The 113,889-nt window shown below is 42.0% G+C and overlaps 1 protein-coding gene and 1 long non-coding RNA gene across 3 annotated transcripts; one reads left to right on the top strand and one right to left on the bottom strand.

The window, feature by feature from the left end:
- The first annotated feature begins 238 nt into the window (after positions 1-238).
- Positions 239-113,000, top strand: COLGALT2 (collagen beta(1-O)galactosyltransferase 2). 2 transcript variants are annotated; one of them, XM_023247551.2, is made up of 12 exons: positions 239-855; positions 67,082-67,192; positions 69,953-70,070; positions 72,766-72,900; positions 77,299-77,503; positions 83,093-83,212; positions 93,413-93,489; positions 97,582-97,688; positions 103,649-103,781; positions 105,147-105,274; positions 108,306-108,512; positions 109,931-110,113. In XM_023247551.2, the coding sequence occupies exons 1-12, from the start codon at positions 593-595 to the stop codon at positions 109,947-109,949; spliced, it is 1,623 nt and encodes a 540-aa protein (XP_023103319.1). In that variant the 5' UTR covers positions 239-592; the 3' UTR covers positions 109,950-110,113. The 2 variants fall into 2 exon arrangements, with proteins under 2 accessions (XP_023103319.1, XP_023103318.1); XM_023247550.2 differs by lacking the exon at positions 109,931-110,113 and adding an exon at positions 110,122-113,000 and having other exon boundaries at positions 241-855.
- LOC123382841 lies at positions 61,618-70,437 on the bottom strand. The gene is made up of 2 exons (XR_006591899.1): positions 69,960-70,437; positions 61,618-61,826 (listed from the first exon to the last, which is right to left on the bottom strand). It is a non-coding gene; the product is annotated as an uncharacterized LOC123382841 (long non-coding RNA).
- Positions 113,001-113,889: the final 889 nt, after the last annotated feature.

Raw genomic sequence — 113,889 nt, forward strand, 5'->3', positions numbered from 1 at the left:
CCTCGGTGGAAGTTAAAAAGTTGTTTACCGTAGTAATGGATAGCTGGGTGACTTTCCATTTTAGAACTCTACCCGTCTAGTCAATAGGTGCATTATGCAAAACTGGATACATTGCATCACTGTGAAGGACTTTAGACTGCGGTTTGCAAAAGCAGAATAAATTTTCTCGGAGTCTCACCGTTATGTACACACACACACACACACACACACACACACACACGCCCATTGGCAGTGACGGCCACACCTCACAGCTCTGGGAGAGCCACAGACCTCAGCCGGACAAGCTGAGCCCGGACGAGAAGAACTTTCCTCGGGACTGGGGACGCACAACCCCCCCTCCGCCCCCCGCACGCGGCTGTCTGCGAGCCTGAGCCCCCGGAGGGCGCGACGCCTGCAGGTCCGCGGTGCGCCCTCGCGTCAGGGCCTGGGCGGCGGCGGCGGCGGCGGCGGCGGGAGGCTCCCGGGCTGCAGGGCCCGCTGCCAGTGCGCGCGCGCCAGCCGGCCGGGGCAGCCGCGTCCCCCGCCCGGCCCTCGCAGCCGGCCTCGGCGCCCTCGGGCCGCCAGTCTCCCGCCGCCCGCCGCGGCCCCGAACATGGCTGCGCGCCGCGCCGCCACCCTCGCCTGTTCGCTGCTGCTCCTGTCCGCCGCTCTGCTCCGCCGCGGCTGCCGCGCGCGCTTTGCCGCCGAGCCCGACGCGGAGCACGATGAAGAAGAGGCGGAGGTGTTCCCGGAGTCGCCGGTGCAGAGACCCACGGTGCTTGTGGCCGTCCTCGCCCGCAACGCTGCGCACGCGCTGCCTCACTTCCTCGGCTGCCTGGAGCGGCTGGACTACCCCAAGAGCAGGATGGCCATCTGGTGAGCGCGCGACGCCGCGGCCGCCGGGGCCCGGGACCGTGGGGCACGCGGGACGCGCCGGGCGCACACCTCCCGCCGCCCGCGCGGCTCCCGGCGGGATCCGATCCGGAGGTCGCTTTGGGGAAGGACGCACGCGGCCGTGTGCGCCTGGGGTGTCGGTGGCGACCGCTAGCCGGCCCCGAGCTCCGGGGCGTGCGCGGGGGTGTGGATCGCGGTGGCCTCGTCCCTTTCCCGGACAGGGGCCTGGGGGAACTCCGCAAGGGGGTTAGCTGCGCCCCCTTCCACCACGCGAGGTTACCTCGTTCCCTGCCTCATACCTCTGGCCCTGGAGAGAGGGAATAGGGATGCTCGTCGCCGCCTAGTCCTCCAGACGCGACGTGAAGCGTAACTGTGGCCGGCAAGGGGGCTCCGGAATGTCTGGGAGGCGAACGGTGCGCCGCCCTGGCTTCCCGGTGCCCGGCTCCTGCCCCCGCCTCCGAGCCAAGAATAGTGGCTCCTGGTTCTCCAGGGGATGGCAGGGTGAGTGGTGGGGGGAGAAGGGATATGGACTCAGAGTTTGAGGTTAGGTGGGGCACACCGTGTCTTCCCAGCCGCGCCACCACCGCGGCTGTCCGCGCCAGTGCATCCTCCTGGGGCTCATTCCTCGCCGTTGATGCAGACCGCGCGGGACACCCTGGGGTACGGTGTCCTGGGGACGGAGCTGCCTTGGAGAAGGCAGACGGCCAAGTTTTGTTGTCCCAGGATAGAGCCCCGCGCCTGGTGCTGTGTTTGTTGCGGGGAGGGCCGGGGCATCAGTGCAGGTGGCTGCGCGCACCAACTTTTAGAACTCGGTCTAGTCCCGCACCTTTTAGAAACGCAGGTACCGGAGGGCGAGGAGTTGGTGGTCAGGGGAGCCGCTGAAAGGCCTGTGGAGGAGGAACTGGACACCCGCCAGGAGAGATAGGCAGCCAGGTACGTGGACAAGGGGGCTTCTGAGGAAGACAGAGCCCAGGTCACTCCCGAGCAGTTTCTCTCCTGCGTTGATGAAGGGAGCTGTCCTAGGACGGGACGCATCGTTAAAGCCGTGGTTGGGCAGAAAGAGAGGAGGAAGGATAAAGCAGGAGCTGGAATTGGCAGCCTAGCGGTACCTGGTGGGAGAGGTGCAGAGGTGAGAAAGCAAACAAGTCACAGAGTGCAGCACTGCCCTATACACTGCTTTACTATATACCCCGTTATACGTGACTGCGGCCACGGACAAGGGCACGTTATGTGGAAACGGCGGGGCAGCCAGGTTTTCAACCAGAAAGAAGGCTTTTTTTTTTAACCACTTCAATACCAAAGAAAACTTCACAGCTGTCAGTCCTTAGATGCTTTCTTCAAAGAAGATGTTTTATAAGATAGTCTTGGTCTTTATGCATTTGTTTGGTTTAAAGAACATTACAATAGTTAGTATAGGAAGTTAGTGAAGGGTGAAGCAGGTACTAGGCACAGGCTTTGCTTGATGTACAGACATTACCTCTTCTATCATAGGGTGAACTTCTGAAAGAGACCCTAGGATCCCTGTTTTACAAACAGAGCAGCTGTGACTACGACCAGTTCAATAACTCAGAGTCACCGAAGTAATAAATGGTAAAACTGGAATTGGAACCCAGGATTGTCCCTGAAGTCCACCCTAAAAAGATAGTGGTGGGAACTTGGGACAAACTAAATCTTTATGCACCTATAGGCTATGAATGAGGAGGCAAGTTGTTTGTCACTAACTTGTTTTGTGGCTTTGGGCCAGTGGCCGGGGGTCCATAGACATCCGTTTCCTCATCAGTAGAATGAAGGAATTTAGAATGAATGATGTCAAAAGTTCGTTCCGGCTCTTGAATTCCATGGATTTTTGATATGATCAGAATCAAGCAGCAATGATTGTGCCTCCGAAGTCCTCTGGATGTTACACATTCTGCGGACGTTGATGTTCTTTTCAGATGGCTAGTATTCCATTTCTGCACTGGCTTCTGGGACCTATTTTCCCTTACCCTTGTTAATAGTCCATGTAACTGTACCTTGTCCCTTATGGCCAGTGTTGGAAAGTTAGGGGAAAAAATCCAAGGCTTGAATAGGTTTTGGGCAACCACTGCGTTAACCACTAGAGACTCTTTTTTTTTTTTTCCTTTTTAACATTTATTCATTTTTGAGAGACAGAGTGTGAGTGGGCGGGCAGAGAGAGAGGGAGACAGAGAATCTGAAGCGTGCTACAGGCTCCGATCTCTCAACACAGAGTCCAACACAGGGCTCGAACTCACTGACTGAGAGATCATGACCTGAGCTGAAGTCAGATGCTTGCCTGACTGAGCCACTCAAGCGCTTACAGCTCTCAAAATACTTTCATTAACTATGTCATCTTATTTGATCCTTGCTACCGTTCTGTAAAGAAATACAAGTATCTCCATTTCATAAAAGAAGACAGTATATCTAAAGTAACTGACTTAAGATTACATTTATTTATTAATTTCACAAATGCTTAATGAGAGCTCACAATGATTCTAAACACTTTACATTCACTACCAGGCATGCACTATGATTATACCCTTTTATGGATGAGAAAACTGAGGCACAGAGAGGTTGTACAAACACACACTCAAAATGACCATCTTTTGTGAGATCAAGGCACTCTGCCAGGCTCTAGCTGAAAATAGTTGAGTAATGTGGCTTCTCACAGACAAATATGGCTCTTTTTACTGGGCAGCATAAGATGATCTAAATGACATTTATAGGGTTTAGGGGAGTGACAAAGGACTTCTAAGTCAGATTGGGGCAGTTGTGTGGTCATGGAAACCTTCTTGAGGAGAATTGACACTTAGTTGGAACGCAGTTTTGAAAGACAAATAAGAATCCACTAAAACCTGGAAGGTAGGGAGGGTTCCAGAAAGAGGGAACCGCATGGGGGAAAAAAGACACTGGAACATTAACCAGAATTTCTTGTCAGGGGCGATAAAGCAGGTGGCAGGCTTACTGATTGCAAATCTCCAAACTCATTGCATTGTACCACTGGAGCTGCTAACTTTGAGACTGGCGCTAGAGGAGTATTTGGCTGTGAAGGTTATGGGACATTAGCCTCCAGGAGGAAACAGTAACTCAGGTTAGGATGCTACAGCGTCGAGGACCTTCTGCCAATTACTTACTTCTAGACTCTCAGTTTCAGGCTCTACTCAACACTCTGAGATGCCCAAGGGGCTAGCTAACATCCACTCCGCAAAGCCAGCATACCCTGATGTCAGAAATGGCCAGTGCCAAAAATGGCGTCAGCTACCCTGAACTTTACACAACAGAACCAGGTGGGACACAGAGTCAGGCTGCCAACTTCCATTTAATGTTAGATCAGGAGCTCTGTGCACACTCACCCTTCTCATTCATCTGCTTATCTCTAACATCAGAGGAGCATCTGATAAGACTTCTTTCCTGTATGCGTGGCAGGTGTGGTTCACGTGAGCACATGCAAGCTTCCCGATGCTGTAATTTTTTTCTCACTGGAAGTTCTGGACCATATTCACAGTCGGTACCAGTAAACTGCCCTGAAAACGTTTGCTGTTGGACAGTGAGGGCCGTTATCTCAGTTGGCATGAAGTTTATCCGGATGAGACTGAATTAAGAAAAGTTTATGTTGTAGAGATCCTTTGTACCAGGCAAAAGGAAACCCTGTCACATTTACCTGTCTGATCTCAAGACCCCACCAAGCGAATTGTTTTCCTTCAAATGTCATAACTAAGGAACTGTGCCCGAGAAGTTCCTTGTGTGCTAATTAAAACCTGCACTGAGTTCATGGGAATCCCTGCTGTGCTGAGATGCAGGGAACCGTGTGGAACTGTGTGCACTGATGGGGGCGCTCTTCAGTGGAGCCATGGACAGTGGCCTTAGCAACAGAGGGAAGGCTGACTTCATCCCTCTTCTCAAACCTATGATTAAGGGGAGAGTGCCAAGTACCGTGATAATGAAAAATGGAGCAGGGCATAAGGCAAAACATTTGGCCCAAAAGATGCATTAAGTTTGTTTTTTGGAGAGCTGACTGTTGCCTGTGGAAAACCAGCAGGGATTCAGTCTGTGCAATCATAAGACAGTAACTGCCATGTAATTACAGAACAATTTGGGCATTTCATTTGGTAAAGTTTTGAACAGTAGTATACTACGTTAGGAACCGATGCATGGCTTTCTAAATAAAGAGATGGGTTTCTGTTGACATCAACAGAAACGTTGATGAGCGTCAGCTTGTTCTGGGGTGCTGATCCCGACATTTTGCACACTACTTTATTGGTACAGTATTTGGAAGACTACCTTGGATTATTCTCCACTCCTTGATGCTCAACCAGTAGCATTTTGGCGAAAGTTTAACTAGACACACTAATATACATGTGTTTATAACATGTTCCAAACTACTAGTTTTGTAAAAATTTTTTAATGTTTATTTATTTTTGAGAGACAGACAGAGACAGAGCGTGAGCACAGGAGGGGCAGAGAGAGAGGGAGACACAGAATCCGAAGCAGGCTCCGGGCTCTGAGCTGTCAGCACGGAGCCCGATGCGGGGCTCGAACTCACAAGCTGTGAGATCATGACCTGAGCCGAAGTCGGACGCTCAAACTACTGAGTCACCCAGGCACCCCCCGGACTACTATTAATGATGGTTTTCAGCACCAGCAAGAACAACATCACATTTTATCATCAGAGTCTTGACATGAAATGTTTATGTTATACCTGTGGACAGAAGTTTTAGTTTCTGGGTGAAAAGGTAGATGACGTGTGGGTCCCCTTCTCTCCATTAGTCTGTTTTCCTCACTTTCCCACCTACTTTTTCCTATTTTTTCCCAGCCTGGTGGTTTAGTAGTACCGAGGAGGGAGTATTCAAGCTTACAGTCAGGTATGCTAGGCTTCAGATCTCCTGTGTGATTGTGGGCACATCAGCGAACCTCTAAGAGTTGTTTCCTCATCTGGAAGTAACTAATAATAATAATATCTACCTCCAAGAGTTATTTTAACAAGTAAATGAAATAATGTATGGACAAGGTCTTTGATGTAAATGCTACTAAGTGGACAATAGGACACTAGTCCTATCCATCTTGTCCTTTCGGTCCCACCTCCTTTACCTTTCTCTTTCCAAATGAAGATTTCTAAAACAATACATTCACAAGGAACTCTCTTTATCGTCTTTCCAAGAAAAAAAGTATAAGCATAACGAAAGCTAACATTTATCTATTAATGAAAACTACACATTTTGATAGGATAACTAATTTACTCCTGACAACAACCCTGGGCAAAAGGTGCTGTTACTCTCCTCCCTTTACACAGAAGGCCACTGAGGCACAGAGAATTTAAATAACTTGCCTGAGGTCACAAGGGTAGGACATGGCAGAGCCAGGATGTGACTCAGGCAGCTAATGGCCCAGACTGAATACAAATGGTCTGTTTAAGATCAAGAAAGGACCAATTAGTTCTAGTTTTTGCTTCTGTCAGTTGACCCAACTTAGGAAGAGAAGAGTGCCAGTGTTTCTTCCAAACAAGAATGGCCCCTTCTGCTTGAATGACACAAGGGACTCAGTGGTTCCCTTCCGCTGTCTTGATAATTTCGTCACTTAGCTTAGGCACTTTCTAGTTACTGACCTCGGCTTTATGTTGGTGGATTTCATAGGGACAGAATGAGACTAAATTGTAGGTAAATATGCAGATCACTTGCTATGATCACAGCCACATAGCAACAGAAAGAAATCTGTCAAGTGTTGTTAGTGGCCAATGACTAAGGCAACACTTTCCTATTCATGGGAGCTGCAGCATTTGGGGTTTATACTGGCAAAACAGAGCATCAGTTTTTCAGCCTTTCCAATTAGTGGTCTTAGATTTGGTTGACCCTTCAACTCAACCTTCTTCCAAATGGTTGGACAAAACTATCAATCATCTCCCCACCCTCCAATTTCAAAACATGTTTGGGCCTCAGAATTATGTGTTTCCTTTGACTAAAAACTGAAATGACTAATAAAAGGACCCCTCAATTCTCCTGGTTCTATTTTATTAGTTGATGTCCATGGATGGGGGAAACCAAAATGCAGGGCAATTAAAGGATTTTCCCCTCATATATTATCAGTGAATAAGTATTGGGATGAGGTAACAGATTTCTAGATTTTAAGCCCTGTGTGGCTGTTTTTTTAAATTTTTTTTTTTTAACATTTATTCATTTTTGAGAGTGAGAGAGACAGCTGCTCTGTCTCAGGGAGACAGAGAATCCGAGGCAGGCTCCAGGCTCTGAGCTGTCAGCACAGAGCCCGACACGGGGCTGGAACTTACAAACTGCGAGATCATGACCTGAGCAGAAGTAGGACGCTTAACCGACTGAGCCACCCAGGCGCCCCCCTGTGTGGCTGTTTTGACACTGATTATTTCATATCAAATATCACTCATGGTTTAAAGGCACGTGCCAGTGATTCTAAGTAGTGTTTGGTTTTACTGGTTTGTCTTCAGCAACTTTCTCCAGGTGATTCTACCACTGAGCTTCTTTGTGGCTCCAGGTACATAAACAGGCTTCTTGTGGTCATCTCCCTTGACTATCTCTGGTGGTCGTAGGAATGAACAATGGAAGCTTTGTAACCATGAAGGCTGCTGGTTGTGCCTCGATCCTTTTTCCAACACTTTTAAATGTACACATGGGTCATATCACTGTGTGGCACTGTCTTCAAGCCTTCGGCACAGTATAGTAGGGCCATTATAAGGTTCACATAGGGACAAGGGTAAGACTATTATAAGGCTCATTTCTGCCCATTTCTTTAAATAATGTAACAATGCCGGGTACAGTGGAGTTAATGTCTGAAAAAAAATGAGTAACCTATAGTACGATTGTTTGTCTTGTTCCCCAGTTACCATATTATGAAAAGGTTTCACCGTATGTCTTTAAACCAGAGCTATTATTCATCAGGAATTACAATGTGTCTATTGTATATGTCACGACATCTTTATTCTCAAAGGAGTGACTTGTTCATTTAATTGCACTTACACTGTGAGCATATCAAAAATTGCTGATTTAAAAAATTCTGAAATTCTTTAGGGGCCTGGTAGATTTATTTAATAGTAACTTAATGATTTTAAGAACTTTCTCTCCTGATTTTTTTTTTCGTTTCTATTGAAAGAGTAATACGCTCCGATAATAAAGATTCAAACAGTATAAATGGAAACATGATAAAAAGTAAATCTCCCTTCTATTCTATACCACCTTCCAGGGTCAAGAATGTTAACAGATCATTATACATTCTTCTAGAAACTTTCTGTGCATATATGTGTATTCTTCTAATGTTAATCAAAATATGACTGTTTTATAAATCCTGTTCTGCGTAAGTGTGATGTTTTAAAATCTATTTAATCCCAGCTTTTTAAAACCCTGTCAGCCACCTATACTCATGCCCTGGGTGGCACAGAAAAAGCCAGTTTCACACAACACCTGTTCCAGGTAGTTTCTCTGAGTACCTTCTTGATTACACTCATACCTGTTCCTTTGTCCTTGTGCCCTGACCCCTGGAAAATCTGGCCCTAAGGCCATTAAAACACACACACACACACACACACACACACACACACACACAGTTTTTTTTTCAACATTTATTTATTTTTGAGGGGGAGAGAGATAGAGAGAGCGCCAAGAAGGGGCAGACAGAGAGGGAGACACAGAATCTGAAGCAGGCTCCAGGCTCTGTGCTGTCAGCACAGAGCCCGACATGGGGCTCAAACCCACGCACCATGAGATCATGACTTGAGCTGAACTCTAGCGCTTAATGGACTAAGCCACCCAGGCGCCCCCAAAACGCACACTTTTCAAATGAAGTACAATATATATCCAAAAAGTAACTGATATCATAAAGGTATAACTGGATAACTTCACAAACTGAGCAAACCTGCATAACTAGCACCTCCCTGGCCAGGCCTGCATTTGTACATGGTAGTGATTGTTGGGGCTGAGGATCCACGGTTTCCTGGACTTTGTCCAGGAAGTCACATTCCTATCAGGCCCATCCTGCGTGCGATTACAATCCCTGCTCAGCCCCTTCCCTGCCATCGCTGTCTGGCTCTTCAACAGGACTTGCCTGGCCCCTGTAGGCATTTGGGTGGTGACCCTTGCTCAGATGCTTCAGGAGCACTAGGACTCAAGCTTTCTAGAAGGAGCAGTCATGGCAAGCTGCCAGTGAATGACCTAGTGGTAAAAAGATCAAGATCATATTACTTTTCCCTCAGTTCTTCATTCCTCTGGTAGAAAAGCTATGTGTTAATGTTCATAAAAGTAAAAAAGAATCCTGTTATAGGTAATCATTGAAAAGCCACGCAGAATATGAATAGAGTGGCTGTAATTAATTCACTGGAACATGCTGCCGTTCAGTTCCATGAAAATGCAGCGTTTGTGGTTGATGGCATTAGCCAAGTCTCTTGCATAAATTAAACCTTAGATCTGTCTGGAGGGCATTTCTCTTCCTCTCTAGGAGCACTATACAGTAATCTTTTCAGATTTAGACTTCCAATAACAACTTCATGACATCCCTCCAGGGCCGAACTTACGACTTTGTAACACGTCCCATTTAATTGAGGCAACAGTTGTTATTATTTTGGTTGTTTGGCATAGTCATCAAGCTGAGGACTGTCCCTGACTTGTTGGTTTAGCTGATGAGATTTCTACCTCTGCAAACATAATGAAAAATAACCCTTTCCACTCCCCAGCATTTCTTTTTTTTTTTTTTTTCCAACGTTTATTTATTTTTGGGACAGAGAGAGACAGAGCATGAACGGGGGAGGGGCAGAGAGAGAGGGAGACACAGAATCGGAAACAGGCTCCAGGCTCCGAGCCATCAGCCCAGAGCCTGACGCGGGGCTCGAACTCACGGACCGCGAGATCGTGACCTGGCTGAAGTCGGACGCTTAACTGACTGCGCCACCCAGGTGCCCCAGCCAGCATTTCTGATTAATGTCCCAAGACCCCTTAGAAGATGTGCATTTCAGAGATACAAATAATAATGTGAGCAATGGTCCTGGGCTGCATCTGCCCTAAGAATATGGTGGGAGGCTGAGTGTGGGGCTAGGTCTCCTTTAAAGCATTCTCATGAGTACCTGGTTTAAGTGATACATTGGCTGCATTGGGAGAATTCTTGACACTCTAGGTTGAATTACTTAAATGTCTATTGAAGGATGTGTCAGGCAGGAGAGAGAGGAGGTCCTTAAAATGAAATGTTCGCCAGTTTGGCTGTTGCTGTGGTCTGAGTGTTTGTATCCCTCACCCCACCCCCACCCCCATCCTGCCTCAGGATTCATGTGTTGAAATCCTAAGCCCTGGTATTAGGAAGTGGGGTCTTTGGGAGGCGCCTAAGTCATGAGGGTGGAACTCTCATAAATGGGATTAGTGCCCTTGGAAGAAGAGCCTCCAGGGAGATCCTCACCCCTTCTGCTATGTGAGGACACAAGAACACTGCATTCTGAGAGAGGGCCTTCACCAGAACCTGACTATGCTGGTTTCCTGATCTTGGACTTTTAGCTCCCAGAGCTATAAAAAAACAAAACAAAACAAAACAACAACAAACCAAAGTGTTGTTTGTAAGCCACCCAGTCTGTGGTATGTTCTTATAGCAGCCTACATCTGTTAGGACAGACTAAGACAGCGGTCAACCCACGAACACCATGAAGGTAGCTAAAAGTGCCTCCGTTTTGGACAAGAGGGAAGTAGAACCCTTTCTTTCCAGTCCCCATTCTTTATTTTGGAAGTGGGGAGGACAGTAGGCTATGGAAAGCTTCCTCTTCTCGTAGAACTAGAGATGATTCTGAGAAAAGGGAATGGAACCGATGTACATTGATTGGCATTTTCCATAAAAAATCATGTTAAGTGAGAAATTGCTGCTTTTTGGAGTCTTGGGAAAGGCAAAATTTTCTGGAGACTAAGAGTGGAACTTAAATTCCTGGGATATCTGTGAGAAATGTGGTTGTGGACATTTGGGGCTGTGGTATTCCCCACACGGAGTCCCTTGCTGGACCGCTGGACCGCTTTTTAGTTTCTTGGTTTCCAGCCAGCCCCATAAGCTGTCCAAGCTCCACACACCACAGTGATTATGGTTAAGACCCGCCAAGATAGTGGAAAGTTACTGCCAAGCGGAATCAGGATTTTTCAAGTCATCACCGCACCATTGAACAGGAAGCCTAACACAGCCCCCACGTTACTGCAGTCCTTCTTCTGGAAGCATGGGGGTGGGGGATGGGAGAGCATTCAGCCCATCAGATCATGTCTGGGGTTTCAGATGGATTTTGTGGAGTTGGTATGGAAGGCTTGGAACAACTAGCATACTAAAATATTTTTGAAAATTACAAAAAGTATATAAATCTTTCTGCCTTTCCTTAATCTTGCTAGACCTTAAGATGAACTGGGCACATTAACTTCCACCATAGAAAATTCTCTTTATTGAGACATACTACAAATTTATAAAGCAATGGACTAAAAAACTATTATGTACATCCTTTTATTTATTTGGCCATCACAGACTGTCTATGTGGATAAATCCAAGTGATCATGTTGAAATTAGTAGTTGAGGTGGCCTAAAAGTGAACTCACCCCCACTAGTCAAGTTCATTGGTGACAAGTGGACATGGCCCTCATTACTGTTCTGCCAACCTTTTGGTTTAAGGCTGCTGGGCTTCAACTAGTGGTTCCTAAATACTAGCTCAGGGGCCGCAACACCTAGGGCATTTATTAGTTATGTGGATTTCTGGGCCCCTTTTCAGACACATTCGATCAGAAGGCCTGTGGGAGTGGCCTGGGAATCTGTATCTTAAACATGTATATGAGTGATTTGGATGCACCTGTGGGTTTGGGAACTACAAGACCTGAGCTCCCTGAAGGTCCTGGGAGGAGTGAAGGACCATCATGAAAGGACTGAAGGCTGTGTATCCATCTAAGGCGCAGGCCATAGGATTTTCAGAACTTGGAAAGTTGGTATATTGTGTAATCTTCTAAACTCAAGATTCAGATGCTTAAGCAATCAAGAAGGCTAAAGGGGTTTCTCATTAAGAGAAGTAGTAAGGTACAGGATTACAAAGGAGAGGCTTGCCAGGCATGTATCCTTTGTGTTTTTTACTGAGCCAAGCACATGTGTTCTCCCTCCTTCCAACAGTGGCTCTTTTTAGACAAGTTTTGTTTTGTTTTGTTTTGTTTTGTTTTGTTTTGTTTTGTTTTTTAAAGCAGTGCCCCAAGCTTCCTACTATATACAGTACCTTGCACTGGGACTCAGTATGAAATGACACTCCTTCAAACCCTTCTCTTTGTTCAGTCTATTTCCATCATGAGCTCATCAAGCATTTAGTTCCACGGAAGAAAAGACATCTATTGATGAACATCTCTCAATAGAGTGGAGGGAAACCCAATCAGTGCATTTTCTTTAAATAAAAAGGAGTCATTTAAACCACTTCAGTCCTCATATTCCCTAAGCTTGGTTCCTTTGTTGCTTGTAATTTTCTTACCTTTGGTTTTCTCTTTGGCTTGTCATGAAGACCTCCTCCCCTCACTTGTGAAAAATAGTCTATCAAATTGCTTCTAGTAGTTGGCAGTTCGGCCTTAATTAGATGATATTATAAAGTCCCTAAGCCTGGGATCTTCATTACATATGAAATCAAAATACAAATTTTGGGAATTCACACTGTTCTAATCTGCTGTACAAAGGATTGTTGTGAGTCAGTTGCTACTTTACAAAGGTGCGTTCTAACTTGGCATAGTAGTGTTATTACGACCCCACCGACAGTCGGCTTACTCTGGGAAAGATCACAACTCAGTTGCTACATGTCCTGCTTTCCACATCCTAGTTTTACTGTGTTCTTTTGGTGACAGGTCTGTCAAAAATTCCATAGTGAAAGTTCTCGAATTATGCATCCATTTTCTTTTTTATGCCTTTTTCTTCTCAAGGATGTGAGCTGCTCTATAGCTGTTCGAGTGCCTCCCACGAAAAAGATACTAGTCACCTGGGGAGGAAGGTGAGGCCTGGTGTGCCTGGGGGTCTCTGGGACAGTTTCCTCTAGCCAAGAGCAGCGTCGTTCATCTTTCTCTCGGTGTGCAGTTGTCATTATTTTGTTATGTAAGTTGTCTTGTGAAAGGGCTGCAGGCGTTATTTACACTGTCATTTTATGGAAGCCATTTAATCTCTCTGGGCCTCAGTTTCCTCGCTAAGGTTGCGGGTCTCAAATCGCTGATTAGAATCATTTGATGAGGTTTTCAAAGACACCGATGCCTGGGCCCAACCCCCCAGGCCATTTAAGTCTGAATTTCTGGGGTAGGGCCAGGGCAAGTGACATACTTTAAAAGCTTCCCAAGGGGTGGCAAGGTGCCACCAGGCTTGAGAACCTTTGGATGAGATGTTCTCTGGAGTCCCTTTCCAATCTGACAGTAGCATGTCCTTCATGGAAGTGACCATAGCTGAAGAATTTTCACGAATCATAACTCTGGATGATTGGTGTTTTCTGGACCATCTGCCCAAACTTAGATCTTTTTTGAGTGGGCAAATAAATAAATAAATAAATCTAAAGTGTTTCAGATGCTCATTATATTTCTTTCTTTCTTTTTTTTTTTTAAATTTATTTCTATTTTGAAAGAGAGAGAGAGAGAGAGAGAGACCACTAGTGGGGAGGGGCAGAGAGGAGAGACGAAATTCCAAGCACTGTCAGCTCGATGTGGGGCTTAGACTCACAAGCCATGAGATCATTACCTGAGCCAAGATCAAGAGTCAGATGCTTAACCGACTGGGCCACCGAGGTGCCCCAGAAGCTCATTGTATTTCACCCTGTTGTATACTGCGCCCAAAGGTGTTCACTAAGAGCCTTGTGTTCCGCAGAAGGCATGTGCTACATGACTACCGAACTGCCAAGGGACAGGGCAACAGGACGGCTGGCTTTGCAAGCCATAGTGGAAGCTCAGGGCGCGTGTTGGAACTTCTCATGAAGGGACTGTGTGCACCAGGTGCAGAAGCAGCGGCAGCCCAGCGCCTCCTTCCTGTGGCACACAGATGCTTCCCCTTGGCTAAGGGAGCTGCCTAGATCAAGGCTTCTGAGCGCATCTTGCCAAGCCCCGGCCGCTCAGGACTCCTTCCCGCAGTATGTGTTTTGGTGTGTTGCCCGGCCTTGCTTTCAGGCATTCTATTTCATACTGGTGCAGAGCTTCTAATCATCTCTGGGTGTTGGGTTTCTGATGTTACTTTTAATGGCTTTGGATTTTAGCGTCTTTTGTTTCCAGATTTGCATAAACAGTGCTGTCTTTGTCCTGCGGTCTTGACTCAGCTTCAAAGCCTTGTCTGGGCATCAAAGACACACTGGATCCTCATTGCTTAGGCATCGGATTGCACCAGTGCCAGCAGGTGACTGAAGGTTACAGCCCCACTTCTGGGCCAGTTTTCTGTCTTCCAACAAAGATTAGATTCTGCCAAGTCCCCTCTGATAATGGTGCTGAATCTTTTTTTTTTTTTTAATTTTTTTGGAATGTTTATTTATTTTTGAGAGAGAGAGACAGAATGTGAGTGGCGGAGGGGCAGAGAGAGAGGGAGACAGAATTTGAAGCAGGCTCCAGGCTCCAAGCTGCCCACACAGAGCCCAATGTGGGGCTCAAACTCACAAACCGTGAGATCATGACCGGAGCTGAAGTCAGACGATTAACCGACTGAGCCACCCAGGAGCCCCTGGTGCTGCATCTTAATAGCTTTTCCTAAGGCCTGTGCAAACACTGCTGAACTGAAGGAGAAGTGCAGGCATTTGTCTAAAAAGGAAATGGCAGTAGCTTGCTCATATAGACGAACTCCCTCTCCCCATGAAAGTCAGAGTATTAAGGGTCCCTCTGGGAAGCATGGAAGCCTCAGGCCCACTGGCCAGTCTTGGCCGATGTCAGCACGGTAAGGGCCAAACCCAAACCCTCATTTATTTTCCCATGCATCTTGTCAAAATAAAGACAGCAATTGGACTCTCAGTTATCCGTGATAGGATTATCTGGAGTTTGGATATACAGAGGCCAGTTTTTGATAACAGGTCAGTGTGGTACAATCATCCAGCCTGCCCTTGAGCTGTCTCTCTCTATCTCTTTCTGTGCTGCCCAAGGGTGGTGTGTTTAGACAACAGAGAGTAATTTTTATCTCCGCTCAGAAAAGAACCTGGAAAGTATTCGGCCACATGCCACACAGGGCATTCCAGTACCCGTTTTATCTGGCTTTCTTAGCTGTTTGCTCTTTTGCCTCGTCTATGCCGTGCACTGCCACATTTTCAGATTTTCTTGAATTCTTTGCCTCGCCCTGGTCTCTTCATCTATACAATGAGTTGTGGGTAGGCTGATCTGTAAAATCTTTCCTAAGTTTTCGTAGTTCTACCACTGTTACCACGTAAAATGAAGCAGCTTATTCTGTTGCTATGTTATTTGAGACGTCATTTGGGTCTTCATTTCTCTATTGTTTTTTAAAAATTTTTTAATGTTTTTATTTGTTGTTGAGACAGAGAGAGACAGAGCACAAGCAGGGGAGGGGCAGAGAGAGAGGGAGACACAGAATCTGAAGTAGGCTCCAGGCTGTGAGCCGTCAGCACAGAGCCTGACGCGGAGCTTGAACCCACGAACTGCAAGATCATAACCTAAGCCGGACGCTTAACCACTGAGCCACCCAGGCGCCCCTTCATTTCTTTATTTATACTTATATTTTACTTCTTCAGTAGTTTTGACGTATCTGTGTCTCATGTCCGTGGTGAACAGACTCATGGTTCATTGCTACATGAAATTATAAAATTCAAAAAAATGTTTTGCCCTTTGTGATGGCTAATTTTATAGGTCAACCTGGCTGGGTGATGGTACCCAGAGAGGTGGTCAGACATTACTCTGGATTTTTCCAAGAGGGTGTTTTTAGATGAAATTTACATTTAAATCAGTGGACTCTGAGCACAAGTTGCCTTCCATCATGTGGTTGGGCCTCATCCAATCAGTCAACAGTTTGAGTTGAATAAAAGACTGACCACCTCAACCAAGCAGGAATTGTGCTATTAAACTGACTTTGGACTTAAACTGCAGTGTCGCTCCTCCCTGAATCTCCAGCCTGATGGTCCACTACACAGACTTTGAACTTGCCGATCTCCACAACTGCCAGGAATTGTGAGCCACTTCCTTAAAATCTCTCTCTCATATATATATATATAACTAACATGACCTCTAATCTGAAAGAAAATACCTTTATCTCTTTATGAATGACAACAGCCAAAATAAGGGCTGTGATGGGAAGAAAAGGAACCCAGAAAATTATGTCAGAAGAGATCATTCCCAAACCGAACACTGGGAAAATCATTGCTGGCGATGCTTGGGGTGGAGTATTTGCAGCCTGAGTATCCACATTGCAGGTGTTTCATTAAATTTGCCTTTCTCAAGCATGCAAAATAAGAAAGGGCAAGTCTTCCCTAGAAGGCCCCCTGTTTTTGGAAAAAGTGAAAACAGGAGTTTGACCTTTGCCATCGTGATGGGAAACAACATATGTTTATTTTTTGCAAAACCTTCTGGCCAGCCTACAGGCTTACGTGTTTTGCTCAGTCTATCATATGAGGAAAGCAGCTTGCATGCACAATGTGGACACTGGGAGAACCTGGCAGTTGGAGGTCAAGTTTCACCAGGCTACTAGATTATTGCACTGAAGTGATAGTTGTTCCCCAGGGAGAGGCTTTGCTTCACAGTGGTGTCATTATATGGTAGAGATGCTGAAGATTGGTCTGCAGTGATGCCTTCTGAGGCCAGGAACAGGAGTGTGTGTGAAAGGTCCTTGTAACATGAAGCTGGGTGGGACTGTGTGTCCTTTCCTGACGCTGCTTAATTTGTCTTCTGATTTTGAATTTATGTAAAATCAAGATAAAACCAGAAAGCAACACCACTTTTTTTTTTTTTTTTTATCAAAGAGCGCTCCATTGGTGATTCTTTGACTTAACATTCTTGGCGCTCAGTGTCTCAAATCAAATTCTTTTCTGAGCTGTAACCAGCAAAAAAATAAAAATAAAAAAAAAAAAAAGCAAAACCTTTTATTGGATCAGAATTATCTCAAGAAAGAAAGCACTGCTCTTTGGCTGCCTCTCTCAGCTCTCTCTGATTTTGTCTGCTTAGTTGAAAGCCCTCTGCCTGTTCCCTAACAATCTAGCACCAGTTGTTTTGAGTCCCTGAATTAAATACATTTCTCCTAGGATGTCTTAGTCACACTGGGACTCAGGCATGGTAGCATAAAAGGCCCTAATAAGCTGTTCTTCTGATATAACAGTAAATGTGATCTCAAGGGACAGAGGGTCAAACAGTTTCTGCCGTGAAGTAAAGTGGATTTTGAAGCTTTGCCTCTCTTCTATGTAATAAGGTCTCTGAGATTTGGTGTTGCTTCCCCTAATCTGTATATCTGCTGTCAAGTTTTAGAAAATAAATTGCATTGACATTCTGTAGCTTTGAGCTAGAAAGCAAATAGTTTCCCTGAAGGGAATACTTAATCTTTTGGATGTCAAAGGAGGAGAAGATAAATAAACCGTGGTCTGTGTTTTACCTTCCAAAACCATTTCCCCTGGAGTAGATTTGGGGGGGTTCTCATTCTAATGAAATCTCCCTGCTTTTACTTTTACTTACTACTCTTACTAACATTGTGGATTTCATTCTTGTTTCTCTTTTTCAATTGTTTCCTTTCTATTTTTCCAAAGAAGCATTTTTCTATTTAGTTTTTCATTAACTTATTGATGGATTGCTCTGTTTATTTATGGGTAGAATTGGCAATACTAGAAACTCAGGTATCTTATCTGAAGTAATTAGGAGAAGCTTTTTTCATATCACCTTGTAAAAAATGATTAGGACTTTAAAAAATTCAGACAGGGGGCGCCTGGGTGGCGCAGTCGGTTAGGCGTCCGACTTCAGCCAGGTCACGATCTCGCGGTCCGTGAGTTCGAGCCCCGCGTCGGGCTCTGGGCTGATGGCTCGGAGCCTGGAGCCTGTTTCCGATTCTGTGTCTCCCTCTCTCTCTGCCCCTCCCCCGTTCATGCTCTGTCTCTCTCTGTCCCAAAAATAAATAAACGTTGAAAAAAAAAATTCAGACAGGTTAATTCTTGTTTTTAGCAACTTTGAAAAAAGTTATTTGCCTTGCTTGGCCTTTGATCCCTGAAAAGACCAAGGTTACACATGGCTCCAGTCTGTAGTTAATTTCACCCTGGGTGGTAAAATAATACACTGTGGTTTCCAGACCTCTGAATAATCAATGTTAACAAGTGAGGTCATTTTTGGTAGAAGAATTGCACATGTCATTGTCTCAAAAGAGACATGGGCTGCAGATCCTGTCTGGGGACCTGCTTCCAAATACTTGTTTGAACTCTTCCCAGCTTAGTGTGAACTTGGCCTTAACCTCGCTTTTACGTTTCAAAGAGCTTGAGTGCTGCACATCCACAACTAAATAGATAGCGAAGCAAAATCCAGTAACTTGCTGTTAAACGAAAAAATGAGAGGGAGAGCAGTTGTTATTTTACAATTGTTTTCGTTTAATTCTGTCACTGAGAAGAACTTGATACTTTTTTTCAGGCTCCATAGAGAAGTAGAAAAATGTGATTATGTCTTTTAAATATTGAAGTCATACGTAAAAATATGAGTTGCATGGATATTTTCTTGCCTTACCATAAAGGCCTGCTGTTTTTAATAGCGAACTGTAACCAGCAGTATGGTACCCAAGCTCCACGATGGCCCCGAATGATTCTTGCCTGCTGGTTGTTCAACCCTTCAGTAGTCTTCTATTACCCCGAACCACGTGACCAAAAGCACAGGGGCAGTGATGGTGTGTGATTTTCAAGATCTGATCATAAAAGACATTGCATTTTCTGCCATGGTCTCATGGATTGCTTGCTGTAGGGGCTGTTCCCCACGCCATGAGGACATTGACAGAGTCCCAAGGAGAAGCCCATGTAAGGAGGAACTAAAGCCAACCAACAGCCGTACCATCTTGCTGCCATGTGAGTGATCTACCTACGAAGTGGATCTTCCAGCCCAGTGTGACTTTCAGATGACATCTAAGTAGGAGCTCATGAGGGACTCCAGCTATGAATGTCATAAACTCCTGACCTGCACAATCTAAGAATGCAGTGAACGTCATTGTGTAAGGTGCTGGATGTGCAGATTGAGACCCTGCTCCCATGGAGCTTATGCTGTACTGGGAGGCAGTGATGATAAACAAGTAAATAAATAAACAAGCTGATTTCAAAAGATATGTGTTAAGGAGAAAGTAAAACCAGGTAATGAGGTATATTGTTTGGGGTGTAGAGTTTGATAGGAGAGTACTTCATACGTAAGGTGGTGAAAAAGGCTTTTTGAGAAGATGATATTTGAGCCAACGTCTGAATGATGGGGAGCTACCTTGTCACCATGGTGGAGAGGGGAGGAATAGAGGCGAGAAGGGGAGCCAGTCAGGTTTCTAAGCAAAGATTTCACTTGTTGGAAGGAAGCAAAGAAGGCTGGTTTAGTTAATTACTCTGTTTTGGACATGTGCCAGTTTTGCCTTTTTTTTTTTAACTTTTTAAAATATTTATTTATTATTGAGAGACAGAGAGAGAGCATGAGCATGGGAGGGGCACAGAGAGGAGGAGACACAGAATCTGAAGCAGGCTCCAGGCTCTGAGCCACAGGCACAGAGCCGACACGGGGCTCGAATCCACAAACCGTGAGATCATGACCTGAGCTGAAGTTGGATGCTCAACGGACTGAGCCACCCAGGCGCCCCGCCTTCTTCTTTTTTTTAATGTTTATTTATTTTTGAGAGATAGAGAATCCCAGGCAGGCTCTGCGCTGTCTGTGCAGAGCCCGATGTGGGGCTCAATCTCAAGAACCATGAGATCATGACCTGAGCTGAAATCAAGAGTCGGGCGCCCAACCGACTGAGCCACCCAGGCACCCCTCAGTTTTGCCTTTTGACTGGCATTCCATTCTTCTTTGAGCTTCTTCCTGGGGGAAATATGGTTAGTTTTCAATATCATCAACAAAAGTATAATATACTTTTATTTTAACTCTTATTGATCCATTTAGCTATACAGTTGAAGTCCCACTAGTTAGTGGAAATAAGTATTACTTGTGCTATTAGCCTTTGAGTTTTGTCAGAGGTTGGCAAATTTGAATGTCAGCGAATTCCTTACTTTAGCGTCCTCTGCATCCCGATTTCACAGTGGAGTGTTTTCAAAAGACTTTTTTTCGCTCCGTTGTCATCCGTGGCAATGCCATTCACTAACAGGATTCAAAGGACCAGAATCCATAAAATATTAAAGTGCTTTACTTGAAAATAACAAAATAAAACTAAACAAAGCATGGAATTCCAATAATAAATGAGGACATTCTACACAGCCATCCAACAAATCTGAAAAGCAAGTGAGTGTTGGAGGCTTTGATTGCTTTATCTCTTAAGACAGGAATGAGATCAGCAAACATAAAGAATGTGAATTAAAAACAATCTGGCTTGGCTGAATATTTATTTTCTTTTTCATCTCCTCCTTTGTCAGTTAATGTAACTGAGAACTTTGTCAGTTCTCAGGCCCAAGAACAAAAGACACTGATTACTGATTTAAAAAAGAAAAGGCCAGTAAACCAATATTCAGGTTATGTTTCCTGCATAAACCCATTAGTTCTGTCCTGGGGAAAAGTCTCAGTGAGTAATTATTTCAGACCAGTGAGCTCATAGCTGTCTGCTTGGCAAAGCTCAGCTCTGGTTTCTTCATGAAAAATAAGATAACTGCCAGGATTTTTCTGTCTCATACCTGCACCCTCACAAATGCTGCTTTTCACCCCCTCACAATTCAGATTCTCTAGGTCAATGACATTTTCTCTGACTTCGTATCGTGAGACTGGGAAGTGAGTTGATATTGAGAAGCCACAAATCAGAGTACAGAGAAATGACTCATGTATGTTTGAAGGGACAGTTATATTCACAGGGACTAGGAGAAAGGATTCTAGCTGTTCAAATTTAACTGTCCACATTCAAGATGTTTCAAAATCTAATCTCTAATAAAATAATAATTATAATCTGTTTTGCTTTAAGTAGATATATGGTTCCACAATAATCTCTATTTATTTTTTAAAAGTTTCCCTCTACCCCCCTACTTTTGGCATTCTTACTGCTTGCTACTGGCAGAAAATATTTCTTCCTTCTCAATTTATTCTGATCCCTGCTGTCTGGAGCATCTTCCAGAATACTAATTTATGACTGAAAGATCATATATTTATTTTTGTAAGGGCCTCTGGGTCAAATTTGGCTCTAAAATATCTTATGCCTTCTTACTTAAATATTTTTGTGTGCAGTAATCGTATGTATATTTTATTAAATATCTACATTTTTAAGGTGCAGCAAAGAATGTGTGTAGTCTGGAAAAGGTTTGTACTGTTCCTTGAGTTTATTAGCAATAAAAAGATTCCTATGAATGAAATCATTGTTAAGATTTGTTTTCCATTTTGTTTACTTTGCTTCTGAAGATGTTTTCAAACCTTGATTTCTGCAAATGGAAACTTTATATGCTTCTAGGGAAGGAAATATAACACACCACTTATAATAATTAATACTGGAAAAGGTATATCCTTCTTCCCCCTATAGTACAATAGTGGGAACAAACCACCCAGCCCCCAGTTCAGATATAGCAAGATGGGAAGAAGGCGTGCTCAGTTTGTAGGAGTTAAATCTCTTAAAAATGTAAATTTTTTAATATTTTTTTTATTTTTAAGTAATCTCTACACCCAACGTGGGGCTCGAACTCACAACCCCAAGACCAAGAGTCACATACTCCCCCAACTGAGCCAGCCAGGCACCTCTCAAAACATAATTTTTAAAAGTAGTTTCATTGTTTCCAGATACACTGGGTAATTTAGGATAATACTATTTGTTTTCCTTGGAGAGTCATTTTTTAAAAAAATTTTAAATGTTTGTTTATTTTTGAGAGAGAGAGTGTGTGTGTGTGAGCAGGGGAGAGGCAGAGAGAGAGAGGGAGACACAGAATCTGAAGCCTGCTCCAGGCTCTGAGCTGTCAGCACAGAGCCCGACATGGGGCTGGAACTCACAGACTGTGAGATCGTGTCCTGAGCTGAAGTCGGACGCTTAATCAACTGAGCCACCCAAGCGCCCCAAGAGTCATTTTTATGACAGTTGTGTTCTGCTTACTGTCTTTACTGTTGGTATATGAATTATTTTTCTAAACAGTTTATTACATTATATAGTGCTCTGCAATATAATACTCTTCACTTAACAATGAGGGCTAATATTTCCTGGACACTTACTGTTATCCAGTATTACCATAACACTTGTCATGAATAAGTTCATTCAGGGCTCACAAAGCCGCAATAGACACATATTGTTATCAGTAGCCTCATCTGACAAAGGGAAAACTGAAATCCAGACGAATGAAGATTGCTCATATGATTGGTGGCAGAGCAGTGACCTGACCCGGGCCCAGATGCAGGTTGACTGTGAAGCTAATGAAGCTTGAACTTCAGGCCCCTGCAAGGGGCCCATTGCAATGTATTCACATCTGTTTTGGCAAAATGCAAAACATTCTGCCAAATTGGCTGAGACCACTTAGCCAGTTTTCCCTCCAACACCTCCCCTTATTTTGAGTGGTATTGGAGTGGCCTAGGATCTGCTTACAGGAAAGCTGACTTGGGGATATCTTTAGTGTGGGGTTAGTGCAATAATGTGGTTCAGAGTCACTTCCACTTCCAGTCATCAGACTGAACATTTTTTTTATGTTTATTTATTTATTTTGAGAGGAGAGAGAGACAGAATGGACAGGGGAGAGGTAGAGAGAGGGAGAGAGAGAGAGAATCCCATGCAGGTTCCACACTGTCAGCGCAGAGCCTGACGTGGGGCTTGAACTCACAAACCGTGAGATCATGACCTGAGCCGGAATCCAGAGTCAGACGCTTAACTGACTGAGCCACCCAGATGCCCCCAGACAGCATTTTTAAATGAATGATTTAGTTCTCATTAACTGCTGGTCAAAACTAAACTTCTATCAGAAACATATGTGATAATGCAGTGACTATAATTGAATGTAATTGTAAACCTATCAGACACTTCTTTTTTCTTTTTCCCATGAAATAGAATTTATCAGAATTGCTGTGTGTGAAGAGCACAGACCCATGGCAGCACGTCTGAGGACATACGTGGGTTCTGCAGGGCACCTAACTCACGTTGTGTTCTAGCAGATCCAATGCATCTCAGCCTGACAAAGTCTCGCGGTGCCAGTGGAAAGGGCACACAAAACTGTCACTCATGCAGTGAAGTGACTTGAAAACTTTTTAAACTATCAATAAAAAGCAAATTTCAATCAATTTTAGTTGAGGAAAGACTAAATTATATTTGTATTCTCTATACAAAGAGAAGTGGTAAAATAATTATCACATGAAGAGGTCTGAATTACATACAAAGAGTATGCAAAGAAAAGCCTAAGGAAGTAAATTTATAAGGGCGCCTGGGTGGCTCAGTCGGTTGGCATCCAACTTCGACTCAGGTCATGATCTCCCAGTCTGTGGGTTCGGTCCCCACCTCAGGCTCTGTGCTGACATCTCAGAGCCTGGAATCTGCTTCGGATTCCGTGTCTCCCCCTCTCTGCCCCTCCCTCGCTTGTGCTCTGTCTCTCTCTGTCTCTCTCTGTCTCTCAAGAATAAATAAACATTAAAAAATTTTTACAAAAGCAAAAAAATTTGGTAAATAAAAAAAGAAATTCATAGAAGTAGGTCAGCTAGTTAATAAAATATTTTTCTGACTTTTGGATGTTTGTGGTGTTTCTTCGTTCTTGAAAAGTTTTTATAAATAGCTAATTATAATTATATTTTAATTACTAATGATATAATGATATTTAATTATATTTTAATAATTGTAATTCTAAAACAAATTTATTTGTTATAATTATTTATATATTTTTTTCATTGTGAAGATTCACTTTAATATTTAATTTTACATTTGGAACTTTATATTCCTTTTTTTTTTTTTTAAGTAAATTCTACCCGCAATGTGAGACTTGAACTCACAACCTCAAGATCAAGAGTTCCATCCTCAACCAACTGAGCCAGCCAGGCGCCCCTATTTTCCTTTTTTTTTAAGATGAGTTCTCCTGAGTTATATAAACTTCAGGCCCCACAAAACCTTGATTCAACTCTTTCCAAGTCCTTAGATTTCAAACCCAATTCCTGAGCTCCTGCTCCACACTGCCACTTGGGGGTACACAGTTCCTTTAAAACCTTGTTTTCACTTTTGATGGTCTCACAAACCAGCTGTTCTTTCGTGTTAGCACTTTCTGAATTAATGAGGTTTGTCCTTATTTAACATAAAAAGCATCCCCAAATCTGTAGTTATAAATAGCATTTTGACAGCCAGACTCACTTCCCACAATAAAATGCTTTGAAAACATTCTGTGCACCTGCTTTGGCATGCTGAAGAGCAAATCCTAGCACAGCATGCCCGCTCAGGCTTGCTACGGTATTCCTTCCTGGATCTTTGGTTTAATCCAGTGAATGATAGAAATTTGAGTGACTGAGGGGCTCCTGGGTGGCTCAGTCGGTTAAGCATCCGACTTTGGCTCAGGTCATTCATGATCTCATGGTTTGTGAGTTCAAGCCCCACGTCAGGCTCTGTGCCGACAGCTCAGAGCCTGGAGCCTGCTTCAGATTCTGTCTGCCCCTCCCATGCTCATGCTCTCTCTGTGTCTCTCAATAATAAATAAATGTTAAAAAAATTAAAAAGAAAGGAATTTGAGCAACTGATAATTTATAATCACAGTAGAAATTTATAAGTCATTTTGCCTCTGAGATGAATTTAATAATTAGGGGTCATCTAGTCCATAAAAACTGACTTTGTCACAATTTATTAGCTTTGCATGGCCTCAGCAACCACCATGTGCCTATAAATCATGCTCCCATGACAGCATGAGGCTTGGAGTAAAAATTAATTTTCATAACACCACTTTTGACATTTTAAGGTTTTTAGGCATATTCCCTAGAGTTAATAGTTGGCTGTCAAGAAACTATAATGAGCTAGAATTCCCAATGTGTTTTCATTTCACACGCCTCTGCGATGTGCACAGCTGGGACCTTAGGATCCCTTCACAGTTTCATGCATATAGCCTGTACTTTATTTACCAAATCCTCCACACAGCCCAGCAGGTGCCCTGTAAACTCGGGCGTGTCACCTGCTGCTGAAGCGTCATGTCTTCTTCTCAGCCACGTGGTTCTTTCTGCAGCTTCTGTCCTAACTTGCTATATAATGATTTCCCAGGGCCAGGGATCTGCTACATGGATCTCAGAACTAAGAATGTTCCATATGTACCTATGCAGGGACAGTGAACAAATAGTCTGCGTTTTGCCAACTTAGAAGTTAAGCAAACACATGGAAGTATTTGGTTTTTGTTTTTGTTTTTTTTTTTTGTTCCTTCACCAAAGGTACCGAGAATCTTTCTAGTGGGCAGGAACTGAGCTCTCAGGAAGTGAGTAAAATACTACCTCTGTCTCTCCCCTCAGCATCACTAAAAAGCATAGTGGGTTCAGGAGCAAGGCACTGTTCTGAGAGCTTGGAGGGGCATTGAGACAAGGCTGGAGAGGTTAGCTATGGCTTCATTGTAAGGGCCATACAGAAAAGTAACTGTATTACATGTGTATTTGCCTTACATCTTCATAGAATTTCCCCTTTCATAACTAGTTCTCACTTTGCCATGCCCCCTATAATCTGCTCTTTGTCCTCCTTGAGACCTCACTGATCATTCTACTTGCTACCACAGTCCGCTTTTGGTCCTCAGTTCCTTGTCACCTGGACCAATTGCAAATACTTTAGATGCCCTTGTCTTTTTATTCCACACATCTAGAAAAAGCCCAATCCCCGGTCAGCCCTCCTGCAGTCTCTACTTTACGGCACTGGGCACCCCCAGTCCCCAACACACATTCATGCTAATTCTGCCACACAGGATGAGCTCTCTGCCTTCAGGTGGGCCCTCGGCTGCCCAGTGATCCTTCTGTTTCCCAAGTTAGTTCTTGCTCTCTTCTCCGCTTTTCTAGGGCTACTTACTTCATCATCTCCACTGACATTTTCAGCAGAACACCTTGCTTCTGAATTCATCAAGAATAGGGAAGTCATTTGATGACAAGTTATTTGAATTTCCTTGCCTCCTCTAATCCTGTTTTGATGGGAGAGAGAGTTCATCTTGTCTAATGTCAACTTCTCAACTACTGTCCCAAATCCCATCCCCTTCCTTGACTCTGTCTTCCCAGTAGACTTTGCCTCATCTTCTTCCCTTTAGCTTTGCATTCATTCAATGGATGTTTATTGATTACTTGTTATGTGTTAGGCTTGAGGATACAAGGCCCTCAAGGACTTAGGGTCAAGCTTTTTGAGAGGATGCTCTATGCTGGCCACTTTTGCATTCTCACCTGATGTTCATTCCTCTTTAGCGGTTTCCACAGTCACCATTCCAATGGCAGTTTCCTTGCCGAGATCACCAGCAATCCCAGTCATCCAACCCAGTGGCACTTTGACAACCTCTCTATGGCAATCTTTCCACTGCATTCAATCATGTGGACCCCACTTTCCATTTCTACAACAATGTCATCAGTCGGAGCCATAATTCCTGTCTCTTCATTTTCTTTTTATTGTCCTCTCTTTGACTTACTTCTCTCCTGTTGCATGTTTCTTAAAAAGTGGTGTTCCCCAGGGATCTAGATGTGACCTACTCAATGAACAATCTCATTGGTCTCATCCATTCCTGTAGCTTCAGTTATCATATGTGTGCCAATGACTCCCAACTCTTTATTCTATCCCTGATCGTTTCTCCTGAGCTCTAGACGTAGTACCCTCCTGGACATATTCATGTAGATGGCCCATAGATTCCACTAGTTTTTAAGTCTCACACTGAACTCACTGCCTTCTCATCACCTTTCTCAGCCAGCTTCAGATCCCATGTTCCCATCACCATGCACTCATTTTCCCAAAAGGGAAACATGGACCACTCCACCACCATTCACATCAGGTTATCAGTTAAATTCTGTCCATCTTTCTTCCCTATCCTCTAGAGGTTTTTTTTGTTTGTTTGCTTGTTTTTTGTTTTTTGCTTTTCTGTGTCCCCTCTGTCACTTCCTTAGTTCAGGGCATCATCATCTCTCGTTTCCTAATGCACTGCTCTGCCCTCAGTTTCAACCTTCCGACAATCTATTACCTACACTGAAAGCAACATGATCTTCCTTTAGATAAAATCTGGCCACACCACTCCCAAGCTTTCAATAGCCTTTGAGGGTAAAATCTATATGTTTTGAAATGGCACGCAAGGCCCCTCAACATATGAGGCTTCTGCTAGCTTCCCCCAGCCCCACTCTTCCCCACTCCTCCCAAATGCGTCAGGCTGTAGTCATGTTGAACTACCTTCCAGGAGACCACAATTTTCTCCGGCCTCTGAGCCTTTGTAAATGCCCTCTGCTAGATCCAGACTGCCTCTCTCCACTCTCAATTTGCCTATTTTTCAGGCTTGTAACAGAATTTACCTTCTTTTAATAGGCCCTCCCAGGGACTGAACTCTGGGCGAGACTCTGGGCGAGACCTCATTTGTGTGGTTTCATGCATCTCCCAGAGCATTCTTGTAACAGTTTTTGATTACCTTGTATACCTTTTGTATCTACTTCCTCAGTTCAGCTTCTCGGGAGCAGGGCCTATCCTGACACTTCTGAATGTATCTCCAGATGCTGGCACTGAGGTACCTAGTAGGAAGGGGCTAAATTAATACTTGAGAAAGCATACATAGGTTGTTTTTAATAGATTCTTACATCAATATCCACTTTGTTTATATTTAATGATAAAACTAAGGTCCCCAAAGACAACTAATAGTTTCCTCCCAGTTTCTTCAAGGGCCTGTCTGGTTACAAAGTTAGGACCCAAACTGAGACCTTATGTTTGTTTGTTTGTTTGTTTGTTTTCCAGAAGCAGGGGAATTGGAATTCTTTTCTGTGGGATTCTTTCTCTTATTTTGTTTATTTGATAATGGGAATAGAGTGCATTTTGAAGAGCCCTGTGAGGATAAATTTCACATTGATTAGATTCCCATATCCACACTGAAAACCTGTAGTTTCTTGATCATGATACTAAGTTCAATAAAAACAAACTGATTCGTTGTTTCAAAGAATGGACCACATTCATTATGAAAATTAAATTCAGTCTTTTTTCTCCCTCTTAAGAAAAAGGATTTTGAAATGTGACCCATCGTTGTGTTTTCATCTGGTTTGGTAGAAAAGAGTTGTCTCCTCCAGTAATCCTAGATGCTTCAGGATACCACACACACACACAGTTTGCATTCAGATTTAGTCACTGCCAGAATCTCTGATGAAGACGTTTCTGTTCTATGTCTGTGTGCACACATAAAAATTTACAGTGTTTTTAAACATTTGTAAAGACATTTGCACAAAAATTCTTGTAAGGATAGTGGATTTAAAAAATCAGTTGTGGGCGCCTGGGTGGCTCAGTCAAGAGCATCCGACTCTTGGTTTCCATTCAGGTCATGATCTCACGGTTCACGAGATCAAGCTCTGCTTGGGGCTCTGCACTGGGAGTGTGGAGCCGGGTTGGGATTCTCTCTCTGTCTCTGTCTCTGTCTCTGTCTCTCTCTGTCTCTGTCTCTCTCTCTCTTCTGCTCCCGCACTTGCAATCTTTCTCTCTCTCAAAAAGAAGTAAAACTCTATAAACAAACAAACAATCGTTTTGCACTCACAATCCTAAAGAAGGAGATAGCAGAAATGCTATAGGATCTCTGCTTAGGACACCGGATGGGTTGGCCTAAGCAGAGATTCTGGGAAATTTCCATCATTTCTTTTCTTTGCTATTCTATTTTTGTTTCGTCTTTTTGGGGAAGAGGGGTATGAGAAGCGCATCTCAACAGGCGTGAGGAAGGACAAGGAGAAATTGTTCTTGCTCTGCTTTGCTGTCTTGTTTCTTATATTCTTCTTGGAGATAACAGTATTCTGAATTATAATAAAGCATTGTTATAATAAAAGCCAGAGTAAGCATGGAGAACTTGTGTGATTTGCACTTTCTGCCAAACCATGTGGGTCACATTTATTATGGGGTATGTAACAGTTGGGGAATATATTAACCAATAGATTGGGCTGCTGCCCACTTGTGCCTCCCATAGAGATTTTACACACAGGGTTTACACACTCTAAACGTGAGGCAAAACAGATGGCGTAAAGCCCTGCATAATGATCGTAACTCCACGATTACATTGAGGGCAAAAGGGAAGTTTAAGATTGTGACGCCTTGGTCCCTGATGCTATGTCAGGTATATATTGTGGCAGCTGATTGGAACAAACTGGTTTTGCACATACTGGCTGGCACCTGGTAGGCAAGATGGAGGCTGCTTGGGTTTCTGTGTAGCACATAGTAGCAAACAAAGAGGAAAAAGGTCTTCAGCAGCTTTGAAAGTTACTGGAGACGGGATCACTCTAGAAGAGCTGGAAAGATACAGGAGATTGTGAGTAGCAGAATGGTTGTCCGTCCGCTGTCTCTTTCTGGATAATTTCTCTTTGCCAGTTAAATCGTCAGAGAGCCATGTTGGAGAAGGGGTACAGAACTGAAAACTTTGCTGGTCCAGATTTCTGCTCTCATTAAACAAGTTCCCAAAACAAACCATGTGGTCGGCACTTGCATAGCTAACATTCACTCAGAAGTGTTCACACTGTCTTGTGTGTTCAACTCGAGGTCGGGACGTGCACTAAGGAGGGAGATGAAACATGAATGTTATTGTCCTGGCAGGGTATCGAATTGTTTCTTGAAAAGGCTGCAAACACCTCCTGGATCTCCAGTAGCTTCCGCGATAGGTTGCTGCCACAGGTAATTATATGTCGAGTGATGGCCTTCTCCCAACTCACAGCCTTTCACTGAGCTGCAGCATGGTGCCATCAAAAATGAAAAACAGAACTTCCTTCCCACTAGCCTGTTGTATTTGCTTTTGCTGGCTGTAGGGCACCGTCTGCTCTCTGCTCAGTGGCTGTGATCCATCTCCTGGGAGCTGATGATCAGGTTTCAGTTGCCTGAAATCTGGCCAGGAGTTCTGTTGGTGCGACCGTGACAGGTGGCTGGTACTTTTTGGAGCAAAGGCTGGCTCAGGTCCAGAGCAACCTTGTAGCTCTTTCCTCTAGGAGTTGGTCAAAAGCAGGACGTTTGGTAACTGTAGGCTCAGAATTGCTCTGCAATTTTCCCTTCTGTCCTTACAGTAGCCACTGTTCTGATGGACTACAGAACATGAGTAAGAGTGGAATGAATGGAAATTATGTCTGAAAAGTAGGGAGAGGAATCATGTTTTAAAATACCGTAGTAATCACAAATTTTAAATGTAAGCCAAAATCCTTTTTATTTTTATTTTTTATTTTTTTAGGTTTATTTATTTACTTTGAGAGAGAGAGCAAGAGTGAGAGTGAGAGAGAGAGAGAGAGAGAGAGCATGAGCAGGGGAGGGGCAGAGAGAGAGAGGGAGAGAGAGAGAATCCCAAGCAGGCTCTGCACTGTCAGCGTGGAGCCCAGTGTGGGTCTAGAACTCATGAACCGTGAGATCATGACCTGAGCTGAAATCAAGAGTCAGATGCTCACCCAACTGAGCCACCCAGGCGCCCCAATCCTTTTTGTTTTTAACTCTGTCTCTGTTGACTTCTTGGGTTGCCATTATCAGTGTTCTGGGTATTCAGTGATTTGAAAAAACTAGTGTCGTCTCTTGTCAACAATATAAATATAATCCCCAAGATGTTATACTTATAACTCTCCATATAAAATCCAAAAGAAGCAACAAAGACTTACATGTAGAGGAAGGAACAGAGATTAATATGAAGGGCAAAGTATAAAGCAAGTAGGTGTAGTTTGAAGAGTTGCCATTTATAACCCAGCATTATGAAGCTTCTGGAATCATTGACCAAATATAATGCATATGTCTGAGAAAGACCAAAATAAGGATCGTACATTGGTTAATTTACTTATACCTCACCTATTTCCAAAAAGGATTTGCAGGGAATTATGTTGATTATGAAAATGTCAATCTCTTAATAAAATCCAATTTCAAAAATGCTGAAACGGAGGGAAATTTTGGTGCTCTTAATTCTCATTTAACAAATCATGTTTAATGCTGACAAATTCCTCTCTGATCTTGACTTCTTAATTCAGGTTCATTTCTCAAGATCTGGAGATTAATGTGTTGGAACTCCTAACAGCAGGGTTTGCAAATTTACTTGCCTATAGCTCTCATTAAGTTTTTTTACTCAGTTCAAGAAGAGAGTTCTCTTTAATTGTACTATAATCTTACAAATGTAGACAGAAGATTTCATGTAAATTATCTATTTCTTACTTTTCATTTTGAAATAGTTTGAAACATTACAGAAAAATTGTAAGAATGCTACAAAGAACTTTCATATACCAACATTTTGTTTTATTTGCTTGATCATTCTCTCTCTGTGTGTATACATATTATTATCATTATTTTTTATACCATTTGAGATTGTATATCTCATTTACTTCAAAATAATGTTTTATTTTTCCTAGGAACAAGAATATTTTCTTACATTACTGCAGTTTAGTTACTAAGTTCAGGAAATTTAACATTAAATAATACTTTAATCTGCAAGCTACATTTCAGTTTCATGAATTGTTTCACTAATGTCTTTCATATCATTTATTGCATTAGGTCATTCTCTCAGCCCCCTTTAATCTGACTAAATATGTAACTTCACCCTTTCTTTTTCTTCCATGTCATTGACATATAAAAAATATATAGGCTGGGTCACCTGGGTGACTCAGTCGGTTGAGCATTGCACTTCAGCTCAGGTCTGATCTTGCGGTTGACAAGTTCGAGCCCCGTGTTGGGCTCTGTGCTGACAGCTCAGAGCCTGGAGCCTGCTTCCAATTCTGTGTCTCCCTCTCTCTCTGCCTCTCCCCTGCTCATGTTCTGCCCCTTTCTGTCTCAAAAATAAAGATAAGCGTTAAAAAATAAATTAAAAAAAAGATACATAGGCCAGTTATTTACAAAATGCCCCCCATTTGGTTTATCTGATGTTTCCTTATGATCTGCTTCTTCTGGTCATGCATTTTGAGATGCAGTAGTCATGTGTCTTCATTATCCATCTGGAGGCTGATGTCTGTTTGCTCCCTTCTGGCTGTGTTACTTTTGATCACGTGGCTGACCTGTTTCCAATTTCTTCACTTGTAGTAGTATTTTTCCTTTTGAAATTAATAGGTTGTCTTATTAGATTTTAAATCCCTTGTTAGCAGGAACCATTCTGTATTCCCCAGTGTGTCCCCAGTGCTGTGCATGAGGCCTGACAATAGTGGGTACTGAACATTTGTTGGATAAAATGGAGATGAGAGTATATTTCTACTTTAGTAATTGTGAGAGACTTTTTTAAGATAAAGAAGATAACTTTTAGGAAAGGAAAGATCAAAGAAGAAGAGCCGGGATGGGCTCCTTTTCAAATTAGTTGTTGGAGGACCCTAGCTTTTGCCTGAAGAACCCGGGCGTCTGTGGCCACTGGAAACCAGTTTCACAGAACTCCACACCAAATGGAACTGAGGTCTTCAATCTCAGAGAGTAGCCCCAACCCCAAAGAAACGTGCCCCTGTTCTAACTCTTCTTCAAAGAACAACAACATATAAGGAAAGACAGGCAACATGTTAGTAAGAAAAGATGTGATTTGTCACAAGTATAAAATATCATTAAAAATTATTATTGAGGGGGCGGGCGCCTGGGTGGCTCAGTCGGTTAAGCGTCCGACTTCAGCTCAGGTCACGATCTCACGTTCCATGAGTTCGAGCCCCGCGTCGCGCTCTGGGCTGATGGCTCAGAGCCTGGAGCCTGCTTCTGGTTCTGTGTCTCCCTCTCTCTCTCTGCCCCTCCCCCATTCATGCTCTGTCTCTCTCTGTCTCAAAATAAATAAACGTTAAAAAAATTAAAAAAAAATTATTATTGAGTATGCTGATATTTTTAAATATGGTGCTTCCAGGTGCCTCGGTGGCTCAGTCACTTAAGTGTCTGACTCTTGGTTTCAGCTCAGGTCATAGTCTCATGGTTCATGGATTTGAGTCCCACCACAGGCTCTGCTCTGACAGTGCGGAGCCCACTTGGGATTCTCTCTCTCTTTCTCTCTCTCTGCCCCTCCCTTGCTTGTGCTTTCTCTCTCTCTCTCAAAATAAATAAATAAACTTTAAAAAATATAGTGTTTCATCAAATCTAAGATATACCGTAACTTCAGGTATTGCAGAGAAAGAAAAAGCTGCAAGCTAAACTATTTCATAATTTTTATCACTTCAAATTTTTATGTTATGCTTATTCTAAGAGCTCTTTTAGAGTTACTTACACATAAAGGCCTGTTTCTTGTGAACATATAAAAAGAAAGATATAAGAAAAAATATAAGACAGAAAACACAGGAGAAGTAAATATAAGAGAAATAAAAATATGAGAGGATCACTTTTTTCTTGGAGCTGTGGCGGTCTGTGTGTTCACACATGCTATTATTCTCTGCATCTGGTTCCGGGATTTTCTTCCAAGCCACATACACTTGGCTTGCTCATTTTAATGCTGCCTCTGTCGATCTTACCAGAATATGTTAACAGCCGTGACTCACCTTTCTTCCTCAAGTGGTCTTTAACTGCTTTTTGACTGAAATGTTGAAGTGCGACTTGTGTAAAAAGTAATTTGCAAAATTAAAACAATAATAATCATGCAAAGGGTAGGGATGTGAAATCAGGCATAGACCCTCTTACACTCTTCTCAGTAGTGTAAATTTTTACCCTCTGGAGGATAGCCTTCATTGTCTTGGTGTCCTTTGCCCTCATAAACTTATTTTTTTGAGCTCTATTCTAAGAAAAGAGTGAGAAATGCAGATTTATGAGCCAAAAATTCATCACATCATTATTTTTTAAAAATGTAAAATTGGAAACAAGCGTTCAACATATGGAAATGGAATAAAATAATATTTTTAGAAAATATTTACCAAAATGAACAAATGTCCCCTAGAGGATACAGAACTGTACATATAGTATGTTCCCAATTTTGTTTAACTGTATATTAGAAGGGTAGGAAAACATGGCAGGATGGGGAAAGAAACTGTCATCAGCATGGTTTCTTTTCAATAGCACTCCTCAGACAGCATGGGAAAGCCTTTGCCTTCTTATATGCCTCAAACCCTTCCTAAGCTTCTCTGATAGCAGTAATGGATCAAAATCACCCCTGGGTCTTTTGACTTTCTCCTATACTAACTTTCTCGTCCATCCAAAACTTGCAGTTTTTACCTGAAACATGTTGGAGTGGAGGCTGAACTTGGACCGTGGTTTTCTACTATCACTTGCTGGGGATTCAGGCATGGCTGGACTCATCTGGAGAACTGAGGAGATAAATATCTTAGTCAGTTTGGGCTGCCATAACAAATTACCACAGATTGGGTGGCTTCAACAACCAATATTTAGTTCTCACCGTTCTGGAAGCTTGGAAGTCCAAGATGAAGTCTCCAGGAGATCCTGTGTCTGATGAGGACCTGCCTCCTGGCTTGTAGATAGATGGCCATCTTCTCATTGTACCTTCAGATGACGGAGAGCAGATAGCAAGAGCAAGTTCTTATGTCTTTTCTTATAAGGTCACTAATCCCATATAAAAGGCTCCAACCTTATACCTGATTATCTCCTGAGGACCCTATCTCTTAATACTATCACATTGGAAGTTAGAATGTCAGCATAGGAATTTGGGGGTGAGGGGAGACAAACATTCAGTCCATGACAACAGGCCTGATAGAACAGAGGTCTGACAAGTTTGCACCAGGGCTGAGGAGTCTCGTGGGAAATAATTCAAGTTATATCAGCACCGAGGGACCAGATCTGCATGGCATGCAGGGGCTGGGTGGAGTGGAGGTGGCGAGCCATAGGGGGTAGGATGTGCAGGATGCTGAGAAATCTTCTAGGAAAAAAGTTATCAAACTTTTTCCAGGCAAGAAGGGCTGCAGGGTGGAAATTCTGAGTACAGCCACGTGACCTTCTTTCAAATCGGTAGGCAGCCCAGATCCCAGACACCTGTCTGGGCCTCAGAGACCATATTCTCTAAGACACTGCAGCAGACGGCTTTGGAGCCCACTTTGGAGCCCACTAATCAGGAATATCCCCACTTGCGGTCATCCTACCACCAACAAAGAAGTGTCATGGCTGGGGGAGTGACTAACCAGCTCAGAGAGAGTAAGACAAGCAACTCACATGGGGTGAGGGGGACCTCAGCAGAAACTGGAGGTCCCACCTGAGAAGGTAAAGGATAAAGTAGGGCGATTTGGACACTTGACACTTACTGATAGGTTTATGTCCAGAGGCTAAGAAAGCCTGGAGAAGTTTGTGGCTTCCTTGCTGTTCATTCATTCATTCATTCATGCATTCATTTACAAATATTTCTAGAGCCCCCCACTCTGTGCTGTTCTGCATTGTATTATTGGTCTGTCCTGGTTAACAGGAAGCCGAGGGCAAATGGGTACCTGCTGAGCTTTTTTGCTACAACTCTGCTCCATCCATCCATCGGTTAGGAACTTAAATTGCTCTGCTTTATGATTTCTATTCATATTTCCTGGTATTGTTTGGAATAAATTCTCCAGGTTACTGGTTGCACCCTGCTTTCTCCATTAATTTTACAGTTTATCAAGTGCATAGGTAAGGATTTTCTTTTTTCTGTCATTACCAGATTTCAGGACACTTGTACAAATTCCAAGATGCATGCTTTCCTGTAAAAATTGGGGAAGAGTGACTGACAACCTTCGCCAGATATGAGATTCTCTTCTGAATGCCAATGCTTCCCTTGGCATGACTGGAGAAGTTTAGGGCTGTGGCTAGATTGCTGTTTTGAAGATATGAAGTGAAGGTTGTATTCTATATGCACCCTAATCTATGATTAAAATAATGTCGTTTTAGATCCTAGGCACTGGGATAGATGGTGCTAATTTTTTTCTAATTACTAATTTATTGTGGAAAAGAAAATACTGATAAATGTGTGCGTCATGTTGAAATACTATAGTTGCTAAAGTCAGTAACATGTCATCTGATTTTAAAAGTTGGAAAGCCTGGAGTATTATCTTCATCATCTCTGGACTTTTTAGCACATGGGCTAAATGGAATATAGGGTTTTAGAATCATGTTGCTAGTGGGAGCTGACAGACCTGCTTGTTTCTGGTCTCACACATCTTCATAACAAACAAAAGTCCTTTTTTCGTACATATTTGAGAAACTCAATAACACATGTATATGTAGAGGAAAAATTGAAATGGTATGAAAAAGCATAGAGTGAAAACTAAGTCTTTTCCCCACTCTAGATCTCCTGTCTCATCTCCAGGAAGACCTGAGGCTAATGACTTTATTATATGCCATTAACGGTCTTCCTGAAAATTTTTATACATATAAAAAACTGTGCTGTTTTTGTACAACAAACCACCCCAAACTAATGACATAAAAAGACAACCATTCTACTGTACTCATCAATTCCATGACTTAGCTATTCATAAAGGGCACAGGGATGACTCCTCTGCTCCATAATATCTGGATCCTTAGCTCAAAAAACTCGAATGCTAGAGGGCTGTAATCATCTGAAGGCTCATTGAGTCCCATGTCTGGTCCCTTGTCAGGGCGGATTGAAGACAGTCTGGTCTGCACAGCACCTCCACATGGCCTATCCATGTGGCATGGCTTCCTGGCAGCATGGGAGCCTTTTACATGGTGACTTTGGACTCTGGGCTTGAGTGTTTTGGTCAGTGAGGAAAAACCTGTCTCACCTTTCCTACTTAGCCTTGGAAATCACAGTGTCACTTTTGCTGTCCAGATTCAAGAGGAGGAAACCAGTCCCCACCTCTTGATGGAAGGGATGTGACATCAAGAGATGGGAAATATTGTTGTGGCTATCTTTGGAAACACGGTATATTATCTTTCTCCCCACAAAGAAGAATTCATTCTATTTGGAGATTATTCCATATAGATCTCTCAGGCTAACAGCTGCATAATCATACATGCTTGAATTCAAATCACTTACTTAACCAGTCACCTGCTGTTGAACATTTAATTTGTTTCCAGTCTTTGGATTTCACAAACAATCATGCAATAGATGTTTTTGATTATTTCTTTATGCACATGTCCCAGCACATTTGTTGCTTATATTTTTAGAGGTGAGATTGCTTGGTCAAAAAGATGTGAAATTTTAATTTTGGTAGATATGAAGCTTGGTTCTTTGCATCAGGGTTAAGCTTGGTTAAGTGTGATTAAAACACAGACACACATATACACACACTTCAAAATAATAACTGCCTTAAATACACAAGAAAATTCTTCTTGGAAGATGGCGGCGTAGGAAGATGCTGGGCTCACCGCATCCTATTGATCCCTTAGATTCCACCCACACCTGACTAAATAACCCAGAAAATTGCCAGAAGACTAGCAGAACGGACTCTCTGAAGCCAAGTGCAGACAAGAGGCCACGGAAGAGGGTAGGAAGGGCGGAGAGGCAGTGTGCACTCCACGGGCTGGTGGGAGGGAGCCGGGGTGGTGGAGGGGCAGCCCCCCCTGCAAGGCAGAGCCCCCGGGTCTGACTTGCAAAAGTGGAGGGGCCGGACTGCGTGAGTTCTGACAGCCAGTGGGACTTAACATCTGGAATGTTATAAGTTGACAGCTCTGCTCAGAGAGCAGGAGGGCTAGAGGACAACGGGAGGGAGAGTTGTTGAGCCCCAGAGGACAGAGCTCATCTTGGTGGGGAGCAAAGGCGCTGGCCAGCGACATCTCCCTCTCCCATCTCCCAGCCAAAACCCCAAAGGGAACCAGTTTCTGTCACTGAACTTGCTTGCACCACACAAACACCCAACTCTGTGCTTCTCTGGATCCATCCCTCTGACGGGTCTGCCTGCTTCCCTCCTGGTGTTGCAGGGCCCTCCTATAGGGGACCACCTATGGCAAAGCGAGCTGAGCTTGCCCCTCCCGCCCCTGTGCACCTTGCGGATCCACCCCGGCTAATACGCCAGATCCCATCAAAGCAGCACCACAAGCCTGGCAGGGTGCAAGTAGCCCGGACAGGGGCCACACCACTCCACAATGAGGCCTGCCCCTGGGAGAGGGAAACATAAGGTACACACCAGTCTGACTGTGGCCCCAGCGGTGGGCTGGGGACAGACATCAGGTCTGACTGTGGCCCCGCCCACCAACACAAGTTACTCCAGAGAGCACAGGGGAAGTGCCCTGCAGTTCTGCACCACCCCGGGGACTACCCAAGATGATGAAATGGAAGAATTCTCCTCAAAAGAAACTCCAGGAAGTAGCAACAACTAATGAATTGATCACAAATGATTTAAGCAATATAATGGAACAAGAATTTAGAATAATAGTCATAAAATTAATTGTTGGGCTTGAAAAAAGTATAGAGGACAGCAGAGATCAAGGGACTAAGAAATAGTCGAACTAAAAAATGCTATAAATGAGGTGCAAAATAAAATGGAGGCAGCCATAGCACAGATTGAAGTGGCAGAGGAGAGAATAGGTGAATTAGAAGATAAAATTATGGAAAAAGAGGAAGCTGAGAAAAAGAGAGATAAAAAAATCCAGGACTATGAGGGAAGAATTAGAGAACTAAGTGATGCAATCAAATGGAACAATATCTGTATAATAGGAATTCCAGAAGAGGAAGAGAGAGAGAAAGCGGCTGAAGGTGTACTTGAACAAATCATAGCTGAGAACTTCCCTGGTCTGGTGAAGGAAAAAGGCATTGAAATCCCAGAGGCACAGAGAACTCCCTCCAGAGGTAACTTGAATCGATCTTCTGCACAACATATCATAGTGAAACTGGCAAAATACAAGGATAAAGAGAAAATTCGGAAAGCAGGTAGGGATAAACATGCTCTAACATATAAAGGGAGACCGATAAGACTAGTGGCAGATCTATCTACTGAAACTTGTCAGGCCAGAAAGAAATGACAGGAAATCTTCAATGTGATGAACAGAAAAAATATGCAGCCAAGAATCCTTTATCCAGAAAGTCTGTCATTCAGAATAGAAGGAGAGATAAAGGTCTTCCCAAACAAACAAAAACTGAAGGAATTCATCACCACTAAACCAGCCCTACAAGAGATCCTAAGGGGGATTCTGTGAGTGAAATGTTGCAAGGACCACAAAGTACCAGAAACATCACTACAAGCATGAAACCTACAGACATTACAATGACTCTAAACCCATATCTTTCTATAACACTGAATGTAAATGGACTAAATGCTCCAACCAAAAGACGTAGGGTATCAGAATGGATAAAAAAACAAGACCCATCTATTTGCTGTCTACAAGAGACTCAATTTAGACCTGAGGACACCTTCAGATTGAAAGTGAGGGGATGGAGAACTGTCTATCATGCTACTGGAAGTCAAAGGAAAGCTGGAGTAGCCATACTTACATCAGACAAACTAGACTTTAAGTTAAAGGCTGTAACAAGAGATGAAGAAGGGTATTATATAATAATTACAGGGTCTATTCATCAGGAAGAGCTAACAATTATAAATGTCTATGTGCCGAATACGGGAGCCCCCAAATATATAAAACAATCACAAACATAAGCAACGTTATTGATAAGAATGTGGTAATTGCAGGGGACTTTAATACTCCACTTACAACAATGGATAGATCATCTAGACACAGGATCAATAAAGAAACAAGGGCCCTGAATGATACATTGGATCAGATGGACTTGACAGATATATTTAGACCTCTGCATCCCAAAGCAACAGAATATACTTTCTCCTCGAGTGCACATGGAACATTCTCCAAGACAGATCACATACTGGGTCACAAAACAGCCCTTCATAACTATACAAGAATTGAGATCATATCATGCATACTTTCAGACCACAATGCTATGAAACTTGAAATCAACCACAGGAAAAAGTCTGGAAAACCTCCAAAAGCATGGAGGTTAAAGAACACTCTACTAAAGAATGAATGGGTCAACAAGGCAATTAGAGAAGAAATTTAAAAATATATGGAAACAAATGAAATTGAAAATATAATGATCCAAACACTTTGGGATGCAGCAAAGGCAGTCCTGAGAGGAAAATACATTGCAATCCAGGCCTATCTTAAGAAACAAGAAAAATCCCAAATACAAAATCTAACAGCACACCTAAAGGAAATAGAAGAACAGCAAAGACACCCCAAACCCAGCAGAAGAAGAGAAATAATAAAGATCAGAGCAGAAATAAACAATATAGAATCTAAAAAAACTGTAGAGCAGATCAATGAAACCAAGAGTTGGTTTTTTGAAAAAATAAACAAAATTGATAAACCTCTAGCTGGGCTTCTCAAAAAGAAAAGGGAGATGACCCAAATAGATAAAATCATGAATGAAAATGGAATTATTACAACGAATCCCTCAGAAATATAAGCAATTATCAGGGAATACTATGAAAAATTATATGCCAACAAACTGGACAACCTGGAAGAAATGGACAAATTCCTAAGCACCCACACACTTCCAAAACTCAAACAGGAAGAAACAGAAACTTGAACAGACCCATAACCAGTGAAGAAATTGAGTCAGTTATCAAAACCTCCCAACAAATAAGAGTCCAGGACCAGATGGCTTCCCAGGGGAATTCTACTAGACATTTAAAACAGAGATAATACCTATCCTTCTCAAGCTGTTCCAAAAAATAAAGAGGGAAGGAAAACTTCCGGACTCATTCTATGAAGCCAGCATTACTTTGATTCCCAAACCAGATAGAGACCCAGCAAAAAAAGAGAACTACAGGCCAATATCCCTGATGAATATGGATGCAAAAATTCTCAATAAGATACTAGCAAATCGAATTCAACAGCATATAAAAAGAATTATTCACCATGATCAAGTGGGACTCATTCCTGGGCTGCAGGGTTGCTTCAACATTCGCAAATCAATCAGTGTGATATATCACATTAATAAAAGAAAAGATAAGAACCACATGATCCTGTCAATTGATGCAGAAAAAGCATTTGACAAAATTCAGCATCGTTTCTTAATAAAAACCCTTGAGAAAGTCGGGATAGAAGGAACATTCTTAAACATCTTAAAAGCCATTTATGAAAAGCCCACATCTAATATCATCCTCAATGGGGAAAAACTGAGAGCTTTCCCCCTGAGATCAGGAACACGACAGGGATGTCCACTCTCACCACAGTTGTTTAACATAGTATTGGAAGCACTAGCATCAGCAATCAGACAACAAAAGGATATTAAAGGCATCAAAATTGGCAAAGATGAAGTTAAGCTTTCACTTTTTGCAGATGACATGATATTACATGTGGAAAACCTGATAGACTCCACCAAAAGTCTGCTAGAACCGATACATGAATTCAGCAAAGTCACAGGATACAAAATCAATGTACAGAAATCAGTTGCATTCTTATACACTAATAATGAAGCAACAGAAAGATAAATGAAGAAACTGATCTCATTCACAATTGCACCAAGAAGCATAAAATACCTAGGAATAAACTTACCCAAAGATGTAAAAGATCTGTATGAAGAAAGCTTATGAAGGAAATTGAAGAAGATATAAAGAAATGGAAAAACATTCCATGCTTATGGATTGGAAGAATAAATATCGTTAAAATGTCAATACTGCCCAAAGCTATCTACACATTCAATGCAATCCCAATCAAAATTGCACCAGCTTTCTTCTTGAAGCTAGAACAAGCAATCCTAAAATTCATATGGAACCACAAAAGGCCTCGAATAGCCAAAGTGATTTTGAAGAAGACCAAAGCAGGAGGCATCACAATCCCAGACTTTAGCCTCTACTACAAAGCTGTAATCATCAAGACACCATGGTATTGGAACAAAAACAGACACATAGACCAATGGAATAGAATAGGAACCCCAGAACTAGACCCACAAAAGTATGGCCAACTAGTATCTTTGACAAAGCAGGAAAGAATATCCAATGGGAAAAAGACAGTCTCTTTAACGGTGCTGGGAGAACTGGACAGCAACATGCAGAAGATTGAAACTAGACCACTTTCTTACACCATTCACAAAAATAAACTCAAAATGGATAAAGGACCTGAATGTGAGACAGGGACCCATCAAAACCCTAGAGGAGAGAGCAGGAAAGAACCTCTCTGACCTCAGCCACAGCAATTTCTTACTTGACTCATCCCCAAAGGCAAGGGAATTAAAAGCAAAAATGAACTATTGGGATCTCATGAAGATAAAAAGCTTCTGCACTGCAAGGGAAACAATCAACAAAACTAAAAGGCAACCAATGGAATGGGAAAAGATATTTGCAAATGACGTACTGGACAAAGGGCTAGTATCCAAAATCTATAAAGAGCTCACCGAACTCCACACCCAAAAAACAAATAATCCAGTGAAGAAATGGGCAGAAAACATGAATAGACACTTCTCGAAAGAAGACATCCAGATGACCAACAGGCACATGAAAAGATGATCAACATCGCTCCTCATCAGGGAAATACTAATCAAAACCACACTCAGATACCACCTCACGCCAGTCAGAGTGGCCAAAATGAACAAACCAGGAGACTATAGATGCTGGCGAGGATGTAGAGAAACAGGAACCCTCTTGCTCTGTTGGTGAGAATGCAAACTGGTGCAGCCGCTCTGGAAAACAGTGTGGAGGTTCCTCAAAAAATGAAAAATAGATCTACCCTATGACCCAGCAATAGCACTGCTAGGAATTGACCCAAGGGATACAGGAGTACTGAAGCATAGGGGCACTTGTACCCCAATGTTTATAGCAGCACTCTCAACAATAGCCAAATTATGGAAAGAGCCTAAATGTCCATCAACTGATGAATGGATAAAGAAATTGTGGTTTATATACACAATGGAGTACTACGTGGCAATGAGAAAGAATGAAATATGGCCCTTTGTAGCAACGTGGATGGAACTGGAAAGTGTGGTGCTAAGTGAAATAAGTCATACAGAGAAAGACAGATACCATATGTTTTCACTCTTAGGTGGATCCTGAGAAACTTAACAGAAGACCATGGGGGAGGGGAAGGAAAAAAAAAGGTTAGAGAGGGAGGGAGCCAAAACATAAGAGACTCTTAAAAACTGAGAACAAACTGAGGGTTGATGGGGGGTGGGAGGAAGAGGAGGGTGGGTGATGGGCATTGAGGAGGGCACCTGTTGGGATGAGCACTGGGTGTTATATGGAAACCAATTTGACAATAAATTTCATAGTAAAAAAAAAAGAAAGAAAGAAAGAAAGAAAATTATTCTTCTCCCTAAAGGAATTTGGAGATAAAGAGCTCTGGACCAGTATGGTGGTTCTGCGGTGTCATTAGGAACCCAGGCTTCTTCCAACTCTCCACTGGGAATCTCCACTTTGATTTGAATCAAATATAAATGTGTCATTTCTTCCTAATTCTCAATGGCTGCTTGCCATCTCCTCCAAGTTCTAGGCAGCAAGATGGACTAAAGAAGGAAGAAAGGCGACCCACTTCCCTTCCTTTAAGATCACTTCCTGGAAATCATGTGCAACATTTCTTATATACCATTAGCCCAAACTTATATACACATAAGTGCGTGATTTTGGGGAGTGTCTCTTTTTATCTGAGTGGTGATGTGCCCAGATACAATCACAGTTCTTATTACCAGCAAAGAAGGAGACTGGAGAGTGGATAGCAGGTAACTAGCAATTTATATCATTCCTTTTTATGTGTCGTCTTTGATTCTCCCAAAGACACAGTTAATATTTATGCCAATTTTTCAGAGGAGGGAGATGGAGCTCCCTAGCAGTGAGAAGGTTGCACATGGCCCAAAATATAGAAAGTGTGGGACAAGAATTCATACTGAAGTCCTTTGTATACTATACCAAACTCGGTATTTAGTAAGGGTGTTCTAAAATACTACTGCTCTTCTCTGACATCCCAATAAGGAGATTTAGTCTTGTTTTGTTTTTGTGGTGTTGGCATTATGTACACAAAGATTAACTCTCTCATGATGATTGTTCTTTAAGTGGAAAATTCTCTTCCTGCCACTACAAAGCAGCAATGACCTAGAACAGCCGCTTTTGCACCTAGGTTTCAGTGACTTCACAATCGACACAGCTTTCCTCTGCTGTTTCTTCTTTCAGAAGATCTCCCAGCCCGAATTCACACAGTGACTCCTTTCATAAAGAACAGCTGAGTCATGAGAGGGACTGCAGATGGCCATGAGTTTATTTACAGGCCTGGAGTCCAACCCAGGTTTCTACTCGCAGCCTGCAGCGGCGCTCACCTGACAGCCGTCCACAGCAGGCCAAGTGGCCGCTGTTTGCTGTCGGGCTCAGGCTCGCAGACACTGCTGGTGCTGGGGGCGCTGCCTGTGGAGCCCCAGACGGGCACATGGTGAGCACCGGGCTCCCATCCCAAACTCCTGGTAGATGAGTGTTTGCTCTGGGAAAATCATAGTCTTCAAAACAGAGGATGGAGGAGAAAAAAGGAGCATGGAGTAGCACAGCTAGAGGGCGTAAACTTCATCATTCCGAATCTCTAATTGGAAGAACCTTATAGAGAAATGAGGTTTTGTGCCAGAGAACCATAAAGCCCAAAGCTGCACACCTGTAGGATATTCTTTTTTTTTTTAATTTTTTTAATGTTTATTTATTTTTGACAGAGAGAGACAGAGCACGAGCGGGGGAGGGGCAGAGAGAGAGGGAGACGTAGAATCAGAAACAGGCTGTCAGCACAGAGCCGGATGCGGGACTCGAACTCACAGACCGTGAGATCATGACCTGAGCCGAAGTCGGACGCTCAACCGACTGAGCCACCCAGGCGCCCCAAGGATATTCTTGACTATAACTAAGGGTTTGGACTTCTGACTTGACCTAAACAGATTATAATGACTCTGAGATTCAGGGGGTAAGAAATCCCTGGAGCAGGCATTTCATGGCGTTTTATAAATGAGACAGAATATTTCTATGTGATTCCAGCTGACTTTCCTAATAACAAAGGACTCATATGCCAAGCTCAATAATAATTTTAAAAATATATGCATTGGATTGGCCTGTAATGAGGGTGCTTTGGAAAAATGTGATTCTTTGCATGTATAAAAATAAAATATAAAATAAGGATGCGTTAGTCATTTCTAGAAATAAAAAAAATATGACGCTTTAAGTTAGAAATACAGAGTTAAGTACAGTACAAGAGTGAGTTAATAAACTGGAAAGTAGACTTGAAGAATTATCCTGAATCAATATAGAAAGTCGGAGAGATGGAAAATATGTAAGAGAGACTTTGACATATGGTGGAAAGGATGAGAAGATTTAATATATGCTTGTTGGAATTCCAGAAGTAGATTTTAAAGAGAATGGGGGAGAGGCAATATTTGGACAGAAAATGGCTGAGAATTTTCCACAATCTGTAAAAGACACCAATCTTCAGATTCAGATTCCAGTGAATCCCAAGCAAGATAAATAAAAAGAAATGCACAACTTGACATGCCATAGTTAAACTGCAAAATATATTTAAAAAAAAAAAGATAAGACCTTAAAAACTGCAGAGTAAAAAGATAGAGCACTGAAAAAGAACAGCACACTAAAGCTGACTTTTCAAGAGCAAAAATCAAAGCCAGAATAACATTTTTAAGGTGCTAAAATAAAACTGCCATCCTAGGATTTTGTACCTGTCAAAACTTCCTTTGAACAAGAAGCGTCAATGGAAACATTTTCAGACAAAAATTAAGAGAGTTTACTCTCAGCATCCGTTTACTAAAGAGGCATCTAAATGCCTGTAACTCAAGAAGAAAGAAAATAATACCAGAAAGAAGACTAAAGATACAGAAAGCAATGGTAAGCAAGGATGATGTTAAACATGGGGGTGAATTTTAACAAATTATTAACTTTATAAAATGATAATGGTAATGCCTAATTTAAAGCATTGAAATTCAAGAGAGACCTTAAATATGATGTGACAGTTACATTTAGTTTGGTATGTGAAATGACTTGGAGTTAAATCATTCTGAGGCCTTAGTACCAGTTTGCAGAGAGTAAAAATGTTTATTAAATTTAAAGTTTGTTAAGTTAGATACCTATGCTATAATTTCTAACTATATAACCACCGACTATTGGAAGGGAAAGTAATGAAATGAGTAGAAAATATTTCAATCTAAAATAAGTCAAGAGAGCAAAATTGGAAATAAAAAACAAACCTACCACAGCTGCAGAACACATATTCTTTCTCAGACACACATGGACTATTGACAAAAATTATATACATTTATGCTAAACAGTATGCTTCAAAAAATTTAAAAGAATTGGTATCATTAAAAATTACATTTTCAGATTATAGCACGAGACAGATAGCAACAACAAAAAGATAACTGAAAACTTGACATACATTTTGAAAATAAAAATCACAATTATAAATAACCTATGGGTTAAAGAAGAAATAATGGAAATTTAGAAAACATTGAGGATTGAACACTACTAAATAAGGTAATTAGTGAATTTAAAACACTACGGAAAAACAAAGCAAAACAGGATAAAGCCAATGAGAGATGAAGGAAGAGAGTAATACATGTAGAGACAGAAATTAATCAAATTGTAACTGAAGATACAATAAAGAGGATAAATAAATCCAATATATGAATCTCCAAAGAGATTAAGAAATTCAACAAAATCTGGTAGGACTGATCATACAAAAAGTATAAGAAATGAAAAAGAGAATATATAAATGGTGATGCAACTAATATTAAGAACATAAAAGAGTATTAAGACTAAAAACAATTTTGTACTAAAAATTTGAGAAATTAGATAAAATATTAAATGCTTAAGAGAAAAAAGACAGTATGACTCACGAAGAAAAAGAACTCAATAAAGTTAGTAATTCTCTTCCAGTTGATCTATAGATTTAATGAAATTCTTTTTTAAAAAATATTTTATGTTTATTTACTTTTGAGAGAGAGAGAGCATGAGTGGGAGAGGGGCAGAGAGAGAGAGAGAGACAGAGACAGAATCTGAAGCAGGCTCCAGGCTCTGAGCTGTCAGCACAGAGCCTGATGCAGGGCTTGAACTCACAAACTGTGAGATTATGACCTGAGCTGAAGTTGGGCGCTCAACCAAGTGAGCCACCCAGGCGCCCCCTTTTTTCAGTATGTGAGCAGGGGAGAGGGGCAGAGGGAGAGAGAAAGAGAATCTCAAGCAGGATCCATGCTCAGCACAGAGCCCAACACAGGACTTAATCCCACAACCCTAGGACCATGACCTGAGCCAAAATCAAGAGTAAGGCACTCAACCAAGAGTAAGGCATGACCTGAACCAAAATCAAGAGTAAGGTACCCCAGATTTAATGTAGTTCTAATCAAACTCCCAAGACGATTTTTCATGAACCTTGACAAGCCAATTATAAGATTTATTTGAAAGAGCAAAGGACCAAGAATAGTCAAGCCATTTCTAAAGCAAAAGATAAATGGCAGAGGCAGTCATTTTAATCAAAAGAGACCATAAAAACAGTAGGAAATTGTTTTACAACTGACAGAGGAATAGTATTGAGAATAAACAAAGAATACTTAGGAGTTAATAAGAATAATTGAAGAACCCAAATAGAAAAATGGGCAAAAAAAACATGAGCGAGTATTCACAAAAAAGAAAGCACAAAGGACTATAAATATGTGAAACACTGCACTACCTGATCAGTAATAAAGGTAATACCACAGTAAAATATCATTTCCTGCCAGCCAGGTTGGCCAAAATTTTGAGGCCTAACAATATTAGGTATTGCTGGGAATGCACAACAAGAACTCACTGCTGATGATCGGTGCAACTCCTTTGAAAACAACTTGGCATTCACTGGTAAATTTGACCATTCTCAGACCTCTGGCCCGGGAATTCTGGTCCTAAGTACACTGTGGTTATGTCCATCAGAGGATACATACAATAAAGGCCATAGCAACATTATTCTAATATCATAAATCTAGAAACACCCTAAATGTGCATGGACCGTCAAATAGATCACTAAATTACAGCATTGACAATAACTCCAGATATAAAACATCTGCAGATATAAAAACATCTCCAGATATAAAACATATAAAGCATTGAAATAACTCCAGATATAAAACATCAACATGTCTGAATTTTAAAGTCAGTGTGAAGACCATAAAAAACACATATTGCATGACTCTGTATAAAGTTCAAAACCAGTCCAAACTGTTCTTTATTTAGGATTGCATGCATTTGTGGTGAAACTGCAAAGAAAAGCAAAATAATTAATAACCAAAAATGTAGACTAGAGTTTACTGGCTGAGAGGGAGGAAAAATAACTAGGGAAGGCACCTCAGGGACTTCAAAGATATTGATAATGTTCTATTTCTTTCACAAGGTGGGGTGTACATGGGTGCATTTACTATTCTTTTGAATATATGTTTTATTCACTCTTATATAATTTACAGTAAGAAATATATACTTTTTTACCTTTATATAATGCTTTCCAGTGAACATTTAATTTTTTTAATTTTTTAATTCAATGTTTTTTTTTAATGTTCATTTTTGAGAGAGAGAGAGAATGAGCACGGGGGGATGAGCAGAGAGAGCAGGAGACACAGAATCCAAAGCAAGTTCCAGGCTCCAAGCTGTTAGCACAGAGCCTGATGTGGGCCTCGAACCCACAAACCGTGAGATCATGACCTGAGCCGAAGTTGGACACTTAACTGACTGAGCCACCCAGGGGTCCCTCCAATGAACATTTTTATCTTACATTTATTTTCATAGCACGTCTGTTAAGCAAAAGTTTGTTTTATCATACAGAAAATAATTTTGAGTTGTAAATGTATTTGCTTGAAATTCCATACTACCTTGTCTGGGGGCAGATTCCAAGCCTCTTGCTCTATGGAGATATTTCTGTCACCTGCCATCGTCCCATGCCATGAACTCATTTGTTGATGTATTTGCTCTTCCATTCATTATCTCACTTAATATGGCTAGCCCCCTTCTTGACTCAGGCACTGTACTGTTGAAATTCTTTCAATAGGATAAAGTTCAAGAATATAAAAAGCTTAAGTAGTTAATATTTTGATTGTCTGAGAGGCAGTGGCTTCTGGCTAAATATTGACCCCATTTCTAATAGTCATCATCTTCAGCCTGCACAGTATTTTCTTTCTTCAGTATCTCCAACACCTGTTGTGTGTCCAACCCCATCCTTCCCTTTCTCACAGCAGGTATTTCTCATTTAAGACACAACTGCAAGCTTCTCCAGTCTACACTGTCGCCTCTGTTTAAAGAAAGCCAGTGTGCTGATGTTTGAAGGCAGATAAGCAGCATGGAGCTCATAGGTCTTCACCTCCAGGCTGGCAGGCCTTTGTTGGCAAGGTGGAGAATTTACAGAGCCTGCAGGATATGTCATAACATTGATTTTTGTCTGCAGAGAGATAACTTGGCAGAAAATATCTTTCCCTATACAGAGCTTCGGGGTCCCGTGTTTGGAGCTAGGTCTCCGCATCATGTCCGAATAGAGTTTTCTCTTCATGGGTCTCATTGGTCCTGAGTTTTTGGGTCTCTTTATTGAACACAGAAACCCAATCACTATACCTGTAGTCACCTTATCATTGGATGGACTTTCCCAGCTTCTAGTGGCTTCTAAATGTTACCAACTTGAACTCTCTGCATTCCCCTTCCTCATACAGGTTTTCTTTTTGTTAGCCCAAAAGGATCACATAAGACTGTGATGGGCCTGGCACCGTGTTAGGCATTGAGATTTCAAATTAGTTAGGATGAGGCTGAAAAATTATATTACAACATTCAAAATATAAAAGAAACAGACTTGCTTAATGAGATAACTGTAAGAGATAGTTTAAAAAATCAGTAAGTTTGAAATATTAAAAACTTAACATCTATTGGAGTTGAGATTGAAGATTAAGGATAAGGAATAAGCAATAAAAGATTAGGAGTAAAAAAAATAAACAGTGTTATAGTTTTTAAAGAAAAATGTAAGAATCTTAAAGAGATTAGGGCCAGATAATACATTAGAATACCCCATAAAAGTACAATTAAAAGAGTATAAATGAAGATAATACACATAAGTGTCCTATTGTAACTGGGAGTTTTTAAAGTAAATTGGATTATTAAATGAAAAAATTGGAAGAAAAACCAAAAGATTTTCTTAGAAAAGCAAATAGTCAATTAAAAAAAAGGAAAAAGAAAAAATCACATACCAGCTGAAAGCAAGTGCACAAATAATAATACAAGAAGCCTTTGACATGGGTCTGGCTTCCCAAGGCTGAGGGTCTCCATTTATAAAATTATGGCCTGAAGATGTTGGTCGGGGAATTCAACATATTTGTTGTATTCTACTTTGCTAAGGTTTTATTTAAGATATTCTTCATCTGTGTTCAGACATGACTACATATATTTGGAACTGTTCATTATAGATTTAGGGTTTGAAAAATCATTTTGGGGGGAGAGAGGAAAATGGGTGATGGGCATTGAGGAGGGCACTTGTTGGGATGAGCACTGGGTGTTTTTCGTAAGCCAATTTTTGACAATAAATTATATTCATAAAAAAGAAAAAAAGAAAAATCATTTTTGCAAACATATTAGATTTTTAAAGATTTTCTAATTATTTGGGAGATTTTCCACTGAATCAGAGCCAAATGCCTTTTATGGGATTACAGTATGTGTTTCTTTTATTGATGAACCTATTTATAGTTACAATTTCTTGCCATGTAAGTTTGGAAATGTTATATGTTCAAAAAAAATGACAATTGATATTATGCATCAATGTTATTATTTCTCTCCATTTTCTTTCTTTTTATTAAATTCATTCTTTCCATTTGTTGTTTATTAGTCTTTACAACAGTACAGATGAGGAGCTGAAGGCTTAGACATGTTAAGTAAGTTATCCAGGATCAGATAGCTGAAGGAGTCCAGGAGTCACCTCAGTTACACAGCTTCCTCGATACAAGGAAATCCTGTAGACAATGTGGTCAGATATACTTGACCTTATTTTCTATCTTTTACAAATCTGACCTAATATCAAATTCTTGATTTTATGCTAGGTATTTTGTTAATCCTGTCCTGTAGATTTTACCACAAGGAGATCTCTTCACCCACTGCTTTTGAAAATTCACCTTTAATTTGCAGATTAATTGGGCTAGAGTCCTGGGTCTATCACTTACTCACTTTGTGACTGATTCCTCAACCATAAAATAGAAAGAATATCTACTTTTTAGGGTATGGTGAGGATTAGATGAGAAAATATATGTGATTCACTTTACAAATCCTCATCTTGAATGCTACATTGTACTAAAGGTGTTCTGTTATGTCTTCATATAGATAGTCCTGGTGAAAATTTTAGTTCCTCTCAGGCTATGTTCCAATCCTCTAGTGAAAACACTTGGGACAGTGAGTTTGAATCACACCCTGGTATTGCCTAATTCCCTCTGTAAACATCAGCTGTGTGAGACCGAAAATGAGAATTTCACCAGTGACCATGTTATGAGATAATTTACGGAGGAAACTGAAAAATTGGTCAGGAGATTCTGGAGAAATGAATTTTGAACATTGGATATTGTTGACTTTCTTCCCATGGTGCCTCCAGAAGAAGATGGCGGCCACTAAAGACCAAAGCATGCCTGAGACATGGCCTGACCTAAGGGTGGGGAAAGATGGGCAGTAAGTGTTATGATTGGCCTTGCTTGGTCTTGGGGAAGCCATTGTACCCTCTTTTAGGTCTGAAAGGGAAGTTGCAGTCTTTGCCCTGCATTGCCTGGAACTGGACTGTATTAATGATGAGTACCAAGTCCTTTTGCTGGGTTTCTAATTTGGCTCAAAGGACACACCCTAATGAAAGCCGGGAAGAAGAATGACTCACCTGTTGCCATATTTACCATTGACCACAATTACATTTGCTTGAACTCTACCCTGGCCAAATGTCTCCTTGGTGCTTCCTTCAAAGCCATTGCTCACATTCCCCACTTTCTCCCAGACAGGTGACTGGGCTCCCCAGAGCCTTACAATAGCTCGGTACCAAACAGCATCCAACTGCTGCCTGTGTCTGGGGCCAACTTGAAGTCAAACTTTCTAGATATGGATTATAAAACAGGAAGTACTCCAAAAGATATTTCCCCAATACTGTCTGATTATGTGCTTCATTTTTACAGGTAAATTATACACATTTTAAATATTTAGTCATTAAAAAGGAGGGTGAGGACAGCAGTCTTGTGTTCAGTTATTCATTTAGCAACACTTTACTCAGTGCTGATGCCAAGCACTGTCCTGGGCTTCAAGTTATAATGATGTGGAGAGACAAGCAAACATATTTTCATGCTGACATACCTTATCAGAAAAGGAAGATTAAGGATAAGGGAGACAGAGAATCCCAAGCAGGCTCCATGCTGTCCATGCAGAGCCTGATGCAAGGCTTGGTCCCTTGACAGTGAGATCATGACATGAGCCGAAATCAACAATTGGACATTCAACCGACTGAGCCACCCAGGCACCCCAGGGGTAGGTTTTTAAAAAATGAGTGTCTTGGGGCGCCTGGGTGGCGCAGTCGGTTGAGCGTCCGACTTCGGCCAGGTCACAATCTCGCGGTCCGTGAGTTCGAGCCCCGCGTCGGGCTCTGGGCTGATGGCTCAGAGACTGGAGCCTGCTTCCGATTCTGTGTCTCCCTCTCTCTCTGCCCCTCCCCCGTTCATGCTCTGTCTCTCTCTGTCCCAAAAATAAATAAACGTTGAAAAAAAAATTAAAAAAAAAAATGAGTGTCTTTGTCATCCTTTCCCTAAATCCCATGTCTCCATTCACCTCAAGGGCAAAGAAGATCCTTAAACTGACCTGCCTGAGAGGAGATAACCAAGGAAACATAAAGTTTTAAGAAACATTAGAGAAATCCATCAGTCATTGTTAAGTGCCATTTGCTCTTCAAGACGTTACTCATATGAGGAGCGCTTGGTTAGGTATGTTTGTTCCTGAGGCAGGAAGACGAGGGCCTGGGACGCACGGGGGCTCTAAAATAATGTTAACTGTCCTGTGGCTGTGGCAGTTCTGCCAATAAATAAAGCCTATTGATGTATCTGGCACTTTGAAGACAAAATTACAATTGATTCTTTGTCTTTCTAAAAATATCTCCTTCTGTTTTAAACTTCACTCCAAAATGGGATTTGGAAACCAGACTCTTAGAATAGGGGTTAACCAGGCAATCATCTGAGGCCCACTGTCGGACTTCGAGTCAGACTCCGACCCTTCCTGCCCTCTGAGACTTGGAGGACGATGTGTTGCCTTTCTGAACCTGTCCCCATCTTTATAATGGGGATCCTAAGAACACGATGTCATAGGGTTTTTATGAGGATTAAATGAGGTGTTACAATGCGAGTGTCCCTGTCAGTGCCGGACAGGCGTGTGCGCTCGCCCATTCGCTCTCACTGCCCCACTGCGTGGAAGTGTGGTGCGGAATGAAGGTGGGGAAACATCCGTAGACTCTGTATTTGTGCACGTTCCCCGCCTCAGTAGCATGTTACAAAGTCACATAGACCCTGGAGATGTTAGGAGCACAGAGTGTTCTTTCCCTCTGACAGTAGTTTTCCATAATAGAGATGGAAAAAAATACCACCTGAATAGTCTCCTGTTTGCCTCTGACACCATGAATAAGAGTAAAATACTCAAAACTCTAAAAAATACTTCTTAGAACTCTTCAATTTGCATATGAGTGTGAGTATAAAATATGAACATGGATCTAACACCTGCTGAAACACTAGTCCCTGCCCCCCACAGCCCCTTGGAGAAACCTCAAGTGAAGTGATGTGGGGAGGCCAGACTTAACACTTTCCAAAGCAGGTAAATTCAAGGCAAACATTTTCTCTCTCCCTCCTAAGCTGGCTGAGAGTGTTATTACTGGAACCAAAACAACAGGTATCCGGTAACAGTGATGGACTGGACAGAGATTTTTCGTCGGCTGGAGCCAAGGTCTCATTCTAGGTGATTCTGTGGGAAAACAGCCTTGAATCCAGTTTGCAAGTTGGACAGTTTCTGATTTTGTTCATGTTCCTACCCAATTTTTTCAATGGGGTAGTAAGTACTATAGCAGAAAGGAGTTTTATGACTTTGAAAAAAAATCAAAATGCTGTATATGGGTTTAGTAATATTCTGCTATATTTGCTGCGCATTTTGCTTACGTAGTGGACCCTTAGTAAATATGGGCACTGTGTTTTTATTGTTCATCAGTTTATGCAGGCATTTATTCGCTTAGCCATTCGACAAGCACATGATGAATGTGTACTGGGCACAGTTTTGGAGCGAGAAATTTGGACACATGGACTGAGAACTCTAAATGAAGTTTTGAAAAAAATGGGTCAGAATGTTCGAAATCACACTTTTCCCTGAAAACCCATCATATATGGAAGCTGAACCTGTGTCTGTAAATGGAATGAAGTGGACCAACGCTTCATGTGTATTTTGAACATTTCCTTTGAGGAATTCAAAGAATAGATTCTATGGAATCTATCTTTCACAATCTGGCAAAATATATTATTTCAGAGAATTTTTCACACATTTATTTTTTCAAGTGGGGCAAGATGCCAGGGACCCACCCAGAAAAGGGCACACATCTTCATTGCTCATCCCTTTCCCAAGGGACATCTATCATCTCTGGACCTGTAAGTTGTAAGCCAACAAAATACAGGTAGCTCTGAAAACACATCATCCTGTGTTTGCCTGTCTCTCTGCCTCCACACATATTGTTCCTTCTTCTGGAATACTCTGTCTACCTTCCACCTCCCTTTAAATATCTGCTCATTCTGCAAATTTTTAAAAATGCTTATTTATTTATTTATGTTGAGAGAGAGGGAGGGAGGGAGAAGGAGGAGCAGAGAGAAAGAGAGAGACAGAGACAGAGACAGAGAAAGAGAATCCCAAGCAGGCTCCATGATGTCAGCACAGAGCCCAATGCGGGACTCAATCCCACAAACCATGAGATCATGACCTGAGCCAAGATCAAGAGTTAGACACTTAACCGCCTAAGCCACCCAGGCACCCCTCATTCTTCAAATTTCAATTTGGGCTTCTCATCCTTTGATCTTCCACATCTTTTCAGCCACCCCTCCTCTCTGGCACTTGGACACCTTGTTATGTGCCCATTGTTTCAAACATCACACCCAATCATGATTATTTATTTACTTATACACCTGTATGTCCTTTTAAACTGTGAGAAACCAGGAACGTCTTGACACCAGTGACAAAATGTTGTTTCCAGGAGGTGCCACGATGCCCGGCACAGAGGAGACACACAGGAGATGCTCAGGTGTCTATCAAACTGAGAGAGGCATGCAGAGGTTGTCACAGTTCTTGGGTTACAGTTTGATGAGGAAGGAACCATTCAATCAATATTTGTTGAGCACATACTATGTCCTAGGCAGTCTTGTCAGTGCTAGGGATAGAGTGGTGAAGAGAACAGACAAACATCCCTGCTCTTGTGGGGCTTGCAACGTGCTCCTTAAGTTGGATGGTCACAGGCGCAGCTAAACATTCTATTACTAAGGAAGAAGAGGAAGACCAATACTGAGACAGTTAGGAGTCATTACCACACTGTTCTCTCATATTCTCCGTATTTAAATGGACATGACTATTTTTTCTTCCGAAAAACTGGTAGACTGTGGTAGTTCTGGTTTGTTCACCTTAAATGCACCTGTTGAGCTTTGTTGTATACATCTTAAGAGCCACCTCAACAGGCTGTCTAATTTCTTATTTGAAAGTGTGTGTGTGTGTGTGTGTGTGTGTGTGTGTGTGTGCATGTGCGCACGCATGTGTGTATGTTGGGGATGGCGAGGGAAGGGCCAGCTTTGAAAATAAGTGTTCTTGAGAGGTCCTTCACATGTTGTTGGTGCCTCACAATAACTCACTGAACTCGGTATGTATGGCAGCTGTTATTAGTCCATTTTACAGATGGCAAAACAAAGTACAGAGAGTTCAAGTAAATTCATTAAGGTTGTAGAGTTGGTTGGCAGAAGAGCTATGTCCCCCCGCTTGGTACTTTTTCATTTGATGAAGAATGTGGTTAGTCAAATAATAGTGAGTCTCAAGTAACTCCGAATCAGTGGGTGACTAGAGTATTTACTGTCATTTTTAAGTATAGTTAAAAGTCTACAGAAACAAATGAGTCAAAGTAAACCTTTCCGTGTAGAACATGGACACTTCTTTGAGCTTTCTCCTGATTCCCCACTCGAATGACCACTTTGCCTTCATATTTTCAGCCCAGTTCAGCAGGCTTTCCTTTCCACATGGAGAGTGGCTGCAAGGGTGAGGTCCTCCTTAGTGCCTCATTTAGCAAGCCCAGTCCTTGGGCTGTGACTCTCTCTGTGGTCGCACCGGCCCCAGTTCATCATGACCTCATTGCTCATGGGTTCTGTGTTTTGCCAGGGCATTGCCCTGCCAGGCCCGAGCACTGACTGTTTACATTGGTGGCATCTGCTCAGCTCCTCTGCTGAGACGTGACACTTGTTGCATACTTGCATCTGTCCCTGTGCTCCTGTGCTGCATCTGTCCATGTCACGTGAAATCTGCACATGGATATGGCAGGGCAAGGGATCCTTCTTCACTGCACTGGAACAGAAATCTGGGGATTTCAGAAATTGAGAACAATACATGTCAAAGATGAAGTATAAGTGAAAAGAGCATAAGCTTTGGGAGAAAGTCTCTAAGCCTCAGATTCCTCCTCTGTTAAATGAGCATAGTAATACCTCCCTTGAGAATTACCATAAAGATTAGAGTTGTATATGCAAAATGCCCAGTTAGTGCCTGGGACATAGTGCAGCCCATAAATGGTAGAGAAGAAAATAAAATATATTTTCTTCATTTTCCGTAAGATTTAAAATGTGGGCAGCAATCCCAAGAGAAATGAAAATATACGTCCACACCTGAATGTACATGAATGTTCATAACAGTAGTATTCATAATAAATAAGAAGTAAAACAACCCAAATGTCTATTAGCTGATCATTGGATAAACAAAATGTGGTCTATCCATACCATGGAGTATTATTCAGACATAAAAATAAATGAAATATTGATACATCCTGCAGTATGAACTGGGGAAACAATACACTAAGTGGAAGTCAGACACAAAAGGCCACAATTGTATGATTTCCTTTATATGCAATGTCCAGAAAAGGCAAATTCATAGAGACGGAAAGTAGAACAGTGGTAACCGAGGGCCGGGGCAGGGGAGAATGGAAAGTGATTTCTAGTGGGTACAGATTTCTCTTGGAGGTGATGAAAAGGTTCTGAAATTAGATCATGGCAGTGGTTGCACAACTATGAATATAGTTTAAAACCACTGAACTGTATGCTTTAAATGGGTGAATGTTAGATATGTGAATTATATCTCAATGAAGCTATCATTTTTTTTGAATGGGCAATCAGTATGCCTTATTTCCTATGCAAAGAGAGGTTATATATGGTATTTGTTGGGAAGTGTACCCACTCCATAGTGTCTGGATCATTGCTTTTTCTTTTTTCTGATCCTATTGCTATTAGACTGAAAGAAATATTTAGACCTTGTCCAACTGTGCATGTTTGTCTTTCCTTTTTTTTATTGGAAATGCTTCCTTTGTTTGTGAAAGCAGTGGAGTGGTATTATTGCTCTCCTCCCAGCCGTATTTGAAATATTTAATTACTGAACTGTGTGTCCTGAGTGTGCACAGATGGATGGACCGTGGCTATTCAGAGCTGAAATAATGTGGCCTTTGTGTTGGGTCCCTGGTTTCCAGAGGTCCCTTGTCATGCTGGAACACGTTCATGCCTAAAAGTTCTGCCTAAAACTTTTTGTAGGATACAAACAGACTTTTATCTCTAAAACCTGGATATCTGACTTCTCTTGGAACAGTGGAAAATCTAGCCTTTCTGGGCACATGTTCTAGCATGGCAACAGTCTGATAGAGCCCACATGTGTCCCTTCTTTCACACTCTTAGCTCAGACATAGTCAGTTTCACTCCTTGATGTTATCTATGCTCAGCCTTCATAGGCATTTGGATTTTATTGGGAAAAGTTTTCCTGAATTGTTCATTCATTCATTCATCAGGCCCATGGTTAGTGCCTGTTTTACACAGTAAACTCTGTTAGGTGCTGGCATAGTCCTGTCCTCAGGGAAGAGAATCTGGTAATGGAGAAAGACGGAGAAACGGATAATCACAATGCAGGAGCAAGGCAATCCTGGCAGTGTGGGCAGAGAATCGATGTGTAATTACAGATTTGGGGCATCCCATCTAGCCTGAGGTGTTTGGGGGGTAGAGAGCTTTAGGGCTCCAGGAGAATGTGTCCCTGGATCCTGTGTGTCCTCTCTTTAGTATCAGGTCTCTAGTTGACCATGCAGGAACATGTTCCACTAGTAATTCCGTTTCTTCAGGGCACACCCACATGAAAAACTTAAAAGAACTGGAAAATCCAGCAAGGAAGAGAAAAGAGGAAATGAGGAGTGGGTGAAAAATAATGGGAAGAAGAAACAAAGGGCAAAGGAGAAGAAAAACAGGAAGAAGAGTATTTACACAAATGAGAAACATATTTATCTTGTCTCAGACACTGCTGCTGCCATTTTCATAGAATTCCAAGAGTTTTGACTCCAAGGAAAATTATGCTGAAATGAACCTCAACAAAGCTTGGTGACAGATGGTGGCTGCACTTGTGGCGAGCACAGCATAAGTGTAGAGCTGTCCAATCACTATGCTGTACACCTGAAGCCAATGTAACATTGTGCATTATAACACTGTAATGACAAGGAGTGAAACCGACTATGTCTGAGCCAAGAGTGTGAGAGAAGGGACACACGCGGGCTCCATCAGACTATTGCCATGCTAGAACGTGTGCCCAGAAAGGTTAGGTTTTCCATTGTTCCCAGAGAAGTCAGATATCCAGGGTTTAGAGATAAAAGCCTGTTTATATCCTACAAGAACTTTTAGGCAGGACTTTTAGGCACGAACATATTCCAGTATGACAAGGGGTCTCTGGAAACGGGGACCAACCTTTCATTCCAAGATGACCATTCTGGTCCTCTTGATCAATGTCCTTGTCAACACATAGAATTCCTTCCGATCTGACAGGTGAGTGCAGTGGGGGAAGTCTGCACTAGGGTTGGGATGGGGCATCCGAAGGAAAAGTCCAGGCTCTGACATCCACCCTTTGCATGACTTGAGCAAGTCATAACCTTTCATCCTCAGCCTTCTCTTCTGTAACATGGGGCGATGTAATTATAGGGCTCAGAATGGGCTAGTGCCTGTCCACAGGTGAGGGGTTCTTAACACCAAGAGAGGCAAACTATATCTCAGAATCCAAAGTGTCAAGAAATAACTCATTTGTAATATGTTTAAGTTCATCTGCACTTTAGTACGATGGCGTTGGGCTCTTGAATTGACTTCTCACTGGTCAGTTGGCAATTTTTACCATTTCCTTTTCCTATCCTTTAGGAATGAAATTGATTCTTTGGTTGACTGCATTCTCAGAAACAGAGTTTTGTTTTGTTTTGTTTTGTTTTTGTTTGTCTTTTATATCACTCTTATCCAGTCTTCAGATGTGCAATGCCTGTGATTGTTTCTGCGATTAAATGGGACATCTGGAGGAAGGATGTGGAGGGAGTAGAAACGTTTATTTTGTCGGTGAGGAGGGTTTCGTGAGAAGTGAGTTTTCCTGATTCCTTAGTTCCTTGGGAGGAGCTGCTGCTAATTGATGTGGCAGGACCTAGGAAAAGGCTTTCGTTGGGAGAAATCCCCAGCCCCTGGTCCACGTCCATCTCCTTAACCATATTCAGATCTAGTTTTCACCCAGCAGACAGATTCTAGGTCTTTAAACAGCTCTACACAGTAAGCAAGAAGCAGGAATCTATCAGCATATTTTGCCAAGTGGCCAAGCATATCTCTTCCCCTTGGCAGAGCACTTGGTGAGGCTTCGCCTGAGAGCAGAGAAAGAGGTGGTGGGACTTTGATGACAAAAATAAATTTGTCTGCTTCAAAAAGTGGAATCTTATTTTTAGGTGTGAGCTCTTTATTTTCTACATCCATGAGTCTTCCTTGCTGGATGAAAACAAGTTCAGAGGGTAGTTCAGTTTTTGAAGTCCCAAGTTGGAAAATTCACTTTTGCCAACTTACTAGTCATGGTGTGAATCGTCTGGGTGATGACTAACCTCGTTGTTCATTCCATCACCATTCCCTTGAGCCTCTGGGGTTTGTATTTTGTAGGTTCTGGGGTAGCAAATATCAAGCACTGTGCACTGTCGCCTTTGTCCTGGCCCACCGATTGCAGCCCTGTTGTTCTGTAGCATTAGAAGTCTGGGCTTTCTGGGGTGGCAGGGAAGCTGAGAACATTCCCTAAGGGTCAGTGCAGATGCAAGTAATCGGGAGGACCACGTCCTCAACATCTGTGGTTCACCTGCTGCAAGGTCCAGTCTGCATCCTCAATATGGCTCCAGTGGCCCCGCACTTACCAATGTGAGTTTAGCCCTCACAACCTCAGAAGGACTTGTGGTAAAAATAAATGAGTCAGTTCTAATTATTTCAAGTTGGCTGTTAGTTTAAGAGCCAAGACTGAGGAAAGAAAACTGACCTTCTGGAACAAGGAGAAATGTCAGTGTGTTTAGACATTGCCAGAGAAATCTCAATATTTTTCTTTTGGCCCAGCCGAGTAGTAAAATCATATCATCCTGCAGACATGTTTATTTACTGGTCTGTTCCATGAACTCTCACTTTTCCCTGTAACAGTGACAATGCACTTGCTGGCCCCGGGGAAATTCATTAACCAAGGAGATGCCCTGCACTGTGGTGTTGATGGTATTTGCAGTATGTGTTTCTCTTTTTCCTCATTTGACTTTGAATCTGAGACTCGTGGGCCTTTGCTGATGTGCACAGCTAGAGAACAGGAAATAGGAACTAGAAGCAGAATCAGAAAGTAGAGGCGCAGGCAGCATTCTGGTGAGTAATGGCCCAGACTTTCCTCTGAAGCCGAGTGGATGTTGCACTTGTTTCTATCAGCTCTTCCATTTCAAATACTAGCTCAAAAGAAAGCCGGCAAGGACCAATGGACAGAGAGGCAACTGACTGCGAGCACCACAGGTGAATCAGGGCCACAGCTCTCCTGGTGGAGGCAGCCCTCTTCATGGCCAGCAGGTCCTGGTACTTCTTAGAGCTAAAGAGAAGCCACTGTCGCATGGTGACCTTCCAAGAAAATCAATTATGTGAGGACTGGCATGACTCAAGAGCTGAGCTCACCTTACTATCTCATCCTGAGCCAGAGAGACCCAGGGAAGAGAGGAAGCAGGCTGTTGATGTAAGCAACTGTAAATCGTAGGCAAATCACCTCTCCAGATGTCTCTTCACACATTTGTTTTCTTCAAGGAGCCCTTGAGTGATGTCTATTACCTTGCTGGGTGCCTTTCCTGGCCTGAAGGGAGAAGGCTAGCAGACCCAAGGCTCAGTTTCTATGGGACGGGAAGGAGCTTTCTGTGGGGTGACATGCCTGGGCTTCCCCTGAAGGGGATCACACATCTTGACCCCTCAGTTTCTTAGCTTGATGGGAAAAGCCTTCCCAGCTGCAGCCTTGCCTGTGTCTAGTTACTTGTGGAGACTTGCAGCAGGGTAGGCACCACACGGTTCTCCAGGGCTCTGAAAATAGAGCTGTTCACTCGAGACTTGTGTTTCCCCCCGGGACCTCACATCTGGGCCGTTGCTATCTCTCTCCCCAGCCCTCTGTGTAGACCAGCGCCCGTGTGCTTTCGTGATTGTGGATTCGAACGGAAACACATTTTTGGTCAGAGGGATGAAAAAGGCAGCAGTTAGAGTGTCTCCCTGGGTTTCTGTTTATTCGCCTGTGCCAGGGGCGTGGAGGGACAGAGCAGTTTGTCTTGAGGGGGGGATGGCAAGTCTTCCTCAGTGGGCTGGTGTGGTCAGCGCTGCTCTTCCCCTGGAACAGGGCAGGAGATCAAAGACCGGTGTGCATGGACCTCCGACCACATCTGGAGAATTTGTTCATCTGCCACGAAGCCTGAGAACAAAAAGAATCTTAACAGTTTGGGGAAGTAATTGAACAGGAAATTCTTTGCACTCAAGAAGGAGAGTACTTCAAATCTGTGCTTCTGTTGTCTTTTTTTTTTTAATGTTTTATTTACTTTTTTGAGAGAGAGAGACAGAAATAGATGTGAGCAGAGGAGGGGCAGAGAGAGAGGGAGACACAGAATCCGAAGCAGGCTCCAGACTCTGAGCTGTCAGCACAGAGTTCAATGCAGGGCTTGAACTCACGGGCTGTGAGATCAGAACCTGAGCCAAAATCGGATGCTTAACCAACTGAGCCACCCACATGCCCCTGTTTTTAATTAGACACATCTACTTTTACAAACATCCAAGAAGCTCATTTCTAAGGATGTTTGTTAGTAGTGGATACTTGGGCAGAGTCTGGAGTTGTTTAGTCGCACACCAGGAAAATAATTTTCATACAATGAGACCAACTTTGTTAAAATGATGAGGAGATGCATCGATGTAGGCAGGGCAAAGTGTAATGAAGAAACAGCAACCAAGGAAAGAAGTAGATGCTGTGTGAATTTGCCCACACTATTTATAGTAATTGGACAAGCATGTAGAATTCCCATAACTTTTGGCTAACACTGCAGTCAAGATGTTTTTTTTATCTTGTTTGGTTTAACTTACTCTTGTTCTAGTATCTTGAGCAAAGACTAATGTGCATTAGAGCTGATCCTCCAATTCAGGAATTGCTCTACCCATGCTTCATGCAGTGAGATGAATGGGTTGACTCTCAAAGTGCCCTTCATGGCTACTTGGCTGGTGGCTTGTGGCCATGTATCACAGTGGACATGATTGTCAGCGACAGTCTGAGATTCTTCACTTCTCAGCACAATCGCAAGCTAGATGGGGCCCATGGCCTCTTCCATGTTGCTTTCTGGCCCGCTTTCCTGCCTCCTTTTATTATCCCATTTTCATCTGAAAGTGACCACCTGGTGTCACAACACTGCACATGTCCCTCAACAGCTGTACACATCACCTCACTTCCCATCTGGTTAGTGGAATTTCCAAGTGTGTCTGCGGGTCTCCTCCTCTCCTGGACCTTCTCCTGGAAGGAGGAGCTGATTCTAACCTGAAAAGACTTGAAAGGAGATTGGATTGGCCATTGGCATCAGCTCCATATTTTCTTCTTTTTTTTTTTTTTGGAATAATATTTTCGGTAAGGCTAGTTTTAGTTCAGATATCTGATCTTGTAAAGTGAGATTTTCAAATATTAGTCATATGCCTCGATCCCCCATTTTTCTGTACCTTATGGCTTAAGTCCCATAGTTTCAAGCTACTTGGTGTTTTACAGAAATTTACTCTCTATATAACATGGGGCTTCACTATGCTTTGCTTAACAATTTATTGTTTTCTCTTGAGCACTTCTGAATATTCTCTCCTTTAAAGATTTTTGTTACTTTGGGAGTAGCAGTGACTTCCAAAAGCTCAGGTAGGGAGAACAAGAGCCATCATAGATTGTGTTTAACAAAGCCCTATTTACTGAAATAGCCATATATGGAAGAAGTAACCACTGTTCGCTTCTCTTTTGCTCTTATCAAGGCCATGTTCCCAGGGAACCCCTGCTGCTGCTAATGCCCATGGCTTTTCCTTCCAGGAGGGACTGCTGAATTGCCCATAAAATCGAAGCGTTTTTACTCCCTTTGAAGAATCTCAGACACCTCTATCTTCCCATGACTCTTCTGTTTACTCTTTCTGCCTTCTTCCCTTCTTTCCTTCCTTCCTTCCTTCCTTCCTTCCTTCCTTCCTTCCTCCCTTCGTTACTGTTTTAGTTTTATTCAGTGTGGTTTTTAAAAATCAGGAATAGATGTTGAATTTTGTTAAAGACCTTTTTAGCATTTACAGAAGTAATCATATGATTTTTCTTGGTCCATTAATATAGTGAATTATATTAATGGGTTTCCTTTTATAATGAATAATCCTAGGCTATGCTATATAATGTTTTCTTAATAGGATGTTGGATTCTGTTTGTTAATACTTTATTTAGGATTTTTGTGGCATATTCATTAAAAGATATTGGTCTGAAGTTGTGTGTGTGTGTGTGTGTGTGTGTGTGTGTGCGTGTCTTCCTCAGATTTAGGTATTAATATCGTATTTGCATTATTTTTTAATATGAAATTTATTTTCAAATTGGTTTCCACACAACACCCAGTGCTCATCCCAACAGGTGCCCTCCTCAATACCCTCACCCACCCACCCCTCCCTCCCACCCCCCATAAACCTTCAGTTTGTTCTCAGTTTTTAGGAGTCTCTTATATTTTGGCTCCCTCCCTCTCTAACCATATTTTTTTCCTTCCCCTTCTCCATGGTCTTCTTTTAAGTTTCTCAGGATCCACATAGGAGTGAAAACATATGGAATCTGTCCTTCTCTGTATGGCTTATTTCACTTAGCATAACACTCTCCAGTTCCATCCACGTTGCTACAAAAGGCCATATTTCATATTTCATTCTTTCTCATTGCTACATAGTATTCCATTGTGTATATAAACCACAATTTCTTTATCCATTCGTCAGTTGATGGAAACTTGCATTATTAAAAGAACTTGGAATTTTCATTTTTTTCTCCTAAGCTCTGGAGAACAAGCTACATAGCATTGGAAATATCTACTATATTAGGATATCTGGGAGAATTCTACCAGGAAACCGTCTGGGCCTAATGTTTTCTTTTTTCTCTTTCTTTACTTCTTCCTTGGTAATTGTTCTGTTTAAGTTTTACATCTCTACTGAAGTCAATTCTGTTAACATGCATCTTCCTAGGAAATCCTCCATTATATCCAGTTTTTAAATTTAGTTCTGGGTTGTGAAAAGTAATTGCTTGTGATTTTTAAAATAATTTCTTTCATATCAATCATATTCCCTTCATCCTTGTCAATTATTTTATATTCCTGGGCTATCTTGATTAGATTAACAAATGGTTGTTTTGTTAATTTTCCTGAAAATTTTAGGGGAGGTTGATGGGAGGATAGGTGAAATAGGCAAAGAGGATTCAGAGTACACATCACGATAGGCACTAAGTAATGTATAGCATTGTTGAATCACTATATTGTACACCTGAAACTAATATGACACTGTTAATTATACTGGAATTTTACAAAAATAAAACATTAAAAAAATTTTTTTAATATTTATTTGTTTTTGAGAAAGAGAGAGAGAGAGCATGAGTGGGAGAGGGGCAGAGATGGAAACACAGAATCCAAAGCAGGATCCAGGCTCTGAGTTGTCAACACAGAGCCCAACACAGGGGCTCAAACTCACAAACCACGAGATCATGACCTGAGCCAAAGTCAGATGCTTAACCAACTGAGCCACCCAGGTGCCCCAAAACTAAAACATTTTTTAAAAAAGAAACATTTTAATTTATTTGTTCTACTCTTTTCCTGTTTTATGCTTCTGGACTTTCTGCCTTGATTATTTAATAGAGAGTTGTTAACAGAATTTTTTTGTTTTATTACCACTTTCTAGTTTTATTACTTTATTATCAGAGAATATCTTCTTTCAATTTTGTGGAGGCTTCTGTGTAGTGTAATTGTTGGTCAATTGTGAATGTTCCACATGTGCATGAGAAGAAAGCATAGTCTCACTGTGTTCTATAGATTCTCTGTAATATTTACTTCCTCCCGTTTGCACCATTTTCTACTGAAAGTGGTGTGGTATGCGACTCTTCATCTCCGGGTTGTAAGTTCAAGTCCCACGTTGGGTACAGAGATTACTTAAAAAAATAAAATCTTGGGGCTCCTGAGTGGCTCAGTTGGTTAAGTGTCCAACTTTGACTCAGGTCATGATCTCACGGTTCGTGGGCTCAAGCCCTGCATCAGGCTCTGTGTTGACGGCTCACAGCCTGGCACCTGCTTTGGATTCTGTCTCTCCCTCTCTCTCTGCCCCTCCCCTGCTTTTGCTCTGTCTCTTTCTCTCTCAAAAATAAACATTAAAAAAATAATAATAATAAATAAGATCTTTAAAACAAGAAAGTGGTATACTAACATCTCATTAATGTTCCTGTTTTTCTTTTGAAGTCTCCATAGTTTCTGTTGTCAGGGGTCGACAAACTACAGCCTGTAGATCCATTGTTTGTTCTTATAAATAAAGCTTTATTGGAATACAGCAATGAACATTCATTTGCATACCACTTATGGTGGCTTTTCTGCTACAAAGGCAGAGTTATAAGTATTTGCAACAAGGAGTGTCTGGCTTGTGAGCCTAAAATATTTACTATCTTGGTCTTAAAGAAAGTTTGCCAGCTCCTGTACTATATGAAGGTACATGGAAATTCACATTTATTGTTTTCTTGATGTGAATTATGTCCTTTACCATTATAAAGTATCCTTCTTTGTCATATTTAGTATTTTTTTTGGCCAGAATTCCACCTTATTTGATGTCAAGATTATAATTCTTTCTTTCTTCATCTTTTCCAATTGACTGATACATCTCTTCCTTTTTAGGTGTTCTTTATAACTTTGTTTTAGATGTCTTATATACAGCATGAATTCTTTTTGTGATACAATTTTAAAAAGGTTTTGTTCTAATAACTGAGTTAAATTCCTTTATAAGCAGATTGGTTTGTTAAACTTTTAAGGTAGAAACAAGTTTTGTATACATTATTTGAAGACTTCTGAAGGTACTCTCTTTTGTGTAAGTAATGGTAATGTTAATCCAAAATTGGTAAAAATACCTTAGATTTTCAGTTTCATATTGGGAATCATTATCGTCACCTTCCTCTCGAGTGTATGTAATGCCAGTACCACCGATTAGCAATTTTGCTGTGATCCGAAAACAAACTTGAGAGGAAAATGCAACTGAATTATTGTGTAAATTGAGATCGTTGTTAGGGATGTTAAAAGATAGAGTTTACTTCTTGGATAACTAAAAATGAAGCCAAAGAAAATTTCCAAAAAGATTAGTTAGCCTACTCTGGCTAACTTACTCTGGCTTAGCCTACTGTGGCTTAATTCATTTTCTGCTTATACAATTTTAGTACAACCACTTACAGATTCTACTATTGGCCGAGCCCTGTTTAAGGAACTAATGACACAAAAATGATTGGAAGCAGTATCTCTCACTTCAGAAATCCGTTGTCTCGTTTGGACCATGAGGGATATCATTTTCATATATACATTTCTTCCCCCAGAACTGGCCATTCACCTTTCAAATAACCCAGGCTCTTTGGGATTAGCCCCCTCTTTCTTTGGATGGTTACTGAGATGTATCGTTCTTTCTCTCACGCAGGGTGGCCACGGATCACAATGTGGATAATACAACAGAAATACTCAGGGAGTGGTTGAAAAATGTACAGCGGTTCTATCACTATGTGGAGTGGAGGCCTATGGAGGAACCAGAGTGAGTAGCAAGACATTTTGTGAACTATTTATCCCTACTCCCTTAAGCAGTTTTCCAGCCAGGCAGGGGTCTAATCTTGGAGGCACATATGACTAGTAAGTTACAAGGACCTGCCATTTCTTCCTTTGACAGAGCTTCACATTTCTCTCTTCCTCTTTACTCTTGCAGCTACCAGCCAAGTTCAGGTTCTCCTTAGTTCACAAATAAATTGCCCCAGCATACATGGTAAAATAGTTATATTATTTATTTACATATATGTATAAATATTTTGTATTTGATGGGATCATAGTGAAAATTTGGCATAAATTATATATATACCTTGCTTTTTTAATTTATCATATTTTCATAATCATTCCATAGTGATAATTAAGGGGTTTCTTCATTATTTTTATGACTTCTTAGTATTCATTGTACGGAGGTACATAATGATAATGAATAGTCAGTCCCCTACTGATGGACATTTAGGTTACTTCCTCCCGTAACCATAGCAATTTCTTAGTTGTTTCCACCTTCAAGGTCATTCTACATACCTTACTGTCAAATCAATTTAACTAAAACCCTAATGACATGGTTTAATTTCTCTGTTAAAAGGACTCCAATGGCTCTCCAATACCCACAGAACGAAGTTCAGTATTTGAAATGAATATTCTCAGTTTTTGAACTGAGGTATTCTCAGACTTCTTTCTATGTTTTAAAGACTCCATGAACTTAACACCAACAGCTGTGCATCCATATTGCCTGCTTCTTCCAAAAAGGAAACTGCTTTGTCTAGAATGTTCCTTGTATTTTCAACCTGAGGCGGTTACTCATGCAGGTTTGTTCTTCAGGAAGGCCCGTTCTGTCTTCGAAACCAAATTTTATGCCAAACCCCACCTAGCTGTTCCTAATTGTTCCAGTTACAAAAATCTACCTTTCTCTCAACACGCGTGTTGCTATTTTCTACTTCATCCTTTTTGACACGGCAATACGCTTAACTAACTTTGTTAATTAACTATGTAATTTATGCACTTTTTTCTAAGTAAGTTTTGGGTCTTTTGGCAGAGCTTACAGTATACAAATACTTCATATTTTTCCCCAGTGCAATGTTCTTGGCAGGCACTAAATTAATACTTGTTGGATGAACAAATGAGTGAGTGACAACATGAATAAGTGTATTTAAAACTAACTATTGTAAATGTTCCCAAGGCCACTGCAATTCTAGCTTAAGAAATTGTAGAAGTAGAATCAATTGAGTTGCCTGAATTTTTGCCCAGGATAAGTCATTTGTTGAAAGCCAAATTTGTATAATAATAATAATAATAATAATAATAATAATAAATGTCATTCCAGAACAAGTTTTTGGGTTTTGTTCCTTTCGAGATAATAGTTTTACTATATATGTATACACATATATATCTCAAATCCCAGCATATGGTCCACGTATCAAGCAAAAGTTAACAATGAAATTTGAACACTATAAAAGATTTTGAATGCTTTTTTGGAATTTGGCCTGATTAGAATGGCTGAAAAGACTATGTACCTACCTTGTACCCTGGTCATTTTCTCTGTACCCAGCTTTTGACTAAATATATGGTATGCCAAGGTCAATGGGAAAAGTATTAGTGAAGGCATTTGGGGGCAATATATTGAGAAAAACAGGACTTCCACCAGTTTTCACTGAAGCAATAATTGCAAAGACATCTTAGAGCATTCCTGTGCATACATAGGTTTATTAATCTTATTTCTATAATTACGTTCTCGTTGTTTTTGTGGTTTTTCATTGTCTAACACAAAGGTACTGCTAGCACAGCTACAAGAACTTGAAATGGCCAGATTGGGGCTACTGTGACAGTATCAATCCCCATACCAGTTGGAAGCCTTCAGAAGTGTTCTTGAGGAGGTGCCAACCCACTTGCTGATGTGGCCTGACTGTTTTGTGGATGTGGATAGAGATTCCAATGACATTATATCTGCTCCACATTCTCACTCTACCTGGGGTAGATCAATGTGTTAGGCTCTATGAAATTCTTTACTGATACTTGACCAAGTAAATGTAACCTTTGTTTTTTTCTGGGAAACTCATATTTTATGCCGCCAGGTTTTTAAATTTATTTGATGGCAGAATATATTTGAAAAGTGCTTAGGAACATGAGCTCTGCGGTTACGCCTGGATTCAAATTCTGACGGTGCCCCTTATTAACTATGTAGCGTTAGACAAATGACTTAGCCAGTCTATACCAATTTCCTCATCTGTGAATTGGAGAGAATGGTGGTACTAACCTTGTAAGGATTCAGTGGGTTCTTCTTAGAACCCACTGAAATATTTCATATAAGGATTCTTTTTTTTTCTTTTTTCTTTTATTTGAGAGAGAGAGAGAGAAAGAGAGAGAGAATGTGCAAGGGAGAGGGGCAGAGGGAGAAAGAGAAGGAGAAAATCCCAAGCAGGCTCCGCACTTAGTGCAGAGCTCACCGCGGGGCTCTATCCCACAACCCTGGGATCATGACCTGAGCCGAAATCAAGAGTCAGACGCCCAACTGACTGCGCCACCCAGGTGCCCCTCATATGAGGATTCTTGTGCATAGTAAGCCACCAGTTACTTAACCCCCCCTTCTCTATCTGTAATATGAGGAAGATGATAACAAAAATAGCATCTACCCCCTAGAGCTGATGGAAGTTGAAATGAGTTAGTGCATATAAACATTTAGGACAGAGCCTGGAATATATAGGCACTCAATAATTATAACCTATTATTATTGCTGTTATTATTATTATTATTTTAGATCTTACCCTGATGAAATTGGACCAAAGCATTGGCCAGGCTCCCGGTTTGCCCATGTGATGAAACTGCGGCAGGCAGCCCTTCGAACTGCGAGGGAACAATGGTCAGACTACATTCTGGTAAAAACAGATGTTTGATTTCTTGACAAATGTTATGTAGAATGTGTCTAAATCAGTTGTTCACAATCTAGCACCGTGGAAGGAATTAAAACCATCTTTTGTTTAGGAACCACCTCCCTCACTTTTTAATAAAGGCACAAGGGATAACCTGGGGAACTTAGTTTTGGGGTACCTGGATTTTATCTCAGACCCATCCCTGACATGCTTTTTCAGTGAGGAGGCACAGAAGCTCCTGGATTATTAAAAATATTAAAAATTCTGAATCCTTTTAGTTCATAGGGAATGATCTGGGTAAAGAAATAGAAGTCTTTCTTTTTCTTTTTTTTTTTAATGTTTATTTATTTTGGAGAGAGAGAGCATATGTGAGGCAGAGCAGGGGTAGAGAGGGAGACAGAGAGTCTGAAGCGGGCTCTGCACTGACAGCAGAGAGCCCGTTGGGGGGCTCGAACTCACAAACCCGAGATCATGACCTGAGCCAAAGTCAGACACGTAACTGACTGAGCCGTCCAGGGGCCCCAAGAAATATAAACATTTTTTTATAATGTGTATTCATTTTTGAGAGACAGACACAGCAAGAGCAGGGGAGGGCCAGAGAGAGAGAGAGGGAGACGCAGAATCCAAAGCAGGCCCCAGGAGCTGAGCTGTCAGGACAGAGCCTGATGCAAGACTCTCAAACCACGAACCATGAGATCATGACCTGAGCCAAAGTCGGACTCTGAAACAATTGAGCCAAAGAAATTTAAAGATTCTTAACTTTGTAGAAAATTTTTCAGATATAAGAAATTAATTCTATAAAAAAGAAAAGAGTCAAATTAACAGCTCGGAAACTCTTGCTCCTGAGTGATTTGGGGGAATGGAATCCCTTCTTTTTTTTTTTTTTAATACAAAGGATTATTACCTACAACAAGCAGCACATCCACCAGCATGCCTGTGGCATCACACAAGTGATGTGTGGGCTTAGATGGATGTTCTGCATACAGTGGTTTTGTGTTGCAGCTGAGGAACCCAGAGCTCAGGGAGCCCACTGCTTCTATAGCAAGCAGTAAGCAAACCTGCTCTTTCTCTGGGAAGATATGTTACCTCATCCCTAAAGGCTACCAGTTGCACAAACAACCCTGAGAAATGTCCCAGTTAAAGAAGCGGTCAGGGCACGGCAGGGTAATGGTGTCACTTGCTTGACTTCTGGGTTGCTCCCACTTATTCTGGGTTCTCGTGAAGAATTTCTCGCCATGAAAAGGTTCCATCACTTTTCTTAGAACTTTCTTAGAGTGGTCCAGAAAAATACTGGACTTGACGCTTAGGAACCCATGTTATATTCTGTGCTTATCCTCCAGGAACCTATCTTACTTGGAAGAGAGGACAGCTTCCTAGGCAGCAAGGAGCTGCAGGCCCATTTCCCTTCTGAAAATTGACAGGGGCTTTTTTCTTCACAAGTTTATGGGAATCAACTTCTTCATCGGTAGCACCCCAAACCCATTTAGTTCTTTTGGTGAACGTTTTCCAGTACAACACTAGCAATAACACCAAAAAAGCAAAGACAATATTGTTTCATTAGACTTGTCAATATCTGCTCTCTATCACTGAACTCTAATTCCTAAAAGGAATACTTTTCACCTAGGTCCACCTCCAACCCATAACCACAACAAAAACCATCCCAATAATTTATCACATGCAACCTTTCAAGACAAATAATTTCATATAAGTCTTTTTTTTTTTTAATGTTTATTTATTTTTGAGACAGAGAGAGACAGAGCATGAACAGGGGAGGGTCAGAGAGAGAGGGAGACACAGAATCTGAAACAGGCTCCAGGCTCTGAGCCATCAGCCCAGAGCCTGACGCGGGGCTCGAACTCACGGAACGCGAGATCATGACCTGGGGTGAAGTCGGACGCTCAACCGACTGAGCCACCCAGGGGCCCCTCATATAAGTCTTCAAGTTGATGATATTTAATATTGTAAAGCTGTTTAAATGTCGTTAAAGCACACAAATGATGAATCACATTTTCTTGGTAAACAGATCGACTATCATCAGAATGAAAGCTTCTGATTGTATGTGTGTGTGGTAAAATATACATAACATAAAATCTATCATTTTAGTTATTTTTAAGTGTACATTCAGTGAGATTATTTATTTTATATAATAAGCTCTATGGCTAAACTATCCCTGTAAATGAATCAGTGTTAACATGGGCTTCTTCTGAGAGTGGGAAACAGCTTCGTGGGTTGATATAATGTACTTTCAGCAAAAATTCTACTTGGAACATTAAAATGTCATTGATGGATCTGTTTGGGGGCCATTTTGGCATGATTAAGACAACCTAAATAAGTCTGTTCATTTGTACCTAGGCTAGGCACTGAATGAGTGCATGGGGATGAATCTTTAAGAGCTCTTGGGAGCTGTTAGTGGTTAATAACCACTAACCAAGGTGTAGGCTGGGTGCTTGTTGTACCCAGTATGGTAACCCCAATTTATCGCTTAGTGCCTTAGGCAGAGCTAGACATGAGGGAGTTAGTCTAAATGTATGTGCCTGAATGAATACCATCCAGCTTCAACAGGTTTCAATAAGAAGAGCATAGATAACTGGTTCTGTGTCTCATGAGCAAGTTTCTGTGATCCCTCAGAAGTGTCGGGTTTGTCTTGAACCCGTTACTAAAAAGTACTTTTTCGCCTGACGTCTTCTTCTTCTTTTCCTAGTTCATCGATGTTGACAACTTCCTAACTAATCCACAGACCCTCAATCTAATGATTGCAGAAAACAAAACCATTGTGGCACCCATGCTGGAGTCTCGGGGTCTGTACTCTAATTTCTGGTGCGGAATCACACCTCAGGCAAGTCTTTGGCTAATGAGTTAATAAGACATTGAGTTTTAACAAGGCAGCCATGCTGTCAACCGTCGCCCTATTCACCCTTGTCTCATTTCCTCCCTTAAAACATGTGTGTCACTGTTATGGGAACAAGCATGTTCAGGAAAGGAGGTGAATCCATGTCCAATACATAATAACTAATATATAATTTTGTATTAATGAGTTATGAAGCAAATATTCTAACGAGCTTAGCCTTAGATGCTTTAAATTAACCAATAAAGTGTACTGGTATTTGTACTTTTTGCCTCCCTGATTATGGGATTTTTTTTTTTAATTAGGGATTTTGGCGTTGTTAAAAGTAACGTAAGAACACTGTAGAAAAATTGCAAAATGGAAAAAGGTAAAAAAAAAAATTATGTGAATTCCCACCACTCTAACATCATGGATAACAGCTCACATGTTTTTAATAACGGTATCACCAAGTTACTTAACCTTTCTCTTAGTTTCAGAAATATTTAAGTTGTTCACAACTTTCAGCTATTATAATGACCATGATGATTACTGTACATTTTTCTGTGTTTAATATTATTGCCTTAGGACAGCTTCCTAAAAGTAGAATTACTGAGTCAAAGAGTAATAATAAATATGTTGATGACCTTTGATACATGTTGCCAAATATATTTCCAAAGACATCTTAATAATCAGAACTGCTGTGTGGCTTGTTTTTACAAAATTCAAAGGAAAAACAAAATTTTAAAGTTTCATCGTCTCTCTTTTCCTTTGTAAAATCTTCAAAGTCTAGAATGTCTGGCTGGTTACATTTTTTTATTCTTTAGTTAATAAATTAGATAAAGAGATAAATTAAACTAATGGAGATAGTATGTATCAATATGGAATAAAGATGTGCTAAGGGGGAAAAAATGTATGTTAAATGTGTTCTCATGTTAAAAGGGCTAAAGTCTGAGTCCTTCTTTTATATTTGGTTTGGTTTTGGATACAGAATGAGTCCAATGTTGTGCCGAGAAATGTTTAATAACTGCCTCTCTGCTGGGGAAAAGCCCTGATTGGCAGCATGTGGCAGTTTGCACCAGGTTGGGACTCCCACCATGCAAACAACCTAAATGTTGTTGAAGCAAGGGAAAGGTGAAGTCATTGCAGTATAGCCACTTGATGATACAATTATTTAACATATGCAAAGCCACTGTCTGTGGTGTTTTAGAATGGTGGGAAATCGTATGATTTTTTTTTTTTACAGATTTGAAGCTACCAAAATGTCAAGTGGCTTGCAAAATTTCTGAAAATGTAACACACAGTGGCTCTAGCACACTGCTGGGTGAAGCATCCCTCTTTGGTTATAAATGTTTCCTGCAGTTGCTACAGATTTTGCATGCGTGTTACCCACATCTCTTTTAAGGAGACATTAAGTTCATATGTATAAAAGACATTCGGTTCCTTGGGGAGAAAATGTTTTATTAAGTTCATCTAAATTCATACACTCTCAGTTAATAATGTGCGGTGTTTCCCATGGTAGAGTCACTCAAGGGCTGTTTTTAATGAGTTATGCATTGACACCAGGAACAAGGGTGGATTGCTTTAGTAACTACAGCCTCTAGGCTTTTATTATCTCCTTATTTGCTTTAATCATTAAAAGCAAACAGGAGAAATGTGCTCACTTATTTTGCACAGTAAAATAGAGAGCAACTTAGGGGCAATTCTAATTTTTCTCCTTTTTTTTTTTTTTTTTTTTTGGCTTTCTACCATCCTCAGTCAGTCTTCTGCTAGGGTGGGAACAGAAACAGCCAGTGACTTCATAAGCTTAAGGCAGGTCTTGGTTTCCAGAGGCTTTAAACACAAAATGACCCTGGTGTTGTGTGGCCAAGAACAGGAATTATTACCAACAACATTCATTTTTTGTCAAAAAAGACCTCTATCACCTCTGCCTGTCTGCAGGAGGCATATTAATTCGTTCTCTCTTATTTTCTCTGCTTCCTTCCCCTCACTCTCAGGATATTCAGTGACTCATCATCATAAGTTTTCCAAAATTCTCATTCTGAAAATATTGTTCCTAAGTAGTCTAGAACTTTGTATTTCACACGTGCCCTTAGCAGTCCTTCAAAGAACCAGTGTTTCCTTTATCCCTTGAAAGAATGCTCACAAATTGAAAGATGTAAGTAAACCTTAAGCTAAAGGCTAATAAAAAATTGTAGTAATATGGGGTGCCTGGGTGGCTCAGTTGGTTGAGCGTCTGACTCTTGATTTCGGCTCAGGTCATGATCTCACTATTCGTGAGCTCAAGCCCTGTGTTAGGCTCTGCACCAACAGTGTGGAGCCTGCTTGGGATTTTCTCTCTCTCCTTCTCCCTCTGCCCCTTCCCCCCCAAAATAAGTTTTTTTTTTAAATTGTAGTAATAATAATATTTCATATAACGAATTACAGTTGTCAAAGTGTCTTCATAGACCTTATCACATGCAATCCATTCTACAACCCTGTAAGAGAGACAAATAAACTATTATCCCAGTTTTCAAGGGAAGAAACTCAGCTCAAAGAGGTTAATCTTGGGCTGAGATCAAACAGCTAGAGGAAGATTAAGATGACTCTAAAACACATCATTTAAGTTCTTAACTTGTGATCCTTCTATGTTATCACGTGGTCAGTGCTCAGGCTGGCTCAGCTAGAACACTTCTCTAGTCACCGAAGGGAATGTCAGAGAAGTAGAAGTGGCTGCAGTGCCTCATGTGTGGGTCCTGACATCACAACAGAATGGATGACCGTAAACTATGGCGACCATGTGGGAACTTCTGTAACCACCGAGTGGGGTGCCCTTTAGAGTGCTGGCTTTGTGAAGCCTTACACTCATTCTGTGAGCATGCTGTCGCCTAAAACATTTTTCGAGATGCCTTCAAAGCTTCCAGATACCTTTTTTTTTTTTTTAAGTTTATTTATTCTGAGAGAGAGACAAAGACAGGGGGAGACAGGGAGAGAGAGAGACAAAGAGGGAGGGGAAGGGAGAGAAGGAGAGAGAGAATCCCTATGTGACAGCACAGAGCAGGACATGGGGCTCAAACTCATGAACCAGGAGATCATGACCTGAGCCGAAATCAAGAGTCAGATGCTTAACCGACTGAGCCACCCAGGCGCCCCAAAGCTTCCACACACTTTTAACGCCTTCACGCATACATCATATGTCTTCATCTTTTCTGGGACAGATTTCAGCTTTGGCAATAGTCAAATTACAGTTGGTGCCACTGGAGTGTAAGCCCCAGTGGGCCTCACACGTCGTGAGGGCTAAGGCTGGGGATGCCCATTTGCTGGTACGTCTCTAGCATCTAGCACAGTGCCTGAGTCATAGTGGGCATTCAGCAGAGGAAAGAACACTTTTGAATGAACAGTTAAGTTTGGGGAAAACAAGTTGGGTCATTCCAAGCCAGTGTGTTCAAAACCACAGAGTAAGGGGGTTGGTTGTCCTGTGTGCTCATCCAGAAGGAACTTTCAAAAGGAGACCCCCCCAAAAAAGTGTGGAGCTGTGGCAGCTTCACTGGAATATTGAATGAGGAACTGCAGTGGCAGTGGAAGCCCCTAGCTGTGTGTTTAAGTAACTTGCATATTTAATTAAAACCATTAGCCAATATAATACAGTGATTTTAATATTAGCCAATATTTGTTGATGCTCTCTTGGTGCTAGGCAGTATTCTAAGCAGTTTTCAGATTTTACCATACTTAATTTTTAGAGGCAACCCCATGGAGCAGATAATGCCATCATTCCTGTAGTACAGATGAGGAGACAGGCACAGCGAAGTTGAGTAACCTGACGTACAGACGATAAGTAGCTGAGGTGGAATTTGAACTCAGGCAGCTAGACACTGGACCCTGTGCTTTTAACCGCTCTGCTCTACCAGTTCTTTTTTTTTTTTTTAATTTTTATTTATTTTGGGAAGAGAGAGAGAGAGTGTGTGTATGAGCAGGGGAGGGATAGAGAGAGAGGGAGACAGAGGATCCGAAGCAGATTCCCACTGATAGCAGAGAGCCCAAAGTGGGACTCGAATTCACAAACCGTGAGATCATGACCTGAGCTGAAGTCGGACGCTAAACCAATTGAGCCACCCAGGTGCCCCTGCTTGATCACCTCTTAATTCTATCAGATGGCAACAGAAAATGTACTTTTATAAGATCATTAAATCCAGAGATAATGCTGAAACCCAAATTATTTCTGAAAACAAGACCCTAAAGTACTATTTCATATGTAAATAGCATTTCTTGAACTCAGTTGGAAATCCTTAGTCCAAGATAAGAAGAGGGGCAGTGACTTTGCTCGGGGACTTCTCCTTAACTGGTGGGGACTTAGGAGGAGTCCGCCTGGCAGAAGACGGGGAAAGATGAAGCCCTCAGATTGGAGAACATAGCCCACCTATTTCTCTTTTCCAGGGCTTCTATAAACGGACCCCAGACTACCTTCAGATTAGAGAATGGAAGAGGTTGGGCTGCTTCCCCGTCCCCATGGTTCACTCCACGTTCCTAATTGACCTCAGGAAGGAAGCCTCTGGCAAGCTGATGTTCTATCCCCCCCACCAGGACTACACCTGGACCTTTGATGACATCATCGTCTTTGCCTTCTCCAGCAGGCAAGCAGGTACTGTTTATGTTCAGTTGTTCCGTCACCATGGAAACACTGCAGCTAACCAGCTCCTTTGTTTTGTGCATCTTATTATACAACAGTCCTATATAAAGCTTTTTTCCCCCCAGGCAGTATTAGAGACAGTTGTTTGCGGTAACCATACCAGCACCCTCTTTATCGTTGTCCAGGTGAGCACCAATGACCAAGAGCCAGGGCTGGCCCCTCCCCAGAAATCCACTCTCTTCTTTTTGAGTGCTGGGAAGACGGTGCCCGTGGGGAGAGCCATGAGCAGGTGATTGGTTCTCGATGGTGCTACTCTATCATTTTGTTCACTACAAGGACTTTTTTTATTAATTAGGAAACTGTGACAGTGGCCCAAAACAACACTGGCAAAGACCCCAGACTTTAAAATCAGAAGTTTATTTCTTCTTTAAAAAGTCTGAGCTGGTACGGTGGCTCTGTTCCCCAAAGTTTTCAGAGACCCAGGCTTCTCTGTTGCTTCCCCATCCTCCATGAGGTGTCGTCCTTAGTTGTATGATCCAAGATGTCTCATCAGTATGGATGCATTGTAGCCATTAAGTAAAAGCCAGAGAGGGAAGGCATTTTTTCATTTAAGGAGCTGGACATATTGCTTCCATGCATATCCCGTTAGCCAGAACTTAGTCACAGGTCAACACGTAGCTGTAAGTGAGGCTCAGAATGTGCTCTTTACTCTATGCAGTCTAGAACCTCAGTTCTCTTACTCCAAAAGAGGAGAGGACAGACTTACGGAGGCACCTAGCAGCCTCTGCCACAGTACTCATGGAAGGAAAGGCAGAGCCAGACTTAAGGCTTTCAAGAACCACTGGGAAGCATTTCCATTGGTGGGACTTAGGAGGAGTCAGCCTGTACAGGCTTTTTGAGGAAGACAAGTCAGCAGGAAGCTAAGTTTTTTCTCTTGTGCCACCCTGCACATGCAGTCAGGGAGGACTTAATTCACAAAAGCAATTCAACAGGAAGTTCCACGACATTCCTGAAGCAAAGCTGTATTTCAGACCTTCCTGAGAGAAGTCAGGTCCCATCATCAATGAGCCAGAAATGTGCTACTTAAGTGCCAGCAGAAGCGAGTTTAGAAAGTAGGTGAATGGTGAATAAACTCATGTGGCCGTATAAGTTAGGGTGGGTGAGATCAGGACCCCAGGCAGCTGAGACAGCTTGCTGGCAGGTGAGAATGTTAATACAAATTCAAGCCACAGCTCACAGGTCAGGCCATCTTTAAAGCCATAGGTGTCCCACTCAGCAGTTGTAGATTTGGTAGGAATGAGAATATTTGGTAGACATGTGGAAAGCTATTTTCCCTTGGCTGCTAGAGCCGTTTAGACCCTTTGGCCCGGTGTAGGCATTCTTTATCCCCGTGTCAAGGCAAAAGCAGGGTTCTTATCCTCATCTGGATTGAGAGTTTTCATGAAGGTTCTTGTGTCAGTGTTAATGGAAACTGCCTCTTTTAACATGGCCTGTGATTTGCTCTGACTTCTCCAGGATGGGAAGCAGACTCAGGGCCTTCTCATTCCTTTCAGTGTGCCAGTCCCTTGGCCTCAGAGTTTGCAGTAAGGGTGTTCCAAGAAAGTGAACTATTCAGAAGTACAATAATGGTCCTTGTCTAACAGAGTTCTCATTTACAGTCATTGCATAAGGTGTTTTGTGACCCATGCACTAAATTATTATGATGTAGTTTTTCAACCAACAACTGTATTTGGGGCTGGAAGAGGGACACAGGCTGGATAGGAATTTTTCAGCTCTGTCCTGTGCGTGGCCTGTTCACTCAGACTTCATTTCTTAGTGGTCATACTCCCCTTAGGCCTTCCCAGAACATTGAAGGTGGAGAGGCCCAAAGCTGTTTGGCGATTCAGCTGGGGAGAGAGGAGGTAGAAAAGAAAGGAGAGGGAATCGATACTCTAGGTTTTGCCTTTGTACCTAGGATCGTGTTAGGCTCTGTGCTACTTGGGGAGATAAGATCCTTACATGTGGAAGCATGAGTAATAGCTGTCAAACAGGGAAACCTGAGGGTCACATGGGTGGTATAAACCGTGAACAGGTCCGGGAGTCAAGCAGGAAAGAATCACTGTCATTTGGGGGAAGGAAAGAGCTGTCCTGATAGTCCTGTGGCTCCCATGGTGGCACTTGAACTTCTCTTAAAGTATTTCCAAGAGAGATAAGAATGAGCCTGGGAGTCCTGCACAGCCCATGAATGCTTTTCCTTTCTGACATCCAAAGCAAATCGCTTCCCTTCTCCCTCGCAAGAGTCTTGATGAAAGATAATTTGTGTTCTCTTTTTCTCACTCTGTGAAGCTCCCTAGCTGTGTTTCATCCTCTGAAGTATCATTTTTTAAATGTCCAAAAGGAAATAAAGGCTCTACATGTTCCCAGCCGGCCCCATCTTACCACAGACCTTTCACCTCTGCTCCTTAACCTTTCACCTCTGACTCCAGTCGTTGCGATGTGCGGTTAATGAGTGAGAGGCGCAACCCAAGTGTGGTGGTGCCCTGAGGTGTAGCTGCTGAGCTGGCCCCAGAAGAGAGCACAGGGGTCGCAGAAGAGTCTCTGTGGCTATAGTGAAGCCAGGGTCAGGAGTTCACGTCCCGTTGTGGCCAGAGATGTGGGCTTTGTGTCATGGCCACAGGAACCATCTCTGGCGCCAGCCAGTCATCTTCTGAACGTCTGCTGTTGAGTCAAAAAAGGCAGGAGATGTGGGTGATGGGCGTGCATCCCTGCCTCCTGCACATCACTGGTAGTAATCAGAAGTGCCAGCCACGTGCAAAGATGGCCACCAGAGTCATTACTGGCTCTCAGCCTGGGCTTCAGAACCCTGGGCAGATAGAAAGATACTTGGCATTGGCTCTTTAGGGACAAAGGTTTTGTGCTAATGACTTACTGTATGGCCTTGGACAAGTCCTTGCCTCTCTGGATCTGATCTTTCATCACCGAGGATAAAAATAAACGTATCAATCCAAGTATAAAGGTACTAATGAGTACAAGAAAATGTTTGCTATTTTCATATGACAAGCACAGAGCTTCGAGGTGAAGTTTCATTTACCATTCTTTTTCACAGGGAAAGAAAATTGTTTTCTCCAGAAGTAGCCTTCACTGAGAGTACCAGATTCCTTCATAGGCTTTAACTAATTATCAACACGTTTCCTTTTAAAATTGTTACGTTTTTATCAAATTATCCATGGACATAGTTGAAAGAGTTCAAATAGTCCCCCAAGGTTTATTATAAAATTAGAAGTCTCTTGTACATCACCCCCCTGTACCATCATTTCCCTCTTCTAGAAGACAGATACTTTTGTTTTTAAGTTTATTTATTTATTTTGAGGGAGGGAGAGAGCAGCAGAGAGAGAGGGAGAGAGAGAATCCCTAGCAGATTCCACACTCAGTGTGGAGCCCGACACGGGACTTGATCCCACGACGCATGAAATCATGACCTGAGCTGAGATCAAGAGTCAGACACTTAACCGACTGAGCCACCCAGGCACCCCAGAGACCGGCACTTCTAAAGCCTCCAGATGATGACAGAAGTATAATATAATGTCTGTGTTTCTAAATAATATGATTGTGTTGCTACCTCTTGATTCTCTGGTCTTACTTTGGATGTGATCTATTGACTGTCCACCACAGAAGAGGGGGAGTTAGCTCTCTCTCCTGCCTGTGCTCCCTCAATGCAAACACAGTCCTCCCAACACTCTGTCCTCCCGATAGAGTTCCATGGCAATTTAAGACAGATCAATGGCCAGTGTTTTTGTTGTTATAATATGTGAACCTAATTCGAAGCTGAGCCACTTATGGACTATGGCTAGTTTTCCTTCTATATTTAACTGAATGACTGCCTTTTTCCCTTAGTTTGATTATGACTAATACAACCTAAAACTAAGCCCTAATTGTCTAAAGCATCTCTTAGAATGGTCAGATTTATCAGATGTTCTCTTTTTGCATGTTTGTGAAGATTTCTCTTCTGGAACCTTCTGCTGTTGTCTGAGTGGTGCCACAGCTCTCAACCCGGGATGCCCTTCCCTTGTCCCGTACGTTGACCCTCCTGTCAATTATGTCTCAGGGCCTCCTTGTTTCCTGTAATCCACCCCCTCTCCTTTTCCTTCCTTCTCCTCCTCCTCCTTCTTCCACATCATCCAGTCACTTTGTGAGAAAGTGTGATGGTAAGTAAATATCTATGACCTTGCTGTGTGAAAATGCCTTTCTTGTCCCTTCACATTTGATGGACAGCTTGGCTGGGTCCCATCTCCCCTTTTTACTGAAGCTTTGGAAAGTTGCACGGTAAGACGATTTACCTAATTAGGATAGAGAGACAACGTAAACATGAAATCATTTTCCTCCCACTTCCTGAACTCATCGTGACTTTGCAAGGGGGTACATTTTCGTTTGAAGCGACCCTGAAGGATTTGTGTAGGCAAACAGCAGAATTAGTGAGTTTACTTGGTGAAGCAAGAGAAGTGACCACGTTTGCTGGACCAGCCCTGATTTGTGCCAGACTCAGTGAGGAAGAGGCTAAAGGCTCTTTTCTTCCCCTGTTCTTCTCTGCTAATGCCGTGAGACAGCATCACCTGGTCTGGCAGGTGATACAGCTGACTGGAGGCAATTTCATCTGCACAGCATAGAGAAGTCACTATGCAGATAATTCTGTCTCTGGAAAGCATAGATGATTATGGCCATTAACAAATCAGAAGCTTGGACACACGGATCAGAGCTTGGCAGACTCATTCTTTCAACTAAGCAATCTTTTCATTAGTCAGGACCGTCAGTTGTCTGATCTTTGTGAGACCATCTTGATTCCTATATTCCTAATTTTCTGGTTAAACACAGATGCTGTGCAACTCTTGGAGTCAGTCACGTGGGGCCTTGGAACCAGTGCTGAATACAGGAGGACTGAGGCGTGTTTCTGGCGTTGTCATATGACAGATTCTTAGCAGGACTTGAAATGCAGTCTTTTTGTCCCTTTACGAATCCATCATACAAGTTTCATGTCTGTTGGTTGACTCCAAATCCATGCCTGCTAAGAGAAATAAAACCTCGGAGAACTGTGGAGAATTCTAAATTTCCTTCTTTTTTTTTGTTTTTTGTTTTTTGTTTTCTGTTTTTTGTTCTCCATATGCCTAGATTTAGCTTTAATAATCTGTCAGCCTCACAGGATTTTCCTGTTTGCTTTCATATCAAATGTGGATTTCATTCCTCATCTTCTTGTTATTTCCTGTAGGCGGATTACAGTGTTCCATTCTGTTCTCTGGAATGGGAATTCCTTGCCTCCTTTTGATCCCTTCGTGCTTTTAGTGCTCATTTCAGACCACGGGTATGCTTTTTCTTCAGAGAGAAAAAAATCAATTTCCTCTGAGCTGAAGAGTGGCCCCCGGTTTTTATTAGCCCCCAATGCTGCATTAAATTTTCTTACTAAAGAGCATTTTTGAGGTCTACGGGCAGTGTCTGAAACAACTACTTATTCATTTCCAGTGCCAAACTCAGCTTTAGCCACAGTCCGAGCTTTTTTCCCTTAGTTGTCTCTAGAGAACCAAGAACCGTGTTTTCTGATTGGTTGCTTTTGTTTCTCTCTTGGGTCCTCAGGCATCCAGATGTACCTCTGCAACAGAGAACACTATGGCTACCTGCCCATCCCCTTGAAGTCCCATCAGACCCTGCAGGAAGACATAGAGAACCTCATCCACGTCCAGATAGAAGCAATGAGTGAGTGACCCAGGAGCTCGGGCGATGGCTCTTGCTCCATTGCCACCGTGACCACACCAGCCGCCTTTCCCTTCTCCCAGGACTGTGATCTCGCAGTCATCCGTCTGCCTTGGCTGAACTATAGCTATTCATTTGTTAATTCGTTCTTAAACTTTTCCTTTGTGACATACGAATACGACAAGGTCTGCCTTTAGGGAGCTTCCGATCCGGGTGGAGAGCTGGGTACGCAGTAAATACATTTTGTACAATATCAGAAGGGCCGTATTGGTATTTTGTGGTGTAGATTTAAACTCAAAACTTTTATGCTTTCTAATTATATGACTTGGGAAAAGTAATCTAACCTCCTTAGTTATGAAATGGAGATACAGCTTTAGTGTTTGGGGGCAAATTCTCCATTCTATCTATGTATCTATCCATCTATACTTTATACAAATAAAGTCTAATAATAATAATTATGACTTCAACTTAATAATAGGTTATCTTGTCACAGATACTATGCTAAGCATTTTTTGTATATTGTCTCACTAACTCAACAACAATGACAGGGTTTTTATTATCCCCATATTAAAGATGAAGAAACTGAGGTGTAGAGAGAGAGTGTAAGTAACTTGCTCTAGATTGTTTTGCTAAACAAATGACAGATTGGGATTTTAACCAGTCTTGCTATCTGCCAAACTCACATCCTTAAACACTGCATCGTTATTGCCTCTGGGTCTAGAATGATGTCAGAATTGGTAAATGCTCAATAATCACTCGCTATCATAATTGTAACGTATAATGTTCAGTGGTGGCTAAAGGAGAAGGTAATGGCAAAACCCTGCCTAGGGGAGGATGTTGGAAATGGCTTCCCAAAGGAGGGAATATTTTCAGTTCATTTTCATGCAGCATCTGAGAAATTCTGTTATTCATCACTGGAGTATAGGAGGTACATCTGTGAGCAGTAGCGATGGTTGGGGAGACACGGCAGGAACTGAGGCTGGAAAGTGGGCAAGAGCCCAGCCAGAAGGACCTCTAATGTATAAGGTGGTGTTTGGACTTTTCCTGAAAAGAGAGGAGCTCTTAAAGGGATTTTTATCAGAGAAATGTCAGATTGAAATCTGGATTTCTAAAGGCCACCCTCATGGTAAGGGAAGTATGGCTGGAATAGGGCAGGACAGTGGATGGCTCAGGCCAGAGGCGAAGAGGTCGTTTTTGACATTACATGGTAACCTAGGCAAAAGATGGTGAGGATCTGAGCTGGGGCAGAAACAGGGGGAATGGAGAGGAAGAAAGAGATTAAGAGAACCTTATGACATAGTCTTGAAGGGATTTAACCAAGAGTCTGTAGCTGAGCAAAAGGGAGGCAGAGAACAACTTCTAAGTTCTGACTTGAGTGTTTGGGGATAACAGTAAGAGTTTTAAAGGGTATACAGCATGTAGAATTAAGGAGACATTTGCAAAGAAAAGTCATGAGTTCGTTTTTAGACCCATTGAGTTGCCTGTGAATATCTATTTCCTGCTCCCCACCCTCAGACAGTAAATGCCTTTTTTGTCATGTTCATCTCAAAAAGAATGGCAAATAAAACCCAAAACCAGCAGAAGATAGAAAATAATAAAGATTAGAGCAGAAATCAATGCTATTGAAACCAAAACAAACAGAACAGATCAATTAAACCAGGAGCTGATTCTTTGAAAGAATTAACAAAATTGATACACCCCTAGCCAGTTTGATCAAACAGAAAAAGGAAAGGACCCAAGTAAATAAAATCAAGAATGATAAAGGAGAGATCACAACCAACACAGCAGAAATACAAACAATAATAAGAAAATATGGTGAGCAACTATATGCCAATAAATTGGGCAATCTGGAAGAAATGGACAAATTCTTAGAAATATATAAACTACCAAAACTGAAACAAGAATAAATAGCAAATTTGAACATACCCATAACCAGTACAGAAATCGAGTTAGTAATCAAAAATCTCCCAAAAAAATGCGTCCAGGACCAAATGACTTTCCAGGGGAATTCTACCAATTTTTAAAGAAGAGTTCACACCTATTCTTTTGAAGCTGTTCCATCATGTTCATCTCAAGGCACAGCCCTTTGCCTGTCACCTAGTAGACACCCAGTAAAGATTTGTTGGCTAAGTGAATGAATAAATGAACACATGGGTTTAGGTTGACATGCCCAGTGAGTAGATGGAGAGATAAGTCCATCAAGCCTAAAGATGTTGAGTAGGGATTCCATAACAAGATAATGTGATGTCACAGAATTTCAATAACACAGGAGCATGAGATGTGGAAGGACATTCAAGTATGATAAAGACTGAGAAAAAGTCCAGTGGAGTTTGTCAGATAATACCCATGATAAGAATGGTTTCAGAAAAGGCTGAATCAGAACTCAAAGTGTTGTAGAAGTAATTAAGAAGCAAAGAATTAGAGAAAAAAGCAGATAATTTTTTTTAACAAACATGTTTGGGACCAGAGGGTAAGGAAGACAATAATAATTTAAAAGAGTCATCAGAAGTTTTCTTTAAATAGCAGATTCTCCTACTGTATTTATATAAGCTTCTGTTTGCAAAATATCAGTCTGCTCAATATACGGGGAGCACATCAGTGGTGCTGAGCAAAGTACATGCACAGACTATACGTGGGATGAGGGCAAGCACTCCTCCGTCACAACCTCTGCATGCTGATGTGCATGATAGCTTGCAAGCCATCCAGTCTTTCCTCATCTCAGTGTCCTGGGTTTGAAAAAGGCAACAAGAGACACTATTGTTCTCTAAGTATGTAGAGAATAACAGGGATAATGTAGAAAAAAATCCCCAGCATTCATGGGTGGGGGGGGTGTTGGGGAATAAGGATTGACTAGGGAGTTGGTGCAGTTATAGTATTTCTTGAACCAGCCCATAGGAAGTTCCTTTGTGAATTTCTTTAACACATACTGTTTCTGCCTATTGTCTATGTTCTAGATGAGGGCAGCATCTTACTGCCTTTTATCCCAAGGACCCAGCACAGGACAGGACATATGGTTGGTACCAAACAAGTATTTGCTCCAAGTATGGCCACACAAGCAAAAGAACAAATGAGGAAGTGGATGAAAACTGTATTGCAAAGAGCACTGAACCGGAATGCAGCATAATGAATTTCAACCCAAGCCCTGTCACTTCTGGAGGGAGAATTTTCCACCCCCCGCCTCCCCCAGAGCTTTAGTTCCTGTATCTGTGGAGTGAGGATAATAGCACTTACTTTGCAGGGTTGGGAGGAGCAAAAACAAAACAAAACAAAACAATGTACACCCACTCCATAAAATATTGAAGGGTTGCTGTTATTAGGACTCAGTTTGACCTTGGTAATGTGTCACACACACACACGCACGCATACACACCCCTGCCATCACTCCTGTTCCGTGCCTGCCAGACTTGACTCCAAGTAGATGCCAGCTCAGAGAAGGCCAAAGACTTTTTTCCACCATAGGACGGAGAGCACAGAAGCTTCCCTGTGTGTAGAAGCACACACATTGTCGATAAAGGTTTTTAAATTATATAAATTATAAATATGCATGGTACAATGCTACACAAGTAGAATTCATCTGAGAAGAACCTGTAATTTATAGCTGCCATTTCTAATCTCCCAGTGCATACCAGCTCTATTGCTAGGCACTTTATATGTGGCATTTTGTTTAATTCTTGAATTTACCTTCGTTAGTTATAATTCTGTTAAAATTTCAGATTCTGAATTTTAAAAGGTAGAACATAATTGGAGTAAGAAAAATAATTAGAAAATAAACCTTGGAGGATAGTAATGCAGAAATATAGACTGGAGGCCCCTGTAGGATTAAGGATTAATAATGAAATCATATCCATCAAGTGTCCTCAGGAAAAACGGGCCAGATGTTAAATGCATTTTGCACAGCATCTGGAACCCAATGAACAGTAAAGAAACAGCTGCTAATAGACTATACCAATTGAAGCATTAGAACAGGAATTATATTATATTTATGTACAAACACTGAATGCCTTCCTACAATCTATGAGGGTACTGGGGATTCAAAACATTTTACAACCAGGTCTCTGTTTTGGGTATATATATTTAACTGGAGACACGGGACAAACATAAAAAAGACCCCAATGATGCAGGATAGTGCTTTGTGAAAGAAGATTTAAGGGCAATTGGAATTTGGAATAGTGAGAAATTGTTCGGGCAGGTGTATTCTCTGAGAGCTTCAAGTCCTGGTGGTTGTCAAGCTGGGCTTTGCTAGAAGTGCACAGTTTACACAGAAGAAGTGATATGGTGAGGGCACTATAACAGAGGAAACTGAGCAAAGATACTGTTCGAAAAGCACTCTCACTCTACACGAGGTTTGGCTTTAAATAATAGAGGAAAATGAAATTTGAAGGTTAGGGTGGCTTGACTGTCGTGGTCCCTGAATGCTCCACTAAAGCAGAACGCCATCCAGAAAGCAGTAAGGAGGCAAGGAAGGTTTTAGAAGGGAGAGTCAGGCTTTAAGTACTAAACACTTACTATGTTCCATGGATTGTTCAAGATGCTGGGGATACAGTAGTGAGTAAAATCAGCAGAAGCCCTGCCATCAGCGAATGTATATTCTAACACGAGGTGCAGACAATGTATCGAGGGAGCAGCCACATGGATATTTGGGGAAAGAGTGTTCCAAGCCGAAGGAACTGCAAAGGGTGTTTGGAGAGCTGGTAATGCTCCGGGAGCAAAAGGCCCATGTGGTTAGATTACACAAAATGAGGAGTTGAGTAGAAGGAGATGAGATCATGAAGGAAGAAGTGTCCGGACCATACAGAGCCTTGTGACCACAGTAAGGAATTCAGATTTTATTCTAAGAGTAACGGGACTCCATGTGGGATGGGGTGGGGGGAGTGGCATGACATTATTTATACATTTAGAAAGATCATTCTGTCTGGGGTGTGGATACTCGAGTATAGGAGGAGAGATACCTCTCTCTTGGTGAGAGGAGATGGTGGCTGGGATGCAAGATGTAGCAAGGAGGTGATGAGGAGCAGGTGGGTTTAGGGTATGTTTATTGGTAGAGCCAATGGGACCTACAGAGAACCAGATGCAGCCCACGAAGGAAAGCAAGGAATCCAGATGACACCAGGCTTGTGGCCTGGCATACCATTTAATGAAACGGGAAAAGATTTGGAGAGGGAAGTTTTGGTCATGTAAGCTTATGATATTTTTTTAACATCTGAATAGAGAGGTTAAGAGATATTTGGATAGGAGTCGAGTTCAGGGAAGAGACTCCATCTGGAGACAGACATCTGAGAGTCATCAGCATTAAAAGGACATTTGAAGCCATGGAACAGTGTGCACTTGTTTAGTAAAAGATCATAGAAAGAGAAGAGGGGAAGGAAGAGGACAGATCCTTGGGGGGAGTCAAACAGCCAAAAAGCTGGAAGGAAAAACTGAGAAGTGTCTCGGGAAGGAGCCAGATGCTGCTGAGAAGCCCAGTAAAATGAGGATAGGGCAATTCTCATTGGTTCTGTCAAGATAAAAATCTGTGATGACCTTCATAAGAGCCACTGCGGTGCAATGATGAGGACACCAGCCCATTGGAGTGAGCCAAAGGGAGGACAATGGGGAGATGGGAAAGTGGAATCTTGTTGAGATGGGGAGAGAGAGATAGGATGGTGGCCGAAAGGGAGTGAGAGACCAAAAGCAAGGTTGTTTTGTTTTGTGTTTGTTGAGATAGGATTTTAGCATATTTATATGCTAACAAGAAGGATCCACTATATAAGGAGAACCGGATGATGCAGAAGAGAAGTTAGTTGTAAGGCTGAAATCCGTGAGAAAATAAGAAGCCTTGTCATCTAGGACAATTTTGGAGAAGTTGTCCTAGGTGGGAACAGAGATGCTTCTTCCACTCTAGCAGATGGGAAGACAGAATGTGTAGGTGCAGATGAGGCTGGCTTTGTGCACTGGAGGTAGAAGGAAAAGGTAGGTCTACTTCGACTTTTAGTATTTTCTTTATGAAGTACGTAGTACATCAGCTTGAGAGAGGTGCTAGAGGCTTCAGGAGGGAGGACAAGGCATAAAACAGATCTTTCAGTGAGTGGGAAAGTAGATTTACTATGGAAGTACAGTTGCATCATTTGGCAATGTCGAGTGCCAATTTGACATCTGTGGTTGTAATTTTAAAGTGATTCAGTCAACACAGTTGTGTGAGTTTCTCTTTGCAGTATTCTTGGTGCTAAGTGGGTAATCAGGTACAAGCAGGATTGTGATTTTGCCAAACAAGATTAGTGGTAGCAAATGAAGAGTCTTTACAAGTGGGGCAAGAGTGCTACCCCATTGGATTGGGTACCGATGGACATGAGGACCTGAAGGATGTGATGAAAGCAAATGTGGTAGTGAGTCACTGAAAGAGTGATGCAAGGACCTAGAAGCAGCCTGTTGGGTGGGTCACCATGTGGATGCTGAGGTTTTAATAATTATGGCAGGGACAGCAAGATTGTGAGCCAAAGGCTGTCATTATCAGTGGCTGAGGGGGCATGACTAGGAGAGAGAGGGTGCTAAGATACACTTCAGAGAACCTGGGAGTTTTGAGGGATGAAAGGAAAACAGTTTGGAGTGAGTTGGGGGAGGTGAGAAAAATCAGCTTCTACTCTCACAGGTGACAGGCAGGCAGCGTCCTTAAAGGAACGCCAAGTGTTTAGTTAAAATAAAAAGATGAAGAGACATTCAGAAAAAATAAGGGACCAAAAATGTCAAAGAGCTGATGAACTATGGACTGGAGCTTCAGAGATCAGAGGGAAAGAACCCGGGTAGGGTGGGAGGTAGGAGATTGTAACAACAAGGAGCTAACACTTGCTGAAAGCACCATGTGCATCGCTCCACATGTACTTACTCATTTCATATGTTAGGAGCTATATAGAAAATTTGAGAAGGTGCTTCCTGTACAGAAAATTGGGGGGTGAATGGCGGGAGGTTAGATCTTATAAAGGTGATAGAAATAAATGGGCTATATGTGGCATGAGGAGATTCGTCTTGCAAGCCAGAACATGAGGTGATGGGAGATCTCAGGTGCCCATTCTCAGTAACAGCATTTTGGAGCAACGGAATGTCATGTAAAGGTTATTAAGATTATTGCATGTGAAATCAGAAGGTCCAATAACCTTACCAATTACTCACTATTTGATCTTGGGCACCAGTTGATTCACCATTTGACCTTGGGCAAGTCTACATCCGGGTGGGTCTCAATTTCTTCATCTATAAAAACAAACGACCAAAAAAATAAGTGAAGCTAAATGGTGCGGTTGACTATGAAAGCCCTTAACCAATTGCAGACTGTCAGGTGTGACTATTGTGGTCACGAACAGCACCGTGCTTGAATAAGATTATTTTGACCATAGTGTGCATAACAAGTTAGAAGGAGGCAAGACTAAGTGCGTGAGTGTTAGAAAAATATTAAAACAGCCCAGGCATGGTGAGTGAGGACCTGAGCTGAGGTCGTAACTGCAGCAATTGAAGAAATTCAGGACAACTTTTGGATTATGATGAAATGATTATGATTTAGTCAGGATTTGGTGCAGGCACAATCTCTCCGAGATTTCGGGTTGCATGACTGGGCTGGTACATTGTACACTGGATGGTGTGTGCCCCAGTATGGACTATAGACAAGACAACAAACAACGGTCACCCAGGAGCAAAGACTTAGCTAACTGAGCCACTGTGAACTCAGTCCAGTTGCTAAGGCCACCTTGATGCCAGTGGCTACCAAGGACCAGTTTTGGGGGCAGGCAGAGTGGGGACGAGGGTCCAGGAGTCAGACTTCGGTTCACCTACCAGTTCTATCAGCTCTGTGACCCTGGGCAAGTTATATTTAAGCCTTTGTTTCTTTATTGGTAAAAATAGGGACACTCATACTTATCCCATAGTACCTGTTGTGAAGATTAAAATAACTGGGATTACATGTGTGGAGGGTGTAACCCAGAGTTCAGTGAGTAATGGGATCTCTACAATAATAGCTATGATGCTTATTCCTAGATCTTGAAACTATCTAGAAGCCAAAGAAGCATATTTTCCCAATTGGTGGTACAGTGGGGGACTGTGTCTAGGGAGGGATTCAGGGAGGGATTGATAAATTGGGAATGATGACGTCAGAAACGACCCCAAACCGAAGCTGGTGTACAGGTTACCTTCGACTCTGATGAAACAAGGACACATCCCTTCTCCTGGCATAGTAAGTTTTATACGTCTTACTTGCATCATTCCGTCTTTCCCAGTGGCTTAGTTCTGTCTTCAGTGACAAAACCCAGGCATAGTTCTCATATTTTTGCTCAGTGGTGGCTTCTAGGAGCTAGCCACTTGTGGCTTTGGGGGGACACTTGTCCTGTGAATGCAGTGACTACCCATGTTTGATGGAAGCAAAATGGCAGTCTCTTTGGCTGAAATGTTAAAGCCACCTAGCCATGTGAGTGCCAGACAGAGACCAACAGCATGAAAAGGGTAACTCAAAATATAACCCCCTCCCAACTCCCAGTCCCAAGGAGGGAGAGCCAGACAGCTCCTCAAACAACATTGTGAACAAAAAAGAGTTTGTATGTGAAGTTTCTTTCTCTTAAAAGCCTAACTCTGTACATGGTGGCCCCTTGATCAATATTTGTTGATTTAAAAAAAAATTAATGAGGAGCGGGGTAAAGCAGAAAGGAACAAAATATTCTAGGCTCCCGGTGGAAACAGAAACACATGCACTGTGTACTCACGGAAATGTGACCATAGGGGTCAGGGTTGAAGTCATGAGACCAACAACTGTTGGGTTTGGTTTAGGAAACCTGTCTCACCACCTTCTAGAACTTCATGTCATTTGATCACAGGTGACACTGGATGTCCTGGTTTCTCTTTAATGTCCCAGGGAAGCATGAGTTAAACAAACAATACTCTATGGACAGTGTCTCAGTCAAAAGGGTGAAGAGGTCATGCTAGGATATCGAACAGTGACAAAATTCCACTGGCTGCATACAGCAGTGGCTTACTTCTTCTTACGCAAGGTCTACAGTGGTCCTGGTGCCCTTCTGGGTGGCTGTCCTGCATATGTTAGCACATCATTCTAGGCTACTTCAAATGTGGGATTTCTCCTTTATCAACATCTGCTACTCTGGCCATTGTGGTGGGGCTGGGGTGGTGGGGGGCAGGCGGAGGGAAGGGCTTGCAGAGCTGAGAAGCAGCAGTTCACGAGGCCATGACCAATTTCAAGGGTGAGGAAGTGATTCCTCTCCTAGGCCCAAAATGGAGGAGATGGGTACTGCTGAGTAGTAGTGAAGGCCACCGCCAACAGTTACTCCAACCTCTCGGTTACCAGCTCTGACTTGGTTTTCTTTCTATTATCCCTTTAAGGAAAACGAAATGAGTACTTTGAATTTACAATTCTAAAATTCTTCAAGACCTTTTCAGGTTCCTCACTCAGCGTTGCTTCCGACCTTTCAAATGTGTAGTTCGCAAAGAGAACTTTTTTGGAGTATCAAATAAATAAATCTTTTACTACTTAAGATGCAGTGCCCCTCCCATCTGGAAATTTACCTGTGAGCCCTGTACCAAGTGCGGGGATGTGGTTTGGCCCCCAGAGGCGAGTTTGTGTTAAAATAAAGGACCTTTTGCATACCTGTAGCTAAACCTGCCTGGATGATATAAAAATAGCCCCAGACTTTGGCCCTTTAAAATAGACAGAGAAGGCATTATTTAGAAGAAGTCTGGCCCAGTTCTGAGGTCTTTCATTATAAGCCACAGTAAAGTAATAGCTTGAAAGTTACTGAGTTTTTACTATGCTAATTTACTGGGATGAGTGCTTTGCATACAGATCTCATTTAAATTTTACTACACCCTAAGAGATACACTTTTATTATCTTGATTTAACACATGAAGAAACAGGCTTGGAGAGGACACTTAACTAACTCTTCCAGACCTTCACAGACCAAGGTTTGGATTCAGGTCATCTGACTCCAGAGCCTTCACCCTTAATCTTTACCCTTAAGGGAAATGGGGCGAATATTCCAGTCTGCATATAAATAAGTGTTCTCGAAACCCTGACCATTAGGGTTCCTGTGTAGCCACTCAGTCCTGGAGAACTGCTGAGTGGTTACCCCCTGTCCCGGACATCCAGGTGGTGTTCCTAGACATCAGATGTGTGGATGGAATTCTGTTCTCTGAGCCTTTCGCTAACAGAGTGCTCTGTGTGCTTCTTGTGTCTTCCAGTTGACCGTCCTCCAATGGAACCCTCCCAGTTTGTTTCCGTTGTCCCTAAATATCCAGACAAGATGGGATTTGATGAGGTAGGAAAGGTGTCTGTGTGTGCATGTATGTGGCGTGCTTACACGTTTGTATTAGAGCACAAGCCTGATGACACATTTGAGAGCCAGCAAGACTGACCTGGCTGCTGAAAAGGCGTTGAGGTCTTGGGAAAATGACTCCGTTTTTGTTGCAGCTCAGCTTTCTTATCTTAAAAACTGAACATCATACACACCTGGGACTAAGGTAATATTGTGTGTCAACTATATCCAAATTAAAAAAAAAAAGTTTTTTAAAGGAGCATCATGGTAAAGTGAATTAATCATTGAGTTAGAAAGACGTTACTGTTTAGTCCTGAGTGCAATTATATATTTTCTAGGAGCAGATATTGCTATAGTTTATAAACCTTTCAATCAAGATTCAAGGGTAAGGTAAGAGGGTATATGTTTTAGGTATTGGAGGACCTTACCTTTATTCTGAGTGGATGGAAACCATTCTGGAATAGTCTGTGCTTTATTTTCTCTGTGCTCTTCTTCCATGGACAAAGATTGAGGGTAGGGTTGAGAGGAAAATAAAAAGAAGAAAGAAACCTATAGTAAAATTCTGCCTTTCCGTGGGCAAGCACTTCATAATAGCACTCCAAGGGCCATATTTAATATAAAGTTTTTGCTTGTTTGTTTTTTAATTAATTGATTTATTTTTGAGAGAGAGAAAATGAGTGGGGGAGGAGCAGAGAGAGAGAGCGAGAGAGTGAGAGAGAATCCCATGCGGGGTTCGATCCCATGAACCACAAGATCATGACCTGAGCCAAATTCAAGAGTTGGAAGTTAAACCGACTGAGCCACCCAGGTGCCCCTCTCATGAAGTTTTGATTGCATGAAGAAGGAAGCAAGAATATAAAGTGATGCCTCTCTCGGTAACGCACACAACAGCTACTTGGGAATGCCGGAAGTGTGCCTCCAAGTCATTGATCCTTTGTGGGTCCCTTATGTCACGTAGCTGCTGATCAGTATTCGAGAGCTTGATGATCTAGAGATTAGGGCAGGGCCTCAGGAATCCACAAACTGAGATGGAATTTTTCCATGGATTCTGGATGTGTTGTAGGCCAAGATTTGTGCTCTGTGCTCACTGCCACAGCTCCATGGCAAGAAAAAGCCTTGTTCATCATCCTGCACTGTGTAGTGCATGTCCCCAAAGTACAGCCATCTACAAGCTGCTGGGATGGGAATTGGTATTTCTTCTGTAAAACCGATGGGGATCTGGGCTTCAGGAATGGGAGGGAGTATTTCATGATTATTAAGTAGAAAAGACTTAGCGGCTGTGATGCTGTTTTCACCGAGGGCAGCATGGGAAGAGATGACTTTAATGTGGTAGAGAGGAATCAGAATGAAGTACAAAGAATTCTTTAAAACAATCAGGCTGCAGGAAAGTTGGTCCACATCACACACTGTACCAGCTTCTACATCTTACTAGAGGCGTCCTTTCCTGTAACTCTCATCAGCCCTCGGTTCTCTAGGTGAGAGGACCTGAGTGTCTTTGTATATATTCATTTTCAACACATTCCTATGCGGACTGAAGCAAAAGAGATCAAATGGGACAAAACCAGGATCTTCTAGCTCTGGTCTTCCCATTTGGATGTGCGTATAAGGACTGGGTTACCCCTAGAAGCCTTCTGGAAAATGCCAGTTCTAGGAAGTGATATAGATACAGGAAGTGATTACCTGGGCTCTAGAACAGAGATAAGATGGTAGAAAAGGGGATTTTCAGGGACCTTTTTCTTTCTCCCAGTACTCCCTGACCTTGGGGTGGTGTGTGGGCTGCGTTTGGCTATGTAGCTCTCTCTCTGTTTGCTGTTCACGAAGTATGAGCAAGCCGTCTGTGTTTTTTCTTCATGGCTACAATTTTTATTGCACTTGTCCTGGCAGAAAACTGGGACTGAATTATTATTTACTAAAGTCTTCCCAGACGAGAGGTCTCTGGTTTGAGGCAACTTTTTGTTGCATATCTGTTCGGTTTTTGTTTTGTTTGGGCTTATTTTTGTTCTGCCGGAGTGGCCTCAGGTAGCTCCGTGTGTACACATGAGGAAATACCCCTTCCTTTCCGTATCTTTTAAAATCATGGGATGAAACGTGGCCCGTCAAGGTGTGCCTCTAAACAGGAAGAACACGAAATGTGAAAGAACACAACCTATTAAGTTATAAAGTCCCAAGTAACAAGGCAAGTTAGAGTCACCACAGAAATGATGTTTAAAAAAAATAATTACCCAGTTATGTAGATAAGAGAAGTAATGAAATCACGATGCACCCAATTCACTTTGCCTTAACTCAGGTGGATAATTTCTTCAAAGGGGACATCTTGTTTTCCCATCAGTTTCTTTGCTCAGTGCTTTATAAAGGGATGGAAGTGAGAATGTTTTGTAAGGAGAGGTTGAACGTTTAGTTAGTGTAGCTTTTGATCCAGTAAAACATAGAACATGTTGATGATTACATTAAAGGGCTATGTGAACCACAGCTTTGCCCCCAGTAAAGTCTGAACCCCAGCTGGTTACAAGATATAGTCTCTTCTTTATTCTGGACACAGCATAAAGCAAGCTTTACCTAAACCACATATTCTAGACATTTTAAGCGGTGTTGTACTTGAGAGATGAGGTTGTTCAACTCCCTCTTCTTACAAACAAGGGAACTGGACCCGGAAGCATTAAATGTCTTCCTCAGAGCCATTTGGGTGGGCTAGTCAGGCTGAAGCCAATGTCATCCCACTTATTCCTTCAGGTTTCTCCTCATCAGTATTTCTTTTTTTTTTTTTTAACGTTTTTTCATTTTTGAGAGAAAGAGAGAGACAGAGCATGAGCAGGAGAGGGGCAGAGAGAGAGACAGAGAGAGAGAGAGACAGAATCCGAAGCAGGCTCCAGGCTCTGAGCTGCCAGTGCAGAGCCCGATATGGGGCTCAAGCTCATGAACCATGAGACCATGACCTGAGCTGAAGTCTGACGCTCAACCGACTGAGCCACCTAGGCTCCCCCTCATCAATATTTCTTACAGACAGCTGAAATCTCCCACTCTCAGAGGACTAGTTTAATGTTCAAAGTAAGTTTATTACTGCTTGTAGCAAAAGGACATTATGAAAACTCATATTTACCTGTAATAGCATTCGTGAGTCTTTAGGTACTTCTGTGGCTCCTTAAATCTGGGAATAGTCAGGACAGTTTCACTACCCATAACGCTCTGCAGTGGCTTCATGATATGCATGTGTTTAGGACAACCACCAGGAATTTAGGGACTCACGTGAGAGGCTACAGGTGGACCCAGCCCTCATGGGAAGAAATCTGAGTGCATATTTTGGGGGATTTCATGGACTAGTATGATGTGGAGATGATGTCTTTACATTTCTCCATTCCTCAAAGGGCTACTACCCCCAAGAGTAGGGCCCCTTCTCTTTACTTCTTTCAGAAAAACTCTCGTGTCTCTAGGGGAGTTTTGGCAATTCTCAATTCAATTCTGAAAAATTCTGGCAAAGAAGCTACTAAAATTGAGACCTTGATAATTGGAAATAAAAGGGACGTGTTAAGATTAGTTTTCCTCATTCTTTGAATGACTTGAAATGTATTACAGTGGGTATAAACTCAAAGAATAGCTATTATTTAGTGCCCATGAGATAAGAGGAGAATCACCCCAGTTTTACAGATGAGGAAACTGAGACATAGGGACCAGGCCAAAGCAAACATTTAGTAAATGATCGTCAGGGAATAGACTTAACGTCTGCTGAAAAATCTAACACACTTGCCAAACTACCTACCTCCTACCTCTGAGTCTTATATGTTTTGGGTTTAATTCACCTTTGGCCTCCAGAAGAGCAACGTTTTGAACTTTCCTTTCTCAAAAGCAGGGCAAACGTGTCCACCCACAAAAGAAACAAAGAGAGGGTGAAGTCACTGCACATGGCTAAGTTTTGAACGTAACTCTGTTTGGATGATATCATTTGACTTGATAGGAAATATAAACAAACCTTCATCACGGTTTTCCCTATTTTCTCCACTCCTTATTCTACCTGAAACTTTGGTCCTTACATTTACTTAACTTTCCATACAGCCTAAGATAAGACTTATGTTTCTTTTCCTTCTTCTCTTCCTGCATTAGATTTTCATGATCAACCTCAAGCGCAGAAAGGACAGACGGGACCGGATGTTACGCACCCTGTATGAGCAGGAAATTGAGGTCAAGATTGTCGAGGCTGTGGATGGAAAGTGGGTTGGGTTTTTTGTTGAACCCTTGCAAATGTGGTTAGAGCAAAGTGTCCAAACTTGGGTGACATGAAGAAAATATGAGGAATAATGCATACCGAAAGAAAATAATGAGGACAAATGCATAACAATCTGTATATCCTGTTGCTTGAGATGCTTGCCATAGCCTGCCTGGGCTGATCACATTTCCCAGGAGTATGGCAGGAAAGTCACAATGGGAACTTGGTTGAATTCCTTCAAGAGTTTTGTTATTGCTTTTGTTTATTATTTTGTTTTATTTTGCTTTCCTTTGTCCTTTTATTTGACACTTTAGTTCAAGGCATAGATTTTTGCAAAATTTACATTCCATGTTGTATGTTAGTTTGGCATATGAATGGCTCTAAGGAGTATGGCTAGAAGCTATTGTGAAGTTTCTTATCACTTCTGTAGAATTTCATCAATGTTTCTCAAAATGTGGCCTGGATACCTGTGTCAGAATCCTTAGGGGATGGTTAAGAGAAGAGCTTCCTGAGTCCCATCTCAGGGTTGCTTAATCATGATCTCAGGACTGGGGCTAGGAAACCGCATGTAAGAAGCCTCAAGGTGATTCTTGGGTAAGTTTGCCACATAAAATATAGGATACTAAGTTAAATTTGTCACAAGTATTGCTTGGGCTTACTTATACTAAGAAATTATTTATTGTTTATATGAAATTTAAATTTGACTGGATATTCTATGTTTTACATACTAAATCTTGCAACCCTGTTCTTTGGTGCACTAGAGTTTGGGAACCACTGCTTCAAATACCTAAGATCCCAAGTTTTATTTATAGGCCACAAGGACCAGGGGAAACTAACTAGTTGAGTTGTGAGAGTTCTTTATGTATTTGGCATACAAATCTCTTGTCAGCTATATAATTTGCAAATATTTTCTACCATTCTGTGTGTTATCTTTTCAGTTCATAATGGCATCCATTGCAACCCAAAAGTTTTTAATTTTGAGGAAGCCCAATAAATATTTTTGTTGTTGCTTATGCTTTTGGTGTCATATCTAAGAATCCACTGCCAAATCAAAAGTCACAAAGGCTTATTTCTATCTTTTCTTATAAAAGTTTTACAGTTTTATCTGATATATTTCCTACATATCCCATTTTTGCTCCATTTTGAGTTAGTTTTTATATGGTGTGAGGTAGAGATTCAGATTCCTTCTTTTGAACATAGTTTGGGCACCCCTGCACCATTTGTTAAAAAGATTATTCTTGCCTCCTTTGAATTGTCTTATCACCCTTGTCAAAATCATGTGGCCATAAATGTAAGACTTCATTTCTAGACTCTCAATTTAATTCCGCTGATGTATGTGTCAATCCATTTTTCAATCCATATACAGTTGGGTTTTGTCGATGCTTTTTCTGTGTCTATTGAGATCATGTAGTCATGTGATCATTTTTGTCTATTGATAAGGTGCATTATATTGATTGATTTTCATATGTTAAACCAACCTCACAATCCTGGAATAAATCCCACTTGGCCATGGTGTACAATGCTTTTCATACATTGCTGGATTCTGTTTGCTAGTATTTCCTTGAGAATTTTGGATCTCTATTTATAAGGAATATTGGCCTATAGTTTTCCTGTGGTGTCTTTTTCTGGTTTTGGTATTAGTATCAGGATAATACTGGTTTCATTGTTCCCACCTCTTCTTTGGAAGAGTTATGAAACTTTTTGGAAATTTTGTGAAAGATTGGTGTTAAATTCTTTAGGTGTTTGGCAAAATTCCCCAAAGAAGCTAGCTGATTGTGAGTCTTTCTTTCTGGAAAATTTTATTACTAACTCAGCTGCTTTACTTTCTTAGGTGTATTCAGAATGTCCATTCCTTTTTGAGTCAGTGGTTTGTAACTTTCTAGCAATTTGTCAATTTTATCTAGGTTATCTAAGTTGTTGGCATACAGTTGTTCATAGTATTATCTTATAATCCTTTTATTTTGATAAGGTCAGTAGGGGGTTGCCCACTTTTTCATTCCTCATTTTAAAAATTTGAGTCTACCTTTTTTTTTCTTGATCAGCTTAGCTAAAGGTTTATCAATTTTGTTGATCTTTTCAAAGAACCAACTTTTGTTTTTGTTGATTTTCTCTTTTGTTTTTCTATTCTCCATCCACTTATTTCCACTGTAGTCTATATTTTTTCCTTCTGCTTGCTTTGGGTTTAGTTTGCCATTCTTTTCCTAATTTCTCTAAATGGATTATTTAGATCAGATTATTATTTGAGGTATTCTTTTTTAATGTAGGCATTTATAGCTATAACTAGCCCTCCAAATACTACACCAAGCCCATCGTGTAAGTTTTGACATGCTGTGTTTTCATTTTCATTTATCTCAAAACATTTTTTCATTTCCTTCGTGATTTCTTCTTTGACCCATTAGCTATTTAGCAGTGTGTTGTTTAATTTCACATATCTGTGAATTTTCCAAGCTTCCTTTTGTTATTGACTTTTAAATTCATTCCATTGTGGTTGGAGAACATGCCTTATATGATTTCAATCCTTTGAAGTGTATTGAGGCTTAATTCATGATCTATATGTTTTTCATGGTTTTTCTTAGAGAATGTTTCATGTGCACTTGAGAAGAAGGTGTATTTTGCTACTGTCAGGTGGAATGTTCTATAGATATCTGTCAGGTCTAGCTGGTTTGTAGTATTTTTAAGTCTTCTCTTTATTTGTTGTTCTCCTGCCTAGTTGTTCTATTCATTATTGATAGTGGGTGATTGAAGTCTCCCTGTATTATGGTTGAATAGTCTCTTTCTTTGTTCAGCTTCTCAGTTTTTGCTTTATGTTTTTGCTCTGTTGTAAGGTGCATATATATTTGTAATTTTTGTCTTTCTGATGGATTGATTTTTTTTTTGAAAGAGAGAGAGAGAGAACAAGAATGAGCAGGAGTGGGGGCAGAGGGAGAGGGAGAGAGAATCTCAAGCAGACTTCACACCTAGCACAGAGCCCAACGTGAGGCTCAGTCTTATGACCATGAGATCATGACCTGAGCCAAAATCAAGAGTCAGACACTTAATTGACCAAGCCACTCAGGTGCCTCAATTTTTTTTTTTTATTATAAAATGTTCTTCCTTATCTCTAATAATTGCTTTTGTTTAAAAGTTTATTTTGTCAGGTATTAATATAGCTCCTGCAGCTCTCTTGTGGTTACTGGTTACATAGTATATCTTTTTTCATCCTTTCACTTTGAACCTATTCATACCTTTAAATCTAGCCTGTCTCTTGTAGACAGCATAGTTGTCATGTTTTAGGACATCATGTTCCTAAAAACTCATTCTGCTAAGCTCTGCCTTTGATTGTGGGGTTTGATCCATTCATATTTAATGTAATTACTGATAAAGTAGGATTTATATCTGCCATTTTCCATTTGTTTTCTATATGTTTTACATCTTTTTATCCTTCTGTTTTTCATTATTGCCTTTTTGTATTAAAAAGATACCTTCTACTTTACCATTTTAATTCCTTTGTTGTTTCTTTTACAACATTTTTTAAAGTTATTTTCTCAGTGATTGCCGTGGAGATTGCAATTAACATTTTGATTTATAGTAATCTAGTTTATATTAATACCAACCTCCTAGAAGACAACATAGGGAATATGCTCCTAGACATCAGTCATGCCAATGTTTTTTTTGGGATTTGATGCCAAAAGCAAAAAATAAACAAGTGGGACAACACGGCAAAAGAAACTATCAATGAAATGAAAAAACAACCCACCTAATGGAGAAAATATTTGAAAAATCATCAACTTATGAAATATTTGAAAATATTCATCAATATATTAAAAATTCTATATCTGATAAGGAGTTATTTTCTACAATATATAAAGAACTCATTCAACTCAATAGCAAAAGCAACAACAACAACAACAGCAACCAAACAGCTTGATTAAAGAATGGGCAGAGATCTAAGTAGGTATTTTTCCAAAGAAGATGTAGATGGTCAACAGGTACATTTAAAGGTACTCAACATTTCTAATTATCAGGGGAATGCAAATTAAAACCTCAATGAGATATCACCTCACCCGTATTAGAATGGCTATTATCAAAAAGACAAGAAATAACAAGTGTTGACAAGGATGTAGAGAAAAGGGAACACTGATGGGCTGTTGGTAGGAATGTAAATTGGTGCAGCCACTGTGGAAAACAGTATGGAGGTTCCTCAAAAAATTAAAAATAGAGGGGGGTGGAAGGGAGGGAAGGGTGGGTGATGGGTATTGAGGAGGGCACCTTTTGGGATGAGCACTGGGTGTTGTATGGAAACCTATTTGACAATAAACTTCATATATTGAAAAAAAATTAAAAATAGAGCTACCATATAATTCAGCAATTCTACTTTTGAGTATTTATCCAAAGAAAATGAAAAGATGAACTCAAAAAAAATGCACCCCATGTTCATTGCAGCATTATTTACAAGAGCCAACCTAAGAGTCCAACAGGTGAATGAATGGATGTGGCACATATAAATATATACAATTAAATTTTATTCATCCATTTGAAAAGGAAGCCGTCATTTTTAACAACATAGATGGATTTTCAAGGCATTATGCTAAGTAGAATAAGTCAGACAGGAAAAGACAAATACCATACATATGGTCTCTATATGTAGGATCTAAAGAGGAAAAAAAAAAAACAAATTCATACATATAGAGGACAGATTGGTGATTCCCAGAGGCAGTATTGGAAGGTGGATGAAATGGGTAAAAGGGGTGGAAAGGTACAAACCTTAAGTCATAAACAAGTCATGGAGATGTACACCATGATGAGTATAGTTAACAATACAACAATATTGTATTGCATATTTGACAGTTGCTAAGAGAGTAGATCTTCAAAGTTCTCGTGATCACAAGATAAAAAAGTTGTAACTATGTGAGGTGATGAATGCTAAGTAGACATTGTGTTGATCATTTCATAATATATACAAATACCAAGTCATTATGGTATATGCTGGAAACTTATATGTCAATTATATTTCGATAAAAAAAGCAACTTAATTTCAGTGGCATACAAAAACTTAGCTTCTTATATTGCTTCCTTCTTTTCCCCCTCCTTTGTTCTATTGTTGCCAAACAAATTACTTCTTTCTACATTATATGCCCGTTAACACAGACTTATATGCAGCTTTGATTTAAATCAGGTAAGAGAAGAAAGAGTTATAAATGAAAAACACTTACGCTGTCATTCATATTTACCTATGCAGTTACATATCCCCATGCTCATTATTTCTTTATATGGATCCTTATCACTCTCTAATTTCCTTTCATGTTGGCATGAGAACTTCTTTGGCATTTCTGGTAGAGATCTGCTAGTGATGAACCCTCAGTTTTTGTTAATCTGGAAATATTTTAATTTATCCTTCATTTTTGAAGGACAGTTCGAATAGATACAGAATTTTTGGCTTTTTCAGGTAGCACTTTCAATAGGTCAACCTACTGCCTTGTGGGCTCCATGGTTTCTGAGAATCAGCTGTTAATCTTATTGAGAATACTATATATGTAGTGAGTCACTTCTCTCTTTCTGCTCACAAGATTATCTCCACTATTTTTGTTCTTAACCTTTTTTGGAAAAAAATAAAATAAAAAACGTCCAAAGGAAAGATACTGTACATAGTTCCTTCCTGTCTTCATCCTCTTTAGTATTTAATGCCATTAGCCACCTTCCTTCATTAGGAAAATACTTTCTCAAAGCTCTCAAAAACCTGGTGATACTTAGAAGTTCATTGTGAAGGATACACTATGCATAACATACCCTCTTGTCTTCCCGAAAGCTTGTAATGCTGCCATGACACATTAACCCTGATGAGCTCCTGAGGATTGATGGGAAACCTGAGAAGTCTTCCTCAATGTGCAGAAAGGCTCTGGGGAACATCCGGAACGCTCTCTTTCTGCCTTTTGTGGTGGGGACATCTCAACTTGTTGATTTTCAGACATTGTCTCTCTCATGCAGGGCACTTAACACAAGCCAGTTGAAGGCCCTGAATATTGAAATGCTGCCTGGATATCGAGATCCCTATTCTTCCAGGCCTTTAACCAGGGGTGAAATCGGCTGCTTTCTTAGCCACTACTCTGTCTGGAAAGAGGTAAATAATGCTTGCTTGCTTGCTTGCTTTATTTATTTATGAGAAAGCATGAGCAGGGGAGAGAGAGAGAGAGAGAGAGAGAGAGAGAGAGAAAGTAAGTCTTAAGCAGGCTCCGTGCTTAGTGTGGAGCTCAATGCAGAGCTCAGTCCCACGAACCTGGGATCAAGACCTGAGCTGAAATCAAGAGTCAGATGCTCAACTGACTGAGCCACCCAGGTGCCACAATGATGCTTTATTTAGATATGCATTTTTGTAATGAGGAGGAAGGAGAGTGGGACTTTGTAGGTGAGTTCGGGCCAGATATGAAGTGGACCCGTAACTCTTCTAGAAGTATGCTTGGAGGTTTCTGTTGCCTTCTGCCTCCCTCTGACATAGGCCAGCAACAAATAGGCAAGGGTAGCCTTATTGCCACTGGGATGATAACAGGGGAAGATGCCATTTTTCAGGAGGCTATGCTTCTATTGATGCATCCTTATCCTTAGTAGGAATGCCTGGTATTGTACGTATCCAGCATGCCATTGTTTATTAGATGATCTCATATGAGGCGTCACGCAGAAATCATATGAAGTGTATCAAGAGGCCTGGACCCATTTTACCCAAGAGAAAATAATTAAATACTTAAAGATATTAAATTAAATATCTTCGCAAGAAGTGGCAAAGCCAGGACTTGAAACCATGGCTTAGAGAACAGACATTGATGGAGGGAGGGATTGGTGTGTGGGGTCTTGATTAAGGGTCAGTTCCCACAAGAAAAGAGAAAGTCCCTAAAGGAAGGGCCTCTGAATGCCTTCTCTCTTTGAATGACCCAGTCTATGCTATCTTTTTTTTTCTTTAAAATTTAAGTGAAATGTAATAGATATGTATAAAATTATATAGAGCGTAAAATACAGGCCAATGAAATTTCACAAACCGAACAACAATACAGCCATGCTAACTGGTACCCAGATCAAGAAACAGGTTGCCAGCTCCCCAGAAGCACCCTCTCTGTATGTCCTTCAAGGGAACAGTCCCCAGGGATAATCACCATTTGACTTCTAATAGCATAGAATAGTTTTGTCTGCTTTTGTAGTTTTGTTTATATGCATGGAACTACATAGGGTATTGAGGTATATCCTTGCAGTATCCTTTCATTTGTGAGATTCATCTGTAACATTGCGTTTAATTGTATATCATACATTCTCATTGTTGTAAGTAAACACCCCGTTTATGTAACCATTCAGCTATCGGATGGCATTTGCTTAGATTCCAGTTATGAGCTATTACCTACTGTGCTACTATATTCTTGACTTTTTAATATGTGTTTACCTAATAAAAAATAGATATTGGACTTCTCACAGGGTATCTTCCCACTGATGCCCTTTACAGGTAATTGACCGCGAGCTGGAAAAGACTCTTGTTATTGAGGATGACGTGCGCTTTGAACATCAGTTTAAGAAGAAGCTGATGAAGCTGATGGATGACATCGACCAGGCTCAGCTGGACTGGGAACTGATGTGAGTGACAAGACAAGCTTATCCTAGAGCACTGAGAAGACACAGTCCTTTCCAGGGGGCAGCGGTCCCCACATCCCCAGTTGATAGGAGATACAGCACAGCTTTCCACTTTCCTGGTTTTCTCTCCATAAATGTTCCCAGAAACACGGAGTGGAGAACAGACCCTGGTTTCTGCATCTATACACTCTGCAGGCTGAGAAAGAAACTATGGAAGACAGTTTGCGAGACCTGGAGACTGCCTGCAGGTCAGGGGTCTTCAGATTGAGTGCTCACATGGGAGCATGGCAGAAATCCCACCAGCGAGGCAACAGATGCACGGAGACGTGTGAAAAGAGAGGACGAGGCATTCATTCAAGGGCAGGAGTCCTGTGTCACACTTGAGAGCAGGTTTCCTCTGTAGCCTCTGACAGTATGGGGGCTGACGGTCAGCCTAAGAGTGCCTCTCTTGGGAAGGGCAGTGTGCAGTGCGGACAGTAAGAGCACTGAGCTGGGTTTGATGGAGGGTCAGAGGCTGCCATAGGAAAACCAGCTTACCAGGGTAATGCTGGTTCTGAGTTGACATGTAGTCAATGCTTTGGTAGCTGCCTCTGGGAATTAAGTCTCTCTCTTTCTCACTCTCTCTCTCCTCTATTTCCCTGTCTCCCTCTCTCTCCCCCTTCTCTCTCTGTCTCTCCCTCTCCCTTCATTTTCTTTTTAAACCAGATGATACTTTTTACTTCTCTCTAATGAGGCAGAACGTTCCCAAGCATTACGTTGGCTTCCCAGCTGTGTGTCAAAGGCAATTTCATCAAATCAAAGCCTGTTCATTTGGAGTGGCAACAGGCAAGCTGTCCTTACTCCTCCCATCCTCAGAGGGAAACTTAACTATGGGCCCAGCTGGAATACTTGTCCTCTCAGAAAACATACCATTCTGAGCCTAAAAGAAACCTAGTGATGGCTGAACTAATCCATGGGGGAATAGACCCAGAAATCAGTACTGGGTAATAAAAAGAGACTGGCTCCCTGTCAGATGTCAGCCATGTGATTAGATTCTGCACTGTCCCTTAGGATCCTTGTTTGTTCCTGTAATCCTCCAGAAGTCCTCATGCCTCAGCCTTTCTGAGTCTATAGCTCTGCAGCCTGTGACTACGCCTCATAGGCATGGAGCCTGGAAGCCATTTTATACTCACATGACCTGCGCAAAGGTGACTTTCACTTAAGCCTCAGAATCAGAGGACTCAACCTGGGGAGTCCAAGGCTTATGACGGGCACATGTCCTTGTCCACTTGTAGTTTAGCTGGTATATTTCTTGGGACCAAGTACCAACAGATCCAAGAAAGCGGAGTGGTTGGCTAAGGATATGGATACAGGAAATGATAGGGATACAGAAACAAAAATCTTTTCTAAATTTCACAGACTGATCAAGTCAAAATATTCCATTTATGTCAGTTATATACTATTAAAAATGGCGGTGGTTTCAATATTTTTACCTATCTCTTTCTAAAATGAATATGTAAGGTACGAACTTTACTGAAACTCAAAACATGAAATCTGATAAGCTGTCCACGGCTGCTATGTGACATTTCTCCAGAAAAAGGAAATAGGAAATGGGAAGAGTAAACTAACCCATTGGAATGATCTAGGCAGTGCTGTCCAACAGTAATATAACCTGAGCCACATACATGATTTAAAATTTCCTAGTGATCCTATTCAAATGGTAAAAAGACATTAAGTGAAATTAATAATACATTTTATTTAACCCAACATCTCTAAATATTATTACTTTAATATGTTATCAGTATTTAAACTATTAATGAGATAGTCTACATTGTTCTTTCTACCATCTTTAATATCCAGGGTGTATTTTATGCTTACAAAACATCTGAATCTAGATGCTAAGTTTTCAACTGCTACAATAAACACCTTCTTGTCCTACTGAAACGATTTTGTTAAAGGGAAAAAATATTTTACACATCTTCAATTTTATTTTAAAATCTCAACTTAAACTACGTAAAATGAATCAGTTGAGTACAGACCATCCCTCGGGTCACATCTCAAGAGCTCAGAGGGACTTTCTCTTCCATTTGATGGTACATGAGAGAAATTTAGACTCTTTAGTCTGAGGGGACAGTGGCTGAAAAGATATGGTATTTGATGTCCTGAGAAGAACTGAGGTGGACATAGGCTCCCTCTACAAACCCCCGGATGTTTGGATAAGAGGAATCCTTTACACGATGAAAGAGATGGTTTAAAGGCAAAATAGAGGAAGTCGGCTTTACCTCAAGGCAGGAAGCAGGCACCTCCTGAACTTGCCCCAGCCAAGTGGAAAACAAACAGATTCCAGACAAAAGTCACGGATCACAGATCTGTGAGTAGACGACGGGAAAGTCGGAATGGCTAGGGGTATATCTTGTGTTGCAGAAGTTGTTTGAAGAGGACAGGACCTGCCTGGATGCTTTTCTCAGAACAAAGTGAGGGCAGAGCTGGGTGTGTGTGAGGAGGAAGCCAGGCAGGCTTTCTTATTCATTCTCCCCGGGAAGGACCCATTCGGGGCCACTCTGGTTCCCAGGTCTTTTACTGTAGACTGTTTCTTTCCCACAGCCTCTTCTGTCCTGTGTTTACCGCTAGCATCTGGAGAGCTGTCCGAAAAATATCGAAGGCTGAAACTCTGGGGACTTGAGAACAAAAAACTCAGGATTCCCACATCTGGCCTTTTTTGTCCATTTCCAACCTCTGTAAACACAGCTGGAAGTCCCAAACCCTCTTTGGGAAGTGATCTGTGAGATCTTGTAGTCTCTCTACAGCTCCAGCCAGGCTGGAACACAGCGCTAGACAAGAGCAGTTGGGATGTTGATAAACGGAGCCAGGGAAACGGCCCCATTAATGGCAGGTGGCAGTCACGATTGGTGATGGGATGCACTTTGTGGCATGATCCATTTAATATAAGACACAGCTGGTTCAAGCTTTCAAAAGTATCTGTAAACCTGTGCCCCGTTCTTACGGGTGTCTAATATTCAAACTGGGATTTTCTCCTCCTTCTACTTCCTTTTAGTTATATTGGTAGAAAGAGGATGCAGGTGAAAGAGCCAGAGAAAGCAGTGCCCAACGTGGGAAATCTGGTCGAAGCTGACTACTCCTATTGGACGCTGGGCTATGTCATCTCTCTGGAAGGAGCCCAGAAGCTCGTCGGAGCTGATCCTTTTGGGAAGATGCTGCCAGTAGATGAGTTCCTGCCCATCATGTACAACAAGCATCCCGTGTGAGTCTCCCTACACTGCCTGCCTGTCCCTTGGGCGCAGCCCTCTCACATATTCTGCTACTCAGCTTCTCAATAGTGCATGACGTTTTCTAAAGATGTACTGCTTTCCTAAATGATCTTTCTCTAATCATGACCCAGAGGGGCTGACTTGAGTGATTATCCCCTTTTACAGATAGGGAAGATGAGGTGGAAACGGTGAGTTTTGCATAGGGGTCCACTGTCATACCCGGTGTGTAGTTTCACTGGAAATAATATGCTCGGTCCTCTCCTTGTTTTTTATCTTATTTCCTTAAACTCATACACCTGAAGGTGAAGGTCATCTTCCTAAGCACCTCAAGGTCGTCAGTTCATTTCTCAGTCTATCGTATGTACTTGTTGGCCAGGCAGGCATCCTCCTCCTTGCAGAGCTCACGGTCTGGTTGGGAATTCAGACTCACGAACAGTCCTCATGATGTATTGTGAGACCCACAATCATAGGAAATTCAGACCTCGTGATATATTGTGAGACCCACAATCATAGAGATGAGTTAGAGGCTCAGGGAGGGTGGAGGTGGCCCCTGAGCAGGGCGTCTGTGGAAGAAGGCAGTGTGATGTTCACGGTTCCCACAGCACAGAAGCTTAAGCTGACCTAGTATTTATCAAAGGGCATGGAGATTGGTGGTTCACCTGTCCAGTCTCCCCAGTAACCTGTGAGCCCATTGAGACAGGGACAGTCTCACATCTCTGGGTCCTTAGAACCTAGTCCAAACTCTACACACAATAGCTGCTCAATCAGTGATTCCTAAATTCATTAATGGAGCAGGAGACCAGGTTCCAGCCTCAGCTCCTTCTCTCAGTTGCTGGGTGATCTCCTTACTAGATGAGCTTCATTTTAGTGGTTGAGAATTCCTGTCCCGTGTCTTGCTCATTCTGTCTCCTGTACTCAGTAAAGATGGAGCCCCTCACCCTCTTTGATGCAACTGACCTTATACCTACATCCTAGCAGGAATATGGAGGTCAACCATCATCCCTGTAACAGAATGAAAACTAACACCTATGGTACATGGACTGATTTAGGACCTAAGCAGATGTCCCCTCATATCTGCACAGGAGCCCGGGGGGGGGGGCGGTGGAGGGGAGAGAAGGCCAAGTCCTCCCACACTTGACACTCACAGGGAGCTGGGCTGCAAAGCCAAGTTGGCATGCCTGCAAACCGACACCATTTCATTCATCCCACCACTGCCATTCAGATCTCAGCTAATTTATTAATCCAGGAACAGAGCATTTGCCACACAGTGATCACATTTATCTATGACTGTGGTCCAACAGAGCTTAGCTCTTAGCTTTTACAGCAAGACCTGAAATCCATCTTTTAAACGAGTTCGTCCAAAGACAACAGAAATACCTTGACTGAAGTTTCTCTTTGTGTGTTTGTCTAGGTCATCTGAAATCGTTTAAAGAAACTTTTATTGTGTTTGGAGACTAAACTTTTCCACAAAAGACACAATTTTAAAAATAATCAAAGGCATCCATGACACTTTAAGAGATAAGCAGCAAGGCCCCTATGCTCTTTCCCCCAGTTCTCTAAGTGTCCTACCCCCTCACACACCCCTACTCCTGTTGTTTGCAGAGCTGAGTACAAGGAGTACTATGAATCCAGGGACTTGAAAGCCTTCTCGGCAGAACCCTTGCTCATCTACCCCACACACTACACGGGCCAGCCAGGCTACCTGAGTGACACGGAGACCTCGACCATCTGGGACAATGAGACAGTGGCCACGGACTGGGACAGGACACATTCCTGGAAGTCCCGGAAGCAAGGCCACATCCACCGCAATGCCAAGAACACAGAGGCCCTGCCATCGCCAACCTCCTTGGATGCCGTGCCTTCGAGGGACGAGCTCTGAGGGTTCCATGGGGGATTCACCACCCTTGGTTTTTTTCTAACGGGCTATTCATCTGTTTGCTCCAGTTTCTTTTAGTGGCCACAGTCATCTAACCAAAGTGGTCTGATGTAATTGAGCAAAGTTAATATATTCTTGACAGGGGAGGATAATAGGGAAACTTAACCCAAATTTCCTAGGATGGCTAGAAGATAGGCTTTATGGCAACCATCGAGATGAACTTCAGTGTAGACACCGAGCCCTTCAGCTTATTATCCAGATGATACTGCTGCCTACATTAAGGATCAACAGTATGGCCCAGAGACTCATCCAAGAGAAAAGTAATCACATCCGTAAGTGGGTGGGCAAGGTAGCCAAGCCACCTGACCACATCTGTTGGTCTTGTGGGCCCATTTTATATCACAGGTATGACCTTGAGAACTTGTGTATGTAATTGGGGAGGGGGATCAAATAATTTAAAATCAAAGTTATTGGGCTTTGGTTTAAAGGAATTCTGTCATAAGCCAAAGTTAGCTGTTCATCTCATTACCCAGTAGGGATGGGTGGGTATTTGGGTCTGTCTGAACTTGGCCTTGACTATCATGGCAGTTGAAGCTCTCATACAGAGATTTTGCCATGTGGGTATAGTTTATTAGATATTTGAAAGTTTGCGTAGATATTTGAGAAAACAAGAACTCAGACTTTGGCCTTTTCTATTGTGGTCACTTGAGTTAGGATGCTCTATTTATGAAGATAAATTTAATATATAAGGGGTTAGGGCTGGTGTCTAACTTCTGTCCCCAGGGTCCCTGTGCCGCCACTGCACGTCACACTCTCCCCTCCGCCCCCGAGCCTGGGAATGAATTGTGAGTGTAAGTTTTATGAGTCACTGTTAAGAGGCGGAGCACATTTTCAGGCCGGCAACTGTCCTTGCCTGAGTTTTTCTATTTTGAGTTATTTATTCCACAAAATGCGGGGGAAACGTGTGTAGGATGAGGCAGAGAAACAGATTTTTCAAGCTCTCAGAGCACCCTAGGGGGCAGTGAGTGTGCCATCTGGTTCTCCTGCATTTCCCAGCCTGGCGTTTTCAAGGGAGGCCTGTTGAGTGGGAGGGTCTCATCACCCGGAAACAAATGCTTCACCCGGGTCTCATCACCCGGAAACAAATGTTTCAGATGACAGACCTTGGTCAGAAACAGTGGACTGAGCAACTGGTTTAGGCCAACCATGAGGGAGGCTCTCGTAGTCAGCATCCTGGGCAGATGACCTCTCTGCTCTCTTCACAGACTGATTTTCTCTAAAGTGCAGTGTTGGGCTACATCTTCCCTGCCAACTGCACAATCTGTGTTCCTCAGATTCTCATGATGGTTTGCCTCAGGTTTGCATTTGTCCCCCCCGCAAGCAGTGAAACTTTGCCTCCAGAAATACCCTCCCCACACCCCCCTTCCTGAGCTTCATGCTTTGGAGCAGAGCCCATGGGCAGGGCTGCTGCGTGAACCAAACCTAGTGCTTCCTGGAGAGGGCCCCCAGGTTGCAGAACGAGGTAGCTTGTCTGCCAAAGAACACCAGCCTCAGCCTTCCTTCTTGACTTACTGCCCGTATTCTTCCACACTGATAGTAAGCAAGGAGGCTGAGGAAGGGGATCTCAGCCGACTTCTATCTTTACTGCTTTGACATACCTGTCAGAGCCTGACTCTCTTTTTTTTTTTTCCTAGAAAAACAGAAAGAGCATCTGGGGAGCTAGTGAAAAACCCTTAGGTGATCCCTAAGGTTCCCTTGGGTATTTTGCATTTTGTTTGCATATTTGAGTGTGTGCAAGTGTGCCTGGCTTTCATGATATATATTTTTTAATAGGGTGGGAGGGATATTGGGAGTGGAGAAAGATTGAGTTGACTTTTGTGTGGTTTTGTTTTAATGGAGAACATTTTTTTTTCCCTTTTACTGTCAGCTGGTCTGATGGGTTTATGGATTCTCATTCTTAAAAGACATTGGTCTTAAGTTCTAGAATTTTAGATTAGGACTGTTCTACTGTGAATAAAGTTCTGGCTCTGTTAGCCCAGACATTGCTTCTGCCTGCTCAGGTCTGGGATCCCAAGCAGCGCTCTTTTGTTGTGAACATTGTGATCTGCAACCCCGCCCCCGCCATTTGTTTTTAAAAAGTCACCTCTTCAGCAATTCAGGGGCTCCTTGACCTCATTATTCCTGCCTCCACCCTAGTTTTACGTCAAGATATTTGACCTTTGCAGTCACAGACCTTTGCCTCCGGCCATGGCACCTGTTCTTTGTCTCTATAAGTTAAACCCTGTCTGGATTCCCCCATGTGGATCTCCCCCTGGATCTTGGAAGCCAAGGCGGGATCTCCTGGATAGACGACCCTGACTCCAGCAGTGCTGGTGCTGCTGAGTGTGGACTGAGCACCTACAATTTGCAGAGGACACATGGTGTGGGCCTTGCTTTGGGTTCCCTGGGGCCTGCTGCAGGAACTCTGGAAGAGAAGAAAGAGCCGGCATTCCAGCATCCTACACTGTCTATCATGCTGTGTCGTTTCAAGGAGGGGAGATGATAAACTACTTGCCTTCTAGAGCTCTTTGTGAAAAATTAAAAAAAAAAAAATAGCTCAACACTATGATTGTTCACTCATTCCACCAACACTGACCAATGGCCAACGCTGCTGGAACTTCCAGGTCTGCCCTGGACCAAAGATGTTGGAGGCCGGAGATAGCCAGTGCTGCTGCTCGCCCCCATGGCAAACGTGGTCACTGACCTTCCTGTCCAGTGGGAGTTGTTTTAGACTCCTGGGTAGAGGTGGGCAAGCAGAAAATTTTTCTAGGCTACAGAAAGACAGGCGTCCCCAGTGGGAGAGTGGTAAGGGAGGGTCCATCTTATATTTTTGTTCTATAGGTCAGTCTAACCATTCATCGAAGATACTGGCTGGTTTAAGGCCAAAGAACTTTATCCCAGGGCAAGAAAGAAAGAAAGAAAGAGAAAGGAAAGGAAGAAAAGAAAGAAAGAGAAAGAGAATCCATGCTGGTATCTCTGACCCCTTGAATTTCTGATCAAGCTTCCCCCAAACCAGATATGAGCACTGCCTTGTTTCAGGCCCTGTGCTGGGAATCTCAGAGGATGAGGAAGGATCCCTACTGCTGGGAGGTCCGCAGTCCAGTGGGGCAGCCAGGGAAGCAGGAAGGCTTTATTTCAGGGACAGGAAAGAAATGGGCTGTAGGACCTCAGCCCAGTTCTGCCAAGGAAGGCTGTTGGGGCAGTTTTGCTGGGAAGATGGCTGGGGAGGTGACAGTCGTGTTGGCTTTGGGAGCCTGAATGGGCATTTGTACAGGGAGGAAGGTTGGGTGTGGTACATGGTTTCTAGGCACTGGTTTCAATGCTTTCTAGGCACTGGGAAGGTGTGCAGCTGGGAAGAAGTCTGCTGGGATGTGATGGGGGATGGGGATGTATTGGGTTGGTGACGGGAGACGAGATTGAGACCTGATCACGATGGCAAGGTAAATGAGCTGCCC

The sequence above is a fragment of the Felis catus genome, chromosome F1 (genome assembly GCF_018350175.1).
Source record: "Felis catus isolate Fca126 chromosome F1, F.catus_Fca126_mat1.0, whole genome shotgun sequence".
Lineage (NCBI taxonomy): Eukaryota > Metazoa > Chordata > Mammalia > Carnivora > Felidae > Felis > Felis catus.

What these genes read in the sequence shown, in the direction of transcription:
- COLGALT2 (XM_023247550.2), top strand. Translation starts at nt 593, where the DNA reads ATGGCTGCGCGCCGCGCCGCCACCCTCGCCTGTTCGCTGCTGCTCCTG. An exon ending in AATGGTCAGACTACATTCTG is followed by an intron (nt 70,071 to 72,765) that starts GTAAAAACAGAT and finishes TTCTTTTCCTAG; the next exon opens with TTCATCGATGTTGACAACTT. An exon ending in GGTGCGGAATCACACCTCAG is followed by an intron (nt 72,901 to 77,298) that starts GCAAGTCTTTGG and finishes TCTCTTTTCCAG; the next exon opens with GGCTTCTATAAACGGACCCC.